Source organism: Lepisma saccharinum, chromosome 2 (assembly GCF_977018435.1).
Source record: "Lepisma saccharinum chromosome 2, izLepSacc3.1, whole genome shotgun sequence".
NCBI classification, from domain to species: domain Eukaryota; kingdom Metazoa; phylum Arthropoda; class Insecta; order Zygentoma; family Lepismatidae; genus Lepisma; species Lepisma saccharinum.
The window spans coordinates 86,751,505-86,895,683 of NC_139230.1; the positions used below are offsets into that span (position 1 = coordinate 86,751,505).

General features: G+C 37.7%; 1 protein-coding gene across 2 annotated transcripts; it reads right to left on the minus strand.

Moving 5' to 3' along the window:
• Positions 1 to 4,297: 4,297 nt before the first annotated feature.
• Positions 4,298 to 108,218, minus strand: LOC145984085 (elongin-B-like). 2 transcript variants are annotated; one of them, XM_083117486.1, is made up of 4 exons: positions 107,844 to 108,218; positions 32,752 to 33,337; positions 8,211 to 8,381; positions 4,298 to 5,986 (listed from the first exon to the last, which is right to left on the minus strand). In XM_083117486.1, exons 1-4 carry the CDS (start codon positions 108,037 to 108,039, stop codon positions 5,587 to 5,589), a joined length of 1,353 nt encoding a protein of 450 aa, XP_082973612.1. In that variant the 5' UTR covers positions 108,040 to 108,218; the 3' UTR covers positions 4,298 to 5,586. The 2 variants fall into 2 exon arrangements, with proteins under 2 accessions (XP_082973612.1, XP_082973614.1); XM_083117488.1 differs by lacking the exons at positions 4,298 to 5,986; positions 8,211 to 8,381; positions 32,752 to 33,337 and adding an exon at positions 75,122 to 76,267 and having other exon boundaries at positions 107,844 to 108,076.
• Positions 108,219 to 144,179: the final 35,961 nt, after the last annotated feature.

A 144,179-nucleotide genomic window follows, 5' to 3' on the forward strand; every position in this document is an offset into this window, starting at 1 on the left:
CCATGTGGGTGATATGTCTGAATTTTTTCCCTGCATTGTCCCCACATAAAGCATCTCTGGGGTTCACCTAGTCACCCAGCCTCAAATTAATGGGTACCTAGGGGCAACCCTAGGGGGGAGTGGGTAAAGGTGGCCAGAGAGTGGTGCTGATCACATCACCTCCAAAATGGCCAAGATCGAGAATGTGTGTGGCCCTACCCCCACATCCCCTAAATGTGCCTTCATGACATGGTGCTATATGCAAAGGGAACTTTACCTTTGCCTTTACATGCAATATTATTTTTCGTGTAATGCTATCTTGCATAAAATGGAAGCAATCGTGTTTCAGACATGATTGACAGAAGATAGTATTTTTATTAGCCTTAATTTCCAAAAAAAAATTGTTCACCACTTGCCATGGTTATCGACAAAGTTTATAAAATTCGAAGTGCAACACTCATATTAGGTTCAAAATCATGACCCTCTATCAGTTTTAAGGTCTCCTTTGATGTAATTGTTTTCTTATAGCCGAAAGCCCTTTTAGTTCCTCTTTTAAATCAGTAGAATTCATATGTTAACATACCGGCAAGCTTTGTACACTTTTCAGACAAAAGATCAGATGGCATGTCTTTATGCTTACTAATATCATAAAAGAAATTGAAAATTCACTATGATGTTTAAGCTGCTGAAATCTTTCTCTTAGAGTTAAAATAATCGTCTAGGACCTGTTAATAAAAATTATCATTGTACAGTTTTTGTGAATCTTCAACAGTTTCATCATACTGAAACTGATTCATCTTTCGATTTCGGCCCTGTACAGTGATGTCTATCTTTGGATCATCCGTATCTAAATTTGACGCCAATTCTTTCTCATCAACCAGGACTCACAGGTCTTCACCCTCCGATGCCTCCACGAGTGGAGGAAGGGAGGCCCTGCCAGGCTGCCAAGTGGCGTCTAAGAAACTTTGCAATTTTTCATCACTCCTGCTTTCTTTCAAAGCGCTAATATATTTGCAAGAAATCTAAAAGCATCTAACACATCGTAGATTACTGTTTTGAATACATTTGCTCATTACATTACGTGAAGTACCAAGTCATACCAGATAACAAGTGAGCAAAGGAATGTAAAGCCACCCAAATGGTTTGCAATACACTGAGCCTCATGTGCGACCATTCGGACAGTTTTATTGTCGCCACTTATATGAAGGAGCCTATCACAGACTTCTCCCACTTGATATCTCAACGGAGTTAAGGCATTGAATCTGCTTTCCCATCTTGTGGCCATCATTGCCTTGTAATCAAGGGGTCCTTTGTTCGATACCCGGTGGAGGCACATAGTGGTTAGGATTCCACTTTCAATTGTATGTCCAGTCCTGATTAGCCTTACTGTGCACAAAGTGAACTTAAAACACCAATTCAAACCAAACCAAAAACCACCTTGTGGCATTCAGTGGTTTTAAAGTGAGGCTACTGATATGTTCCTCCGAAACGGTGGGTTGTCATGTATTAACTTCCAAGTTATGTAATATAATATAATATAATATAATATAATATTATAATTCCAAGTTTTCAATAGGCTTATTTTTTCTTCTCTTCCATTGTTGCCGCCCTGATAATTTGCCACTCTGGGTGGTGGCATGGTTAACTCCCTCCCCCTTTCGCTGTCCCTGCTTGGTAGGATTAATTGTTATATAATTAAATATATTTTCAGTCGAGTAGCTAATCGCTATCTGCATGCTGACGGCCACCATCTTGAAATGAATCTGACATATTGGATATTTTTTGAGATTTGATATATCTTGGGAAGGGTGGCCCCTATCAATGTCCGGTTTTCTCTGAATAGCATAAAGTTTCATAATAAATCAATAAATAAATTTTTGAAAAATAAGACAGTAGTTTTGTGGGAAAATTAGTGGCATCAATCATATCTCAAATGTACATAACATAAGCTTTCAGAAACAGTCAAAACATTTTATTCATACCTCAAAACAAGGTTATATCATTTTAAGGTATTTGGCACCCGGACTATGAGCAGTTTCACAGTTCTTTAAAAATGTGCATTTTCAGTTTCATGGCACTGAATGTTGATGGTTGTTGATGGTCATAATCACTGACATGAAGTTATAACAGAGAACATTTTCACCTAATTCACAAAATCAATTAAAAAAAAAATTATAAGTATCATTTTATATTGAGTATGTGTAGAGATTCTAAAAATTGATTATCCCACATATATATCATGTCTGTAATGTTTCCTCTAAGAATAAACATAAAACACTGTCTCCTGTAAAATTGTATTTTTTGACTAAGTGCTTTTTCCCAAACACCTTAGATATTTTCCTACCTCAGGTGACCCTTTCGTGGCCGCGGTGGCTCAGTCGGTAACGCGTCTGACTACCATGCTAAAGGTCCCGGGTTCGATCCCCGGCCGGTTCAAATCCGGGACCTTTAACAACTCTGCCAAAATATTATTTGGAATTACTTTTGTTATGTATCTGAGCATGTGTATGTAAATATGTAATTTCAGCATGTATATTCTGTGGAAAATGTATATCCCTGTATTCCCGTTGAGTTGTTTTGGACCCACTTTTCTATTGATGTGCTGCTACCAGATTTCTCAATAATTTTTAATATTTTATTTTTAAAATATTTCTAATTATTATTGGATTACAATTTCTTGGTGATAGCAAGTGCTGTTGAACATCCATTGAAGAATACAAAAATACAATAAAAATACAATTTATTTTGAGTGTGAAAAATTACCAGCATGCTTATTTACAATGTATACAAACTATAGGGAATTTCACATAACACGCATGCAAAACATTGAGGTCTCATTTTTTTTTTTTTTACTATGAACTCATGGAAAAAATAGCATTTTCCCCACTCACGTAACACTGTACTAAAATCATGACTGCTATGGGTAGACTGGCTAATCATTTAAGATAAGTGCCAACCTCTGGATGTGTGAATACTCTAAACAAAACTTACGAATTTTATACACAAGATACACAAAAGAATATTGGGGTTGTATGTGGTTTGTATTGCAATGTGAGTGACTGTAGGCGTTTGTATCCTACATGTGATAGATAATAGATCAGTTGTGGATATTTGGAATTCTATGTGCAAATGCTCTTACCTCACCCTGTCATGTGACAGCACCACTGTTAATGATGATGACAAATCCTAAGCATAATACTTTTTGTGTTCTACAGCTTGCAAGTGCAATTCAGTGGGCATTTCGATGACAATTTTGATGTAATTCCCCCATCTGAGAGAAACACTCTATGCTGGTAATGGAAAGAGAATGGGGCGACCAGGTGTGTCAGACAAGAAAGACAAAAATATATTTTGCATGCAGTCCTAAAACATCTGTGTGACAGGTCAACTGTGAACTAGAAATGTTACAAATGACAGTGTGGAAAATGTTAACAAAGTAACTGAAAATGCAGCCATACTGTCTGCAGTTGTTTACAGGCCCTAAAGCCTGCTGACCACTGAAATGTAGGATCAAGCAAAGGCTGATGAAGTTTTTTAAATTTTGTTATATTTTCTGTTATGTATCAACATGCAACATTGCAATTCAAAAGGAACTCTCCAAAAGTCAATGTGTTCTGCATAATGTCCACATGACAAGCTTATTTTATGGGTGATTCTATTTTCGTGGAAAAAAAATCTGTTACAAGAAGTTCATGCCTTGATAGCTGCATGGTGGAATTATTCATGACTACACAACATCATTTGGCAGTCAGATGGTCTCCAAGTTCCCCGAAGCTTACATCATGTGTCATCTGTCTGTGGAGGTATGGAAAAGATCAGGTGTATGTGCTATGAACTTATCTGACTTGAGATGCAAGATTGTTGTGGCTGTTAGGTCCATTACACCAGACATGTTGACCAGAGTGTGGGAAGAACTTGACTGCCAGTTGGATGTGTGCCATGTAATGAAGTGTGCCTACATTAAGAACTTGTATGTTGTAAGATCTCAGACATACTATTAATAATAATAAAAATATATCTTTATTGAGTGGGTGAGGTTCAGCGTATGCTGTTCTCCCACCTAACCCTTGTCAGAATACAGTCTCCAGTTACAAACAGCATATATATCCAATAAGGAAAATAATAATAATAATAGTAAATAAGTAAGAAAGATGAAAGAAAAACGTATGGACAATTTGAAATCAAATAAGAACTGTAAGATACAATTAATGAGTATATGTATACACATAAAACTATATAAAACTAAATTTTAAATACAATTTTATATATATATATATATATATATATATATATATATATATATATATATATAGGCACATACACATGTACACGTAAATGCATATTTGTTAATGTTTTGTTAATGTTTGATGGTGCAAGAATAGAAATATTTGACATGAAGTAATATCAAATTCTTACATTGACATTAATCCATTATGGTATGTATCATGTGTGCTTCTAGATTCAAACTGTTTACATAGTAGGTAGTCCTTTGCTCTTTGCTTTGGATTTAAGAACATGCGGTGTTGATTGGTTAGTTATTGTTATGGGCAATGTATTTCAGGTTGAAACTGCATTTACCGAGAATGATGATTTGAAGGAGACGGTACTGTAATGACATGTAAAAAGTTTGTTATGTCCTCGCGTGTAGTGTGAGTGTATTTGAGTGCCTATTTTAAGTTTTATGAATAGATAATCCGGTTTACTTACTTTCAAAATTTTGTTTATGAAAGTGATATAGTGCAGATGCCTTCTTCTGTCCATTGTTAATATTTTCTTTGTGTTCAAATGAGGCAGGATATGTTCATATTTTCTTATGTTCAATGCAAATCGTATACAAGAATTGTGCATCACCTGAATTTTCCTTTTATCTCTGACTGAGACCCCAGGACCATAAACTACATCACAGTAATCAAAGAGTGACCACAATAAGAGCTCGGTGAGCTTCAGTTCAACTTTTTCGGTTGTAAATTTCTGAGAATGTAGAATGCTTTTCTACACAGTCCATTGATGTGTTCTGTCCAAGTAAGAGAACTATCAATCATCAAACCCAGGTTTTTAGATGTTGTTTTATGCGGTATGCATGTCCCACGTATTTTCCAACCCATGCATGATTTATTATGTAATAATGCAAGTAAAATAAATTAAACAAATTTAAAACACTGATATTCTTTCATGTACACACTACATTGAAAAAGCATCCAATAGACCAAGCAACATGTGGATGGATGGAAATAAATGCATTGTTATTTGTTAATGACCTCTGTGGTAATATGTTATGATTTCACAGTGTACTATTTTAGTGCATTTGCATTAGCTGACAAAAAAAGTAAGAAAAAGAAAACCGCAATGGCAACAGTAAATCTGGGTTATGTGGTCACATACGCATGCATTACGGATAAAAACTGCTATTTTTATCCTTGGGCTCATGCTGTTGAAATGAAGCCTCAAAGAGTAACATGTTAAATAAAAATCTGTTCAGCTCCATGTCAATTACACACTGTAAAAGTCTCTTGAGGGGGGAGGGGATGTATATCAACATCTTGTCCTATATGTTTATGTAGACATAGTGTGTGTGTTTGTGTCCACACACACAAACACACAAAGTACCTACACAAAAAAATTGCTTTGAATTGTACTTACAAATAAACCTTTCATTATATTTTTAAAATCCTTGTACCATTTCAGTACATTCAATCGCCTTTCAACTTTTTCACTTTCACTTAACATAGTTTCTTTTTGCAAGATATGAGGCAAATTGTTCCAGTCTTTGACATAAATAATAGGTGCAAAATATTTTTTTAGAAGTCTCAATGGAGTTGCAGAAGAGACACTGTCACAGTTACCTGGTGTAAGTACATCTTCTACAACAGGTACACTTCCTAGCATAAGAGCTTCATATATCCTGTAACACTCAGTGTTCTTTCCAACTGGATTTAAAGTCAAATCTGAATCCAGAAGAGCTTTAACATAGGCGTTCAAGGAATCTTCACTTTCAAGTGGGACCCAACTGTTAAAAAGAAAAGAAAAATAGAAGTATTTAAAACCTGTTTGGAAATTACAAATTTAAACCCAGACACACATGATGGCTTTTACTTTCCTCTGAAGCCACCCTGCTGGAAATTTCTACTGTTTTCAGTAGACAAATTCTACAGTTTTTAAATGTATTCTACTGTGTACTGTGAAATCCTATTGTAGATCTACTGTACAGCTACTGTACTGTGCAGTAAGGCTACTGTACTGAAAAAACCATGTAAATAATAATGCATAATACTTGCTACCATATATTATAAAATCATTTATTGACTCCAAGAATAGACAAATTCATTCTTGACACTATATTTTTAGTGATTTTGAAGTGAATTGAAAAAACAGTACAGGAACTGAATTTCTACTGTTTTTCTAATGAATACTACTGAAGTAAGATATATCTTAATGAATAAGTTACTATAATTCTTTCTTAAGAAATAACTCAACCTTAAAGCAGCTAGTAGTTTGAATACACAATCATATCAGTTGATTTTTTTTCGGCATGGAATTTCCCTGGTTATTATTATAATATCTGTGTCATGCAATTGCAGAAAGGATCCATTTTTTGATCAACGTAGTCACCAGTGTTTGATTGTTTTGATTTCTCAAGCATTGAGGGTCAGGTCTTCATTTAAACTAATTTTTTGCTGTTTTCATGTGAATACATAGGAATAACAATATGTCAACTTATGTATAAGAGAGTATGTTTTTCAATTTTCTACAAGTGCGTTAACCACAATGAAGCTACACACTTAAAAACGTGTTCACTTTATTTGATTTCTTTGTTGCGTGAACACATTCCTAAGTAGCAAGTTCCACATGCTTTACCATACATTTATTTTAGTTGCTTATACGACTTTTCCATTGCATTTTCAGTTGTATAAATAAGAAAATTTTCATTACTGACAAGAGTACTGTTTTCAGAGAGCAATATACTGAACACAATAAAGTATGTTAGTTGTACAATTATATTACTGCAAACATAAAGATAGTTGGACTACCAAAAACAGTAGAAAACATTAGCAGTACAGTTCATCTACTGAAAACAGTAGAAACAGTTGGGCTACTAAAAACAGTAGAAAACATTAGCAGAACAGTTCAGCTACTGAAAACAGTAGCCTACTAAAAACAGTAGAAGACAGTAGCATTACAGTTGATCTACTAAAAACAGTAGAAGACAGTAGCATTACAGTTCATCTACTGAAAACAGTAGATGTTTCAAAACACCCATTGATCTACTGAAAACAGTAGACAGAATTTTCAGTAGGGCACTAGCATTATGACTGGCACATTATGTACATATCCATATCTGCATGTATGTATGGATAAATTTAAATTTATTATCTGTCTATATTGTACAACAAAGTATTTGTAACATGTTTGTAAGTAAAGTAAGGGAATTTGTAAAATGCCATTATTTGTTTAACTTCCCAAATGCAAATGAAGAGTACTAGTGCCTTCTTTCCCAGAAAAAAAAACACAGTATGCACTCACAATCACATAATTTTAAGATAGCTCCAGCTGTTTAAATATATAATCACAAAAAAATCAGAAACACCCACACCCACTGATATGAGAGGCACACTTCAAAAGTAAGGGTTGGTTGAAATGACAAAACATTGGCGCAGATAATGCATGTGTAAAAGCTCAAATGTTTCATTTGGCTGCTATCAAGTATATTGTAATGAGTTTATTGTTGTTTGCCTTTCTGAAATACTGACTTATTATGGCTGCAAGAATAAGGAATTCTGCCAGTTGTAAAGTCCAGTACATAGATTTCCAAACTCAAAAAGGGCCATGTAGATGGCAAATTCACTGCAAACTATGTGAATTTTATAGCCTATTGTCATGAGTAAAGGAAAAGTCAATCACTAGCGTTATAAGTTCACAATGAGAAGTGAAGTGGGAGGACTAGTGTTCAGAATTGTCTCTGAAAAAGTAGTATGCCATAAACTGTGTGCAAGATGACCAGTGAAGAGCTTAATGGCAGTAACAGTGCTAACTGGTGTAATGTTCACATGATGGATTTTATGCAGAGTACATCCACAAAGATGCTTGGAAAAGAATTGCAAGTAAATAGAGAAGTAAAGCATACAAGTAAAATATGTGTACAAGCAAAAATAAACTTCATTTTTAATTTTATGGCCAATTGGCCTTTAATCTTGAAATTTGTATCACACAATATCCAAAGTAACAATACATACTCATCTCTTGGTTTAATTATACAGTTGTGACTGATCTTGCTTGATTCCATAATGCCTACTAACTGCTCTCTTGAAGAATTTTTGTACACTGTACCCATAAAGTTGCACATATATGATCGTGGATGCCTCGTATATACTTTTTCAGGTACAATATGTGGAAAGCCCCTGTACCTTAAAAAAACAAAACAATAAAAATGTTACTTCTACACAGTCTTGAAGCAGAGTATGAAAAAGTGACAATAACATTTATTATTTATATTCTGTGAATATAACTTTGTTAATATTCTAAAAGTAATAGAAATAATATTACACAATATTCTAACATAAAGATTCATTTTTAAAGATAAAACATACTAGTTGTGCTGAAGCTAGAGTTTGGCTTGGTAGTCATTTGATAGGACGTTGGCACGGAATGCTACAAGGGCCATATTCGATCTTTGGTTGAACCATGATTCTTACTAACTTTTCAATATACATAGGCATGCACAGACCATCCGATTAGGAAAAGGGGGGGGGGGGGGGCAAATGGCTTGAAGAAAATCTTTTCGGGGAAATGAAAATCTCATTCCATATCAAAGGCCCCATACCCAGTCTTTTTAGGGTGGGGGAATATCCAAAAATGTGGAACAAAGGGAAGGGCCGAAAATGGTTCTGGATTAATTGAGGTAGGTTATTTTAGGTCACTTTTCTGCCACTTTTGGCTGATCGTGTAATCGTGATGATGAGGATGAGTGATGATATGATGAAATTAATGAAAAAAACACTCACAAAGAACACCCATGTCCAGGCCGGGATTCAAACCTGGCGTCAGAGCGTGATATGCTAGCCACATGCCCCGGTGGTCAGCAAAATGCTGTTGAAGTATTAGCTGTGACCAGCAATGCTATGGTGGTATTGCAAGGAGCTAAATAATTGTAGAGTTAAAATTATGGTCCAAAGTAACGGAAAAAATTGAATTCATCAACCTGACAATCAGCAACACAGTTGCTCACATACAAAGTCTGTCACACAGCGCACAGCTGAGTGCTTATTTTTTGCACTCAATTCTCAGAAGTATTCTAATTGTACTTTCCTCTGCAAATTGTGTTTTAAATTTTCCTTTAATTTTCTTATACCAGCACCATTGAACAACCATGATAATTCTAGGTTTAGATAATAATATATTTATAAATTAAATGATGCATATTATCAATGATTCTCCTAGTAAAAAAATTGTCTAATTCTGAGTTAATCAAAAGTACATTTTTGGATTTTCGCAACACCACTGCGGTTGAAAGAAAAGTCGGGACACTGATGGAGATGATTGGCCAAATCTAAACAAAATTCCCTACCCTTCTTTAACAAAACCTTTCACTACACACACATTTGCAAATTAAAGGCACATATTTTTACATATATATTTACAAATATTGGATAACGTAAACACTGGTCCTCCAAGATTAGAATGAACTTCTGCAGCCTTAGGAGAATATCCTATACAACAACGTTAGTCTTCTTATAGTTGGTAGAAGTTTTAAACACACACAACCTGTGTGACAAAATGTTGCTCAACATAAAGCAACAACAGATAATTTAAACTGTTTAAACAGGTATCTGTTATTGCGCCATCTTAGAGAAAACACTTTCACATGAACAACTTTGTCACAGGAAAAACATAAAGTATCTTCAGCAGTGGTGGTCATGGACATCCACAGGGAGGAGCAAGCAAAGTAATTTTTTCCAGGGGGCAAAGGAGGCATATTTTTCACCATAATGAAACTCAAAAAAACACTGCTTCAATCTGAAATTATCATGTTCCTTCAATGCCCTTATAATAATTAACAAATATTTGTGTATCTGAAATGAAATTATGTGTGAAATATATAATTTTAGGTGGACATTCATTTTAAAGTGGGGCGTGACCTCCCTTGCTCCCCTTCCTGACATCCATGGTGGCGGTGATTGGATGCCAAAACTCAGGGGGCAAAGAAAGTTTACTTTCTCTTAGTAGACACAGCTTAGATCCAAGAGGGAATGTTGCAGGTGCAAAAAGTAGAGGGGCAACTGCCCCCTTGCACACTAATCGTTACCACTGATCTGCAGAATTTTAGAAAAAATGTACTTGTCGCCAGTGATCAGAACGCTACATTTTAAAAGTAGCTTCGCTACAGCTACAGCTATTCTTCCAAAATGTAGCTTCGCTACAGCTACAGCTGCATTTTCCAAGAAGTAGCTCGCTACGCTACTCCTGTTCGCTACTCGCTACTTCACTACTTTTTGCGCTACTTCTGCATAAAAAAACTTAAAAATAACCATGTGAATATTAAAAAAGCCCCTACTACTGGTAAATAGATTCTGTTATTTATTATCATGATTCCCGTCATTCAATAATTTTGATAGCTGTCTCACTTCAGTTACTTATTTTTACTATAGTTTTTGAGAATAACGTACATATGCAAGTGGCATTTCAATTCAAATTTGATATATGATATTGCAATTAGGGTGTTACAACTATACACAAATGAAATTTGGTAGGATTACATTTATGTTCACATCAACTTATTTTTCTTGAGAATAAATGTTTCATTTTTTAATAGACTGATATGATGGCAGCATTTTGAATGAAAAGTACCTGGGACCCTTTGTTTACAAAAGGGCTCCAGGTTCGATACCCAGCGGAGGCACATAGTGGCTTGGATCCAGTCTCGATCAGCTTATCTATGCATAAAATGGACTCAAAACAAAAAGTAGGAAAGACGCCAAGTTGGGAGGATGGGATCCTCCTGCTCCTCCATTCCCCACACTGCTCATCATTCATCATTCTTCCTTGTTCTCACAATTAGCCGAAAGTGGCAGAAAGCTACTAGTATAGATAAGAGAATAATTAAATAAACCATTCATCCTCATTGTCATGATTGAGAAGAGTTGAAAAATAGATGAGGAGGTAAACAGAAGAGGACAAATGGGTGGTGGACTATATAAAAGTGTTCGAAGATTAATATGGAACAGGGATGTACCTATGAAATGCAAGAAGGTAACATGTAACACATACTATGTGCCAATAATTACGTGACATAGAGAGACAAGAAAAAGATGCAGGCAGTGGAGATGAAATTTTAAGGAGTCTATGGGAGAAGACTAGAAGGGATAGAATAAGGAATGAGGAGATCCGACAGACAGTGGGTGTGGTGAAGTTTCAGGACAAGATAGGTCAGGCACAGATGAGATGGTTCGGCCACATGAAGAGGATGGATGCAGAAAGACTACCAGTAAGAGATTATAATGCACAAGGCCAAGGGGGAGACCAAGATGTCGGTGGAAAGAGCAGATAGCGGAGAGTGTTAGGAGAAGAGGAGAAGATTGGGAACACCGTGGAAAGAGAGGAGTGGTGGAAGACCAGGAAATAATGGAGAGGCTTCACTTCTATGCCGACCCAGTCAGAGGCAGGAAACGGCAAAGGATAATGTTGATGATGTCATGATTAGCAAAAGTTACAGAAAAGTGACGCAAAAGTAGGAAAAATACATACATTTGAAAACTATGTATAGTAACTAAAGAACTAAAGAAAATTGTCGTTTCTGCAGTAATGTCAATAACTCGTACGTACTTTTTACAATATGATACAATATATTGAGGAAACTGTCGTGTAAACCCGAGTGTTCTACACGTATTGTAATTTTAAAATTTGTGAACAAATATTTTCGCGAAAATAATTGTAATTCCAGAAACTCTATCATTCTTGTAACAATAATTTCTTGCTGGTGAGATCCTATATACTGACAATGATCAATGCTGTTAACGTACTGAACCATTTATTGCTGGCACTATTCCTTTGTCAGTGCAGTGGAAAATCCATCGCTCGTTTTTGCACTGCAAGTTGTGTTTTACAAGCAAATTAATGACATTTTGGTGCCTCTTACACCATGGATATCCACAGGATTTGTTCCGGGGGTGATGCAAACGAGGCATGTTTCTCCCCAAAATAGCGATGAAGCTCAATAAAACGTAGCTGTTAGGTGGAATATATTCATATATGTCAGTTAGTTAGATATCCAGATACTAATTAAATAACATCTATCTATAATCTACAATCTAGATAACCTGTGTTTTTATGTAATTGACTTTGTCTTTATGAACCTCCTGCAAAATTAAAGGTTATTGTTGATTTTTTCTGACGCTGTTGCCACATTCAAAATTCACCTCAAAATGCTGAGAGAAAATGTAGCTGTAGCGAAATTTTCGCTACAACTACACGAATTTTGTAGCTTCGCTACCGCTACAACTACAATTTTCAAAATGTAGCGTCGTTACAGCTACAAATTTTGTAGCTAGCTACTGTAGCGATGCTACAAGTAGCACGCTACTTCTGACCACTGCTTGTCGCATTTGAGGTTGTATCAGAATCATTCAACCACCTAAGTATGAGGGAGTGTTAATAACAAGAAATTTTCCAGATTGTTAATGACAATAAATTAGTTAGAGAATAAAATGGGAAAGTCCAATTACATAGTAAATAATGTATCCCCTACATAATTGTTTGGAACTCTCAGCGACATGAAGATACTTAATTTTTGTTTAATAGTATAATATTGTTTAATCTTGTTGATAAGATTCCTAATCAGCAGTATTAACGGGAAAACTGCTCCCTTGCCACCCTGTGAACATGCCTCTGTTAATATATGATTAGTGATTACAGATGTTCCATGTGCCTTAAAATATATATAATAGCTGTAAGTTTGAATTGATTATAAAGTTACATAGTATTTGGTCAATACTGAAGCATGTAGTGTAAAAAATAATGTTTTAAATCAATAAAAGTGGAACATAAATTGATGCCATAGTGAAAAAATTAAGGAATGCAATACATCTATTGTTCTTCACTATTATTATGTGTATTAAGATGTTCATCAGTGTTTACTCCACCAAATTTTGAACAAACCTTTGTTTTGACATACTCCACAATATTTGCTAGAAAATATTTACTACCCTAAAAAATGATATCACACCACGTATAACTCACATGTAAGAATCTATATACATTACGGTTCTCCTTCTCCAATTAAAAGTACTCATGGGAAAAAAATATTATTTTTGTGGGAAGTTTGAGAGTTGAAATTTGGTTCTGTCTTCTTGGAAGGGTAATTGTTTAGTGCTGTTGCCATTAAGATCTGTCAGAAAAAATCCTCAACTTTGTAAATCAACATTTTTCTACTTATCTTAGAAGTTCCTTCCTTTTATTATGATAGCCTCACAAAGACAGTGCATTTCATGAATATATTTTTTTCACTGTCTAGCATTGTGGAAGAAATTCATGGTGCACAACACTCTCATAATTGAAAAGAGCTGTTAGCATCATTTTGACATTTGATATTTTGAATGTTGACAGTGGTTAAGAGTGGAGTGGATATACTACTCAGTAAAGAAGAAAAATGTGCTTATTGGATTAGCAAAATAGTGGCAGAATAGTCACAGCAAGATTAGACTCCAGAGTGGTAAAAATAGCAATTCTACACTTTTATGCACCAAGAAAAGGAAAAGAAAGTGACATTTATGGAACCTTTGGTGAAATACTATGAAATATTAGAAAACAAGACACTGTCATTCTAATAGGAGATATGAATGCAAAAGTGGGAACATATAATAGTGGATTACAACATATTATTGGGGGGATTTTGCAACTCGAAAAAAAATTGAGAAAATGGACTACACAGACTAGTGATAGGGAGCACCATATTTCCACATAAAATGTGTCACAAAACTACATAGGTATTACCTGATAAGCAAACACAAAACCAAATTCAGAAATAGGAAACAGATAACTACTTAAAGATAGGGGAAATACACTTGAAACTAGGACCAACAACCAAGAAAATTTCAAGATAGAATATTTGATTAGAAGTAGAAAGATTGCAAGAGATAAAGATAAGGAAAGCATTCAAATTAGAATTACAAAGCAGATTTGAAATACTGGCAACAGATGAAAATACAGAAATGGAAGAAAGTAATGAACATAAAATAGAATAAAAAAGAAAATAGAAAAATCAGGAAAAAATGGATTAAAGTCAAATAAAGAAAAAGAATAGAAATCAAAACTAAAAAGAGCAAATCCATAAAATGGAACAGATCAACTGCTAATCAAAAACTTCACATTAAGTAGACATTTGAACAAATGTGGGACTATAATCATAATCATATAAACTTTAAAAAACATGTGATTCTGTCAAAAAAGAGAAATTACAAGTATGTTGAGTTTGGAATACCTAAAAAAGAAACAACTTGTTAACATGGTAAGAGTATGCCTTAATGACACACAGTAAAATCTATGTAGGCAACAGCATGTCTGATAAATTTCAAATTCATTATAGGCAGTGGCGGTGATTAGGTGGGAGCATTAGGGGCAGTTGCTCCCTACTTTTTGCCCCCGCATTATGGCCTCTTAATGCTAAGCATTGTCTACCAAGGGAAAGTAAACTGTCCCCCCTCCCCCCTGCTCCCGCCTAGTTTTGCCACCCAATCGCCACTACTGATTATAGGTTAAAACAAGAAGATGCTTAAATGCTTCTACTTTTTAAATTTAGCCTTATAATATGCAGTCAGGAGGGTAGAAGAAATTGAAGAAAGACTAAAATTAAATGGTGCATTTCAGGGTTGCAAGGTGTATGTAATTTATTGCATATGTTTGAGAATAACCAACTTTCTCCTTTGTCGTTAAAAGTGCCTTAGTGTGATAGCCTGAGGTGAAACACGTCTGTTAGTGACACGTGATACCAAGTGTTGCCAGCGTCCTGCGTAATATTGTGAAAACATCGATTTTTGGAACAGCCCATTTATTCCCTTCTGCAATGTTTTTGAAATTTCGTCAAAGTTCTTTTTCTGTCAAATTCATTAGATGGCCATCCAAATTGTTCGTTGGTATTGTGAAATGTTGCAATAATTTACCTCAATGAGTTCTGTGCATCAATACACACGATTTGCAAATATTTTTTTTCCGCCTTTGGCAAGACTTTGCTTATTTGTTATTAAAACATGCATGTTCTTACATATGTTTGTCTCTCTAAATTTTCCCAATATACAGAGCATTTTCTTGGCAGAAAGCGTTTCTTCTCATTCCGTTTCGCTATTCCGTTATACGGTCGTAAACACCGGGTTGCGTGACTTTTCGGACACTCTGTAGTACGCCCGTACGCCTGGAGTTCCCTGATTTAAAATTTCAAAAATACGTAAATTCTGTAAATATAAAGTAAATCTTGACTAATTTCATATATGTTTGACCTTCATGGCATTATAATAGCTATTTTTCATGATCCACTTGCAACGCTCCACTAACAACACTCGTTCCAGCATTTTTTTCAATGCCTTTCCTGCCTGGATGCCGGGCAGGTTCGGCATAAAGAACTCTATATTCCTTGCTGTCTTTCTGGAGAGAAGGCTTGGACAGGCTTGGATCTCTACAGCACGTGAGCAAATGCTCTCTCGTACACCAGCGTATGGAGCAGAGGGCTACGTGATTGATTCATGTGACCCTTCCTGCCTTCTGAAGCAGACGACAGTGGTAGAATTCCTACCCGGTTCTTCGCGCTCATGGAATATTGACTGACACAACTTTACCAAACTCAAATATACCATTTGTTTATGACCATTGCATTGTATAATTTATCGCAATGTGTATTACAGCAATGTGTATTAAAAACTAAGAGATCAACACAGTTTTTGTCATTTAAGTTGGTAAAGTCCTCATGGTAGAAGTTCAGCCTGTGCCTGCTCTACCACTTAACCTGCAAAACTATTATGTTTTATTATTATTATTTTTTCGTTAGTATCTAACTGCTTAATATTGTGTCAATGGAAATGTTTAGCATTCATTTGAAAACTCTTAACATCAAATTGTCTGTGGACAAAATTATTTTAAAATGTTTATCACCATTCCAAGATGCAATAAACAGTGGTCTGAATTACTAATCAGCACTGATACATCAGTAGAGTGTATGATAGTTGGATCATCCACCCACCTCCGTGTCAGAGTGTTTTGCACAGTGCGCCAAGATGACAGAGGTCCCTGGTTCAAATCCCGGCATTAGCACGGGTGTTCTTTATGAGAGTCCCTTCATCAACTTCATAAATATCATCACTCATATTCATATTTGCGATTAACCAAAAGTGGTAGAAAAGCGAAGTAAAATAAACTAAATCAATCAGTAGTTGGATCACCCACAACAATGACGTCTACTGTTGTTCAGAGGCGCTTGTGATTCAGGTAGGTTTTATAATGATGAGCGTCATACCAAAAAGTATAAAACACCAGAGTTCAAAACATTTGTGGCATAGTGAGGCATCTCATTTTCTAGCTAAAACATGCATGGATGATGTTTTATTGAAAACCCAGCTGACTTCAGGCAAATAATACCTGTGGTGACTAATACCATAAGCAAATTATTAAGCAAAAAAGGGCCGACCCTTCCTTCGGACTTGGCATTCCCACCCGAAATGCACATGCTATGCCACTGGAGCCTGCCTGGAGCCACGATCATTGCAGATCTTGGTGGTAGGAGCAAATAATCTGATGAGACCTGGTGTTCAGGCTTCAACCGTCAGACATAGATTTGCACCAAGGTTCAAGCATGTGTATGGGAGAGAGAGAAAGAGAAGGGCACGGAATAAAGAAAGATCAAGATTGAGAGATTCGGAGAGAGCAAACAAGAAAATAAGATTGATTGATTGATTGATTTGCTTTATTTTACTTCACTTTTTGTGCCACTTGTGGCTAATTTGCGAAGATGAGGATGAGTGATGATGTGATGAAATTGATGAATGGACACTCACAAACATCCATCCCCAGGCCAGGATTCGAACCCGGGACCAAGGAAATAAGAAAACTGGAGGGAAAAGATTGAACAAAATTTAACCACCAAAAAATTATACTATGGATAAGAAAAGAAGATGGAAAAATAAGAGTAATTTACACACACAAAAAGAAAAGAGTTAAGAATAACAAATAAAAGGGAGTATGCAAAAATATGTAAGCAACTTTCCCATATTGCAAGTTGGGAGAGGGGGGGGGGGGGGGCAAGTAACACCACTTTGACCTTCCTGTGGATGCCCATGTCTCATTCCAGCCCAAATGAAGTGATAAACTGAAACAAACATACATACAAAAACTGTTGTAAGAAGAAGCTTGAAACTTGGATTTTTGCCCTTGTTTCACATGGAAGCATTTTTTTTTTTACTTTTACGAATTAAATTCCTTGAAAGCAAAGATTTATACTGTTATGCACTTGTGTGGATTATGATAAGGACATCACTGCCACACAGGGGGCCTACTAAAGGGTGGCACAAAAGTCATCATCCTATTTGAACTAGGGTGACCAGACACACACATTCAAAAAGAGGACAGAGCAGGCGAAAAAGGAGGACAAAGTCATAAAAAAGAGGACACCGCAAAGAATGGCAACACTTTTGCCATTACTCATAATTTAATCAATATATAAAAATCTTAATAACACTTTTGCTTACAGTGGATTTTCAGGTGATCTCTTTCAATAACTTCCTCTTATCTTTAAGCAAAGAAAGTAATCTCCGAATCTGTCATTTAACAAATGACAAAGAATATCTACAATTTGAAGCACATATTTTTACTCCTTTTCTAATTCTTGGATATTAGAATGAAATATTCCCACAAGTGAATACAAATGTAACAAGTAAGATTAGCTTTAACTTATTTCCAAACACCGAATTACAATTTTTAAGTTGTTTACATTGGGTAGAGAAATATGATTTTAATGCCGTGAACATTTCTATCACTCTTTCAACAGTAGGTGAAAGTGACAGCCACCTTACACTTTACCTCATTTTCGTTTCTTCCTCCATCCTTTCAAAGCTGGATATTTTCTTGCAAGATAATTGTTGAATTTACACTTTCGCTTCGTTATTTCATGAAAATAAATATTACTTAATAATCAAAATTCTCACTACGCGTTTCTGTATCGTGTATATATAACTCAAAAAGGAACTGGCCGATCCCCGTGGCGGAGTGGTTGGCACACCGCGTCACAACGTGAGCGGTCACCGATTCGAGTCCCAGCCTGGGCATGGGTGTTCTTTGTGAGTGCCCCTTCATCAAAATCATCATACCATCGCTCATATCCATCTTCGCAATTAGCCAAAAGTGGCAGAAAAACGATGCGTTCCAGCAGCCTCAGAGGAGAAACATCGAGTTAGAACTTAGAATAATAGGAATGACTAGGGAGCCGAATTTTGCCTATTTGCCATTTATATTCCTTTGTAGTAAAACATAGGCTTCAATGTTTAAAGTTCGTTTCATGGTGTTTCTAGTACTAAAACGCATTTTTATAGTACCTATAAATGCCTATTTTGATTAATCTTGCTCAAAAATCGCTATTCTGCAATTTTTGCATACTTCAACTTTTTTTACGTGCCTTTGGCTTTCCCTAGATTCAAGAATGTAAGGCTTTGTTGATGTTGTACTGACTGAAATCTGGTATTTACCAGATTTGAGGGTCTGAATTCATTGGAACATTATTTCAAAATATTCTTTTTGTTACAATAGTGCAAATTGTTTTTTCATCATTTGTTCAAATTCGCACAGTAGTTACCACAAGCTGTTTTTGTGAGAATTACTTTTCCCCACAAATGTGAATTTCGATCAAAAGAGTGTTAATTAATATTAATAGTTTGTTATCATACTTTTATGGATAAACTGAAGTGTTAATATAGGGGTGTGCGGGACAGAATTTTTTTGGTCGGGACGGAAATTTTTTAAATCCCGACATTCGGGACGGGAAAAATTTACAATTTCCCGAAGCTCTGGAAATCTTGAATTCTACACGTCATTTTCACTTTAAGTGATTATTTTTGCATTTCTAGAATAAAAACTAACAATTTCCGATAAGTTCCAGACACTTACAATGCAGAAAACGTAAAAATTTAACGACTTGAACATTGGGTATTTTATTTCCTGACTGCTCGGTATCCCACACACCCCTAGTTAATACAGTCTGTGCATTGTAAGAAGAAAATTGAAATAAGTTCACATGCCTATTTTAATGTCTTTTCTTAGTTTATAGTGCCTTTTTAAGTGCCTATTTCAGAGGTTTTTAGTGCCAATATATCTGCACCTTATTAATGACTCAGTCGGGAAAGAGATGGTGTTGAGCTCCAAGATGCTAGGTGAGCATTGCTCGAATACTTAACGCACCCCAAGTGATATGCCTTAAACGATTATCATTATATGTAGAAGCATTCTCTAGGCAGCACATTGGCTATGGGCTTTGCTATAGCTACTCTTTCTAAAAAGGAGGACATTTACCAATTTCTAAAAAATCCACCCGGACGCCGGACAGACACCTAAAAAGGAGGACATGTCCGGACAAAAGAGGACGTCTGGACACCCTAATTTGAACTGACCTTTATTTTGACATCTTGTTGTTTATATCAGTAGTGTTTTGTCAGTTAAATAGAAGATACTCACAAAATTTATTGTGTGTGAAAATAAATAAGTATACCCCACAAGAATGTGAAAAAATTGTGACAATTTTGCATGACACTTTTCCGGGCAGAGTAATACCCAGTTTTGGAGATTTGCCATGGGCCCTATTTGACCGCTCCAGATTTTTTCCTTTGGGAATATTTGAAGTCATTGGTTTATGTGAATAAGCCAGAGATGTTACAGCAACTAAAGGACAACATTCAGCATGAAATTGAAAACATTTCCCCACAGATTTCCAACACCATGGAAAACGCAATAAAAAGAGCCCAAATTTGCATCAATTTGAATTGTGGTTATTTACTGGATGTTGAAATTACAACAAATAAAGTAATGGAGAGAACAATACATGCTGGCATGGCATTAGTGTTCCACTTGCAACACACACCAATGAGGAACAGCATTCTGTTATAAGTTTTTTGAGTAGTGAAGGTTCAAGCCCATTGCCTGTCATCAAAGAATGAATGTGAAGTATGGTGATGCATATTTGTCACTGAATCAAGTATATGAATGGGCTGGGAAGTTTCAAACAGAACGACTTCTGTGACAGACTCTCCTTGACCATGTCAGGCACATCTAGTCGTGACTCACGAGGCCATTGCAGCAGTTGATGCCATGCTGAAGGAAAATCAGCACCTAACAGAGGATGAAGTAACTGCCCGTATGGATATTAGTCATGGATCAGCATGCCATATTGTTCATGATGTTCTGCAAGGTGGGAGCCACACCGGCTGACTGCAGAATTGAAATATTGGTGTGTCGATGCATGTGAGGAACTTGTGTGGTGTTTTGCAGCTGAAGGTGATGGCTCCCTATGAAGAACTGTGACTGGAGATGAAACCTGCAGGTAAACAATTACCAAACAGAAACCAGAAAAGCAAGCAAGGAATGGCACCATAGCTCTTTGCCAAAACCAAAAAAAATCTGCACACAACCATCAGTGGAAAAGGTAAATTTGGAACACTACATACCCAGAGGGAAAAAGTCAGCAGTGTAACATATGCAGATCCTCTCAAAAACCACTTGCATCCTCCAATCAAGGTGGACTTCTAAGTACATGTGTTTTCATGGAAGATATGGTAAATGCTATTTTAGTATTATATACGTGAAGTTTGTGATGCACTACCATCGCCATCTCCTATGCTACATCCCAGTTAATGAAGGCAGTGGGCCTTCGAAACTTATCAGAAATCATCCAATTTCGCAACGTGGAAACGCAAAACTTCACGTATGTAACACACGTGTTTTGTTTAAAACATGACAAAACTTGACCCCATACTGCCCATTCAACTGTTGCAACCATCCAATATCTGTTTTTTTAGTACCTCCCACAATGCACTCTATTCACCAGACCTTTCATCCATTGATTTTCATTTCTTTGGACAATTCAAAGAGGCACTGGGAGGCAAGTCTTAGAATTCAAGTCTGATGAAGAGGTGAAGCTAGTTGCTATGTTCACAGCCAAAAGCCTTCTTTTATATATGTATCCATGCACTTTCAAAGTACTGGAACACTTATATTGCATGCCATAGAGACTACGTCAAAAAATGATGCATTGAATATATTTCAATATTTCAAGATAAAATATATTTAAGGTTTTCATTTGACTCCCCCTCATAGAAAATTAAAAGGAAGATGTAGATGTGACAGTAAGATTAATACTCTCACTAATACAAGAGATCTGGGAAAAAGAAAGAGTGCCAAAAGAATGGAAGAAAGGAATAATAATCAAGCTACCAAAGAAATCAAATTTCACATTGTGTAACAACTAGAGGAGAAACACGTCACTGCCAGTAACAGGTGAAATTTTGATAAGAATTGTATTAAACAGGAAAAGAAAAAAACAATAGATACAAAACCGAGGAGAGAACAAGCATGTTTCAGAGAGAGTAAATCATGCACAGACCAAATAAATACATTTAGGATCATACTGTAACAATCAATGTAACAACAGTTGAGTGTATTACTCTTTGTAGGTATTGATAAATCTTTCAACAATATGATAAGGGAAAGTATGTAGAAAGCATTAGAAACTAAAATTCCAGGGAAGATAAAGATATTAATAAAATAAGTATGCAGAGGAAGTAAATATGTACTAGAATTTGAGTTTTTGCTTTAAGTTCACTTTTTGTACAGATAGGCTAATTGATACTGCACTTACAGTTTAAAGTGGGATTTGAACCACTATGTGCCTCCACCAGGTACCGAACCCAGGACCACTTAATTACAAGGCAACAACATTAAAAGGTGCATTAGAACATCATGGGAGATAATAAATGGTTTAAAACAAGGTTATCTACTTTCATTATTACTCCTTACATTCCTATTAGATCAAGTAATGAGAAAAGCAAATGAAGGAAAAAGAAGAGGCATAAAACCAGATCTAGCAAAGAGACAGGCATGTATCTAGAAATATATTTTGGGGGTGGGGTCCAAACCAAGTGTCTCATAATAATAATAACAACAATAAATAATAATAATAATAATGTTTAAATTAAAATAATTATATATTAAATTAATTAAAATAGTATTAATTAAAATATTCAAAATTAATTAATATTACATTTTTATTACATGAATAGGTAAAATAAGGGTATAAGGATAGTAATATTAACTACTCATGTAGTTAAGGTTGGCAAAATTTGTAAAAGAAAAACAACTGCCCTGGCAAGGAACTTAACTGCAAATAGATAAAGAATTGAATACTTATTGAATATCAAAAAAGGATATTACATCCAGTTGACAAAAAGTAACGTTCCTGGTAATATTTTATGCATATTATTGTTAAGTAGTAATAAATCTTGCATAGATCCTCTTTGGTACTGTCATTCAAAGTCGTATGATCCCAATATAATCCTTGCCTCCCAGTAAGTTCGGTGGAAATAAATAACCCTCGATAAAACAACAAGTATATTATCAGTATTGAATTTTAGTTATTTTATTTTTTCATTATTTAATTTTAGTTTCTTTATTTATTTTCATTACTTTCATTAATTAATTTTAGTTTTTTTATTACTTCATTATTTTCATTATTTAATTTTAGATATTTGATTATCTCATTATTTCCATTATATAATTTTAGTACTTTGTAATCCTTTCAGGGGGGGATCTGGACACCTTGGACCCCCCTAAATATGTCCTTGCAAAGAGACTAGAAGATTTAGATTTCACAGACGATTTCTGCTCATTTCTATTTTTATTTTTGTTATTTTACATATTTCTATTTTTATTTTGGTTATTTTACATCACTTTTTCTATCTCTTGGGTTAACTGTGACAATGAGGATGGATGGTAAACAGATTAAATTAATGTTAAGACAAAACCTAGCTTCACAGAGTGTGATGCTGACAGCTTGGTTATGGAGACCAGCAATTCATGATCACTGGGCCATGTATATAAAGGTATGCAGAAAAAAGTTATATTTAGACACAGTAGCAGGAAAAGTAGGACTGAGAATAAACGAACAAATGAAAAAAGACAAAAATAAATTATGAAGAGAATGCAGAATTAAAAATCAGTAACCACAGTGTTGAAAATGTAAGAAAACTTTGTCACTTAGTTTCAATAGTAATCAAATAGGGAGGAGAAGATGACAACAGAAAGAAAAAAAAATAAATTACTTACAAAACTTTGTAATTAAATGCTTGAGAAGGAGTGTTGGAATTAGATGGCCAGAAGTAATACAACCTTTATGGAAAGTACAAAAAAGAAAAAGATAGAAACAGAAATTAAAAACAGAAAGAGGAGATTGATATGATACTCTCAGAAATGAACAACAGTGTCCCAAAGAAGCATTAGAATGGAATTCCGAAGGTAAAAGAAAACTACTAAGATCCTGGGAAATGTGGAAAAGAACTGTGACACGAGAGGGTGCAGAGGAAATGAAGGTGCTGGCCCAAAATCGAGTCCATTGAACAATGGAGGAGTTTCCTGGGGGTCTTATGCCCTACGTAGTAGTTAAAGGAAATAAGTAACTCAAAAGGCTTGACCAATAAAAATTCCTTCATTACTTTATTGCTCAACATGAAAAATTGATTACTTCCAATTGTATTGTAGAAAAGGAAGCAAATTTTGTTCCTATACCTAATTTAATCCTGTAGAGTATCTCAGTTATTAGGTGCTAGAACCTGCCTGCAATCATGGGAAACTTTTACAAAGAAGGCAGCAGGAAGCTGGAAGTGTTGCCATGCATATTAGGCTGTATCGGTAAAGGCCTAAAAATTGTTTTTATACAGAAAAAAAAATCAAAATCACATAGGGTGCAAAAGTTGTGTCATACTATTAAAACATCTAAATTTTTTTTTTGCCCAATTGGAAAGATTTCCAGCCAAGCTTCTGGAGGGTTCTTTCTTACTGCATTTGTTTACCACATAGAAAAATGTTAAATTCCATGTCTTCACTTAGGAGGCCATTTTATCTTCAGTTTTCATTGTAAATTGTGTGTGTGTATGTATAATATAATTAGGGCTGACCAATATCAGTATTGCATGCATTACTACAAGTGTTGGAAATCTTCCAATACTACAATAGCAATTATTCTAATCTAATCCCTCTGCATGCACATATTCAATGTACAGTGAGTTCAGTTTAGCTCGGGGCCGAGATAGCACGTGACTTCAACATTTTCAATCTGTAATGTCCTGCTTATTTTTATGCACATATGTTTAGCATACAGACAATTATATTTATATTGCATAACGAGTACTAACCTGTGTTATAAGAGTTGTTCAAAGTGCCTCAAAATAAAGCCTATCTCCAACAATTTAACTTGAAATTTGTGACAATAAGCACTTAAAGCCTAACCTCAAACAATTAAAAATTTATTGAAGTGTTTTGCATGCTTATTGCTCAATCATCTATAACAAACTTAACCTAAAATATGGTACCTACAATGAGATACAATCAGAGAGAAATAAGTGTTTTGATACTTGACTTATACCAAACTTGTACAACCATAAGGCATTTGTGCATTGCAATGATACTACCCAAAATCATTGAGGTCTTTACAATGCAGAAGTGCATGTAACTGTATATTATGGGGGGGGGGGGGATTAAATTACTATAGAACAGCCATGTCAAACTCGTAGCCTGAGGGCTGCATGTGGCCAACAGCATCCCTTAATGCAGCCTGCCTTGGCCCTGTGTGCATTTCATGTGCCCAGAACTATGTATACATATGTAGTTATCCCGATTTTTCTTTTCTCACGAAACAAGCCCAAACTTATCCGAACTTCACCATATTGAACTATTTGCCCTACAAAGGTACATTCTTGCATTCCAGTAAGGGGTAAGCAATCTGATTGACAGGTTAGTTCCTAAATGCAAAAATATCTTGCTGTCTGGAGGAGGGAAGCATGCATACTTTCTGTCATAAATGAGTCACTTTCTTGATTGTGAAAGATTTGCCTTGAAGGAAAGTTTGTGCCTGGTAAAGTTTCAGACAACCATGCTCCTGCCTAAGCTTTGTGGTAGTAAGAAAAAGACTATAGAAGAGGAATGTAGAATTTGTCAAGTGAAATGGGAGATTGCCTATTTTTGTTGTGAAATGAACCACGAAAAACGTGGAAATTATGTGCCTGGATAAAGTAAATTCATTCAGAAGCATTTCTTTGTCATGAAATACACATCCGTGCTATGATGCCCCTTCATCAATTTCATCATCTCATCACTCATCTCATCTTTGTGATATGTCAAAAGTAACAGAAAAGCAAAGTAAAATAACAGAAATCAAAACAGAATTTTAAAAAAAATACACTTGAGGAGAGGATTGAAGACTTAGCAGGTGATATCAATGAGCAATTAAAAACAATAATTACTGGTTTTGTTGATTCTACACTCACAATAGATGAAAATGGACGTCTGTGGGGAAGCTCAGTTAGCTGTATTCATTCATGGAGGTGATTCTCATCTGATATTTTCAAGGAAGTAGAGGCAATTTTGCAATATAATTTATACAAGTTATAATTTCAGTCATTTCCCAAATTGTCAGGAATACTAACAGCCAATCTGTAAACTGATATAAGTCAATATTCATGCAAAATACTACATTATGAATTTGAAAACAGCTTTTAGGACTTAAAAGAGTGCGAAGCAGTGGTGGTGCCAGTGGGGCATGAATGGGTGTTTGTGCACACCTTAATTTTCTTCCGCACCCCCTTTAGCATCCCAATTTCAAAACCTATGTTGAAAACATTAACTCTTACAATGCCATATGTCGTAGTCTTTATGAGTGCCTGAATGTTAGGTATTGTAGTGAGACCACTGTTTATTGTATACAACAGCCAAGCATTGAAAGAAAATCCGCATATATTTTCCTGTACTGTTGGCAGTCTCTATAAAGATCAGAGGCCATTGTCTTTTCTTTCGCCAGTATTGTTGTTAAGAATTGTTTCTTCTTTTGTTTTATGTGGAATGTTTGTGCTATTCGATATTTGCCTACAGCTCAATGAGTTCTTTTTCTGGCATTGTTGTTAAACGGTTTCATTATCCACCTACTTGTTGTTCCTCTTTTCTGAAGTTACACTCAAATAAAAATTTCAGGTCTTTTCAAGATATCATCAGATTGAGCTCAGGAAATTTTTTAACGTGAGTTGTATCATGACGTAAAGTAAAAGTAAAGTGCTCCCCTGTGCTTAGCACAATGCCATGAAGGTGTATAGGAGGGGGGGGGTAATGCCCCACACTTTCTTGATCCGGTCGTGAGTAGGGGTGATGTGATCACCATCACGCCCCTAACAGCCTTTACTCCCCAGGGTTTCCCCAGGTACCCATGTCATTCGACACTGGGTGGGCGCCAAGGCTGCTTCCAACGTTAGAAAAGTTCCTGGATTTGAACCGGCTGGGGATCAAACCCGGAGCCTTTAGCATGGTAGTCAGATGCATTACCGACAGAGCCATGTTTTATCTGTTAGTACGTTCTATAAGTTCCACATAACATGTTTAGTAAAGTAGTACTTCAGACGTTGTCGAGGAGCCCAAAGTCTGCGAAGGAATGTTACAGTTTGTTGATGAGGATAGTGCAGTATGCACTTCGCATTTTGTCCTGACACCGCAGCATCTGGGGCAGACAGAAGATAGCCAGTGGTACAACCACAGGGAGCAGGGGGCATTACGGCCCCCCTCAACCTTAGTCGGAAATTAATTCTATGGGGGGCAAGGGGGAAAACATTGAAGAAAGAAACAAAAAATGGCCAGCAGAATCTGAGAGTAGCAGGACAAAATGGTACTCAAGAATTAGTGTTCATGTATTTCTTTATTTTTCTTTGAGATGGCCAAGGGCACCTGCAGGGTGGGGGTTGGCCACAGAGAGGCAATTGCCATCCTCAATTTCAAATTTTGTGCAAATAAAAATACATCTCGTAAAATTGTTTTTGTAAATTCGTAAAAGTTCAGAGCCGTAGCTAGGGGGCGGCAAACAATCTAAATTAAAACGTTATAAAAGAGAGAATGTGGTGCCCTATTAAATTAATATTGTATTCAATTTGCAATAATTTGGATAAAAATTATCTTGCCAGCAAAGTGAGCAATATCATTTTTTTCTGTAATGCATTGTAAATTACCAGAGAGAGAAATAAGACCAACTATGTACTTCAGACTGTTACTGCTAAGCAGTTTGGTCTTAAATGCATGAACAATTCTTTGGATGAAAAGGGGCGTGCACATTTGAGAGATTTATTTGTTGGTTTCTTATGAGGTGGATGAATTGATTATGTAATGCATTTAAATAATATGCTATATATGTATTAAAGGAACTTTGAATACATGCACAATTTAGTTTTAACATGTTGCATGTGTATTTTCTTATTCTTTACGTCACTCCATATTGCATATGTGTAAAACATATGTTGTACATGAAAGTTATACATGTCATATGTACAAAAAGAATTAAATTCATCATGCATTTTCTGTCTTTTAAAAATACAGTTTGTGTGCTTGTTTTTAATTATTAGCCAATGTGAAATTGAAAGAGTTGAAAAAATATTTTAAATAGTTTGTCCAACACAAATGCTTTAGCACCAACTTCTGCCCTTTTGTGTGATTTATGAGGAAATTTACTACTACTACTACTACATGCACGTGCACTCCGGAAGAGCAAGGCCAGCAGTGGTGGCACACAGCATAACTGTTACAAATTAATTCTTTAAATTTTGGTTTCTCATTACCGTATTTACGCATGTATAGTGTGTGTGCATGTATAATGCACACTCTGGTTTTGGATGAGTAAAAGTGACAAAAAATTATATCTCGTATATAATGAGCAGTACAATCCAGTTTCAAAAAATGGCTTTTTTAGTTGTAGGTTGTAAATCTGTTGCTATGCTGATCAAGAGTGAATGACGTCATACCCATTCAATTGCTCATTCCTTATTTTTCAAAATATATACTTATTCTTTCCGTGACTAATGTAACATTTACGAGGCACATTCAGACCTTCCAAATAGCAGTTAGCAGCACAAGATTTCTTCCATTAAGGAATTTACACACTCCATGTATGTCATATTATTTGGCCAGTAAGACATTATAATTTTTATTATCTTTTTCCTTAAGTTTTCTTTCATCCAAAGTACCATAACAATCGGAACGTTTCTTCATTTTTTGATGATCTTATTTCAAGTGCATTTCACATTAGTGTCGTTATCTTGTATGGAATACTGTTTCCATATTCAGAAACTGCAGGATTCAAGCTTTACAACGATATATAACATGATAGGGTTCCGTAAACATAAAAAATCAATGCAAGTGTCCCAAAATCATGGGATGACCCTGTACGGTTTCATGTTGGGTGTTTGAATTATTCCGTGCATAATACGCACCCCAGTTTTTGGGGGCAAAAATTTTGGAAAAAAGTGTGCATTATACATGAGTAAATACGGTATTTCTTCCAGGTTGCCTCAACAGAATATCAACCTGCAAGCCTCCAAGGTTCGTCCTTTTCCAATATGGGGCCATCAACACTCTCTCACGGCATGTTGACAAAACATCTGTGAAGTATCACCCTGGCAATGCCACCAGAAGCCTGAAACATACCCCGGCGACCTTGAGGTATCCAATGGGAGGGAATGTTGTGTGGAGACAAAGTTTGTTTTCCAAATCGTAAGGGCTGGAAGAAAGCTGAGAGTGCCAGCGGTTCATTCTGCTGATGTCCTCAGTGTTGCGAACTGCACGATTAAGTGTCCAAGTGTACTGTATACTGTCAGCGATGTAGTATATCCACCAAGCTAGTTAAAATTTATATTGATAAATAAATTATAAAGTGGCCATGGTGGCTCAGTCGGTAATGCATCTGACTACCATGCTAAAGGTCCCGGGTCTGATCCCCGGCCGGTTCAAATCCGGGAACTTTTCTAACGTTGGAAGCAGCTCCGGCGCACACCCAGCGTCGAATGACATGGGTACCTGGGGGAAACCCTGGGGGGTAAAGGCAGTCAAGGGCATGATGCTGATCACATCACGCCCACTCACGACAGGATCACACCCCCTATATGCCTTCATGGCGTGGTGCTAAGCACAGGAGAGCACTTTAAATTTACCTTTTAAAGTTTCAAAACACAGGAGAAACACAAAAATGTGATTGCTGACATACGGGTGACATATACTGTGAAGATAAATGTTTCCAAGTGTTCGGTCTATTAAGACGGATGTGTCCATGTACACATCCGCCAAATAGAGTTGGTAAAACTTGCTGGCTGCGGTCACACTTTCTTCAAGCGCTTTGCGAGGTGAAAAGTCATGGTTTTTCAGGTGGGTGAATTTCTATTAGTTTGTTTCAAAAACTTTAATGTTGGTATTGTTTATTATTTACTACAGAAAGAACTACGTGGTGCCAAAGTGGATGTGTGAATATTGCAATGTGTGAAAATCTTGAAAATTGTTTCAATCGTCCGCGATCGACTGTTGCATTAAATACGTTTGACAACAGACCAACTGAAATTCGAAAAAATGAACAACTGTGCCAGGACATTCATCTTTCCCTTAGAGGCGTTATGGAAACAGTATCAGGTAGAGTGCTCATTTTCTTCAGTATAATGTATCATGTAGAAGCAATGAATTCTTGGTTTTCTTAATTTTTCAGGATCTACTTCCCCAATGGAAAATGTTACCGCATGCCACTGACTACTACTACTACTACTAATGCTATTCTATTATTATTATTGGCATGTTTATCCTGGTACTTCCCCCCCCCCCCTCAGACAAAAAATTGTGGTTGCGCCTCTGCTCAAACATGAATGCATATTTCATGCTTTCTTTATTTTCAACATCACACCTCTTAAATTTTATTCAGTGCCCCCTCAGCATCCCCAGATGATTAATCCTGGTGTGAAGGGTTATCTTTTTCACTGCTTCCTTTTCTTTTGATGCTGCTTATGCAAGTTACATTCCAACAGAACTTACTGAATCAAAATACAACTCAGTATTGAAAGATCATGAGCCCTTACCTTGGTGAAGATGAAGATAAATAAAACATTCCAATGATCAAGAATGACTGACAAGTATTTGTTATCTGCACTAAGAATTTCCGGCTTACAAACAAATGATGCAGACATTGAGAAGCTAGTTTCTAACAAAATGTGTCAAATCTCTGGGAAACGAAACCAGAAATTGTCCTAAATGGTTTCTTGCCAAAATGTTTGCACAATTTAAACCAATTTATAATTAAAACAAACATGTAAACTGGTATCACTGACAGTGAAAAGATATTTTAGTTTTATTTTATTTCAATAAAATATGCAAGTTAAAGTACAGGGTGTCCCACTAGCTTTCGAACCCGAAAAAAAGTTATAATTTTTGAACAAACATACATAGGAAAATGAAATTCACAATACACGTACCTTGTTTCATGCTGAATACATGATCGTCACAGCAGGTGCTGCAAGTGTCTTCCCTAGAAGTCCAGACATGTTTATACACGGCGTTTCATATTGTGAAACGTCTGATGTAGAGTCTCGTGAATTGCATTCTCGATGTTGTTTCGCAACTCTTGCAGTGATCGTGGTTTGTTTCTGTAGACACAACCTTTAAGGAAACCCCATAAAAAGAAATCCGGAGATGTCAAATCTGTGGATCTTGGCGGCCACAATCCTTTGGAGATGATTCTGTCATCAAAAAAGGACTCAATTTCTGCCATGGACACGTTGGAACTATGGCATGTCGCTCCGTCTTGTTGGAAATAACCACAACGCAGTTTTTCATCTTCCAGCTGATTCACAAATGCACTGAAGATGTGTAAGTAAACTTGTGTGTTTACAGTATCTTCAAAGAAGATGGGTCCAATGATATGCTGTCGGGAAATTGCACACCAAACTCCCACCTTCAGTGGTCGTTTACGGCATTCAAATTCACGTTGAATGGTCTGATACGATCCCAATATCGAATATTTCTTTATAATGAACACACATTCTGGTACGGTGTACCGATCCTCCTCGCGATGCAGAGACTCGCGCATCACACTAACCCACACGCACCACTTCCCCTGCCACCACCTACCGCCTTTGTTTTGACGCGTGCATATATGTTCAACCCTGTGAACCCTGTATTGTGAATTTCATTTTCCTCTGTATGTTTGTTCAAAAATTATAATGTTTTTTTCGGGTTCGAAAGCTAGTGGGACACCCGTTATTACACACACACACAGATGTTTGTGTAATCAGTTTTCCCACCTCTGATTTTTCCATCACCCTCAAGTTACTAAGTTTTGGCACGGGGGGGGGGGGGGTCTATATATAATTTATATAATATATCGATGCTGCAAGAGTAATCACTGGAATCTCTTTGGGGGTAAATCCTTTAATGTTGGACCTCAAGTGATTCGGGTTAAAGATGTCTTTTTTCGGGAGAGTTATAATCCCCTCCTCTCCCATCTCATAGCTGTATGATAAACTTGGCAACGCTACATCACATGCCACAATCCTTTGGAGATGATTCTGTCATCAAAAAAGGACTCAATTTCTGCCATGGACACGTTGGAACTATGGCATGTCGCTCCGTCTTGTTGGAACGTCTATATATAATTTATATAATATATCGATGCTGCAAGAGTAATCACTGGAATCTCTTTGGGGGTAAATCCTTTAATGTTGGACCTCAAGTGATTCGGGTTAAAGATGTCTTTTTTCGGGAGAGTTATAATCCCCTCCTCTCCCATCTCATAGCTGTATGATAAACTTGGCAACGCTACATCACATGCTCTGACATCACACTACGTAATCTCAAGGCCTCATGTCCGAACCAGAAGAATCGCTCGACCACTTGGTCTCAGGTAGCAAAGCTACACACACACACACACACACTGAGGGAAAGTTCTACTGCAGTTAAGTATTTCAATTAAACTATGAATTAATCAATAACATAATCCGCGTTAGTATACTTATCGACCATTAGGGCTAAAAATAACCTACTTAAAATGGGGGGTTTATTTTTTTTCTTAAATTAAACTTCCATAGCTTTTTTTATGGCTGATAATGTTACGCATGAGAATGTAAAGAATTAATATCGCCCTATGACTATACAACATATACAGGGGGGGGGGGGGTGTGAACACTTAATTTAGGTGCCAAGAAGTAGAAGTCAAGGATATTTACTAGTTATTTATATAAACATTAGTGATGTTAGAATTCTTGTTATTTGTAATTACTATTTACTTGTTAATGCTTTAGTTGTAATAAACATGAAATTGAATAGACACATTTGCTTGTAATTTATAATTATTTACTAAGGTCTATTGATCTCACTACTAGGTACATAATTCTATGAATCTAGGGAAATGGGTGCCCAGTCTAACTATCCACTGTGTGGTACGATGTGTGCATGTATTTTTCTTCCTATATAGAGGCAAAATAAGTGGGGATGTCATAGAGTTTTGGCATTATGGTTATGTGACCCTACTCATGAATTGAGTTTGACATGGCTGCTCTAGAAGACAAAAATCAAATTTTGTTAGTGACTATGCTCTTCATTTCAATTTAATGAGACTAAATGTAATACACATAAAATATTTTAGAATATGACTAATTTCAATCAACTTATTCATGAATGATAGCAAAAATATTCATGCTTTCTACTTACTCAGCCACACCCAAAGGCCACTGGTAAAATTCCACATTGTCTACCAACACACTGTCATATACGATAAACACAAAATCTATCCATCCACCTCTAGACCGCATATATGGTAGCAGCCACTGATTATTGCATTCTTCATCGCCTAGCACAAGCAGAGCAGTCTTCCGTAAATATTTATACTCAGGGAGATAGTCTAGCCAAGACTGAGCAAATTTTATTTTCTCTGATGAACGTCCATTTATAACTAACACCAAATTTTGTACATCTTGAGGAACTGTTGTTTGTACTACACCTGGTCCAGTTCGAAATACAAAAGTAATACTCTCAACGGTTAAGTTTCCTACTTTAACAAAACCCTTGGCAAGTTCTTTCAGTTCACCACTTAATATATGTTTCCATAAATACAGTCCAATAGCAGCCTTGCCCCAGATTTCCACAACATGAGTAGGTTGAACTGTGCTATTATATCTTCTTTTTTTATTAGGGTATATATTTTCTTTAAGAATAAATGATCGATTGATATTATGAGATTTCTTGATAACTTCTGGTCTTCGTGCTCCTGGCAGTTTATTTATATCGTCAACAGAACCTGCAAATTAAAATTTTAAAGTCAAATTTGGAAAACAATGGACATGCAAACACTACACTATAAACCACATCAGACACACCCGCACCCACACAATAGCATTCATATTTCTTTTGACAAAGTATTTTTCTTAAGCATTTAACCCTATGACTTAGCTGTAATAATAACATAACCCATGTCGCAACAGCACATTGAGGGTTCAGGCCTACCTACCAACTGCCGGACTTACTTCCACCTGATTTTACTCACTCACCCTGAGATGGGAGATCATCCAACCAGTTAAGGGGTGACATGTGGTCAGCATGACAAACCCTCAGCCCTGGTCCACATGGGTGGAAAGAATGCTTAAAGAGTGCTTAGCGTTTCAGCACTCTTTAAGCATTGGTTGTTTTGGCTGAAGGAAGTAATAGGATCGGCCACATGGACTGACTAGCCTGCAGATGCTGAACGTCTGCCGCATTCTGTAAGCATCGCCCATAGTGGACAGAGTACGGAACGACGACTGGGCTGACTGCTATTTCTATTGCATCTTATGGTATCGTCCACACGAGCGGAATGTCTGCTGGGCTGAATGATCACGTCACACGCTTTGTGTATTGTTTCATACCACGTGGTGCTGTGTTCTAGCGTTGTGTTTCTGATAAACATTGTTTTTGTAAGTGAAGATGGGTGATCTAGATATAGATAAATTAGACACAGAAGTATTTTTATGGAAGTGGAAAAGAGGCCATGTATTTGGGATATTTGGTGTGAGGAATATAGAGACAGAAACAGAAAAGATTCAGCATGGAATGAAATTTGCTGTACTTTGTTTAAATTTCGCCGAGCTTTCAGTAGTTGTAGTACAACAAACCACTCATCTTTGATTTATTCACATGTACATGCTTCCCATCTATTGCTTCTATGCAGTGTGGACAATTAGTATGATTTTCGAAGCCGTTTGCAATATTCTTCATCCTCTCTTCCATTGGTTGAGGTGAGGAAAGCACTGGCTCTGTAGAGTGTCCCATATTGTACAACAAACTGTTCTGACAACCTCACTGGCCGTAGATTTGCCAATTCTATAGATATAGTGCAGCTCAATAAAGTAGCAACCAGTTTCGGTCCAGGAACCTTTTTTCCCCACATCAATTTTAATACGGTCCAGGAATCTTTTTTCAGCTTTCAGATGCAGAGAGGAAATCTGTTTGTTGGTAAGTCATGACTCATGTATGAGAGCTTATTCATAACACATGGCATGCAAACAAATTAATCCGGATGAGTAATTAAAAAAGGTTACTAGTAATTATCTCAAAATACACTGACATAAAAGCCATCCCCATCTCCCAAAAAGGGAAGGGGCTCAACTTTTTTGTTTTGGTGAAAATATCATTTTTTAAATGTTTACATTCCTCACCAAAATATAATTGGCTGTCACTTGAATAAAAGTTACGTATTTTCAGTTTCTGCTGAGTGTCAGCATTTTCTCTGCAATGCGGAAATAATGCTTAGACGTTAAGCACTTCTTAAGCATTCTTTCTGCCCATGTTGACCGGGTGTCAGTTGTTGTAGGTGTCCATGACTGGGTTACGCTACTCATTCATAGCTCCCCAATTTTCTCACCATGGTGGTGGCCACCTGTCCCACATACAGGCTGAAATCTAAAGAGAAAAGTTGATATGCTTCCCCCCGGAGACTTGAACCTGTGCTCATCCCGTAGCTGGAACTCAAAGCATGATGCCTTAGTTGATGCCTTAGGCCACATGACCATGTTGCGGACACTTAACTGTAATAGTAGCACAGTAACATAACCAAGTCTGAATAAGTATAGACATAATAGTGTAAAAAAATGTAGACATAAACCCAAAACTCCTTCGACAAGCACATTTTGTCAGATTTTGAAACCACTTTATTTGCACTATTCACCATCACTAGCAAACTTGAGGCTGTTGCAACATAAAAAGCAATGAAGAGACTTCTGGGAGGCAGGAATATATGTTCTGTGGAATGGTTGCAGTCAGACACCAGTGGTTTGCAATTTCTGGGCATCTAGTTCATTAAAAAATCATGGAACGATGATGTTAACAATAAATTGCAATGAGGATAACATAGAAAGCCACAAGGAGGGTGTATAGGATCACACTGTGTGGTTTGAAATAATTCTTGTTAATTGGTATGAGGAATTAATGCAGGTTTTGGACAAAATGATGTAATACATGACCATGTTTTCACTGTCAAATGTCAACATAAGGATAAGGATTTGTTGGGTCACTGTCCGAGCAAGAAATGTTTCACCAATGCATAAAATGAGGAAGAAGAGTCTTTCTTTTGCAAAGAAACATGGCGACCAGACTGTTCACAAATAGTTGAGGGTATAATGGAGAAATAAAAAGAAATGCTGCTAAGGATGTGTGATGCATGCTTGCATGGGGCATCATGATTGCAAAATAGTCTATGGGTCAGCTAAGAATTTGGTATAATTTGCAGGTACTAATTTTCCTTTATGCCACAGTTGTGTAAGGATACCAAAAAGCCACGATTGCCATTTCAGAGTGGTAGCTAATAGAAATGGGGGCAAATCCAAGATGGTGGATGTTGACTTTTGGAAAAGACGACTGTATCTCTAAAACTAATGGTCTGATTTCAATGTTCTCTTTTTTTTAAAATGAAAGCTTAAGATGTGTACTGTATAAAATGTGATCTTAGGTTTTTCGATATTAGCAACCGTTAATTAGTAAATCACAAATTAGTATTTTTTAAATTACAAATACCAATGCATCTGAGAAGAAAGTGTTATAAACAAATATTGTAGCGTAAACTTCGTTTATCTTTAATCTGACATATTACACTTGTTGGTTTTGACCTCAGAATTCACATAAAACGAATTAATTATGTAGTGCATGTAGCAAATGCATATAGCTAGATACCCCTTTAGTCAGTGACGTGCAGTGACATCGACACTTGGGGTAGCAATCAGTGGCATGCCCAAGGGGGGTTGTATGGGTGTCAATCCCACCCCCCTTTAGGGTCCAGTATTTCTAAGGAAGAAGAACGTCAAAGGCAGGATGCACATTGAGGAATGACTACTAAAAAAAATGCATGTAACTTCCTCCTTTCGAAAATAAAATAAAAATTGATTTGACTACTAAGCCATAAATCCTAGATTCGAATCACGGCCTTGCCATGGGTGTTCTTTGTGTATGTCCTTTCATCAATTTTATTGTACATCTTTGCGATTGGCTAAAACTGGCAGAAAGGCGAAGTAAAATAAATCAAATTGAACAATCAATCAATGATTTGATTTGATTTTTATTACTTAGCATCGCTTTTTGACACATTTGGTTAGAACCCGAAACTCCTGGTGTCGTCATGATGTGATAACCACTTCCATATGATCATTAGTAACTTATTATTGATTACATATACACTACCGACAAAAAGTTTAAGACCACCATGAATAACGGCCAAAAATTCAGTATGGAGTGTTGTATGGAACCAAAGGTTCCTGTCCAAGAAATACGTGACGATGATACACATGGAAAATGCAATGTAGTCTAGTTTGAACCTCGCAAGACGCGAAACCAATTTTTTTCCAAATGTGTAGCATGTGGTTGGCAAAATGGAAAGGGGCAGAAATCTTGCTGAAGCTGACAACATTGCAGCTGTGTGCGTGAAACCAGTCAGTACGGTAGCCAGCCTCAAGCGCATCCTTATCAGTGGCTCAGGGTCAGTTGCTCTTCATGCAGGCAACATTGCGAGCCCATTATTGTGTGTGAGGTGTGCAAGGTAGTGGAGCTGAGTGAAATGGCCCGTCATCGTGGGGAACAGGCGATTTCGGTTGAAAAGCGTGCTGTGATATGTGCACTGAAAAATGAAGGTTATTTGGAATGCGAAATAGCAAGAAAACCGAATATTTCCAAGACTGGTGTTCATCGTGCATTGGACAGATACCGTAAAACCAACAGTCATGCTGACCGTGCACGTAGTGGAAGAGTTCGGGTAACGTCTGCAGCTGACGGTAGATATATTACACTAAGTAGCAAATGGAACAGGCGCCTAACAGCGCCAGTCATCGCTGCTTCCCTTAATAACATCAGAGGGGACGCCTGTGTCTGTGTCAGCGGTGAAGAATAGGTTGCGTGAAGTAGGGCTGCATGGCAGAGTAGCTGCTAGAAAGCCATTGTTACGACGATTGGCCTGGGCTAAAACGCACCCAGGTTGGACTGTGGATAACTGGAAACGGGTACTCTGGACCGACGAATCCAAATGTGAATTATTTGGCTGCAATAGGCGAACCTTTGTGCGTCGAAAGGTCGGCGACAGAATGAAAGAAGAGTGTCTTGTTCCCACAGTGAAACATGGGGGTGGAAGTGTAATGGTGTGGGGATATTTTGCCGGAAACCAGATGGGGAACCTTCATAAAATTCAGGAAACATTGGTATAAGAAGGGTATCATCAGATATTGGTGCACCATGCCATCCCCTCTGGTCGTCGTCATGTTGGTAATGGGTTTATTTTTCAACAAGATAATGATCCCGAACATACATCCAAATTGTGCACGCGGTATTTGGAACACAAGGCAACAGAAGGTGCATTTGTTCTCATGACGTGACCACCACAGTCTGCTGATCTTTTACCAATTGAACTGCTATGGGACCAAATCGATAGGGACATCAGGAAGAAGCTCAACAGCTATGGGAAGTCATCAACGATGCCTGGCGTAACATTCAACCATCCTATCTGGAAAAACTATTGGATCGCATGCCACGTGTTTGCGCTGCTGTCATTAAGGCACATGGCGAACATATTGATGAAAGCAAAATATGAGGTGACATTAGTATGTATAGTGGATGTACCTATTTTTGAACATTGCCAAGCAGATTCTTGCATCTGTTTTTTGTACATTAATTACGAAATACATTCATTTCTACTGATTTTTGGCACTTTTTCCTGGTGGTCTTAAACTTTTTGTCGATAGTGTATATAGCTAGAAAAAAGTGATGGGAGGTGGCAAAAATTCAATATATTAAAGAGGGATAAACTGGTAACAAAATACACTTTTTGTAGTTTCTTCAATAATATTCATTTGGCTTCTTAAGTTCTGGGATACAGTTTTCATTCCAAATTATTTCATTATTCACTGCTGAGTACAATAAATGGGAACAAGAATTCACGCTCGTCATAAGTTCGAATACTGGTCTAGACATGGATGTTCTTTGTAAGGTCCCATCATCAATTTAATCATATCATCACTCATCCTCATTTCCATGATAACCAAATGTGGCAGGAAAGTGAAGTAAAATTAATCAAACCAACAACAATAAGAAGAACGCATGCTCTCTTGCCAAAATATATACATCCGTATTTATGACCATTTAGCTTACCTGTTTTCTTTATTGGAGGCCAAGGGATTAGTATATTAAAAAAACAAAACACTACTTAGATAAGAGCGAGAGAGATCATGAACAAATATTTGTTATTTAATCATTATATCTTCCATATTTGAAGAAAATAAAAGAAAGCATAATATTTCCAAGTATTTTTGTTTCCACATAATATGTTCCCATTTCATAAACAATAAAACTATATTTTTATTTCCCACATTATACATACATATTATACAACATGTAAAAAGTTGTGGTGTACATACAGAGAACATACAGAAATCTCTCCCCCGAGTTCTTCAGAGGATTTATAAAGGAATCAAGGGGAAACCAATTCCCTATCTGTTCCTATAGGAGATAGACTAAGGTAACATAAACTACGACCTTTCAACCATTGCAGCGGGGTGCGAGGAGGCAAGGGAGGTAGAGGCAGAAATCTTCCCTTTCCCTTTGGGCCGCTGTTTCTACCTGGAACTGGTGAGGTGGAGGAAAAGCCAGCTAGAGTAAGTAGCTCCTTCCAGTCTTCCTGCTGATCTCACTGAGGGATGAGAAGCGCGTGAAAAAAGAAATGATGTATGTGAACTGTGGCTTCTAAGACAATAAATATTGTGATTTGAAAATATGTAATTAGAGATGTAAGATTGATCTATCTCTGCTAGACTAGCTATTCCTCAGTGCACGTCACTGCCTTTAATCCTACTTAATCACACCTATTGTGACTGGTACTGATTATTGAACAACGTATTATTGTTAGATACATTGTTAATAACATAAATAAAATTATCAGTTATTTATTATTATTATCATTATTAGTAGTGGTAGTAGCAGTAGTAGTAGTTGTAGTACTAAGTAACCATGAATTTTGTTTGTGTTACCGGTATGGTGTCATTGATTTTTTGAAATTAAAATTTTGGGCATGTAAGCACTTAGGCTACTTGCACCTGTCAAAGCCCCTTACCAAAGATAAGAAAATCAACATATGTCTGAGGACTAAAATGTCCTTACCCAGGTTAAAAACTGAGGCTCTCTGAGGACACTCAGCACATATAAGGACAACACACAGCCCTACAGAGGATTTTACTGCATGCTGTAGGTCCAAACGCCAGAGCCTCATTGGCCTGCACGGCTGTAGTTTCCGGAGTGTAGTACATGGAAGTGAGGTTAGCATTTGCGTGTGTTCAGAAACTGTCACCCCTTACACCCAGGAAGAACATTAGAACATGCTCGTACTGTTTATTAGTTATTGCAGTCGAAATGTCTCCTTTCATGAAAATCAAATATATAAAAACAGACAAGTACATTATATGCAGGGAGTTTTTACTAATCGTGAAGATAAGGATGAGTAATGATGTAATGAAATTTATGAAGGGACACTCACAAAGAACATTCATGTCCATGGTGGGATTCAAACTTAGGACCCCCATACAAGGAATTTGGTTTCTCCTTATATTTTTCAGTATTGACGGTTAGGTATTTATTTCACCAGCTAAACTGACTGTGGATTTGCTACTTGCAAACTGTGAGAGGATTGAAGTCAGAGCACATTTTGGCTAAGGATTTGATTTGATTTGATTTAGTTTATTTTACTTCGCATTTTGTGCCTCTTGGCTAATTTGCGAAGATGGGGATGAGTGATGAAATTGATGAATGGACATTCACAAACAACCAAGCCCAACCGGGATTCGAACCCGGGACCCTTGGCATCGCAGCGCGATGTGCTAACCACTCGGCCACAGGGTCGGGCATTTTGGCTAAGGAAAAGCCCTATTCATTAAGCTGCTTAACACACAAAGACAGATGTGAAAGATATTGAAAAGTCCAAAGTCTGATCTTCATCATCTCATAGGTTTCACATAAATTATGTAGTCTTACCTCTGTCATTGATATCCTTTTCAAGAACCTTAGGAGATTTGCTACCTCGAATGTCTAGACAAGCATGATGCATTGCACAAAATATAATGGATGCTAATCCCAAATGTTCAACTCCTAAACATGTCCTCCTTGCAAAGACTGCCTGGAAACCTTTAGATAGTTCCAATTTTATATCACCTAGGCCATGGATCTAGCCACACTAAACATTTTACAAATAGATATAGAATTGCACATGGAGCAACTCTCCATAAAATCTTTCAAACCATGTAATCTTGTATAAAACTGACCAATACTTTCTTCTTACTCCGGATAACTTTAGTACTAGAACTTTGTGGCAAGGACGTAGATGAAATTTTTAGGACAATAATTCCATTGACATGATTGAAATGTTTCTTTAATGTTTCCTCAATACGGTCTGGGTTGTCATATGCTACTACAGAAGGAACAATCACATGAATGTTGCTTGATAGAAGTATTGCACTCTCCCTGTCATTGTTCAATTTCCCCATAAACAACTCAGTATGTATTCTAACAATTTAAAGTGGTAACATCCATTGGACAGATGATTTAAAATCGAAACAAACTGAATGTTTCTGGTCAGTCTTCACTGTCATTGCTGGAAGGTATGATTTCCCCTTTGGAAATAGCATTTATTATATTTTGTTCAATGCCCCATACTGGTCTAGAGGAACCAAATTATTTGTATAAGATATAACGGAAATTTTTATTTTATCATCATCATCAATTAAATACTCAAAACTAGTTTTGAAAAAAAAAGTATTTTTCAGGTTCAATTCTCTGGTTCAAGAATATATCTTCTCTTATAAAATCATAAATTTTTATGTGCCAATTTTCCTGATTTACTACATTCATCAGTATTTTCCAGTTTATCTGGTTTGAATCTGGTAGAGGTAAAGTACCAATATTTAAGATAGCATGCTTCTGCAACTAGGATCTCTCTTGATGTGATTCCAATGATTTTTTTTGCTTCTCTCAATTGCAACCTCACGCTATTTCTTACCGATTCAAGGCTCAGCAAACTGAGTAAGTGTTTCCCTTGTTCTTCGTATTTTCCTTTACTTGCTGTCTTTGTCACAGAAACACATCTCTGGATTTATACAGTGTGTTCATCCGTGTCTTCTTCATCATGAGACTTGTTGAGCAAGAACCCTCAGAAAATATATGGGAGGATAAAGCGTCTGCTTTAAGTCTTCTTAAAGTCATGATATTCAGGCGTGTCGCCTGATAATGTTCGCATGAGCACATGAACACTCGTGTATATGTCTTAAATTACGTACATATTAAATGCATACACACATATACGTATATTTATTCGAAAAAACACTATGATCAGTGCTCGAAAAATTTACCTCAAAGCTAGGCGCCAGCTCTGAAAATCAGGCACCAGGAAACCATCTACTAGGAATTGTGCATACTACAGTATGTTTCAAAAGTCGCGCAATCCAAACTTTGAAAATCTATATCACGAAATCATTAAGAGATATTTACACTGGGTTTTCTGCACTAAACTAATCCTGTAGGCTATCACTGGGTTCATAAATTTATGTTAGCATTTATATAAATAAAGGCAATTACATTATTTAAAAAAAAAAACATTGTTAATTTGCTGAAAACATCTGAGAACTGATTTTCAACAATAAATACCAACTCTTTGAGGGGATCATTTGTTGGTGTTTGACTGGTTGCAAAACAGTTGCTTCGTGAGGCACAGCAGAAGCAGGGCATTTTTATTGGAAAACCTCTTGCACATGAGTGTAAGAATGAGTAGTAAAATACTCTTCAGCAATGCACACGCACTGCTCCAATGAATATGCCATGCTGAGTCAATTAATAAAACAGGCACAGTAGCGGTGAAAGTGAGCAAAGAGAATTCAATGTAACCAGGGGCAGCCTAGAATTCTCTCAAGAGTCCAATTTCGGCACAAAATCTTGATTTAGGATTTTTCACGTAAATGTATAGCCAATACTTAGACACATGTTGCATGGGACTGTTGGTAATATTTTGACCTGCTAGTGTTGCCATATATGGAGATATGTCCCAAAAATGACACTTTTCACTCAACCCATAAAATAGCCAGTCAAAAATTCAATAAATGTTGCACATGACCAATATTGGTCGCAAATGACAGACTGACATGGCATCAGTCATCAAATGTCTAATTATGACCCTTCGATAATTTCTTACATATTCATTTCTGGAAAAAATTGAATGCTGCTTTCCGTCAGTAATTAATTTATATAATTTTCTGTACGGAGTGAACTGATAATTTTAAGCATTAAAAAATATCTCAATGGATGGGGCTTTATAATGCAGAAAACCTGGTGTAAATATCTCTTACGGTTTTCATGATATACATTTCCAAATTTTGGGTTGTGCGACTTTTGAAACACTCTGTATAAGATGCTGAGCATCATGGTATTCAAAACTTCGCTAATTTATTTGAGAAAGCAGGAAATGGCGTGTTGGGGGACAAAGGGTAAGAAATTTTTACTGACTCTATGGAAAGTTCACAACATTGATAAAAAAAATAATAATTTGCTAACTGCAATTTGAACTTAGAATCATCAAAATTTCATACATATTACAGCAAAAGATCACAGTTGCCAGGCTGAAATTTTTAGTCGCCATGGCGACCGGGATTTTTCGAGCCCTGACTATGATGTACGAGTATATACACACAATTTACTCTGACACGACTTCTTTCACGTCTGATAACTTTTTTAGATAATTGGTAACACTGACTCTCACGGTGTTCCACAGAGGGCCTTGAACACAATTGCTGTGCGTATTGCATAGAGCTGACAGCTAAGGGGCTGTTGGCCACTATACCCCGAAGATGTTCACTTCGCTGAGCGAACAGTGATGCAAGCGACAATACTTCTTACATTCGACACCAGAGTACAGCATATACAAGGCATGTCTAGGGGGATTCGAAAAGGTCTGTGCTACATAGTTGCAAACTTTAGCGACAATACGCTAAACCTGGCGGATTTTAAGGGGGGAGGGTCAATTTCCAATAGGTCCTTTTTGTATTACTTCAAATATAGTGTGAATTTGGGGGGAAATTGTTGAAATTGAAGATGAAGTTACAAAGGAGAGGAGTAAATCTGCATTCAGTACAAAAACATTATTGTGAACACTTATTTGCAAACCGCACATGACACCACTGATGATATTAGTAAAATTGGCTTGACACACGAGATGAAATTTTACAGTTGTTAATAGTTCATCATACGAATAGCGCATTTTGTTATTCGTTCAAAATTTTTGCTCACAGCAGCATTGTAGAAAACTGTCTAAGAATGTATGTCTTTTGGTGGATGCACTACATTTGGTAATGCTAACTCCCCACATATAATATACTTGTCTGTTTTCATATATTTGATTTTCATGAAAGGAGGCATTTCGACTGCAATAACTAATAAACAGTATGAGCATGTTCTAATGTTCTTCCTGAGTGTAAGGGGTGACCGTTTCTGAACACATGCAAATGCTAACTTCACTTCCATGTACTACATCCCAGAAACTACAGCCTTGCAGGCCAACAAGGCTCTTGTTTTTAGATCCAAATGTTTGCAAACTGAAAGCAATATTGATTTAATATGGCCCAAAACATTTCATGGAGCACCATGGCATTCTCTTTTACATTTTTTTTTTTCCATTTAGATCATTCGGTGTCCAGGACCAACTCCTGCCGATCCCCAGCTACAGCTCTGAACTTGACAAGACTGCAAGAAAAACATACATTGCGAGCAAAGCGAGTAAGAAAATTTTATGAAATGTATTTTTATTTGTATAAAATTTGAAATTGAAGAGGGGGGGCCTCAGTGCCCCTGCTGGTGCTCTTGGGCATCTGGAAGAAATAATGCAAGAAAGACGTGAAAACAAATTTCATCTTGCGTATCCTTTTGTCCTGCTACGAGGGTCACTATTTATATTTTGAGCCTAACAATGAAAAAACAGGAATTTGGCATTGAAAACTGCTTTATTGTTTTTGAAGTATTCTCCTTTATGGTCAATACACTTTTGCATTCGTTCGAACCATTTGTCAAAGAAGTTTTTCCAATCTTCTTGAGACACCTCCATAATATGGTTTTTGAACGCATCAACCTTCCGCCGACGAAAATCGTTGTCCACGCAATTTATTCTTGACATTCGGGAACAAGAAGAAGTCATTGGGTGCCAAATCAGGACTGTACAGCGGATGACCCATCAATTCGATTTTTTGACTGTTCATAAAGTCGGTTGTTAGACGAAATGTGTGACAGCTGGCATTGTCTTGATGAAGAATGATCCAACGGCGTTTGTTTGTTTTCCATATTTGACCGAAGACCTCTGGCAAACAAATTGTTGTGTACCATTCAGAGTTGACCGTTCTACGTTCCTCTAAAGGCACAGTTGCCACATGACCAGTTTTCCCGAAAAAAAAAAAACAGGCGACCATTTGTTTCGATGTGCTTCGACCGCGAACAACTTTTGTTGGATTGGGTTCATGTTGAAACACCCATACAGTCGACTGCTGTTTACGTTCCAGCTCATATGCATATATCCATGATTCGTCACGTGTTACAATCTTATATACATCTTTTGAAGCACTACAATTGTATTTATTGAGCATTTGTTTGCACCAATTGACGCGAGCGTCTTTTTGAGTTTTTGTCAAATTGTGTGGGATCCAACGAGAACATACCTTTCTCACAGCTAAATGATCATGTAATATTTTATATATGCTGGTGGAACTGATGCCTATGGTTGCCTCAATCTCACAGTATGTCACATGACGATCTTGCAGTATTAGGTTTTGCACAGCATCAATGTTTTCTTGAACAACAACTGATTTTGGATGACCTTCGCGAATCTCGTCGGTGAGCGAATGGCGGCCACGATTAAATTCGTTATACCAGCGTTTCACAGCCGTGAAACTGATTCAATTATTGTTTCATGAGACATTACGGAATGATAGCTAGAAATTCCTAAGCTCAGAGCGAGACTATAATACGGTTCCTCTTTCAAAGACCTCGTCCCCTCTGCTTGTAGTAAATATAATTATTTTAGTAATCCATAGCAATAATTCCGTAGATTTTATCTTCAGTGCAAATTTCACTTGTTAAAGTAAAGTTGTCAGAAATGCGAATTTGATATTATTCATGTTTCTCTTTTATTGGATAATGTGCAAGGAGTTACTATATGAAGTACACTTAGTACAATTATTACAGCATACAGGAAATCAATATTACAATAACATTGCTAATAGAAGTATATCATCCAAATGATGCACTTGCTTTGAATTAAGCAGTATACCAACACTAATCATTATATTTTAATCAATATTGAGAATATCGTTCATGTCTTATAATGCGGCTACAGTATAAAACTTCACATTTCACCTAGGTAAAATGCCAACGCATTTTTGTAACACATTATTGTGAGCAAAGCAAATAAGAAAAATTTTACATCAATCTCTTTTCAGGCTTTCAAGAATATTAATTTAATGAGATGCCAATACTTTCTTGGGATCATGCGATATTTACTCTTTTCCAGCTTCTCTCTTCATTCAGCACCAAAAACGTGTGTATAATATGGTCTCCAAAATATATATATATATAATATTCAAACTCTCCCCCCCTTAAATTTAATACTCAATCCTCCCACCAAAATTTCCATGACAGAGTGGATATTGCCTCATCCAAAACAAATAATTCTCAGTCCCCACACCAGAATTTCTGCAACAGTCTAAGACAATAGTAATACACAAGAACTGGTACCACGTCATTTTAATGCTCAATCCCCCTAGTTGAAATACCCACCATAATCTAAGACTTAACACTGATATTCAAGAGTTGGATATTACCCACCTCCACACAACATTTTATTCTTAATCCCCCCAGTATTTACATGTCAATTTAAGGTCTAATATGTATGAGTTGGATATTAACCCCCAAATAATACACATTACCCATTACAATTCCCTTCGATTCCCCTAAATACTTTCTTTTCTTCATCTAATGGATTAAATACAGTGCATTTATGGTGTAAATGTTTTACATATATTTTAGAAAAATATATAAATGTTGAATATTATATTATTTGAAGGGAAACCCCCCAAATCTCGATGGTGCAGTGAGCGACACAATCCTCTCATGTGTTTTTCAATCATATTTCCATTATTTCTTATGCCACCATGACCATGATCAAATAGAACGAAGAAAAAAAAAAGAGAAACAGGTACTACAGAAAAAAAAGTGAAGTTTAAAACAGGGATCTAACCACAAGATACAACACTTAAATACACATTTTGTGTGAAATCATATTGTGAAGAGAAAATTTCTGTCATAAGGCACAAGTTTCTTGTTAACAACTGTGTGCAAATATATCTCATGCCACCAAATCAAAATTTGCGAACTAGGAATATATTTTATTTGTGACTCCAACTTTCTACCATTTTCCTGCCATAAACTATTGCTCAATGTTGTACCAGCACAGTAACATGATTCTTTGTGTTGAAGCTGAGACACCAACTGTAAGGGTGTGCTCTTGGATTTTACAATGTAACTAAATTGAGAAAAGAAGAAATGGAGAGGATTGACTCTCATATGAAAACTTTGTTCACGGGTTGACATATTCTCTTTGGTTTGAAATATATCTGCAGCTGGAATAGAAATAAAAGATCTGGAGATTGCTGAACGAGAAATTTTTAAATGTTTTCTCAGCTCCTAAACTAATATATGAATTAAAAATCTGCCTATAATGGTTTATTTGTTTTAGTGGGAACCCTTCAAGGGTGGCTCAAGGACTAGGTGACCCACGAAACTGCCTGGGGTGCGACCCTCAGAGATGCCAACCAAGGCATCCCTTTCAGCAGCACCCAAACCTTATTTATGATTATATGTGTATTCAGGAATTAATTGAAGTTACTGTTGGAAAACATGTAGCAATTTAAGCTAAGAGGTACATAGGTATTAAGTATTAAATAAATACATGTTCCTTAACAGCAATGCTTAAAGTATTTAAAAAATAAGTATATTCTTTTTCTTCATTAAAACCATAAGCACATAACATGGTCATGTTTTTTTTCTTCTTTTTTTGAGGATGATGAAAAATAAGGGGACCAGGGTAGAAAGATAGGGGGGTGGAAAGTAAGAGTAGGAGGTGCCAAAAATCTACTTCATTCAGGTACCCCCTGGAACCCTGTCACCTGTTCTTCGGGATATACTCAGACTTATGGACACAAATCCAAGAGTGCCCATGTAGGGCATATGGAATGGAAAAATATGTCTTGCATGTCTTATCATCCTCATAAACAGTACATAAATAACCAGCAAAATGAATTTAACATATGTTTGTGTAAAAATTATCCCCAAAATATACACTATGATGCATAAAAATCACACAAACACACATATACATGTTATACATATATATAAAATGAAATGAATTAATGTGCTACAAGCTTGAGATCAAAACTTGACCTTGAATGTTACACATCATTAGACTCCTAATGCATCAAACCTAGTTGCCAAAGTTAAAAACTTAGTTTCAAAATTACACCTTCATTAATAAAGATCAGATACCATATCATAGTTCAAATCATTTAGTGCAGAAGGCATGGTTGGCTCAGCCCATTTTCACCACATGAATTTTTTCAGAAAATGTAAATTATTGCTATAAATACTCATGAGGTTCTACGACTGGCAACAGTGTGAGAGAACTTCTAAAGAAAAGACTTAGCACAGCTTACAATAGTCAAAATAATTAATGGAGTAGAAGTCACAGTGAGTTTTAACAGGCTATTTTTCTCACATCATGCAAGAAATGGACTTTTAACATAAATGTAACAACAAAAAAGAAATAGTATCTGAAAGTTTTAGATAAAACGTTTGCATTGATTGATGCAGTATAGTTGAACAAAGCTTATAATTTGGAAAGATGGTATCACTTTGTGGGGAAACCATAGTGGCACATATTAGTTTCAACTGTGAATATCACTTAATACAATAAATTTTTGCATGTATAAAACATTACAAGGGAGATTTGAGTATATTTTATTGAAATGTCAAGTAGAATAAAGTTAATTGTGGTATAATTGAATCAGAACACTTTTAAATGATTTTCTATTTCTCAAAATATAGTATATGTGCAAATGTTTTTCATGTTCTGTATCCTTTCTAACAGGATGCACTGTGACAGTGGCCCTTGCTCCCTCCATTCCATTCCCATGGAAACTTCACTGCATTGATTGAACATAATGGGTTGCTTGCCTATGCAGGACAAATGATATTTATGTCTGGTTAGGAAATCTATACTCATGTCAGCCATGTACACTCATAATTAGGGCTCGGAAGTTGAGGAAAAATCCTTTTTTTTTCCTAGTGTCCGAAGACGAGGCCCAACATAATATATGTTCATTTTGTGTGATTGTAGGCCAGAAAAGGGTGGGTTTAATTTGTCCTTTTTTGCCTTATTTGTCCTTTTTTAGCTTTTTTTTTTAGGTCTTAATGGCTTCTTTTTGCAACTTCACCTTCTTTCAACTACGTTTTTACTGCCCATTCTCAATTCAAATCATCATCAGTTGATCACCTCTTAAACATCCTTTCTGTAGTAAAGAAATAAAAAGAAAGAAAGAAATATATTTGAACCATCCCTGAAAGGAGAGAAAAACATTTTTAGACGACTGAAGCAGGTACGGTACAAGGTCCTTGAACCGTAACTTGTCTGGAAAGTCGCGCTGTAAGTGGCAACTTTCTCTTGTTTTGAACCCTTCAGTTTTTTCGCACTGTGTGTTCCATACCACCAGAATTTTGTATTTTTTTTATTCATTAAATATGTAATTAAAATGAAGTTATTAATTAATTTGGATCACATTTACAAGTCTTTTTTTCCATTTTTAGGTCCTTTTTTTGATATTTTTAGGTCTTTTTTTGGCAATTTATAGGCTTCAACTTCCGAGCCCTACTCATAATCAACCACAATTTCATTTTTTTTTTTTAGGGTGTGGGGGTACACAAGTAAATACATATACTTTCATATCTTGATATTTTTTGACATTTTCAAACTCTTTTGTACACTTTCATATTTTGATAATTTTTGACATTTTCAGACTGCACTTTAAAGCTTTGTGCATGAAACTTACAGGAGCATTATGTCATTGCTGGCACTATAATTTGATAGTAAAATTCTTGAAAGATAGGAGGAGCATGGGAAGTATGGTGTTCCCTTAATATTAACCTTTTTTAAAAAGGATTCACCATGTCCCCCTCTCTCATTGTATGATTGAGAAGGTCCATGCATCGACTTTTTGATTACCTTTTATTTTTCATGCAAACTCAATGCTCAAAGGCCACTGGTAATCCTGCCTCCCTACTGGCAAGCCTTGGTACTTCGACCGAAAAGCCATGCCCTCTGCACTACGCACTGGACCTTTCCCAGTTTGCTCGAGGCAGTATTCTTTCATAAGCTTCGTTGTGAGGAGGCTTCCTCCCCTCTTTGTGCCAGCTTAGTCATCGCAAAGAGAAAGAACTTATCCTATGCACAGAAAGCTCTTGCAAGGTCGAAACTGGATTTGAATCTCTGCGATATATATACCAGAATGCATGGAAGCAATGTTTTGGATTTATTGTACACTTGAAGCAGTCCATTTCCAATTCACAAATCATAAAGTAACATCTGCAGAAAATTGCTTTTTGGTTAGCTTTAATCCATGCTTCACATTAAGATTAACTTTAATGAAATTGAGCATAACAGTGACTGTTCCAATTGACCAAGGTGACCCATGGACCTGCGTGTGAGACCAGATAAGTTTTGCATGGTAGGTATCAGTGTTTTTGTCTTATTGTGCAGCATATGTTAATTCACACTTGTGTTAAATAAGTATTGTATAAGAGGGCACGTGAGTGAAAATGTTCCATATTATAGTTCGTGTTAGAAATTTTATTCAAGAAGCTGATTAGAATTGTTACCGTTGTTGTCTCAGGCATTAGTTTTCTTGTTAAATGCATATCATAAAAGTGAAGAATAATCAGCGATCATTGTACCAAAAAAATACATTCAGTTTAACTTTATTACTCTCGATTTGTGGACCTGGTTTACGTGCAACTAGATGAGCACAATCATGGGCCAGCTATCCACAAGTATACAGAGTGGGAGAATTGAAGATCATTATATGTTTTCACAATCCATGTCCTGTGTTGGGTATCCTTTGAGTGAACCACCCTGGTTCTTTGCAGTAAATCTGTATAGGAATTCTTGTTTTTGTGAGGATTGAACAATTGATTAATTTCGATTTTTTCTTTTGTGAATTCACCTATCTACAGTAGAGGTCCAGGAGGCTGGTAATAAAGGGGGTAATATTTGTTTCTTCTTTTTTAAAGGAGTGCTTGGATGTTTCAATTTTTATATTTACCCTCCAATTGCCAATTGCTGATGTGATGTGGTCATCGCACAGTAAGCAGGAAGAAAGTGCACCTTTCAAAACATTTCTCTTTTGCAACAAGCACATCACAAATTCATTCATTGATATTTTGCATATGGATGGATCTATCTTCTTCAGTCCATACTTCTTTTCAAATAACATTTTGTAAAAGTTTACACACGTGTAATTGAAGTTCACCTTATTAATCAACATAGCTTTCAAAGTTTGTACTGAAAAAGCGTTCTTGTCACTTGTCCACAAATCAATCATGTACGAAAAGACTCATTCAGTGGGAGCATTAGTTCCAGGCAAACAGAGAAGGAACTCCAATATTTTAAGAAAATTGGAATATGACACATTGTTGACATGAAATGTGAAATAATTTCTACCCAAAAATGCCATAGTTCATAGTAATAGTAGAGAAGGTGTATTGTTGCAGTTAATTCTATGCTGACAAGTCAATGTTACAAAAAAGGGACATTTCGGCATTCCGTTTTACATTCAAAAGAATTGACACAGAGTACAGAGACTCAAAAAAGGGACTGTCTGCTAATACTGGATGTCTGTACCAGAGGCGTGGCATGCATGTAGCCGGTGTTACTGCAGTTAACAGCAAAATGTAAAGAATTAAAAAGTTGTTTAGTTGTTTCAATAAAATGACAACATTGTTAAATACGTTAATGAACACCGTTGATATTGCCTAGGACATTTTTTCTGCAGCTGACAGAAGCAAAGAGGGAGGCCTTTCCACTACCCTGAAGAGGCAACAAGGGAGAAGAGGGTGCCAATGCAAGGAAAGAGTGGGGAAGGACTTTGGGGCATAGTGTGCTATGGGGTTATTCGTATACCTGCTAAGGGGTCCTGTTGCGGTTCAGACCTACCGGATCAGCCAGTGTTGTCACATCGAATTGGCAGAAAAGAGCTAAATCCCACCTAAAATAGGAATACCATTTCTGTGAAGCAACTAGAGGTAGACTGCAGAGCCAAGGCTGGATTGAACTACAACTGAGACCAGTTAGGTAATAAGACGAAAATATAGTTCCTTGGTGTGATTCGTGATTTGGACAAACCTTGCTCCAAAATACTAAGTTGACAACAGTAGTTCGTACAGCTGGGCTTCCCTTCCACAAAGGAGCAAAGTTCTGTCGTCTGCTTAGTGCCCACCACACAAACGTCAAACTGACCCGAGAAAAGTGTGGTTCTTCTTCTTCCTCTTCGCACCTCATTGCGAAGAAACAGAGACAGATGAAGAATTGACAAGGGTCTACCACTATTCATTGGATGTTTGTGGTAACTGTCTCATGAGTGGTAGTTCTTTCTAGAAGTGTTTGTTGCTAAACCACTGTGCTCATTGCAAAACAAGATCAAAATGAACAAATATCTAGCTCGAAGACATGTTTTCTTTACCGGTGGGGGGTGATAACCTCTAGCAGGCATAATTGTCGTACTCATAGCCGGTAACACTTTTGAAAAAGTCACGCCACGCCACTGGTCTGTACCTTAATTTAGTGACCAGTATAAGTGCTGTAACTTTAGAATAAATTAGGTAAAATTATTTCTGCAGCTAGAAAACTTGATAGACTGCAATGGTATTGCATGCATGTGAGCGACATTGGACAGTGCGTTTCAAAATGGTGAATGAATACTGATTCTCCATATGTTGCATGCTCTATACCATGCTCTACATTCTTTATTCAGCGTTATTTGAAGTGCTGTCTAAAATACAGTTTAACTTAGTCATTTTTAGATGATTCACCAGTCTGAAATTTTGCAGTAAAACTTTTTAAATTATATTTCATTGTTTAGGAGAGGAGTGGTGGTAAAAACACAAATGTTGTATTTATGATAACTGCCATAAATGTAAAGGTTTTAAGTTGCAAGAAATCTTGAAGGATTGGTCTCGCATTGTACTGAGAAAAATCTTTCACCATGTTTGAAGATGGTAGATGACAGACCGATTTAACATGTTGTGTGAGAGCTTTAAATTATACTTATATTTGACTAGGTTATATTCTTGTAGATTAAGAAACACAAGTCTCAGGCATCACTTGAGCTTTAAGTTTTTAATAAAAAACTCTGTAATATAATATGTGGTTTAGGAAGGGTAAGTCCTCTATTTTGAGACCATGATAACTGCAGCTATTTGGTCTAGGAATTAATTTGTGCGGTTGTTACGCACACATTGAAGCTGTAGTTCAAACACAAAATACATAAATACCTTAAGAAAAATATTGTCCATCGCGAGCCACCACTTTCGCCCATCTGTCAGGCAAGTTACGGATTCCGTGGCGAAAGAAGTCCTCATCCTTTGAAGCGATCCAGTCAGAGAGAAGAAGTGAACTGCTGTCCAATCAAATCGTTATTCATGCAATCGAACAAGTAGTAGTCCGAAGGAGCAATGTCTGGTGAATACGGCGGGTGGGGTAAAACTTCCCATCCAACATTTTCTAAATAGGTTTTGACCGGTTTTGCGACATGTGGGCGAGCGTTATCATGTTGAAAAATAAGTTTATCATGTCTGTTCTCCCATTCTGGTCATTTCCTGGCCAGAGCTTGCTTCAAACGCATTAATTGTCGTCGATAACGTTCTCCATTAATAGTTTCACCCGGTTGCAGCAGCTCATAGTACACCACACCTTTCATATCCCACCATATGCACAGCATAACCTTTGCACAGTGAATATCTCATTTCAGTTGTGATGGACCTGGTTCACCTGGCTTCACCCAGGCCTTTTTTCGTTTCGGATTCTCGTAATGGATCCACTTCTCATCGCCAGTAACAATGCGATGCAAAGAACCCCTTTCTTTTCTGTCTTTGAAGCAGCAATTCGCAAATAGTTTTTCGTCTTTCAACGTCTCTGTCTTTCAATTCATGTGGAACCCAATGTGACATCTTTTGAATCATTCCCATGGCTTTGAGGTGTTTGGAAACTGTTGTTTGATCAACGCCTAATGCTTCTGCAAGTTCTTCCTGCGTTTGACACGAATCCTGATCGAGCAATGCTCTCAATTCTTCGTCTTCAAATTTTTTTGGCTGTCCAGGTCGCTCTTGGTCTTCCAGGCCAAAATCACCACTTCTAAACCGTGCAAACCACTTCTGACATGTTTGCTCAGCTAGCGCATGGTCACCATACACTTCCACCAAAATACGATGACTTTCGGTAGCACTTTTCTGCATGTTAAAGTAATGAAGCAGAACACCCCGCAAAAACACTTTATCTGGCACGAACTGCGCCATGTTCAGTTGACTACAAAATGCTGTTGTTGATGGTCAATCAACTGCCCTATACTACGAACGATGCACGCTGACAGGAGTTTTCAACGCATGTGTGGCTACACGGAACTGTGGGACGATATGCTTGTTACGCCATCTCTTGTCCAGGCGCACGAATTAATTCCTAGACCAAATAATTTATAGGTTTTAATTGATTGAATTAGTGTTTTAAGTCCACTTTATGCACAGTAAGGCTAATTGGGACTGGACTTAAAATTTAAAGTGGGATCTGAACCACTATGTGCCTCCACTGGGCATCAAACCTGGGACCACTGCACCATCGAGGAGACCCTTTATAGGTTTTAAGTTGAAATTCATATTGCAACTATGGATACACCGAAAGAATAATTTTGTTTTGCATTTGTTCAAAGCATTTCAAGATAGTGGATGAAATAATTTTTTCATACTTTGGTAGCACCAAATTATGACGACACTCAAATTCTGCCTAAAGTACATTTTAGAGAGACACTTCAAAATTTTAGGGCATCACTTAAGCTATTATAGTTTGACAATATATGCTTTGAAACTTAGTGTGGGAAGCAATGGGGACCAAATAGGGGATCACTAATGTTTCGACAATGGGAACTGCCATTTTCATAGCAGCCAGATATTTTGAAGGATGGATATAGTATTACATTTGGACAAAATCAGCCAATACAATTAAATATGGCAAACTTACACCCTGTCTCTAAAAAATTAGGTGAATGGTCCAATACATTTAACGGCAACATGAGCCAGATGTATGCACATGAACATGGCTATCCAGAGACATGTCAAGAAGTGCAACATAGCGTAAAGTACATGTGGCTGTCAGGGTAAACCCGCTGCGGGCAATCAAACGTAGTCAGTGTGAGAGGTAGTGTCACAGTGCAATGAAGCAATGAGTAAACATCAAGTTCTGCTACAAATTGGGGAAAACTGCGATAGAGATGCATGAAATGTTGATGCAATGTATAGAACGGAAGCTGTGAGCACAAAATGTGTTTATGACTGGTTCAAATGCTCTCACGATGAGAAGAAAACAACTCAGGATGAGCCACATTTGGGTCAGCCATCAAGAAGAAGAAACCCAGACATGATTGAGCAAGTGGGACACATGTTGGCACAAGATCAGCGACTGAATCTACGATTGATGGCAGAGGAATTGGGCATTAGTAAGGACACAGTGTACACCATCGTCCACGAAGATTTGAGTAAGTGGAAGATCTGTTCCCAGTTTGTACCGCACAAGCTGACAAGATGAGCAGAAAGCAAACCGGATGGAAACCTCTGGAGATTTCATTACCATATGTGACCAGGATCTATCCTTTCTGTGAACCATCATCACAGGGGATGAGACCTAGTGCTACCAGTTCGATCCGGAATTTAAGCGGCAATCGATGGTATGGCCTACATCATCTTCCAAACGACCCAAAAAGAGTCACCTGCAAAAGTCCAAGGTCAAGACAATGTTGATCGCCTTCTTTGACAATAATGGCACCATCCATATGGGATTCATTCCTGTGGGTCAAACCGTGAATGCCACATTCTATAAGGAAGTTTTGGAATGGTTGCTATGACACAGCTGGTGTATTCAGCTTGAGTTGCACAGGACTGGATAGTGGATGCTGCTGCACGTTAATGTACCTATGCACTGTATGATCCGTGTGCACCACTTCTTGGCTAGTGTAGTGTACCTGTTCACAATCATCCACCATACTTCCCTGATCTGGTGCCTGCACACTTCGTTCTGTTTCCCCACCACAAGAACATCACGAAACGTGTACATTTGCAATGTGTGACAGAGGTTCTGCAATCAATTCCTAAAGAGGGCTTTGCTGACAGTTTCTAGAAGTTTCTTGAACATTGGCAAAAGTGTGTTGTTCTGGATGGTGATTATTTTGAAGGCCAATAAAGGTAATTTTTAGAAACAGGATGTATAATTTGGCATGGTTAATGAATGGAGCACATATTTCTGCTTGAAACACCCAGGAAAATAATGGGAAAACACAACTGTGATAAGCTGAATGAACTGTATTGGAGCAGATTTAAAAGTCAGCTATCTTGTGTTGTACAGTATTTTTGCATTATTTAATGGCCTATGGTGGCTTATAAGAAAATTAAATAAATAAGACAAAAATGTATTTATAGCTGTGGCAGAATTCATTCCAACATAGGCACAACACTGCATGCACAAAATAACTTGTTTCATAAATTGAAGTACAGAATGAAATATTCATTAATATTTACTAAAAATGTGCTGCATATTGGGAAAATATATATTTTATTTCATTGCACGTAGGGTCAATACATCTAAAAATGCAGGTTTCCTGGCAAGGTGAAGACCCAACGGATCACTAGAGACCATGCTTAAGTCTGAGTATCATTGCAGGGGAAAGAAGGTAGGAAACCTGATTGATACAATTAAAAGTCTCACTGTAAAAAAGTTACATTATAACCAGTGCTTTTTTTCTGGGAACAAAGACTTGGGTACTATTCAAGTTGGTTTGTTATGATATTGTGTTCAGCATAAGAACTACTAAAAATCGTGTTAGGTACATAAACTATCATGCATCCAAGTACACACACACACACATTTCTCGTTACAATAAAATGTTATTTCTTTTATTCTCACCTATAATAAGGTGCCAGTATGGAGTATCGTGTAACATATTTTGTGCCTCCTCTGTAGTTTGCTGTGAATGCAAAGCTAGGTTCGAATCCTGGGTTGATGTGTGTGTCCCATCATGTACTTCATCTAATCAACATTAATCTCATTGATGTGATTAACCTAGAGATGTAGAAAGTGTCATAAAATAAGCAAATAACAATGTGTCCAGAATGTAAATGTTTGGTGGCTGTGGCCAAATCTGTAACTAATGATGGTTTGATAAATTATTTGCAACATGTAGCAATGCCATTTCCAGAGACGCAACCATGAATTTTTGTCTGGGGGGACAAGTACCAGGATAAACGTGCCAATAATAATAATAACAGTAATAATAATAACAACAATAATAATGACATTATTATTATTATTGCTAGTGATAGAATTAGTAGTAGTATCAATGACATTATTATCCTTATAAATTACGCAAAAAGGGGGTAGAAGTCGGTGCTAAAGCATTTGTTTGGAACAAACGATTTGAAATATTTTTTTAACACCCGTCAATTGCTAATAATAGCTAATAATGGAAAACAAGCACACAAACTTTATTTCTGAATGGCAGAAAATGAATGATAAATGCATTCCGAAGATAATTATTTTTGTACATATAACTTGTATAACTTTCATGTACAAGGTATGTGTTACATGTATGCAACATGGAGCAACATAAAATAAGAAAATACATATGCAACATGCTAACACTAAATTGTATACGTATTCAAATTTTATTGAATACATATATACAACACATATTTTTTAATACATTACATCACAGAAAACGTGAGCGAAGCGAGCAAGAAAACTTTTGGATCCAATTTTTGCAATTGAAAACAATATTGATTTAATAGAGCGCATATAATTCCATTGGATGCCATGGCATTCTCTCTTTCACAACTTTCTTATTTATATTGCTTGGCATCCATGGCTGACTCACGCCGCCCCCTAGCTATGGCTCTGAACCTGACGAAACTGATAAAAGCAGGCATTGCGAGTGAAGCGAGCAAGAAAATTTTACGAAATTTATTTTTATTTGCATAAGATTAGAAATCGAGGGGGTAATTGCTCCTATGTGCCCCCCTGCAGGTGACCTTGGCCGTCAATATTCGCCCCCTAGAATTGACTTCCGTTGAAGGTTGGGGGGGGGGGGGGGGCAATGCCACCACTGGCCATTTCACATGTACAATTCATGAGATATGCCACATTAGAGTAGACAGGGGAGAATAAGTTACCACAGAATTCTAGTTCTGAATTGCAGACCTCAAGTCTATTCCAGCTTGTAAAATTAAACTAGTGAGAAACAGCAGGTAGGTTAACGAAGTTCGCAAAATAGCTGATGAACCTTAAGACAAAATTTTCAACTTAGTTTGTTTAAGTGATATAGAGCTGGACCAGTTGTCTGAAGATCACAGGTTCAAATCTCTTGTAGAACCAACTTTTTTATTTAGTAGAATTAGTTTTTTTTGGACATTTATAGGAGAAAAATATGAAAACTATTCTTCCGATAAGGAATTACTTGTCAATGCCATTTTGGATGTGTTTTTCCATGTAGCTTCTCTAATACTAAATTACTTCCTACAGGAGGCAATAGGGTGGACAGATATATATTGGTGAAAATATTAACCCTTTGTAGCCCAAATGTGAGGTAAAATACGAGTTGATTATATAAAAAAAAAAAAAAAAAAAAAATAGAAGAAGCCATGACAACAAACATCCTCCCTTACAAATTCCTGGGCATGCTGCAGCAAATAAAACCAAGGATGGCATCATACTGCTGAGAGAACCTTCATGTTGACTATGTGAATTGTGGTCTCAGGCAGAGATCACAAAGCTTTCTAAATGAAGAACTGCAAATGCTCAGCTTGCAGTCTTCTGCAGGTAGATTGTTGAATCATACATGACATGGGTTATCCTGTCTGTGACCGAATTCTAAATATCCTTGTTTTCAATATGTCGAGTTAACAAGAAAACAATGTTTCGTAGTTTTGGAAAACACCAATTTAATTGCAATATACTGCTTGAACACATGGGTAGGAGCATAGGAGGTGTGGCTAGAAAAAAAAAAACGGATTGATGTTGCTGTCGACAAACAGCAAGCACGTCAAGGATAAGCAGTGCATGGGTGTATAACGTGATATCTTGCCTACCGGCTATGTGATTGCCCAGGGTACGCGGTGCTCAATTCTTCTGAGTCATTCCAAGCCAAATCAACACAGCCTCCAACCTGACCATCTCCGATTTTTATGAAATTTGGGGAGTTGAAACTATGCATGGAACTTAGTAACTATGAAAAGTTTTAGTCTCGTGCGTCTTGTAATTGTTAAATTATTCAAGGTCAAAGTTAGCAGAAATTGTCCTTTTTGAGCCTGCTTAGCTATACTAAATGTGCTGTAACTCCGCCACTATTTCGCCTAGAAAGCTCAAATAAAGCTTATTGTACAGGGAATAGAACAAGCTTTCCAGTGATGTATAACAAGCCCACCTTTCGATAAAAATATAATTTTGTCACGTGACCTTGACTTTTGACCTTGAATATCTTAAAACATGTCATCACCAAAAATCGTGAAAAAAAATATATTTGGTCCCTCATGCCATACTCTAAAACATATCAAAAGATCATTCTGGGACTGCAATGGGATCAGAAGACACAAAATAATATGTTTAACTATGTGACTGATAAAAGCTTCATTACATGAACTACGAGGAGTCAAAAGTCCTTTAACACCCCCTACAAAATGTAAAGGAGTTATCCTGGTCATGAAAGAAATATGTTAGGCACAGGGAGATATCTAGGTGTGTGTGTCAAGCACAGGTCCAGCATATTGTTGAGCGCCATATTGAATTCAACGCAAACATTTCAAAGGAAAGTGGGTGATGTGATATATCAAATCAGGCTAGAATTTCACGAGAAATGAAGCAGTGAAGGTTTCTCCAACTCATTTTTAGGCAGCAAAACGTTATACGCATATCTTTCACTTACGATATATGCACACTATAGTGTTGTCAATATTCCTGTGAGCACACTCGTTGACATCTCTCACACTCGCATAGAACATTTGGCAATGTAGCAGGTGCAACATCATCGCAAGCAGCAACTATGCCTTCTCTCAGATAGTCAATATCAGGGACTTTTAGTGCATGCACCATTCTCTTAAAATGTTTCTGAAGGTAAAAGTCCTCCTAAGATGTTAGATCTGGGGAATGTGCAGGCCTTTTAATAGATCCCCGTCTGCCCATCAATATACCTAGATATTTACCATGAAGAAATTGCCAAAACGTTCACATAGTGTGGTCACACACTGTCCTGTTTCAAAACTCTGGAAAAGTGCCATAGCCTGTAAGCAAGAATGAAAAACCTCTTCACTTGACAAATCCAAGAAACCCTCTTCATTTAAGGTTCCGTTTTTGAATATGGACCAACCATTCCCGTTCTCCATACACTATACCACATCATTAGCTTATCAGCAACAACCATTCGGCTGGGATCTGTCTACTGTAGATTATCAAATCACAGGTATTGCGTATAAATTTTTTATTAACTTTACCAGGAACATAAAAATTAGCATTGTCACTGAAGAATTTTTCATTCCAAAGGAAGTGTCACGTAATGGTTTGAGATACTTTTCCCAATATTCTCCACTATTCAAGTATTTGGTGAATGTTGCTGATTAAAATCATATGCAATGGTGCGTATACTTCTTTCTGTCCCAAGATGTCAGCATGATCTTGAAGAGTTTCTAACATGTTAGGAGCAATCTTAATACTTTCTTTTTAACACCTTGAAAAGGAGAAAATTATTACAAACCTTCGCTGCTTCATTTCTCATGGAATTCTAACCTGATTTGATATTTCACATCACCCACTTTCCTTTGAAATGTTTGCGTTGAATTCAATATGGCACTCAACAATATGCCGGACCTACGCTTGACACACACAGCTAGAGATCTCCCTCTGCCTAACATATTTCTTTCATGACCAGGATAACTCCTTTACATTTTGTAGGGGGTGTTAAAGGACTTTTGACTCGTCGTAGTTCATGTAATGAGGCTTTTATCAGTCACATAGTTAAACATATTATTGCCCGACCCTGTGGCCAAGTGGTTAGCACATCGCACTGCGACGCCAAGGGTCCCGGGTTCGAATCCCGGTCGGGGTTGGTTGTTTGTGAATGTCCATTCATCAATTTCAGCATTTCATCACTCATCCCCATCTTCACAAATTAGCCAAGAGGCACAAAACGCGAAGTAAAATAAACTAAATCAATCAATCAATCAATTAAACATATTATTTTGTATCTTCTGATCCCATTGCAGTCCCAGAATGATTTTTTGATATGTTTTAGAGTATGGCATGAGGGACCAAATATATTTTTTCCACGATTTTTGGTGATGACGTGTTTTGAGATATTCAAGGTCAAAAGTCAAGGTCACGTGACAAAATTATATTTTTATTGAAAGGTGGGCTTGTTATACATCACTGGAAAGCTTGTTCTATCCCCTGTACAATAAGCTTTATTTGAGCTTTCTAGGCGAAATAGTGGCGGAGTTACAGCACATTTAGTATAGCTAAGCGGGCTCAAAAAGGGCAATTTCTGCTAACTTTGACCTTGAATAATTAAACAATTACAAGACGCACGAGACTAAAAATTTTCGTAGTTACTAAGTTCTATGCATAGTTTCAACTCACCCAAATTTCATGAAAATCGGAGATGGTCAGGTTGGAAATTGCACATATCTGTGTTCATTTAGCATGGAATGACTCTTCTGTAGTTTGTGGACGAAGTGAACCGTACATCTCTGCTCCGTCGGAAAAGAAATTAAGTGTGAAAGTGGTACAGAGTATCAATCTGAAGTTTCTTATCAAACTTGGAAAATCCGCCACAGAAACTTATGGTTTGTTGAAGGAAGTGTATGGAGATGTGTGTTTATCACGCACTCAAGTATTTGAATGGTTTCAAAGGTTTAGAAAGGGATAAGAAGTGATTGCGAAGGACAAGCATCCTGGATTGTCTTGCACGTCAAAAACGGAATCAAACTGTCACCCAACAATATTTCATTATGATAGCTGATGACCCTTCATGGGTGAGTAAGAAGACGACAACCTGATTTGTGTAAAAGCAAGTCATGGATTCTTCATCAGGACAATGTTTCTGCTCACACGGCATTGTCAGTCAAGGCTTTATTGGCCAAGTATGGGATCCCAGTGTTAGAACATCTACCCTATTTGCCGAATTTCGCTCTGTGCAACTTTTTTTTATTCCCAAAGGTCAAAAAGATCAAATCAACACTGAAAGGAACCAGATTTAAGACCGTAGAATGTGTGAAAACAAAAGCGACGGAGGTCATGAACAAGGTTTCGGAAAATGATTTCCAGCACTGTCTCCAGCAAAGGAAGATTCGTATGGAGCAGTGTATCGATAGTGCAGGGGAGTACTTTGAAGGAGATAATGTTCATACTGTACAAAATAACCAATAAAAGATTTTGTAGCAACAGTCCGGTTTTTTTCTAGCCACACCTCGTATAAGCAATTGATAAAGAAGGATGGTGTGGACCAGTCACTATACCACCTCACCACACGAAGGGTACCCACTTTGAATCTCCCCTATATCATTTTTTTAAAACGATAAAATGACAACTAAAGTAAATCTGTCAAATATTTATTGCATAAATGTTTTTATTTTTTTAATACAAATTGCAAATAGTTTTGAAACTACACAATTCAAAATCACTTGAATAAAGTTAAAGCTCTAAAATGAGACATAAATAAATGCTAAGTGTATTATTGAAATCTAGTGTTTATATGGAATTGATGTAACTACTATATTATTTGGTTAGTGCATCATGGGTTTACTGATGTAGCTATGCTATTAAATCTTACCTCTAAATCCATACACAGATGTAAACATTAATTTTTGAATTGTTAGTAACCTCGTGGCAAGCTATCATTTCATAAGGTGATGTCTCTTGCAGTTTGCAATTTTTATTCCTTCTGTTTCCATTAAAATTATAAACGATTTATGTTGCTTTATACCTGGAAAAATTGTGCAGTTTTAGTTTAGTTCATGTAAGCCGGGCTTACACTTTATTAGTTCTAGTAAAATGTATGTAATTATATGGCAAAATTTGTAAAAACTTCAAAGTTCAATTCGGGCCGATACCAGTCTTTGAGATCCTGTTTGTTAGATTGCAACACTTCAGCACCAGACGGCACATGGGAACGCCCGCCTTCTACTTACGGAAAATTGTAAGCATCTGAATGTTGCCTTACAAATTTCTGACCGCGAACAAGCAGTGCCTACCGGTGCATACCGTATCTTGGAGAAGAGTGGGCCAAAACCCTGTTTGTAAACCTACGGCCAGAGGCTTACAGCAGTGTTGCAAACCTCATGTTTAGAAAAAGTGTTGTTCATGGATGTCCGCAGTATTTCTTTCCACCAGGGAGGATTAAGCAAAGTAATTTTTTTATTTTCAGGGGTTGGGGTAAACTAGGTATATTTTCCTTCTCAAAATATACTAATTCAATTTGAAGTTAACATTTTTCTGCAACACCCTTTCAATAATTAACAATTTGATGTGACTGAAATGAAATTATATGTGTGAAAATGGTTGACATTCATTTCTCAGGAAGTGTCTCCTTGCTTTGCCCCTTCTAAACATCCATAGTGTCATTTAAACTCCGAAATTATGCTACATACTACTAAATTGTTCTGGGATCTTCATATTATTAATATTAATTGATAACAAAAACATAAATATAAATTCGAATGGTTCAACCAACGGCATGGGTTCGACGTTATACGTGAAAAGTTTGAGAGAATTCAACCACAACAAAAGTGGCCCTCTTGTTTTATTTATATACACAACTTACAAACGACTTTTTAAACTTGTGCGAGATTTAGCACCATTATGCTTGGGTTGGCTTCACTGAATATGCACCACCAAGACACTGGTCCTGCAAGAGGAGGGGCTCCAGCATTTTCGGGTATGAATTGTTGACTGCAAAGGAAATTTGAGATGGTGGTGCTTCAAGCTTTTTTCCAGGAACAGGGAATTCTGAAGCAAAAATCTAACAGGAGGGTGAAAATGGAGAAAACTAAAAATGAGTGGGATATGGGAAAACTAGATACACATTGATGTACTAAATTCTTGTTTCTGTTTTTCGCTTGTAGGAAAGCATAAACATCAGAAATATTAAGATCTCTGTTTTCGGTTTACGTATGAACTCAGCTGGTAATACAGTAATTGAGCTAAAAAGTGAAAAAGTTAATGAAAGCTGAAGATTGAACCAATTTTACAAATCTCATGTCAAATGTGAACCAAATATTATTAATTACATAGTCCGTGATTCAAACACTCTATGAACAACGTATGAAAAGCCTGTTTATGATTTTTTAGGTGCTAGATTTGCTTTTACACTATCCTAAGAAAGCACTTACATGTCCTTTGATAGAAATTTCTGGATATGTTCCTACAATTAGTGAGCATTTCTTTTATATTGTATTTTTTTTTTTACTAAATATAGGGAAATTATTTATATCAGAAAGGGATATTCCCCTCACAGTTTGAGCAGTGACCAATTTTAGATCTGGTTTCTTTTTGTTTCCCCCTGCTTGTTGTGTGTTTGTTCAAGTCTCGAGGTATTGTTTTTGCGAATTCCATCTATAGAAAAGCGGACTGTTGTTCCTGTGCTGTGGTGTGATTGTGAAGTGCATTATGGAATAAAATGAATGTGTTTGTGCGGTGGGGTGGAAAAACTTGTTGAAGACACTGTTGTCCAGCAAGGACTTTGCTGCCCAGAAGAAACTTATGGATGTAGGTAGGCCCACCCCTTCCTTCTCTAGCAGGCAGAGTAACAGAAATGCAAAATAAAGTCCCCTGATTTTGTGATTCATGGTACGAAGCTGATACTTGGTTATGCGGTTTTAAAAAGTATTCAGCACTTTTTCCTTCTTTTTTCATTTCTTTATTATTATTATTCATTTTATGTAACTTTGCATATTTTTTATCATTATGTTACTCATTGTGATAGGAATAAAACTGACTTAATTATCAGTTGAAATGTAGGAGATTCACAGCCTAGCAAAGGAAACACCAATCCCAGGGATTTATCCAGAATTTTTAATTTAGTGAAAAATTCCAGGGAAGTGTTCTGAAAAAATGGTGGGGGTCGATATGTGCGGATAAATTACTAACCATGTCAGCCCAAAAATAAGCACAACGGGAAATAACCTTCATCATGATAGGCTTACACTGTTGGAAATGTCACGCTCCACCACTGAGTTTTAGGCATTGTATACATGCAGTGAGTGAAGATGATATCGACTCTGTATCACTACATATAAAAGTTCCTTAAAAAATTAAAAGAATGTCATCACCTCTTTATAACAGCCACATCCATTGCTTACAAAATTACTCATCTCTCCACTGCACGGAGGTTTCGTTTGTGCAACCACGTGATTGAACTGAGGGTGACATCATATCGTGGAGGCTACGTGTTGAAGCAGAGAAGACCACACTTCCACGAATCTTGGGGTAATGTCCTATTGCAAAGCGAGCAAGAAAACTACCTGTGTGTGAGTTGCATCTTGGACAGAAACCAGGCTTTTCTGAGCATGATCTCCACTCCCCTTTAATATCTAAACTTACATTTTTGTCGAATAACAGAAAATTATGTAATATACTTTCTACAGAAGCCTAAGAGGGCAAATAAAATGATCTGTAAATATGACGTTGTAATGAAGTCAGCATGATAAGCCAACATGTCAATGGTCCCAGGTTCATTTCTCATCAAAGGCAGAATTTTTTTTAGTGCAGTGCCAACTAGTGTATATCTAGGATGGAATTAATTACACATTTCAGTATGACTTAGTTTTTTAAAAAATGTAATGGTTTTTAGAGAAACTCTTTGATATTAAACCTCTTACAAAATGTAGAAAGGCATGTGAATGAGACATACAGTTCTTGCTTGCTTATCACACATTTACTGATCAAGAAAATGTGGAATGTTAGTGTGGAAATTCTTAACCACCACGTCAAAAATTCAAGCTGTGATTGAAAAATATATATTGGTTGAGTTATTAATATTACACTGTATAAATTTCAATTTTTAAAACACAAGACATAGTAGCTAAGAACATATTAGGTTATGTAAGTCGACCGAAGTAGTCCAGATCTTAACATTAAAATTTTGTTGTAAAAATCTGTATCTATAAATAGGAATAGCAAAATGAATGTTTTAAGACCATCATCTTTTGGCCAATTGTTATCTTCCCGATTTACATTTGTACTATCCATATGCTGTGTAAAAGTATAAACATCTGATTCATTCCTATTCTATGATTCCAGAACAATATTTCTTTAGATACAGATTAAATTAAACATATATAAATAGGTGACAAAGCAAACTTGTGTCAACAAACTCAAAATCATCTTTAATTTCAAATATAGAGGCATGTAATTTGTAGTCACATTGAAAGTAGGTGTGACCTTAAAGCTCTAACTTTGTAAAAAGGTTTTGTGAAGAAGGAAAAATGCAAGATGTTTTCCAAAATTAGGAGGTGAAATCGCGGATTGAAAATGCATATCGTATGGACTTCCCACATCCCATGTATTCAAGAATCTGCATAGTTACGCAAGTTTTTTTTTTTTTTTTTAAGTTATACTGTCAAAATGCAGATTCAAACACACACACGCACATGTTGGAGCTCATGGGCAACTAATAAAATAATAATAATAATAAAGTTACCTTAGCGGGCTCGAACACAAATCCTTCAGAACGTGAAGCCATAATGCTAACCACTCACCTATAGCTTCTACTGGTAGCCGAGCATTTACTTATCAAGTAAGATGTTTTCATTGTCTCATCACTGGCTACGTGTATTTCTTCTTGCTCATTTTCATTCAGATGTAGTTGTTTTTCAGACCACTATAATTTTTTACTTTGTCACAAACAGGCCCTTAGCCAGGCAGGGGCCAGGGGGGGGGGGGGGCTCAGCTCCCCCTGGCACTGCCACCAGCCCCCTTGACATTAGGTCAAACTATTTTGTATTCTAATTTCTTTTGAGGCGAAGAGTGAAAATGTAGACAGCATATATTATTTTGTTCACAAGTTCACGAGGGATACATTCACAGAACATGAACAGCAGCTATTAAGCCTGGTTTACATTGGTCGAGAAGATGGGAGAGTAGCTGGAGCGATTAGGGTCAAGCGAGCTACTCTCCCCGTGTAAATAACTGGGGAGAGTACTGGAGCCAGTACTCGCTCCAGTAGTCATGACAGTTGAATGGCTGTCCACGGAGGACAGCGACTCTACCGGGTTGCTTCTCCAATCAATTTTTTCACTCCCGTGTAAACTCGACAGACCACTCGGTCAATGTAAACTTTTTCTGAGGACAGTATAGAGTCTGTGTTGTGTGAGTGTCCAATGTCCATGGAATTTGTGTTGATTATAGGAGCAAACAAAATAAACTATGGGCGTATGTTGCTTTAAGTGTAGATGAGACTTTTGATGTATTTGGTGTAGGAGAAGTAACATTAAAAATAAGTAATTTACGTTCTACACAACCAAGTATGATCAAAAATAGAAAAATCAAGGAAATTGGTTTTCTTTCCAGACATGTCCCCATGCATTATTGCATTCATTTCTCGTGAAAAAAAGTGTGTAAACAGTTTCAGAACTTTTTTTAAAAAGAATCGCCAATGACATCGATTCTGTCAAAAGAGCACCAAACAGTTGCAGCTACTATCCCACTTTGCTGGAGTGGAGTAAAATGTGTGTAAGCAGCTACTCGCCATAGAAGGGTCGAGTCGAGCAGACAGGCCAGTAACTCTCCAGCTCACTCGACCAATGCAAACCAGTCTTTAGATTTGTTCATCTTGTTTGTGAGCAGAAGTCTTAAGTACCAGCAACTGTTTAGAAGATTCTCTAGACTTTAGAGAAAAAGGAAAGAGAGAGAAGGAAGAAGAGAATAGAAAGTTCTTTTGTAGGGGAGCTTCTTTATCTGTAACTTCCCTGCCCCTGTTGCAGCCTCTCTTTTGACAAATATCTGGGACTTTAATGTCATCATTCACATTCCTTCCACAGCTGCGTCAAATGCCAACAGATCCATAGTTTTGGGAACGAAGGGGAATTTTATTGCTTTGGCTGGGGTACGGCAGGCACTATGATTGAAGTGAATATTGTACATTTCTACTTGTATGATATAAAACCTGTATCATCAAAAATAGCATAGTGTGTGTATCAAGGGATGGTGTCGGTACCAGTGAATTAACACTTCAATAGATGTTTTATAAGATATAGAAAAAACTGTAGTATTTGCATGATATTTCTAAATGTTATGTGTTTAACATAATGCCCTTCCAAAATTTACCTTCATTTAATACTGTTAATTTTTTAAAAACTGGACTTGGTTTGCAAAGCCCCTTCCCTGGAGATCAATTTTAGCTACGGGTCTGGTCACCCATGGGAATCCTTTTTGTATACATTATTTGGTCGCAACTCCCACAAAAGAGAATATCAGAGTTTCAAAAATATTGAAGTGGGAATGGTGTGTTCAGTCACACATTTGACCAGTGGCAGCTCGTGGTGAACCAAAGTAGAGGGGCGATGGCTCACAAATTTGCTCTACTAGTAATGCGAGATTCAATTATGAATTTCCTATAATAGCCAACTTAATAAGAAATTGATATGTTTGTGTTAACCAAATATAATATTCTGCAAGTTTGCACATATTATAATAAATTAATAATTATTTAACGGTAATGCGAAGAAGATGGAAGAAGAAATGGTGTTCTAACAGATTTAGTCGTAGCATTTTTTAACTTAACAGAGGGGAAAATTCAGAAGAAGGGATAATAATTTTCACATAACTTAAAAGCACAATGACGAATATGTACGTGGATTGATTGTGAAAATTTCTAGTAAAAAATGTTACACAGAAAAAGTTTCCTGTCAAACATGACTAATTGATATGTGAAATAGGGCACCAAAATAAATATCTCACTGGAAAGGTGATATCTGCGTTACCAGAAGCTCTACAGTGAAAACTTCAAACTTACCAGAAATCTTCTTCAGACATGCTTGTAAATGAAATTCATCCTTCTGTTCAATGCGAAATTTGCGAGTGAACTCACGACCTCCCTTCTTGCACACTTGTTCTAGAATCAAATTCGGCCTAGATTTTTGTTGATACTTTGCCGGGTGGTGATATATGGAGCCTATTTGTTTCCATGTTCCTTCAGTTTGTCCAACAAAATGAGTTATTACGACGTCCAACATCCGCTCCCATCCCCCTCCATCTGTTGACAGTTCTGTTCCCCTACTACTCCCATACAGACAAGAAAAATGATAATTCAATGCATTTTCCAGTAATATTTAGAGGCTTAACACATTTTTCTGCCCCTCTGGAAATTTCTCTCTCCTCCTGCCATCAAAATTCCCTGACTTTTCCCGGTTTTCCAGGTCTGTCGGCACCCTGCCAGTAAATTTCCATGACTTTTCCAGAAAAAGTAAATTCCTTGATTTTTCCAGGATGTCAAGACTGGTAGTTAATCTTGACAATAAGGTAGACTGTTTCTCCTATCACCATTTCAAGAGTCATCCTTATTGTCAAGATTAACTTTTAGCAGATAGGACCCCTTCCCATATGTAAGTAACTTTGGACAGGAACTTTTCAGCTGCGTGCTTTGCAAACTTGCTGCAATGTGCAAAAAATCGTAACAGGACTCTTCGGCAGTGTTCGAATTATGCTGGGGATTCCACCCCACCCCACAAAGAATTTTAATCCAGGCAGAAGAAACTTATTTTTATCCCAGTTTATTTTACTGGCTGGTATACACAAATTTACATAACCCCGAAAATCTACTCTCTGAAGTGAAATCACAAAAGCAAAAAAACTTAATTCGCACAGTGCTCTTAGGGGAGGTGAAATGTATACATTTTTGCTCCCAAAAATGAAAGCTAAAGGAAGAAAAAAACAAAACAAGAAAATCAAAATGTTACACAAAAATTGGTATTTGTCAAACCCCTATGGCCATCACAATGGACCAAAATGAATTAAAAATATCGTATGTTGCAGTGAATTATTCCTACAACCGTGCTAAATTGCACTGAAAATATGCATATAATTCTTGTGGGGAAATTAATAAAAATGTATAAGAAAACCAGTGTAACCATTTTGCGGAATAGATTTCTGGAAAAGCTGTTCTAGCACTGGCCCTATGGATGCATCAAATTTGCACGGAAGCATAACAAAACACTATTATTCGAGGAAATGTAATAGTCCCTCTCCCTCAAATTGAACAAAAAATATGGAAAATGTAATTTAAAATTCATAACTTTTGGAAAATTTTGACTATTGGAGATCTCCCGCTGGATCACAATTTTTTGTTTCATTTTTGTCCTTATTACATGAAAAAGTAAAACATATCAAAGAAATGGTGGTTGAAAGGTAATACCCCTTTCATGTTAAATTTCAGATAAGATTGCATAATAAACATATTGTTTTGTCATTTTAGTATGCCATATAAATGCACAAAAAAGACAGAATTGAATTATCATCTGTGGTTTTTGAGAAATGATGTGTTACTTGCTGCCATGTGGTGTTGCTTTCATTTTAAACTTGCCAAGTTGACACCTACAGGTTAGTCTCTCCACTTGTCCAGATACATGTGTTGTGGTATTCATAATGGAAGCTTCTGAGGTTCACAATTATGGCTAAAACATGTACAACCACAGTAACAACCTAATGATGAATCAGCAGTGAATATACTGCCATGTTCACAATTGCCACCCATTACTTGTGTATCTGGAATGTAGAGATAAACACAATCCTCGGGAGAGCTTGTTGTACTACAGTTTTTGTCCCTTGCTGCATAAGGCCATGAGGACAAATGGATAGACTAACCTGTAGATGTCAATGAGATTTGCAAATCTGTTATTACCACTTCCTTTTAAATATGTTGTTTTTCTACCATTTTTCATATTGTTGGTTCACTTCTCAATGTCTACTGGATGCATACCTAGTTTCGTTTGACAGCACATAGTGTGATTGGTAGTTTGATGTCACACATGCGATGTTGGGTTACCATCATACATGCAGCAAAACGGGCTTTTTTGAATGACTGTAGTGCAGAAACGACACACCAAAGATAAAAATGTTACTCAGAAAACTTGTTTGTTTTGATGTTTTCAGAACATTTCTGTGGTCCAGGGGTGCCATTAAAATGACACCCTGTGTATACAGGGTGAGTCAAGAGTCCCTTAATATACACTATAAAATGTAAGGGAGTTGTGCTGAATACAATTGGTCATGATAGAAACAAGTTAGGCCCAGGGGGAACCATAGTTGTGTTGAAGTGCCAGAGGTAAAGGCCTACCCAAATATATTTATTAACTTAGGCACACAGGAGAATTACTATGCAGAACTACTAATCCTACATATGCCAAAGACCCAGGTTCGAGTCCTGGTCGAGCCTGCATTTTTTGCTGAAAATTCAACCCAATATATTTGTCTATTACTTACAATTTCATTAAATGATGCGTTAATATAAGAAAACTGAAATTCTAGGTCTTACGATAATTACCAAAAATGTCCATCCCAGCCTGGTACTCAATCTTCACATGCAGCGAGATTCATGCAGGAAAGTATAATTTCAGGGGGATGCTTGCCTGTAATGGACAAAGGGAAACACCATCTGTTCATTGTCCAGCATGGTGGGCGAGGTGGGGGTAGAAAGGCAACAATGTTGGATCTCTCAGATTTTCTCCCTGCTGGCCCTCTTTTGCTCTTGCTTAGCAACAGCTCTGATTGTAATTTGCTAGATGATATATATAGGTATTAACACAGGGTGTAGCGTTGCAGAAGCAACATTTTCGCATTCTAGGAATTTATGCGATTTAGGAGTTAGCACACTTCAAGAGTAACTTTTCAGATACGTTGACAGATATAAGAATATGTTATTGCATTTTTTAAGTAACTTTAGGTTCCTGTACAAATTGTTAAAATATGTGAAATTTTAATTGCTATTTTTGATTAATCAGATTGAAGGTCCAGGAAAAAAAAAAACATTTCCCTCGTCTGCTCCATTTAGCAGAACAAGCTTGTTTAAACTCCACTTTATTTTCCGATATTGTAATCGAGACTAGACTAAAGTGCAATCTGAACCCACAGTTAATATGCCTCCATGGGGAATCAAACCCCCTACTCCTTGATTACAAGGCGACAGCGTAATCACTAATTTACACAATTCTTTCTTTTTAATTCCTGTCCTGACTTTAACAGTAGTTGTGAAGAGAAACTTGGTTAATTCACACTGAGGTATGTTCTTTTTCATTATAATAATCAATGGTAATAGGTATCATTTAATAAATAAATCTAGCGGATATGTGCATTTACTAAAAGCACATATTTTCTATTGGCCATGTAAATTATGAAGACATGGGAGATTTGGTCCCTTCATTTGTCATCGGACAACCATTTATTTTTTCTAATGTCCATATCAGAAAGAAATACCATCACATAAATAAGTAAAACCAACATAAGATCCTGTTAATCAAATGATCTCTAAAGTGTGCAAAATTGGTTTTCTTCTAAGAAGATTTGCTATTATGCCTAAAAACAATTTCCACATCTAAATTAGAAAGTAAATGCAACTATATTTGGAATACCTTGTGCATTCTTACTTTCAATAATTTTATGTTTATATGGGGTGTACATAAATAATAAGTTGAGTTAATATTTTTTTGGAATGATATTGAGGCAATATGGCATGTTTTATTATGTAGGGGCTATATTTTTCATATTTCAACATATAAAACATTGCAGCTTCTAAAAAATAACAGCCATAACAATATGCCCTCATCACTCTGCCCCCTTTCATACATCTGTGCCTCCTTTTCGAGTGATACCATGCTTCACCACTCATTGTGTACGTCAAGCTATATTGAATTAAGCTAAAAAAAATTTAAACCAAAAGGGTGGTAATATGACATATCAAACCAGGCTAGAATTTCACAAGAAATGCAGTGATCAAGGTCTTTCAACATATATTTAACGTACAAAGTTATGAATGCACGCTCGTAACCATTTTCTCCTTTTCGAGGTGTCAGAAGCATTAAAATGCCTCTTAACGTATCAACCACCATCGAGATCATATTGCCATGAGAGAAGTTCACATGCCATTGCACATGATTCTGATCAGCAACATCCCTGAAGAATTCAATATTGTGGATGATAGTCTCGGAACAATTACTGTGATGCTTCCTTTGGAAAAGTCCTTCACAGTGACGAGGATAATTTAAATGTTCATGGTGATAACTTCAGAATATGCAATATTTGTCATCTGATAACCCACTTTGGACAGATCCAAGCCGAATGGTTGGTGCTGGTAAGTTAATGGAGTAGTGTGAGGAATGCGATTGGTTGGTCCATTTATTGTAAATTCTGAGGGCTACTTGGATTTATTAAATCAACCGGGTTTTCAACCTTGCTTACGGAATAAGGTACTTTTCCATTTTTTTTCAGCAGGGTGGAGCACTATGGGAATGTTGTGAGACAGTTTCTTCAAGATAAATTTCCTGGTAGATGAATTGGCAGCACGGGACCTGTTGAATACCCTCCACATTCCTCAGATCTAACACCTTTGGGAAATGGTATATGCAAGGGCACAGCTAGGTAAATCAGATTGGGAGGCAAATCTGAAATTTGTTCATATGAAAAATATTACCAGAAAAATAAACAACAACACACACACACAGTACATAGGCATATAAAACTACTATGAAATGTATGTAATATACATGTGAATACCGGGGGATCAAATAAAAATTACAATTCAACAATTTTGAGGAAGGCAAATCAATTTATATACTTACTATATTAAACTATTTTTTTTTTTACAGCAGTTTGTCTTAAGTTGTATACTTTGTGCTTGGCTGAGAAACAATCTTTATTTTATCAAAAGTATTTCTCTTGCAGAAGTGCTAAGATGATTTCATATATTCTGGCAAATAATTCTGTATCCTATACATTCTGGAGAATCCTCATGTGGATTGCATTTGTGGTTGTCTAGATACTGGACATACTAACATAGATATTAAGTTTACAGAGAAACAAAACTACTAGTTATATATCAACATGACCACATTCTACTGAATGTATAGGTGAATTCATATAACATGTTTATTTTTCAGAATTTACAAAATCAGCTTAGCAGTTTCACAGGAGATATGTTTTTCAAAATATCGGCACTGCTGAGACATGCAAAAAAACAATAAAACGAAGCTTAAAAAACAAATATTTTTACAATATATCTCTATTTTCTCCTCTGTGGAATTCACACATCTGAATGTGAGCTTACCTATATAACAATCTTTTTTATCTTTGCCATTAATTCAGGTAAAATACAAAAGTTTAGTGAGAGTTACATAGTGCAAAAGAGTCTATGATGTTCAATGGCATTGAAATTTCTTGCTCAATTTGTAAAGCTGCTGAAGCAATGTTCTTCCCTGGTTTGATCTGTTTCTCAGATAAAATTTTATCCTCTTGTATATGTTAAATATTAATGAACCTATTTGCAATTATGGTTCTTTGTGGAAATCAAGAACTATTAAAGGGTCAAAAATATAAAGAAGTAATTTCATATCACAATATGAGTTTGAAGCATGAAAAATTCTCCCAAATCAACTGGGAGATAAGATATTATGTAAAAATAAAAACTCCAGGGTCCAGCAGGAAAGTATTTGGAAATAACAAAAATAATGCCTTCGACTTAACACTGTCAAAAAATAAGATGATAACATGAAAGGATACAGCTGGGTGCAGACAGGCTACTATTGTGGCTACCAGTGAATTCACATAACCACAAAGGTGCACTGAATACAATACTCTTTTTACTAGAAAATCACCGAAAAAATTTATACCAATCCTTTAATCACAATATAATTGCACAAAATATTTTCATAGTTGCTATTATTAATTAAAACAGAATAAATTCCATTCCTCAAGAAGTTGAACACATTTTCAGATTTTAACCATTTCAAATTTTCAAAACACTCCTTCATATAGTGCAAGTCATTATTTATTTGTTATCCATTAACAAATCATATACATACACATAAACTCTGTTTCTCAGTAACAAGTATAATTAATTGTATACTTATTACAAACACTTATATTGAGAGCGAAGCAAACGAACAAAAAATATTATTATAATTTCATTTATTTGCAAATAGACAATATAAATTTACTTTCACAAGAGTAGAGATGAGTGAACAACTTAGGGCTTACCCTTAAACCCTGAGCAACACAGACTACGGTACAAAATATTTTTTTTCTTTTTTTTACATTACTTGAAATCTCACACCATAATAAAGTTACACATAATAAAAATTATCAAACATTCACAAAATATCCCATCCAACATTTGCAACTTTCAAACTGACTACAAATGCAATGCAAATTAAACAAACTAAAAAATGATGACTTCTTTATGAGATTATAGGAAGTATTCTTGCTTATGAATGAAATAAAAAAAATAGTTTGATACATTTTTAGTCTTGTGGCATCTATTTATCAACAGTTTTGTCTGCTTTCTCTCACAGAAAAGGAACAAAAGTTAGGTGCTATTTACAAATGCATGAGTGAGGCTAGAAAAAGTTTAATGTCTAATATAATTTAATGTGTAGCATTGCTAAAGATTTGTGTTCAGATCTATGCAGTTCTTATTTTGGTAATCCAACACACCAAATGGAGGAAAAGTTCTTTAAAAAATGCTTCTACCTTATTTCAATTAATTTAGATAAACAGAATACTAAAGACACTTCTGAAGTTTAATTTTTTTTTGCTGTTCTTTAAATATATGCACACCAATTTTCCCATGGAGTAAACAGATCAGTTTTGATGGAAAGCAGCTGTACAAGTTATAAAATGATGAAATGAAGCAGCTGTACAAGTTACAAAATGATGAAATGATCATGAGGATTGTTCTTGGCCATTGGTTTCTTGTGATTTCATCACATCAGGGAGATCAGGTGGGGCTGAGAATGGCGTGAGTTCCAACGCTTCAAATTCACCATTATCTAACCTGATTGCAAGTCCAACCGTAGCTGGAGACTGTGCTTTTGCAACGCTGCAAGTCAGACCATAATCGTGTAGCATCTTTTCATCTTCCATTGTTTGATTATCCTTAAAAAGTTGCTGATTTTGTGGTGGCACTCTGAGAATTCCTTCTATCATTTTCTTGAGCTCATAGACTGGAGTTGTGTCTTTTGCATCTATGAAGATAGTTGTCTTCTTTCTTCTAATCATAAGGAGTACATCCATGATTGCAATGACCTGTCCTTCAGTTCCCTAAAATGATGACAATTCGAGGTTACCTAAAAGTAGCAGCTTTCACTGCCACAACATATATGACACAATGTACAATATGTAAACAACAATACATCAGTATATTGTACTCCAGTGCAGAACTTGTGCTGTAAATGTGTACAAGTTATCTGAAGCATCTTTGAACACATTATTAAAAAAATAAAAAAAATAAATACATACAATAATGATTGCACAATAGAACTAGGACAATAGACAATCAATCAACTTTGGCACTTCAAAACAAATGCTGAGAAGACTAGCAAAATAGTATGAATTTGAATAATTGTACATTTGAAAAAGGCATAGATTTATAAGATTTTTTAAAGTGGACAAAGTTAATGGTGAATAAAATTTCATTGCAAGATGGATATACCGACTGCAACATAGAGTTGGAAGTGGTTGGAAAAAAAACCCTGCTTTTTTTGGCTTTTTTTCACAAAAGTGTCTCAAATCAATGACAATAGTTGGCAGTATTTTTGCTGTTCCATGGTTTTCGTTTATCTCCCTACTGTAGAATAGACACTAATGTCTAAATATAAAATACAATTTACAATATGAAATTCGTAGCTAGACAAAAACAGAGTTCTTTCCGAGTGTTATCTTCATATTTCGGTAGGCTTATTATCCATGTAGTATAAAACATATTCACATAACTAGAGTAGTTTTGTATATGTTTTTAATAGAACCTAATAGTATATGATTTTCAATGCTTGAATTTGTTATACGAACACTCATCTGAAGCGAAAAAGAAAATATTGCATAATCATAGTTCAAATATGTATAGACTTGCTGTCACATATAAAATTAGTTTTAAATTTGTCATCAACCCCTGGGTGCAACGGTACTTTTGCAGCTTGGTGGTTGAAAAACACCTGCACTAAACAAACAAGACTGGCTGCAAATGGAAAAAAATCTATATAAGAAATCTGGAGTGGACCTACAGTTTGAAATAAGATCCGGAGCACTCTGCCTCCATGTGAAGGATTGAACTTAGACACCTTCTTATTACAAGGCAACAGCATTACTTTATTCCACTCCAGAGGCCCATTCATGATTATAAATGGAGCATTCTATCAAAAAGCAGGCCTTTATCTTGTTAAGTATAGAGAGAATATTCAGACGGAAGCAACACATGACAGTGCGGGAGGAGGGGGGGTCACATTGAAGTGACATGGGCACCTTCAAGTAAGCATCCACCATGCAAACACAAACAAGACCGAGGCGGCATGTGGCATGCCATTGAAGGAGCTTTCAGACTGAAGTCACAGATGACATGCGAGACAGACTTCTTCAGTATAAAGCAAAACATTGACCGTGCATGTAAGCAAAATAGACCGATGCAACCGTGCACGATGCATGGCATTGAGAAAACAGTATAATCCGAGCAACAGGCAAGTGACATGTTTAGCTTGTTGTCACACTTCAGTTCAAAAGGTTGAATGGATTACTGCTTCCAAGTGACACATGTCACTCGTTGTTTTGGTCTGGAAGTTCCCTGAGAAAATGGTACAGGCCAAGTGACAAGCGACACTTGCAGTTCATGTTGCTTTGGTTCGAAAGGTTGCATTTACTTTGAAGGGTTGGTTTCCAAGAGCCATGTGTCGCTTCTGTCTCAAAGATTCGTTAAACAGGACATATAAACACATTCAAGTAATATGTATACATCTGTATATGTGTTGTGAACAGTAAAGATTTTCAATTGTCCCGAAACATCAAATATTTTGATACTAACATTTGTTTCATATTTAATGATATCAACATTTAAATTGAGATACAAACATGTAAAAGCCTGTTCTAAGTCAATTTCATGATCAGAAATGCTCATTTGGACTTCACGTTTAGTTTTTACCCTAGTTTACCCACACCGTATGAAACTTACATACCGGGAGGTCGGCTCACAGGCCACACTGTCACTCACAGGTCACTATTTCAAGAAACCATTTTATAATTGAATCACTGCTTCCTTTGCTGATTATATACACAGTACGGCAATTTGAAAGCGAGACTGGTGCTGTAAAAATAAACAAGTCTTCATAGAAAGTTAGTACCAGGGATCATTCAAAGTAGGACCCTCCTGCATCCACACATTGTAGCGCAATGCCTACCAGTGCATGGGAGGATTGCTGGAATTCGTTTTGTGTAACGCTGTTTAAAAATCCATGTCTAGCCTTTTTGATTGTTGGTACATCATAAAAGTAGTAACCTTTCAGTGCAGATTTTGGTTTAGTAAATAAAACAAATAATCACACAGCCAGATCTGACAAGTAGGCAGGGTGTGTCAACACAGTCGATTTAGGGCCAAAAAGTTCTTTGCAATCACAGTCTTGTGACTTGGGGCACTGTCATGAAGCAGATGCCAGTTGCCTTCATCCCGATACTCGGGCCTCACACGTGTTATTCCTTGCATCAAACATTTCAGTACCTCAGGATAAAATGCAGCAGTAACAGTCTGTCTGAAATTTCAGTATTCAGTAATGATTGACCTCACTTTCTCAACCAATTTTGGTGTTTTCACCATCCCTGCTACACCTGGATGCTCGTCATGTTCAATTGGCTCCCATCCTTTACTGAAACGCCTGAGACATTCAAATACATTCGTACAGGATAAACAATTGTCCCTATAGACTTGCTACAACATTTGAAACGTTTCCGCAGCAGTTTTACCCAAAAGCGCACAAAACTTGATGTTTGCTCTTTGTTCCATGTTGAAATCACAACACACTTTCATGACACGTGCCCACATTCAACAATGCCACAAGCGACAATGTCACGCAAGGTCAACGAGCTCTGCATCGATTTTTCATGAGATACCAGTTACTTGTTCGCACCACAGAATGCTTGCACAGTGGCGCCACCTACCGAGCAAAAAAATCAGTCTTGATTTCAAATTGTCTCACTGTGTATGTGCAGTTATTTATTAATTACAATAATTGGAAAAATTACTATCCTTAATAAAAAATTATAACCAATTATTTCATGAGTCTCTCCCATATATATTATCATTCACTAAAACTCAGAAAATCCAAAATAAATTTTATTAATTTTTTTTTAGTTTGTAGAAGTGCAGTTGTTTATTAACCTTTTGCTGCCCATGCGTCTCGAACGAGATACCCAAATGTAACCCTCACTGTCCCAAGCATCTCGATCGAGATGCTGTGTCAAGGTCGTAGTTTTTACGTTATAACTTTTCTATTTTTGGTTAGAATTTCGATTTTATTTTTTTATATTGTTCCTAACACATGTATTTAACAGAAACGGTTTTTTGCAATTTTTTTTGTCTTCATGAAAATGGAGGGGAAAAGGCGGGAAAAGGGACTTCTCTTTTGAGGCTCTTTTCAAGGTCAATTTTTTTCCGACAAAGGAAGACCGGCTTTGTTGTTCTAAAGCAATGCTTTTCACTCCCTCCTGCTAAGTGCATTCGAAGGAAGCTTGCTTATCAGTATCCGATGTCAAAATGAAAGTTTTCCGTGAGGATGCAAGCAGGGGGTGGGGGAGGGGGAGGGGGAAGACTGGTTGTTGAATCTGCGTTGTGAGAATGGAATTTCGAAGCGCGCTGAAGGAAACCTTTGTTTTTTTTAGCACAAGTGTCCACAAGTGGCAACAGGGGTTACCCAGCAGTCTAAAAATAGAATTTCAAGCAGCTGCAAGAATTGGCGCTCATTTTTCACTACGTTGTAGCTTTTTGTCCGTGAATGTTGTGCGTAGGTGTCGTTTTGTGCCCAAGTGTAAGGACATTTTTTGGGTGAAGTGACAATTTTTTAAAATAATTTTTGGGGGTTTTCTCCCTTCCCCCTCCATATATACGCCAAATTTGCACAAATTTTGCATTTTGACATTTTTTTTCGGGGGGGGGGGAACACTATTTTTTTAAAGAAAAGTATTTTTTAGGGGATTTCCCCCCTTTCCCCCTCCATATGTACGCCGAATGCGCATAAATTATATATCGTCTGAATCTGTGATTCATTCTGCGTACAACGGTATATCGTTCATATCTCCAGGGCAAATAGTCTCTGAGCTAAAGTCATTTCAAGGTACCGCTGCATTTTGGAGCTTGAATCAGTGGCGTGCCGACAATTCCTTTTGGGGGTATAACTCAAGTTACATTGGTCATATGATAATAATGCAAATATTTTTGTGTTCCTTACATGTTAGCAATCATTTCCATGTGCATGTCGACACTGTCATGTACTTTTTGCTTGAGGGGAGGGTGGGGAACAAAATTTTTTTCCCGAAATTTTGGAATTTTGAGAGTTAGCCCCTCCCCCCACTACATACATGCCGAATTTGCAAGAATTTCATATAGTCTGAATCTCTGGTTCATTCAGCGTACAACGGTATATCACTCATCTCTCTAGGGAAATTAGCCTCCGATCTACACTCATTTAATTGAAACTCTGCATTTTGCTCAAAATCGGCTCGGGACAGAGAGGCTTACATGTGAGAAAGGCCTCAATAATTACCATCATAACCAACCAATTGTACACTGTCACTGGCATGAGTGTCTTGAATGAGACACATTCAAAGATGGCACCTGATATGCCCACGAAGTGCATTTTGTCTCCTAATTACATTACATTCATGTTTTTATAAACGAAAGTAATAAAGAAATATTGGGAACATCCTAGGAAACGAATGTAATTTCTTTTTAAACAGTTGTAAAATATAAATAAATATACAATGTCACATCAGGTTTCAACCAAGAGGGGCATATTGTCATTTTTAAGATAATTTATAGAGAAAATCAAACGAGTACGAGTTCACATGCTAATGATTGGTAGAGCACTTCCTTTCTTGTTCAATGATAACCCGATTGGTAAAGCACTTCCTTTCTTGTTCAATGATAACCACTATGTGACATGCAATAATAATAATAATAATAAAAACATATTCCAGATATATAGTCACAGATTGCAAATTGGAAGCTTGCAGTAAAAACTGTAAGTCAACCTGTTCCAAAACTCTCATCATGACTATAGCAAAATACTGCCCTTGTGAACTTCATGAAAAAAGTTCATATGCCCCTGTAGTTGGAAGTGTGGATCATACTGTTCTGTTTATGGGCAGGCCAGATGTGGCAGCCAGTTATTCTTTGGGCAGTAGTTAGGTGCAGTGTTCATTCTAAATCCAAAAAGTTAAGAGCAGTTACAGGAGAACATTCTTGCACATTCACTTGAGATATTTTTGCTCCATTTCTTTGTCATTTCCATCATTCGCATACCCTGATGAACGTGATGGAGAGGGGAAAAAAAAAGCATTTTGTTTGTACAAATGTTCCACAAATACTACTTGCACATGTATGGAGCAGTAAGTATACTGCTCCATACATGTGCAAGTAGTATTTGTGGAACATTTGTACAAACAAAATGCTTTTTTTTTCCCCTCTCCATCACGTTCATCAGGGTATGCGAATGATGGAAATGACAAAGAAATGGAGCAAAAATATCTCAAGTGAATGTGCAAGAATGTTCTCCTGTAACTGCTCTTAACTTTTTGGATTTAGAATGAACACTGCACCTAACTACTGCCCAAAGAATAACTGGCTGCCACATCTGGCCTGCCCATAAACAGAACAGTATGATCCACACTTCCAACTACAGGGGCATATGAACTTTTTTCAAGCTTTGTGCTGGTGTTTGGGCTGCCTTGCTATTTGTCAACAAGTTGCTTTCCTGATGAAAGTGAGATCACATTTTATTCGCATTTCTGGCTGTGAGTTTAGGCAGGGATGTAATGATACAAATAATAGTATATAATAACAACATCAATAATAGTGATAATAATAATGCCTTTGAAATTATTGTGAAATTTAAAGTGTGTCGTATTTAGCATAATTCTAGCACAACCAGCACTTTACTTACAAACAAGAGTGATTGGTAGAGGCACATATTTTTGGTAAATAAAAAGGCAACATTTCGGTACAAAAACTGGGTCAATTTCGGGTTCAAAAGCGGTAAATAAAATAAAATATCGGTGTTATAGCGGTGAAAAAATGGATGAAAAGTGGTATATAAAAAGACATATTGGTTTTAAAATTGTGAAAATAATCCTAAACTTGATTTAAAAACTACACTTATTCCACAGAATTAACATTTCACTTCTAATAGCACATTTATGTAGTTATCAGAGTATTAAGTTTATTTCTGTGTAAAGGAGTCCATTTTTGCTTCTCCTATATTAACAGCAGAATTAATCAATTTTCCGGGAATTGCATAACTCTCAGGATAATTCAGACCTTGGAAGGTGTCGCGTCGGTGAATAAAACCTGAATTTCGTGTTTAAGAGTTAATTTCGCTTTTTGCAGTTCATTTCGCATTATTTCGTGACAAAATATGGTCACAAAATGCACCTCACACCTTTCAAAAACATGAAAAAGTAACACTACAATGTGTTTTTTCAAATTTCGTTTTTTCATCAAAAACGAAATATGCATGCCCCTAGTGATTGGTAATTCTCCTTGAGGAGTGATAGGGAAAATAGAACATGTGCCACTTTTTCAGCAATTTCAAAAATTGTGCACCTCTTAACTCATACATTAAAAATGAAAATGCATTACAACACTTTAGAACTCTTCCCACACATGAACAAATGCACAGTGACTGTAGCAACCTGAGGGGCATTTTCCAAAAACACAAAAGCTCCGAAGCTAAATCAGGGAGAAATTTTAAATCTCAGAACATCAATAGTTGAAGTTCATGTGTTACTTGACCTCCTACTGTTGACCGACTGGCAGTGATTTTGATTCCATCTGTAAAGGAAGGGCCATTTGCAACAAAAGGTTTGGATCTCTGGTTTCTATGAACTTAGTGCAAGGGTAATATCCTCAAAGCAGGTAGATTACATGACTTTGGCTACAAACTGGTAAGCAATGAAAAGGTGAGAATTTTGGTGTCCAACATTTGCTTCCAAAGATTTTCTTTGGAATAGCAAGTTTGTTCCCCATGCAGGGTTTCCAGTTCTGCTACAAATTTACTGGAAAATTATATACAGGGTTAGTCAAAAGTATTGGGACAGGCCAGTAATCACGAGACACGTGGACGGAGGAAAATCACATGTTGAAAGTGGGTATTGGTGCGGAAACTGCATTGAATGGGTATGTGGCCATCATGGCAGCCATCTTGGATATCACACAATATTTTCAAATGGAAACTGGTATCTATGACACATCAATTTAGGCTAGAATCACCCCACAAATGACAATCCGAACTCATTTTGGACCTATCACCATTCGTGGAAGAGATAAGGTGTGATACGTTTGACTGCAAAAAATTAGATTTGTCTGAAAGAATTGTTTATTGTATTCCTGTGGGTAACTGTACACTGCAAATTACAGAGAGCATGAACAAGAAAACATGACATTGACTTACAGAATGCCTAAAAGCAAGTGCTCAAACTGCTTCCCGTCAACTGTCTGACAATATGCCAACCGATCGAAAAAACTGGAAAGTGCACGTTGTAGCATATCCCGAGAAAGTCCTCTTGTTTCGTCCACAATGCAATTCCGTAGATCATTCAGGGAGTCTGGTTTTGTGCAATACACTTTGTCCTTCATGTGCCCCCATAAAGTAATCCAGGGGTGATGCTACATTCCCTGAACATAACCCAATTTTGAAGTCAACTGTCGAAAGAACCATTCGATGTTTTGCAGTAAGTGGAAGTGTTAAAGACCATATGCGATCAGGAAGGCTGAAATCGTGTAGCAACGAGGCAGTTCTTTGGATGTGTTAAATCTTTTGTGGAAAATACACATACATCAACAACCAGTGTTGCCAACATGCTGGACATTTCCCAGAGCTCAGTGCAACGAATTTTAGTGTGCAGTAAGTTTAAACCCAAAGTGAGATTAGTGCACAAACTGACGGAAGATGACTTGAGCACCATATTGAATTTTGCGAACTAATCATGCGAAATATCGATAACGATAGTATTCACCTCAATGACATTGTATTCTCTGATGAAGCAATATTTATGTTGAAACGGGCAGTGAACCGACATAACTGCTACTATTGGAGCAATGAAAACCCAATGGAACATCATACCCAGTATCCACAGAAACAGAATGTTTGGGTAGGAATGATGGGAAGCATCATTCTTGGCCCTTTCTTCATTGACTCCAATCTGACAGGTGAGAAGTATTTGACAATGCTTCGTGAACAGATTGTCCCTGACATCCAAATGTCCACACAGGACCTTAATCGTGTTTGGTTTCAACAGGACGGAGCGCTGACACACTATGGACGGGAAGTTCGACAATACTTACATGAAACCTTTCCACAACGATGGATTGAAAGACAAGGTATGATCGAATGGCCTGCAAGATCTATCACTCCTGGATTACTTTCTACGGGGGCACATGAAGGACAAAAGGTATCGCACCAAACCAGTCTCCATGAATGATGTATGGAATCGCATTGTGGACGAAACAAGAGGACTTTCTCGGGATCTGCTACAATGTGCACTTTCCAGTTTTTTCGATCGGTTGGCATATTGTCAGACAGTCAACGGGAAGCAGTTTGAACACTTGCTTTCAGGCATTCTGTAAGTCAATGTCATGTTTTCTTGTTCATGCTCTCTGTAATTTGCAGTGTACAGTTACCCACAGGAATATAGTAAACAATTCTCTCAAACAAATATTTTTTGCAGTCAAACGTAGCACCCCCTCTCTCTTCCATGAATGGCGATAAGTCCAAAATGAGTTCCGATTGTTGTTTGTGGGACGATTCTAGCCTAAATTGATGTGTCATACATACCCCTTTCCATTTGAAAATATTGTGTGATATCCAATATGGCAGAATCCAAGATGGCTGCCATGATGGCTACATCCCCATTCAATGCAGTTTCCGCACCAATACCCACTTGCAACATGTGATTTTCCTCCGTTCATGTGTCTCGTGATTACTGGCTTGTCCTGATACTTTTGACTAACCCTGTATAGTGGCTGTCTCACCTGATATGTTGTTCAATGTTCTGCGAGTGTGCATAAAGGAACATGACAACATATTGGCAGTGGCCGCGGTGGCTCAGTCGGTAACGTGTCTGACTACCATGCTAAAGGTCCCGGGTTCGATCCCCGGCTGGTTCAAATCCGGGAACTTTTCTAACGATGGAAGCGGCTCTGGCACCCACCCAGTGTTGAATAACATGGGTACCTGGGGGAAACCCTGGGGGGTAAAGGCGGTCAGGGGCATGATGCTGATCACATCACCCCCACTCACGACCGGATCAAGAAAGTGTGGGGCGTTACCCCCACACCACCTATACGCCTTCATGGCATGGTGTTATGCACAGGGGAACACTTTTTTACCTTTTCTTAACCCTGTATAGGCAAATTTAGGATAATTTTTAGTGGGCAGAGTTACAACTGGTGGGGGCAGCCCCTTCCTCCCCTCTAATGATGTCCCTGGATATATGCACAAAATATCCATAACATTGACCATCTGAGGGAACACATAATTGCTGCTTTCGATGCTGTCTCACCTGATATGTTATTCAATGTTCTGCGAGTGTGCATAAAGGAACATGGCAACATATTGGGCAGATTTCTTAAGTGGAAGATATGCATATAAGTATTTACTGGTTAAAGATACATTGAAAAACCTTCACCACTACATTTCTTGTAAAATTCTAGCCTGATATGACATATCCTATCACCCCTTTTTAATTTAAAATTATCGAGTTGAATACTAAAACGTCAGCGCTTCTAGGCTTTTGTGGCTCACATGATTGTCAAGAATCAAGACAACTTTGCCTTCCATTTTGTACCTCGTAAAATGTTGTAACCATTGAACAAATACTTTGTCATTGATGTAACCTTTCATGCTCATGGCCACAATGGAACCAGCAGGCAAACCATCTCCAAATTCAGGTTTTACTCGCTTTCCTTTGAAAATTATTAACGGGGGTATATAAGACCCCACTGCATTACAAGAAGCACACAGCGTGACGACATTCTCTCCTCGTTCCATGTTTGTCAATGATACAACTTCTCATTTTCCTTTTCTGTACACAATTTTAGGAGACTTGTTATTCAATGGGAAGACACATTCATCCATGTTATAAACACACTCTGGCTTATGTAGCACTTCACTCTCTTTCATAACATTGTAAAGTAATGTGAAACATCGCTCAATGTCTGTTGATTGTTTGGATTGAATTGGTGTTGGAAGTCCACTTTATGCACAGTAAGGCTAATCGTGACTGGACCTACAGTTTAAAGTGGGATCCAAACCACTGTGCCTCCACCAGGTATCGAACACAGGACCCCTTGATTACAAGGCGACGATGCTACCACTGTGCGGGGAGGCCCCTTTTCAGTGTCTGTTCTGTCTAATCCCTGAGCACGAGATCTTCATAAGCTTTGCGGTTTCCTTAACGTTAGTGCGGGATGTCTTCTCATGAATGCCCGAAACCAATCTATTCCAGCAATATTGTTCTCACCCCAAGGGTGGGTCATATTATTTCCTACTGCAAGACGTTATGCAACTACCCGCACTCTCTTCGGTGTCAATCACAATCCTTGCCCTTCCAAATACACCAGTCTCTCCATAATTGCATCTTCCATCTGCTTGGGAGAAAACTGTTGGATCGCCAACGTCAATCCTGGAAGGCGAAGGAACACCCGCTGCTTCTTGGCGTGTCATCGTTACTTTGTTTTGGAGGGTGGCAAATGGAATATGATAAAGTTGCGATACTCCGTGTATAGATAAATGTCTCTCTAGAATACTCTGCACAGCATTTTCGAGAACTCGGGACGAATACTGTTAATAGACCTTCTTCAGTGTTCGTTTACGAGACATGTGTAACAATAAATTGAACAACGCATTTACTTTGTGAAGTAATGTGTTGCACGCATTACGGTAATGGAACTTAAACTATATACCTCGCTGATTGAAATTGTACCATTTCCTCCCAACGAATATGTACAACTTTGTGCACGGAAACAAATATTTCTGTAGTTCCCTTATCTCTCACCACATGGCGTCACATGCTACAGCCACCACATGCTTGTCCACGTTTGACCTGAATTTCGCTGTCATACGTTCAAGCATAAACACGAGGCACGCAAAATGACAGGCAAGACGTTTATATATAAAGCACCTATTCTATCTACAACGTACTCGCCTTGCCATACAAAATTACGTCTTGTTCTCCGGGTTTTCCGTAGAATTTCTCAATGTTTCTGCACAACACACCTGACACCCCACGCAACAATCCTCACTCCTCAAATCAGCAAAGCCAGTAACATGAAGCAAAATATCGACTTTTTAGAACGAGTAATCGAAATAGTACCTATATCGAAAATGTACCACCCTACCCTATTAGAAATTTAACGCAAGGGATTTATAGAATTGCATTGTATAGGTACCTGATTTAGCTAACCACATATTAAAACAGGAACACATTTTTAATAACAGCTTCTAAAAGTTCATATACGAGGGGCATCCTGAAAAAAGCTCCAATGGTGTATATATGCAGCATTAGTGGTTGGAGAGCGACACACACATATGCAGGCAGGAAGAAGAGGCATGTAGCTGTAATCTGGTCCAGTTGCAATGCAGCCGTTTTTGGACAGTTCTATGTTCGATTGCAGCTCTCATACAGTCTCCCACTGACTGCGATGTAGCCTAAGTGTAGTAATCAGATTTTTGAACGCTCAGAATTTGGCACAGAGCCACCAGCAATTGTGTGAGGTGTGCAGACCGGACGTCGTTAGTGATAGTATAGTCAGACGATGGTGCAGAAATTCACAGAAGGCCAATCGAATGTGCACAACCCCATACAGTTGAGTACACCCGGTACCTTTGCATCACTTCAGGTGAGAGATCTTGGACCACTCCCAGTACAGCCCTGGCCTTGCATGTACAGACTTTCATCTCTTTGTTTAACTGAAGAAGTTTCTGGCAGGACAAGGATTTGACAGCTACACTGCAGTAGAGATAGTTCCAGTCTTTGCTGTCAGACACATATGCCATTGGCATACAAAATTTAGTGCCATGATATAACAAATGCCAGAACAACGGTGGTGATTATGCCAAAAATTAGGTTAGGACTCACTGTTACTAATGCAATAAATTACAACTGATATTCTTGTTTTATTTATGCCTAATCGGTAGGGACCTTGATTTTTTGTTATTTTTTTCAAATTGGTGTATTCTTTTATTTTTTACTATTCGGTGTTATTTTTCCCCAAATTCACATTTTCATTTTAGCGCATTTTCTGGCAAATATCTGAAATTATACCTTCTTGGTGTTTTCAAAGTACTGTTTCAAAATGTAAGTCACATGGCCTATGCCTCTTCGTGAGAGTTGATATCTTGAAAGTTATTTTCCAAACTCCCTTTTTAATTTTAAGGTAAGGGTTATAGATAATGGAATTTTCCCCGTATATACTGAAGGGTGAATAATGACCATAAGTGGCGATGCACCAAATAAATTTAAATCAATCAATCTCACGTGACATATACCGACATATTATGGCACCAAAAATTGGCATCATCTTTTTTTGACTTGTTAGTGTTAAGTTTCCCAAAATTCGTGTTTTTGTTTTAGAACATTTTTCTGCCAAATATACCGTAACTTAATACTCCATTGTGCTTTTAAAATATTATTTTACTCCATTGTGCTTTTAAAGTATTATTTTAAATTGTAGGTCACATGGTCTACGTATTTTCGTGACAGTTTGATATGTTGCAACAGATTTTTGAGGAAGTAAAAGTAAAATGCTCCCCTGCACTTTGCCATGAAGGTGTATAAGGGTGTGGAGTTAGGGCTCCACACTTTCTTGATCACGGCTGAAGGTGGGGGTAATGTGATCAGCATCACACTCCTGGCTACCTTTATCCATCCAAGTTTCCTCCAGGCATAGCATATCCGATCGGTTAAGAAATATTGACCCTGGCAGATCTTGCCAGCTCCTGCTCAGAAATGTGTAGGATAAGCCTTTTACAGGAAATGGTAAGAACACTGGCCTTTGGCTAGAGGTGACAAGAGGCCAAGCGAGGGTTTAAATAAGTGAGCATGAGAGCAACACGAGGTCTTTTTACTTGGAATCATCAGAGAATCAGGACCTATTGTCTGTTTTCTAAACCAATCAGGGTAAGCTATCCTACACCCTTTATCTGCCATTCGCATTGATCAGTTCAGTATAAAACTTAATCATGAGTCTATATTAATATTAAGTTAGATATTTGTACCTGGCCCGTTCAGGGCTGTCTCTACCATCAATAGTAATAATCGGGAGGGGCAAGTTACATCCCTATTTAAGATCCCCACGTTCATGTTGGAACGCTATGCAGGTACCCGCTTGATATGATGCTGAGTGGGTACTGGAGCAGTCTGAATAGGTGGAAAAGATCCCGGTTCTCCCCCTCAAGGGATCGACCCCAGGTCTCTCGCGTGGTAGTCAGACTCGGCGACATTATTTCTCACTCGACAACTGCTGATGGTGTGCACTTAGCTTGGTAATTCAAAACACATCTCGCGTGACAAATACTGAAGATGTGGCTCCCGTGTGATGGTAGACACGCATTCAATCTCCTGTTAGAACCCTGCCACTTTGCTCTGTGATGCAAATGGTTTTGATAGAAGTTCGAAAATCGTGGGAAATACATGATTTAATGTGGCTGTCAGAATTATACAATGTGTAACAAGCATTATAGTTTACACTTGAATAAAATGTTAGAAAACTTGCATGTTCTATGTACACAAACATGACCTAGAAAAGACAAGAATGTTGGATTTCATGGCAATTTTTGTCGTTTTAGGACATTAAAAAAAAAAAAATCACTAAAAATGCCAACAATTCGAATTTTATTTAAAATTTGCATTATTTCGATATTTCGAACGGGTGAAAAATGTGCCCAGACATCACTGCAGATTCATAAACACAACTTCGCAGCAATTACCATTTTTCATGGTTTTAGAGTTTGCGAAAAATCAATGTCCCTACTAATTGGAAATTACTTTCTGGCCACCCCTCGTATAAATCAGTAGATGGAAAGTGAAAATTTAGCAGGGCTGGCAGAGAAATGTCAATTCTGGAAGAAAGTGGTTTGCTTTTATGATTGAATGATTCGAGTAAATATGATATTAAAATATTTATGTATTATTTTATTTCATAATATTGGATATTAACTTCACTCAGTGAGAGATTAATGACCATCTCTCACGAGTTTAAACAGACAGGACAGAGAGTGGCGTTAATTTAATTGCAATACTAGTGTTGCAGTAAATTTGAGGTTGGGAGCATGCACTTGCCAATTTTTAGAACGTTCACCAATGCAGATTTAGGTTTCACTTCTTCGTGATAGTATTCAATATGTATCCAGTTTTGTTGGATTATTTTTGATATCTAAGAATAGTGCAATGTCATTGTAAATGTATGTTAACTTGTGAGAAACCAGGATGATGAAAGAAAACCTTCATCAGCACTGCTACATTAAATAAGGTGAAGTGAGCCAAAAGAGTAATACAATTCCAGCAGCATATTTGCAGTCTAAAGCTCTTCTTGTTTATGCATGTGATTTTTGTTGGATGTTGCAGTCCGAAAACATCCAAAATAAAATCAATTCCATACGAGTGCCATGCATGCAAATTTTGTCGCATGTTGTAGTGAGATACTTTGTCGGGTGGCGATATTCGACAAAAATCGTATGTTGTAGTGAGATACATTGTCGGGTGGCGATATTCGACAAAAATCGTATGTATCAATGGAGCCTATTTGTTTCAAAGTTCCTTCAGTTTGTCCAACAAAATGCCTTACTATGACGTTTGACAACTATCGGACGGTGCCATCCACTCCATCTGTTGAAAGTTCTGTCCCCTTACTACTCCCATATGGACAAGAAAAAAATGATAATTCAATGCATTTTCCACGTAATATTTAAAGGCTTAACACATTTTTCTGCCCCTCCGGAAATTACTCTCTCTCTCTCTCTCCTCCTCCTGCCATCACTGGTTTCTGGCACCGTGGTTGTGTTTTGTGTTGTGCATAAAAGGGGCAACTTAGCAACAAGATTTCCTGTTCCCGTGCAGAGTTCCATAATGATATCTTTAAAAAAATCAATCAAGACAAAATTCCCTGACTTTTCCCGGTTTTCCAGTTCTGTCGCCACCCTGGCTAATCATGCCAGATGGATCAAAGGTTCTTTACAGCTTAAAGATGTGGATGTTTCACAACCAGTTGAAGCTTACAGCATGAAAAAGTAAAGGACCTTTTGACATAAAGATGAAACAAGGCCTGTGTTGTCGTTGTGAAAGAATATCTAATAACTTGGGTCACATCACCCCTTCCCGTTCAAGCACCAAGAAATGACTGGAAACTTTTTGAGTGTTTTGTAGCAAATAAAGAAAAACTCAGATATATCAAGTGTAGCTGTTGACAAACTGTCAGATCCTTGGTTGGTGGCCTGCCCAGGATTTTTGGAGGAGGTGGGGGGGCTATGTATCAGGGTCGGCCAGGGTGGGCTAAACACAGTTTTCTCCACCTTCAGTTTTTCAGAAAAACCCACATCAAAATAAAACACCAAAAATAATAGTCAAAAAGTGTTGTCTTTTTTCAGAAAATTTAAATTATTGCTTTAAATGCTAGTGAAGTTCTACAATTGTCAAAAATTTTTAAAAACTTGTAAAGAAAAGGGTTAGCAGATGCGAAACGGCTGACCATATATTATTAAACTTATTAAAGGTATACTTGAGTACGAAAATCTTTTACAGTTGATAAACTTTAATGCCAATTATAAGGTATTAAGAGTAAGACAACCATTTTACTGCAACAAATCAAACAAAATTCTCCAATCATTAGATTATTAAGTAAACATAATAATATTGTCTTGAATGGAATAAATCTGGATTATGCTTTTAATATTAAAAACTTTCTATATAGATTAAATAACATATTAGATATAATATACAAATAAAACAGATCCAATTCTAGAGTGATATACTTATAGTCTCAAATACAATTTATAACTTTTATGTCATATATCTAGAATTAAATGTTGTATACATATAAATGAATTCAAATTTGAACTTTGCTTTGTATTGATTATTGCTGTTTCTTATTTAAATAATGGTATTTGTATAATTTCTTTATTATTCTCAAGCTTTTACAGCTTGTTACTTGTTTATTTTCTTCTTTCTTCTGTCCATTAGTTTTCTCCTCTGTTCAAAATTTGTAATATATATATATATATATATATATATATATATATATATATATATATATATATGTAATATTTGGTATTTGTGTAACTTTTGTATTTGTATAACTTTTTGTATTCGTATTTATCCAAGGTTGTAATAATTACTGTGTGTTTGTATCATGTAAATGATATTGTATACAGCAAATTCTAATGCCTATTGTAATTGGAGCATTCACTCTGTTATAGGCGACTTGTTAATAAATAAATAAGTAATGCTCAAAGTAATTCACGTACTAGTCACAGCAGTTTTCTTTACGCAATTTTTCTCAAATCATGCTGGATATAGACTTCTAACAGAAATAGAAAGAACATATATCCAAGAAAGAAAAAAGAAAAAGTATCCAAAAAATTCAGATAAAACATTTTCATTGATTGATGCAGCATAGTTGAAAAAACCTTATAATTTTGAAATATGTTAGCACTTTGGTTATAAAAAAACTTGCTTGTGTGGGGGAAACCATAGTGGTCCATCATAGTTTCACCTGTGACGACAATCAATCGATACAATAAATTCTGGCATGTTTAAAACATTATTAAGAAGAATTGAGTACATTTTATTGAAATGTCGTGAAAGTAGAATAAAGTTAATTGTGGCATAATTAAATCGGGACATTTTTTAAATTATTTTTTGAGTTTCTCATCTCAATTAGGGTGACTATATGTCCCGTTTTAATCGGGACAGTCCCATTTCAGATGTGTGTCCCGCTCATCCCGTCAATATTATTAAAATAACATTATTTGTCCCATTTGATAAAAGTCTAGGAGTTAGCTTGAAAATCAAATCTAAATTTGACACACATTTCATGTTTAAAAAAAATGTTAGTGTAATTTTTTTTAATTAGTGTCATGGCTACACCATGACAAAACACTTCTACTGTTTCAAGGACTTTATAAAAATCAAAATGTTCCGTTGTCATAAATAATGTTCGAGCAGACAGTTATAATGTTTTGTATGCATATGTAATGTATGAATAGACATGGCCAAGAAGTGTTAAGTGTAGTTTCAATACAAACCTGCAACAAGAATTTAAATTCCTGCATCTCCACACAAACGGATAAGACAAATCTCGTGTTGTGTGTCTGATATGTGGGGAGTTTAATGAACGGTTTGTGAAGAATAAAGTTGTTCCAAGAAGATCGATTCTTCGGATGGATACTTCTGGCATTCCTCAACTTCAGAGTTGGGCTAACATCAAAGGTTGATCAGAAGGGATGTAAGTTATACAGAAATTATAACAATTAATACAACGGGAGATCATATTTCATTTATTGTTTATGATGTATCATTTATGTTATCCATACTTTAAATTTTACAATAATTTTATAAGTAGGCCTAATCGATTTTTAAGAGGGGGGCAGTGGCGGCGATTGGGTTCCAAAATTGGTGGCAAGGGATGGGGGCAACCAGCCCCCCTAATTGCTGCCAGGGGGGAGGGGGCTGACCTTCTTGAGATGTCCTGTTTTGTATTCTATATTGTGAAATGTTCATAAACGATCATGTATTTAAGTACACACACGCACATAAACATTTCCCTTGTTAAAATAAAATGTTATTAGTTTTATTCTCACCTATAATAAGGTGTCAGAAAACAAAAGCACTGGTTATAACATATTAGTCTGGTTGTTGGATACACAGAACTATGTGCCTCCTCAGGGAATGCAACCCTGGAAACTTGAGACCTTCATTATCAATTCTCAATTATGTTAACAGAAACATTAGTTTTTGATTCAGTCAACCAAAACAAATGTTGAATTAATTTTTTAAAACCATACAAAGTGAATGTTACTAAACATTACTACCAGGGAAAATTGTATTTCATCATAATGTATTTGATTCTTCACATAGGGCTATATAATTTTAAATTTAACCTAAAAAAAAAGAACGTTTTTTTAATGGGCAAAATGCCAACACTGGTATGTATACTTTTCTTTAGCAGTCAGTCCTCAGTTTGCCATCCTTTTTCTGCCTTTGACATTTTTTTAGGGGTGGTTATTACCCCTACTCCACTGCCTTTGGTATCTCAGCGAACATCTCACAGCAACAGCTTTCTTCGATTCAGATGGTTCGGTGGAGGAAAAGCAAAACATGGTAAAAGCCCTTCATGAACGAGATGGTGAGGATGAACCTCCAAAGTGTGTAAGACTACAAATCAAGGACATTGGCAAATTAACAATCAAGACATTATCAGAGTTTGTGATCAAGAAAATAAAACATGTTTTTGAACCACTTACGAGGTGTGGCTAGAAAAAAAACCGGGTTGATATTGCTGTTGACAAACGGCAAGCTCAAGCGGTGCACGAGTGTATAACGTGATATCCTGCCTATCGACTGTGTGATTGTCCAGGGTGCGTGGAGCTCAGTTCCGCTGTAGCTTGTGGACGAAGTGAACTGTACATCTGTGCTCCGTCAAAAAAATGTTAAGTGTGAAAGTGGAACAGCGTATCAATGTGAAGTTTCTAATGAAACTCGGAAAATCCGCCACATGGGTTGTTGGATGAAGTATATGGAGATGAGTGTTTATCATGCACGCAAGTGTTTGAGGGGTTTTAAAGAGGGACGAGAAGTGATCGCGGATGACTTGCATCCTGGATGGCCTTGCACGTCAAAAACGGAATCAAACATTGCAAATGTCAATAGTTAATTCGAATTGGGTACCCGAAGTTCAAACTGTCAACAAACATTATTTCATTATGGTGCCAACAACCCTTCGTGAGTGAATAAGATGATGACAACCTGATTTGTGGAAAAGCAAGTCACGGATTCTTCATCAGGAAAATGCTCCTGCCCACACGACATTGTCAGTCAAGGCTTTTTTGGCCAAGCATGGGATCCCAGTGTTAGAAAATCCACCCTATTCACAGGATCTCGCTCCGTGCAACTTTTTTTATTCCAAAAGGTCAAATCAGTACTGAAAAGAACCAGATTTAAGACTGTAGGATCTGTGAAAAAAAAAGCGACGGAGGTCATGAACATGGTTTCAGAAAATGATTTCCAGCACTGCTTCCAGCAATGGAAGATTCGAATGGAGCAGTGTATCGATAGTACAGGGGAGTACTTTGAAGGGGATAATGTTCGTATTGTACAAAATAACCAATAAAAGATTTTGTAGCAACAGTCCGGTTTCTTTCTAGCCACACCAAGTATACATCAACAAGGAATTTCTGCAAATCGATTCTGATCATTGTCAACTTGACGATAGCTACCAGCATGGCTTTGAAACAGCAGAATAACTGAGAGTTGTGAATGACAGAGCAGAAAGAGGGTTCTGTTAAAAGTGGTTCAGGAGCATCAAAAAATGTACTAATATTGTAAAAAAAAGTACCCTTAAAAATAATTTCACAACTAAGAAGTGTGGCATTATTGTAAGAAAAGTACCCTTAACAAATAATTTCACAACTAAGGAGTGTGGCATTATGTATCTTATGTTATTGATTTGCCTTTCATATTTTTCCTGTAATAAATATAAACATGAATGCATAAATTTAAATATTTTGTGTTTTTATAGATATGAAAGAGGTGTAAAGTAACTTTATTATTAATTATGCATCCTTGTCCATTTTCTTATACATTATGAAATTTCAATATATAAATATAAACCTATTCTAATGAAAATTTACAGATTATTTTTATAAATGAGAGGGTATGATCAACAAAAATGCAAAAGTTTATTTTTTCCATTCATTTGTATATATAAATAAAGCTGAGTAAACTGAAGATGAGCCAACCTTACCATAGAGTGGATGGTTTTGTCCAGTCATGTGGCATTAGGTGGACAGGCTGCAGCAGGCCCTTTGCTTCATTCTGCACATGGTTGCTTTGCTAGACATAGTGGCTATGGAGTTGCTGCATGTTAACACATTGGGGTCTCACGACGGGCATAGCCCGCAGTGCACTTAAAGTCAATGTGGACGAACAATGGGCATAGCCCATCCTGCGGTGTGCAATTGCTTTGCTGATTGAACGACGGGCTATGATCGTACTTCGTCTCATGTGAGGGTTCATTCAAGCCCCTCCGTTGAAATTCCGACCACTAGGTGACTCATGTGCTTTTTTTATCTCGCACCTGCGACTATTTGTTGTCGGATGGATGTACTATGCATTGTTTAGAATGGCATCATTAGATCCAGACTGCATAGTGGAAATTCTGCATGAGGATTCCGCCTCAGTGTTTGAATTTAGCAACGATTTTGATGATGCAGATGAATTTGAAGATTTGGAAGGTAGGTTATATTCGTAATAATTAATTGTTGACAATATAAACAGTGTTGCAAAGTCTAGTATTTTATGAATGAAGTGAGAAGAGGTAATTTTTTTGGGTCTATTCATCTTGCCTCTTGCTTGATTCTCCTACATGCACTGATGTATTTTTAGTTTTTCCATTTATTATTTTGTATAGTGTATGTCAAATGAAAATTTATTTTATTTATTTAGTTTATTTATTTATTTGTTTAATTTTTACAGATGACGCAGAACCAACTGATACATCGTCTGGTCCTGTCCTGCAGCCACTTTTTCATACAAAAGCTAATTACCTGTAATTTGTAATTATTTTTTGTTATGTGGACATAAGAAGTATTCTTATGCAAGATTCAAAAGCTGTATTGATAGTTTATGTAGTTAATTATTGAAATTTCCAGATTACGAACTTAAAATATCTCTATATTAACATTTGTTACAATGTTGTACTTTTTTTCTTCACAAAACATTGCTGAAAAAAATATTCAAAAATGTCTGAAAATGAAAAGAAAATTTAACAAATTTTTGTTCATTGAAAAGAGGAAGTTTTGTAGATTTAAGAAATATGTGGTAAATAAAAACAAATTAAAAATATTTTTTCTATGATTTTTTTAAAAACAACCGAAAATCGCAGTCCAGAGGTAAAAATGCTGTATTTTGAGGCCAGACCCGAATGTGTTAAACACCTGTCCATTGCACAATGGAGCCTCCACAAGAGGAACAGCATGGTGTGGTGAGATTTTTACGTGTCGAAGGTGTGTCACACCATGAGATTTATCACTGCATGTCTGCAACATAAGGCAATCATCGCATGTTGTTGGCCACTGTGAAACGATAGTGTAAACATTTCCAGCAAGGATGTAACAGCTGCAGAGATGAGCCAAGTCCTGGACAAAGCCATCACGCCATAACACCATACACAATTGCACATACTGATGCTGGAGGTGCATTATGTATAACTACTGTAAAACAGGCAGGCAGGCATGCATGCACACACACACACACACACACAAATATCCAACCTTGCTGGAAACACACAGCGATTTGAATACCACTTTAAGTTGCAGGTCTATTCCAGATTTTCGTATCAGCCGACGTTCATGGCGGAGTTTTTAACAATGCATGCAATGCGATAAAGGTTCAAATCCTGTCCTGGGTATGGGTGTTCTTTGCGAGTGTCCCTTCATCCATTTCATCCTATCATCACTCACACTCATCTTCGTAATTAACCAAAAGTGGCAGAAAAGTGATGCAAAATAACCTAATTCAATCAACCAATCAAAAACTGGTTATCCTATCTGCACATTAAGTGCATTTAAAACTAGGACTGAGCTGATATGAATGCCTATGTATCAGGGTTGGCCTGGGTGGCCCCAGCCCAGTTTTCCCCATGCAGGTTTTTAAAGAAAAACCCACCAAAAAACCAAGTCAAAATGTGTTTTTTTTTTTTCAGAAAATGTTGTAAATTATTGCCTCAAATGCTTGTGAGGTTCTAAGTTTGTTATTTTTTTGGAAAACTTGAAAGAAAACTCTTAGCAGAGCTTGTAGTATTAAAAATAATGGATGTAGTACAAGTCATAGTGGGTTCTTCAGGCTATTTTCCTCAAATCATGCTAGAAATGGAATTTTAACAGAAATAAAAATAATACGTATCCAAGAAACAAATAAGAAAGAGTATCAGACATTTTTAGATAAAACGTTTGCATTGATTGATGCAGCATAGTTGGACAAAGCTTAATTTTGAAATGTGGTAGCACTTGGTTTATCAGGCACTTCCTTATGTGGGGGAAGCCATAGTGGCACATCATAGTTTCAACTGTGATGATCAATTGATGCAATACATTTTTGCATGATTAGGCATTACAAGGGAGAATTGAGTTCATTTTATTGAAATGTCGTTAATTGTGGCATAATTAAATGGGACAATCTCTAAATAATTTTTCTCATCATAATGAGTTGCTTGCTTATGCAACATAAATGTTATTTATGTCTGGTTAAGACTTCTATACCCATATAAGTCATGCACGTTCATGTCAACCAGAATTTTAGTTTTTTTTTCTTACTTTTTTTCAGGGTGTAGAGTACTCAAGTAAATACAGTGTATGTGTATACTTTCATATTTTGATAATTTTTGACATTTTCAAACCTTTGAATAGACTATAGTTTTGACTATTGTGCATGAAACTTACAGGAGCATTATGTACTTGCAGTATAATTTGACATGAGTTAGTGTGGATGGGCAGATAGCGATAAGTCATCTATTTAATATAGTGCATGTTTGGGGAGCGTTGGGGACCAAATTGGGGGTCACTAATGTTTTGATAATGGAAAATGCCATTTTCATAGCAGCCAGATATTTTCAAGGATGTATAAGGTATTCCATTTGGATGGAATCAGCCAGACAATTAAATATGGCAAACTTATAATTTGGCATGGTTAATACATGGAGGAGATATTTATGCTTGAAACATCCAGAAAAATAATGGGAAAACCAACTGTGATAAATTGTGAAGAAACTGTATTGAAGGAGATTTAAAACATTATGTTGCATAGTATTTTTGTATTATTTAATGGTCTATAATATGGCATATGAAATAAATGAGAAGAAATGAGTTTGTAGTTGTAGCATAAATCATTCCAACTTAGGCACAACACTGCATTCACAAAATAATTTGTTTCATAAACTGAAGTTCAAAATGGACTATTCACTAATACTAAAAATGTGCTTCATCTTGAAAACATATACTTTAACATGCTTAAATTTGAGCATTGTTGCAGGGGGAATAAAGTATCAAACCTAAAGTTAGAAGTTTGACTGTAAAAAAAGTTAGTTTATTGCTTCTCTTTCTGGGAAGAATAGTTCCGGCACTATTCAAGTTTATTTGTTTTGTTACTGTGTTACTTCTAAATGTGTTCATCATAACAACTACTAAAAATTGTGTTATGTTCACAAAGGATGATGCACCCATCCTTGCCAAGGCCTATGATGCACCCCGAACATTTGCCTGCCCCCCTTTATGCCGAATTAGGGAAGAATTTACAATACCAGACCCTTCCGTAATTTCTATCCTAGTTCTTATACTCACAAAATATGTAGTCCCGATGAAGTATCTGAGTTTAACATGTGGGGGTGACATGTTGAAATTGTTAATTGACATGTAGCTAATAAGCTTTTCAATTACCACGATTGTTCTCTGCATACAAGCATGGAAACCACATTTGTTCAACGTAGCGTTCACTTGTACAGCAATCTGCATGGTGTGAGGACTTTGAAGGTAGGAAATAAAGTTCTCTCCCTAATCACTTCTTTCTTTAGTTGGGTACATATTAATAATACAGGGCATTCGTTCATATTTCGCATAGTCAATAATTTAGGACACTTGATCAAGATTGTGTAGTTAAAATTTGTCGCTCAAGTGCTATGAATCTGACATTTTTTTACGGTGCCCCACAAACCATTCACGCATAGCTCCAAAAACCATTCACGGTAAGGTTAGGTTAGCTTAGGCAAACATAGTTAAAATTTCATTCTAAAACGTAAAATATTGAAATAACCATTGTTTTTGTGGAGAAATCCAGGGTTTCTGTTCCGATCGCAGACCACTCAATTTCGCTTATTTTGAAATTTCTACACGTCACTCCCAAATTTTAACTTCAAATTCGTGATTAGGAGACCTCAATTAGTGAGTATGCGAAATATTACAAAAATCGGGGAGTGGGCCGGTATTGTAAATTCGCTCCCCAAATTATTTACTCAAATTATTTTGGTCAGACAAAATTTGCGGAACAATATAATACAGACACATTTAAGGAATATATCTTTACTTTAGGTACTTCATGCTCACTTTCATGTTTGCTAACATAAAACGTACAAAACTGCTCAGGCTCACTGCCATTGTTAGCGTACTGAACCCTATTCTTCACAGTTCGTTTGCTTGACTAACCTTGTATTAATGTGAACAGCACGTCCCCCTCTTCCAAACTGATTCTAAGGCATAAGAGGTGGTGTTTTATTTCAATCCTATTGCCGCGATCACCCACAGGCAGGTAGAAAAACTGTACATAATTACCAAAACTAGAAATCAATAACAAGTCAATCAAACAAAACAACCCCCCCCCCCCATTTTTGTGTGAAGATATAGCTATAGAATTGGTATAAAATTTTGTCCCCCCAAAAAAGTCCCATGACGCATGAAACCCCCCTGTGGGCACTCCTGCATCCAAGTATATATACACACACACACCACACACACATACACACACACGCTCCCACACACATATACGCACTCGCATTTCACGTTTGAATGATTTGGTGTATTTTACTACTCTTTTCTGCTACATTTTGTTAATCACAAAGATGAGAATTAGTGATATGATGAAATTGATGAAGGGACATACAAAGACTGACTACCCATGCCTAGGCCGGGATTCGAATCCGGGACCTCTGGCATCATAGACATTTCTCTTGTTAAAATGAAATATAATCAGGTGTCAGTATAGAGTACTATTGTTGACTGCCAGAAATAAAATAACGACTGGTTAAAACATATTTTGTACCCCCCTCCCCCCTGGTAGTCTGATTGTTGAATACACAAAAGCATGTGCCTCTTCAGGGAATGCAACCCTGAAAACTGATCACAAACCAACAGCATTAACTATTATACCCTCCTGGATGAGTAGAATCAAACTGTTGGACAAATATTTTACAACAGAATATGTTAGCAAGGCTGCACATAACATTAGAGAAGGGGAGGAAATCGAGTGGGCAGAATGAAGCAGTACACACTCCTACGAAGGCTGGTAACTGTATTTGCTTGCCCTTCCCTTCCACGCAATCCAGTTTCCTCTCACGTGTTCACTGGTGGAGCCGTTTTGCGTCACTACTTGCGCAAAGACTTGTTTTCATTAGTTTGCTCCAGATATTGCTGGGACAGGGTATAAATCAATACAAATTGAATGTTAACAATACATTACTACCAGGGGGAAATGTATTTCATTTTTAAAATATATATATTTTTAAACATAACCTGAAAAAAACCAATAAAACCCAGTTTTTATCTGAAAAAACCCAGGCAAAATGCCAACCCTGCTATGTATCGGTATCAACCAATTCCAGTGGTATCAGTTAGGGTTTGCATCTTGCCAGGGTTTTTTAAAAAAAACAACCCGGGTGGGTTTTTTCATGTTATATTTATAAATATATATATTTTAAAAATGAAATACATTTTCCCCTGATACCAATATGTTGGAGCATTCAATTTTTATTGTTTTAGTTCACTGAATCAAAAACTATTTAATATTTTCTGTTAACATACTTAGTTAAGAATTGACAATCAAGATATCACACCTTGAAATGATTAAACTAAAAACGTACATAACCCATTCCGCAGCAGACCATTCAGGGCCCCCAGGCCTACCTACCAACTGCTGGCCGCAATCCCACCTGATCCTACTCTGAGGAGGGAGGTCATCCAACCAGTTATGGGGTGACGTGTGGTCAGTACGACGAACCCCCAGTCATTGTTGGGTTTCATGACGAGGTTACGCTATTCATTCGTAGCTCCCCAATTTAATCATGATGGTGAGTGTTCACCAGTCTCATTCACAGGCCGAAATCTCAGGAGACTCAAACCTGCACACATCCCATAGCCACAGCCCAAAGCATGACCGCACAGCCACAGTGCGGGACAAATGATTAAATTATCTAAAATACTATGTTCTGAAAAATTTGACCAATAGTTTGATTCTACTCTTCCTGGATGGCATAAAAGTTAATAGATCTGTGATTAGTTCCCAGTGTTGTGCATTTGCAATACTATAATACTTCATAGCTGTGATGGATTAGTCAATCTCCGTGGCAGAGTGGTTAGCACAGCACACTGCAATGCCAGGGCTCCCAGGTTCAAATCCTGGTTTGGACGTGGATATTTGTCGCAATGATAATACAGAGAAAATAGAGAGAACAAGGGGGATACTAGTGCTTAGGGTTATTACTTTTAAAACAAATGTAAAAAAAAACTAGACAGGCTGACTGACTGCCATACAGAAGACCCAGGTTCGAATCTTGGGGTGGGTGATCTAAGGTTGGAATTTTTCTGGTCTTGTCCCTGCTCTGGTTCTCACCCAGCCTCAAATCAATGGGTCCTGGGGGGTAAAGGCAGCCAGAGTTTGGTTGTGATCACATCACCTCCAAAATGGCAGAGATCAAGAATATGTCGGGCCCTACCCCCATATGCCCTGAATGTGCCTTCATGGCGTGGTGCTATATGCATGGGGAACTTTACCTTTACCCACTATACAACATGCGGTAGCTGAACACACACTTCAAAACAGTTTCTTCACAGTTGTTTTTTTCCCATTATTTTTGTGGATGTTTCAAGTTTAAATATCTCCTCCGTGTATTAACCATGCTAAAATTATAAGGCTGACATATTTAATTGTCTTGACTGATTTTATCCAAATGGAATACCGTATCCATCCTCCAAGATATCTGGTTGCTATGAAACTAACAGTTCCCATGGACAAACATTAGTGGCCCCCATTTGGATCCCAACATGCATATTCACTATATTGTTATAAAATTATTTGTCATGCCATAGCTTAAGAAATTCCCTAAAATATTTAAGTATCTTTTCTTAATGTCCAAAACTGTAGTTTAGGCAGATATTTGAAAGTGGCATCCGAGTTTGGAGATACCTCAGAATATGAAAAATAAATTTTTCATCCACCATCTTGAAGTGCTTTCTACAAATGCAAATGCAAAATAATATCATTCCCTGGGTGTACCTATTTGCAACATGAATTTCAGCTTAAAAACTCTTACATTTGCTCCACATATCGTAGTCTCAAAATTGGTGACTTCCCCCACCCTTCCTAAACCACACACTCGTATATTACAGTTCATTTTTTTAAAAAAAACTTCAAGCTTAAGTAATGTCCTAATGTAGCAGAGACTTGGTTTTCTTAATCTATGAAAATCTAACCTCAAATATTTGCATAACTTGAAGCTCTTGCAAGGCATGTTAAATCGTCCACCATCTTTAAACATGGTGACAAATATTTCTCAACTACAAGATGACAACAATCCTTTAAGTTATCTTGTAACTCTAAAAATTGCAACTCAAAGTTTTACTGCAAAATTGTGGACCGACATATTATCTACAATGACTGCGTTTAGTTCCTTATACTCCGAAAATGCATTGTAGACAGTTTTGGGGGAAAAGAGAGCATAGTATAGAGCGTGCGTGCAACATGAGGAAAATCAGTTTTTCATTCACCATCTTGAAACACATTGTTCAATTTCATTCACATGTAATACCATTGTAGTCTGTCAAGTTTTCTAGCTGCAGAAATATGTTATCATGGTCACTAAAAAATAAATATTTCAGACCCTTGTGTTTTTTTTTGTTGTTTCTTGGATATATGTTCATATTGTTTCTGTTAAAAGTCTATTTCTAGCATGATTTGAGAAAAATATCCTGAAAAAACCAACTGTAACTTGTACCACAGTAATTATTTTGAGTGTTATAAGCTTGGCTAAGCCTTTATTTTACAAGTTTTCTCAAACTGTTGACAATTCTAGAACCTCACAATTATTTAAAGCAATAATTGACAACATTTTCTGAGAAACCCGTGTGGGGAAAACTGGGCTTGGCACACCCAGACCAACCCTGGTATCAGTGCCAGTTGGATTTTATTTACAGATACCAGATGAGTCTAATTCTAATGGAATTGTAATGTAGGTACAGGGTGTCTGAGAAGTCATTGTATGAAAACAAAAATTAACTGTATCCGCTCTATGCAACACAGACATGAAAAAATGGTACCAAAATGTTTGGAAACTATTCAACTTTATTTTGTTTCAGGTTTCTGTAACGTTGCAGTAGTGTAGCAGTGCCAGTCAGGAAAAAGCTGAGTGTGTCCTGTGGTTTCACGCCCTGTACAGAAAGGTGCCGCCCAGGTATGTCAAATTCAAGACCATAGGATCTGTTACTGACACACCGAGAAGTGACCGACCATCAACCTCAGACAAAAGGGTAGAAGATGTTAGAGTGGCTTTTCTGTGCAGTCCGAAGAAATCCGAGTGTACGGCCTCACCTGAATTACAGATGCCAAAAAGTTCTGTTCATGTGGTGTTACACAAACGTTTACTGTATTGTGCATACAAAATGCAAATCCTGCAGGCTTTGTTGCCCAATGACCGCAAATGTCAGTATAACTTTGCGGGGTGAAAATGTTATCATGTATTGACGCTGATAATGGCCATCTGGAACGTGTTGCTTTTTCAGACGAGGCGGTCTTTCATATCAGTGGTTTAGTGAATAGACACAACTTGCATATCTGGGGTAAAGATCCCCTCATGAGGTGAAGGAGTCGACCATGGGCAGCCCGAAGGTGAACGTTTGGGTGCACTGCTGCATGACAGAATAATTGGACCATTCTTTTTATGTGAGGACACCGTAACACTGGAGTGTATCTCAACATGTTGCAATTGTTTGCTGTTCCTCAATTGCTAGAATACCACCCAGATGTTATCTTTCAACAAGACTGTGCACTGCCACATTGGAGTCTGGAGGTTCGTTCCTACCTTGAACAGACATTTCCTAGAAAATGGTTTGGTCGAGATGGACCGACAGCGTGGTCTGAACGATCTCCACACAAAACCTCTTTAGATTCTTTTCTATGGGGTTATGTGAAAGACAATGTGTACAGAACTCCTGTATCCGATCTTGCAACTCTACAACAATGGATAACCCAAGTCATCACATCAATCCCTCCTGTGATGTTGGCTAATGCATGGCAAGGAATTTCGACTAGATGTACTCCGTGCTACCAATGGTGCTCACGTGGAGACTTATTGATTTCTTTCCTATTGCCAATAAAACTTGAATAGTTTCCGAACATTTAAGCACCATTTTTTCATGTCTATGTTGCATATAGCGGATACAGTTAATTTTTGTTTTCATACAGAGACTTATCTGACACCCGGTATTTTGCACAAACGTTAAATGTAGAAAACCTACTTCTATGCATAATTTCCCAAATCTGAAATAGGCCATTTTAAAAATGTACAGTGACCTATCCACATGCCCCCAACACATTTCAAAATTTAAACACCCCATAAAATGTTTAACAAGGACCCAATTTATGATAATTTTGTCTTAAATATACCCTTACCAGTGCTGCCATTAGAGGTGTGCAACGTGTGGCACTCTACAAGGCCTCACGCTTCCTAAAAATTTATATGACACTATTCTTTTATTCACATTCATTTCTTGTGCAAATGTGATCACGTTATAACAGAAACAGAAAAGAAAGGAAACCTATATTAGATTGATTTACAAAAAGTTTACGTGCTGTAGAAAAAGGAAACAATTTTCAAATGGAGACTGCAAGGTGTAATTATATGGATATATACATACACAGTGTTATTGTGAAATGAAGGAGCTTTTCTACAATGATCCAGTGCCTTGTAATATTGATCAGTTGAAAATAAACATCACACACGTATTGCATTCAGTTACACGGGACACAACTGCAGCATCGCTACAAGAAATGTTTAGTATTGGTCTGTTCTGCTATGTTGATAAACGTAATGTTTTCATGTTCATTATAAGTTACATTAATACCTCAAAATAAATAAAACAGAATGTATTTAGGTATTCTTCAGAAGAAACTACTTACAGAAATCAGCTTCTGTAGCATTATCGAAGTTCGTCAATGTATTTTTTTCATTGTGTAATCTCTTTTAGCGCGAATTCATGTTTTTTTCTAGAAAAAATGAATTTTTAACTGTTTGCCTAACCTAACCTTATCATGAATGGTTTTTGGGCTATACATGAATGGTTTCTGGGGCTATGCGTGAATGGTTTCTGGGGCTATGCGTGAATGGATTCTGGGGCTATCCATTATTATTTTCGTGAGAAAAGCATAATTCCACCCTACAAAAGGTTTCACAATGCAGAATACGTAAGCAGGAATCTTAAAAAGGATGAAATAAATGAGTTATAGGTGTTACAAACAAAGGAAAGATTTCGTGCAGCTTAAAACTCAGGAACGGAGCGATTTTACAATACCGGGAATTTCTGAATTTTGTTTGAAATTTGGCATACTCACTAATTTTGGCCCCCTAATCACGAATCTGCAGTTAAAATTTGGCGCTCACACGTGGAAATAGCAAAATAATCTAAATTATTATTTCTACACCCTCGATTTCCAAATTCCCCACCAATTCCAGGCTCTGCCCCTAGGGTAATTGACCTACCGCCCCCAACCGCTAACGTGGCCCCGCCAACGCTCCCGCTCCCTGGCTTTCTCTATAGAGTCGCTGTTAAAGGCATGTTAGAAATTGGCCGGATTCACCTGCCCCCAAATAAGCGCCAAATGTTAAGTACAGATTCGTGATTACGAGGTCCAAATAAGTGAGTATCCCAAATTTCACACAAATTTGATAAATTCCCTGTATTGTTAAATTATACCAAATATACACACATCAATAACGAGTGAAGTTCATGTCCAGATTGCTGGTTGGTTTTGATGGAGTGACAAATACTTGTTTTCCCTCCAAGGAAGTGATTTATGCCATGGATGATTTTTCTAATGAGTATAGGAGGATGAAGAAGGCACTTGAAAGTTGGAAATTTGTATGTAAAATATAAATGTCAGTTTTAAATTGAAAGAAGCAATAATTATGTACAAATTCCAACCTGCAAATTAGGTTGTAAAAGTTGCCATGCTCATATTTATTAGCTGCTTCAAGCATGTTCTCAACTGTATAAATAAGAATAAAGAACTGCAGAAATACCTGATATTTCAATATTACGCTTCAAAATTGTTGCATATACAATAAACGAGAAGAAATGATGAAATACTAAGGTAAATAAACCGAATTTGCATAACCGAGAAAGAAAAAAATGTTCTGCAAGAAAGATACAGTGTTCGTTACTCCTCAATGCCTATATTATGTGCATTTAGACATGTTGCGAATTCATGTGATGTACAACTGGGGCATGCATAATGAAGAGACTTTCATCCAGCAATCAGAAGTTTGGACATCGCACATACCGATAGTTAACACTGGATTGCATATTAAAATCAAGTCACATAAACTGCACATTCTTACCTGGATCTAAATCTTCAACAGCGTTTCTATACCCAAATAATCTGTATGCAGCCAAACACGTCAAGATAATGTATATCGCAGGAAACAATAGGAAAAATAAGTTTCGTACTCGCATTAAGGAAGTTGCAAGTCCAATGATCTCTGGAGTGCAAATATTATACGCAGTTGTTGTTTCTTCTAGAACACAATGACACATACACGTTACACGCGTTGCTTACAAATAACAAACGTCTTTATATACATTACGATTATCTAAACCGTCCATAACTTGATAATTACAATTATAGTTCAATAACAATAGCTTCTTAGTTAAAGGATGGGATAGAAAATGCATTTTTAACACATTAAAGTTCCAAATAACGCCAAATATCACTACAAATTAGGCAAACATTCTACGTCAATCATACCGTATAAAATATAACAATATTTCGACATTTAGCCTTAAAGTACATTTAGCCAACTTCACTAGATAGGTATGAAACAATCACAGGTAATAACAAAATGAAAGTTAAAAATAAAGACAAATTTTAGCATGCTTCAAGCAAAGACACTTTTTTTAAAAAAAACTCCATATTATAAAGTATAGGCTGTAAGGAGAATAAACGACAGAAAAAATAACTGCCACCCGTGGCGCGTGAACGGGGGAGGGGAGGGGTTGTACCTGAGCAAACAAAAACTGATCGATCAGACAGTTCGATTATTGATGGCGATTCGCGTACGAGCGCTCGTGGTGATAGGTTCACTAGCAAAAAGCGGTACATATCCGAAGGAGCAGCAAGTCGCGAGTGATAGGATCAATTTCGTCGACTTTATTGTCAAACGTTAATTGCTTATAAGTGTGTAGTGCATCGATTCAGTGTATTTTTTTTTTACTTTGGTGTTCAAACTCGACAGCGCCCCATTAGATCACGGTGGCTTCCGGCGGGCAGCCGGTTTCCACCCAGGATGCCGAAATGTTGGCCTCGAGGGAGAAGACGGCAGCGGAAGGGTTAGTCAACCTGGCCACACCGGAGTTTACAATAACCCAACACGATGATGACGTTACCATGGCTGACTCGGTACAACGCTCAGGTAAAAGGACACTGGACGAGGTGAGTGAAGCCGATCGCAATCAAGAGAAAATGTTTCGCCCCACTCAACTGGACCACCGACCCCAAACTCTTTGGTATTCGACCGACACCACCGGCCCATTTGTGGTCCTCTTAGAAGGACAGAACCAAAATATCGGTAAACTTTCTAGTGGCAGCCTAGGTAATAAATTCCGGAAGGCGAACATTCCAGTGTGCCTAGTGGAACAATGTGGCAAAAACAGGGTACGGGCCACTTTCAAAACAGCAGAACAAGCAAACGCTTTCGTTCGGAACGGGACCTTTTTGGACTCCTTGGGGGTCCGAGCCAAAATACCACATAGCTTGATCCAACGGGAAGGGCTAGTGTATGGGATAGAATTTGACGTAACAGAACAGGACATCCTCGATGGCATCGATTCTCCCTTTCGGGTTACTTGCGCTAAACGACTAAAGAAAAAAATCTGGCGAGAGGATGGCACTTTCCAACTCGTGGACACAAAGTTGATATGCCTCACCTTCCACGGCAAACACTTGCCCGAAAAAGTGCTGATAAATAAGGAAATCTTCACAGTCAAACCGCGAGTTCGATCGGTTTTACAATGCTCTGGCTGTTTCCGATATAATCACTCCCAGGTTCAATGCCGGTCTAAACCACAATGTGCTAACTGTGGCCAAGAACGACACGGGGGAGGATGCTCCAACCCCCCTCACTGTAGCAATTGCAAAGGCCCCCATGGGGCACGTGACCGTCAATGCGATTTCTGGCAAAGAGAACAAACCATTCATACTCGTATGGCGGAAGAAAATATTTCCTATTATGAAGCAAAAGCCAAACTCCTTGGAACCTTCCACCCACCCTTAACTCGGGAAGACATTTTGAACCCCATGCTAAACAAGCGTGACTTTCCCAAATTGTCACCCAGAACCACCTCGACCCCCTCGAACGGAACACGCCAACTCGGCGCTTGGGATAACCCCTTCCATACATTACAGAAGCACCTTGTTTCTGACCCTTCCACCCCAAGTGGTCGACAGACCGCCACGCCGCAGGCAGTGGACACAGTTCGTTCAAAAAACAAAATTTCTCCCCGCCGCTGGACTGGCAAGCATAATAATCCCGTGCCCCATTCCTCTTCGAAGGAACAACATGCAGATCTACAAGTCAAGGCATCCAGCAACAACGTTGAAAAAACAAGAACCATTTCTAGCTCATCGACATCGGAAGATGAATTTACCCCTCTCCCCCCATCGGGCGTAACGCTCATCCGGCCCGGAGGGCCCCCCCGGACCCGGTACCATCGCCGCCTTCGGAACCATTGCAAGTTCACCATTCCGAACAACAAACGATCTACAAATCACTCTTGGACCTCATAACGACCTTATGGGCATCAGTGCTCCAAATATCAAATATACGCGAACAAAAGATTCTCATCCAGCAAATACAAGCACTCACGACCCAACTGTTATCCATCATAGAAGGCTGATTACCTATCCTTCGCCACCCAGGTGCTCCTAACAACTATAGCCTTACAACAAACTGTTACCTTCAACCCTTTTTCGACTTTCTTTTTCCTTTTTTTGTTTTATTATCCTCTCGATAAAATGAATATATTACACCGGACGCTCGCCTATTCCGGCATAGATCGCCTCTATGAGTCTTTCTCTCTTGTTTATTTTTCTTTTTTCCCTCCCCCTCCATGTCATTTCCTGTTCTTATTCAATGGAACGTCCGCAGCTTTTCGGCCAGAAAATGCGAATTACAGAAACTTGTAGCGGATTATAAACCGCATCTCCTTAGTTTACAAGAGGTGAAAGGAACTCGCTATGAGAACTACAGATTACCACATTTCATCTCTTATGGTCCCCCTTTCCCCGCAACACAACGAGGTGTTGCGATTTACGTACACGAAAATCTCCCACATTCCCCCCTCCCTCTCCCCTCCTCTCATCCTTTAATTCACCAGTATAACGTCGAAATTGTTGCTGTCCGCATTCATTTTCATCAACACCTATTCACACTCCTCTCCCTTTATATTCCTCCCCACCACTTTTCGCAGAACATCCCTTTATCCACCCTCACTGACCTTCTCGCCTTACTCCCAGGACCCTATCTCATAACCGGTGATTTCAATAGCCATCACCAGCTGTGGGGCAATGTCCTGACCGATAGATTAGGTTACACCATAGAAAATTGGATCCTTGAGAACGACTTCATTATAATGAATGACGGTACCCCCACCCACTATCCACACAATGGTTCCCGTCCGACTGCTATCGATTTAACATTAGTGTCTCCAAACCTTTTTTCTCATATTAACTGGACCAACGATATTGACTTACGAGGGAGTGATCACACGCCGATATTTATTTGTTTACCCAATACCTTTTCGAAAACAGGCGTGACTGACATTCCTGTCCGACGATGGACACGTGAGTCTATTAATTGGAAAACCTTTCGCTCTTATTTTCTCAAATTATACTATACGGATGATATACCCTCCCACCGGACAATGACATATACCAAATTCCTCCATATGATTACGTTAGCACTTGACCGGAGCGGTACGCGCCAAAAATTCTTTTCCAACGATCGATTTCCTAAGATTCATTGGTGGAACAATCAGTGTGCCGCCATCTAAAAAAAAAAAAATAGCACTCACAAAACTCTATGCTAAACACCCCACGCCCGAAACATGGCTGGAGCTCCACAAACTTCAGACGCTCGCAAAAAATACATATACCAAAGCCAAACGACTGGCATGGAAACTTTTCTGTCAGTCCCTTGATGTGACTCTCCCCATAGGAGTCATTTGGCGCAAATTTAACTCTTTACGACACCCCCATGTTCCTCGCCCCCGACCGATTAATAATGCCTGGGAAGTCGAATTTATGGACCTCCTAACACCTCCTACGGTCACCCTACCTCCCCCATCTCTAGCCCAGACAAACATTTCATTCACAGCAGATTTCCCCGCTGTTACAATATCGGAACTTCAACATATCCTAGAGAATACCCCCTCTACTGCCCCATGATATGATGGCATCACTTACGACACCCTCAAACACCTCACAGAACAAGGACTTAATATCCTCACGGCAATCTTCAACTCTGTTTATCGTAGGGGTAAAATCCCGCGAGGTTGGACTCAACATGTTGTCATTCCAATATTAAAACCGACTAAACCAGCTACCCATGCCACGTCCTACCGCCCCATTGTTCTTATACCAGTAATGGCTAAATTATTCGAAAAAACTTTACAACACCGAATAACGTGGAATTTAGAGAAACGAAATTTTTTTCCTCCCTCTCAAATGGGATTCCGTACCGGGCTTGGAAGCCAAGACGCTATATGTACCCTCACAGTGGCACTTCAGAATAGCCAACTCTTGCGACAATACTGCTTTAGCTTATTCATAGATGTTGCTCACGCCTACGATTCGGTCCAAATTCCCATATTATATCAAATTCTAGCTAATCTTCACATTCATCCGGTGGTAGCTTACTTAATATGGCATTTATATCACGAACGAATATTGGTTTTTTGGTTCCCCCATAACGTTACGGGACCACGACTAATCCGGAGTGGTGTCCCCCAAGGCTCCCCCCTCAGCCCAATTCTTTTCAATATATATACACACAATACTTGCATCAAACACCAAATTCTACTCATCATATCCTTCAATATGCTGACGATTTTTGTTTTTATAATAGCACATCAGATGCCACTCGAGGCATCTTAGACCTACGCAAATTTATCATTCAATTGCGTGATCAATTAGCGCTCCGCGGCTTATCATTTTCCCCGGAGAAATCACAGATTATTATTTTCAATCCGTATATGCTTACTCGCTATCCCAATACATTAACTCATTTACATCACATTCCGGTGGTCCAAACCTGTAAATACTTAGGTATTCATTTCGACCGTAAATTAACTTGGCAACGACATCTTGAATATTTGATCACAAGAGGGAAAAAATTGATTAACATTCTGAAAGGGCTTGCCACTACCAAATGGGGGGGCCACCCCTCCATTATGCTATTATTTTATAAGAATTACTTTCGCTCACTTTTTGACTATTCGGCGCCCGTATTGGGAGGGATGCCTGATCGCTGGCTCCAAAAAATGGATATCTTACAACGTCAGGCACTCCGCCTTTGCCTCGGATTAATGGCATCTAGTCCCAATGTAAGCATTTATGGAGAGAGTACTGAACCGCCTCTCTCATTCCGATATCAATACTCTACCACGAAATACATATTGAAAACATGGGAACGACACCCTCATCCCTTCAATACCGAGTTCGCTATTCAACGCCAACTGGAAGCAAATTTAACTCTCGATCTCTCTCGACCTCGGCTTTTCTTTTTATCTTGTTATAATATTGATCGCGACGCCTACCATCTCAGCTTTACATTTACATCCCCTTTGATATACACTTTACCAATACTCACCGCCCCTCTCCCTAATATTAACTTTACTGATTTCGGTCGACACGAATATTACAAAGAACTCTGGCCCGACCATACTTTTATCTACACAGACGGGTCCAAAAATGCCGACCGCGTTGGATGTGCCTTTTATGTCCCTCAATACAATGTTGTACGACAATTTTCCTTATCGCCAGAAGCGTCTATTTACTCGGCAGAGTGCTATGCCATTTACCAGGCCTTGATCCATGCTCGTGAAGCACAATACACGCAAACTTTAATTCTCACAGATGCCCTCAGCGTATTATTCATGATCGCTCGTTGTGGTAAGGATGCTTACCGGTTGCAACTCTTTCCCATTTTAATTTTACAAGAGTATTTTCACCTCCAAAACAAAGCCCAACGCGTACAGTTTACCTATGTCAAAGCACATAGCAATCTTAATCCTCATCAAGACCTTGTGGATCATTATGCCAAAACAGCTGTGGACGTTCCTCTCCCCTCTCCTATCCGACTTTCCTATACGGATCTTCTCCCACGGGTCAAAAAAAAATTCACTCTCAGTGGGAAAATTGGGTTCATGACGCAGTGGCAAAAACCACTACTTACAAATGGTTCTATGATAAACTCCCTATTCGACCCTGGTTTCATCATTTAAAAATGCCTCGTGAAGTGATCACCTGTATCCTACGCCTTAGAACGGGACACGTGACCACAAACGAGCATCTGGCACGAATTCCTCAAACTCCTTCTCCCAATTGTACCTGCGGAGAACATAAACAAACCCCCACCCACTTATTTTTCCAATGCCCGCTATGGAACACACAACGACAGGCACTCCTCCACAGACTCCTTCGACAAAAGGTTGCTTTCCCCTTCTCCTTGCCCACTCTACTTTCATCTCCTTCCCCCTCTATAATGTGGATTCTCTATGGATTTGCCCGACAGTGCGACCTTCTCTTTTGATTCCATCCCTCATCATTACTGTATTATAGTGACAGTGAAGTGAAGTGTAAACCAATATTGTGCTGTTTATATTAGTGCGCGAACTTCTAGCCCTCAATGTTCTCAGACCGTTGCTCAAGACTGCTACCATCCAAGCGGTGAGGGGCATGAAGAAGAAGAAGAAGAATTATTGATGGCGGGGAAAGAACTTCCGGTTTGGCGAATTTTCCAATGTAAACAAATGGAATGCATATCGTCACCGAGCTTATTTTCTTATAAAAGATCGGAAACAAAATGGATCACTTGAAATTTTTGAGTGATATAAAGAAACAAAGGTACCTACAAAAGATTGGCAGTTCCCTGGATGCAGATATAAGCATAGAATAGTTAGGGTATAGAAGCTTACCCTACATTTAAACCTCGCTGCGCTTTGAAATTGCATTTCCATCGGTGGCTAATAGATGGCGCGGAAGTCTTCTTTTGCTGTTTCCAGCACAAATTGGGGGAGAGCTCTTTCGGTGACAGTCACGTGGGTTTCAAACGTCCTTATTGGTCAGATCTCTTGTATCCCAGCAAGGCTGTTACCAATGGCAAGGGCTTTCTTTTTCGCTGGTTCCCTTCCAAGCACCGCTGTTAGGGGTGGGGTGAAGAGATGGGATGGGTGATGCATGCGTTTCCGCCACCGCAAAGTTCTTCGGAATCTTTTACTCGAAAGTAAGGTTGCCTTTCCTATGCAATTGTTAACAGATTCTTTGAGTGTTTATTTGAAGGCTAAATTGGGAATGTAGAATGTAGGCATTTTCAACTGGCGCCTGAATTTTCAAATTCAGTTCTCAAAAAACTTCTTTTTTTTTAAAAAAAATATATCATTTTCGCTTGTTGAAATAACGAGTACAGTGTGTGTTTTTTCTACATCGTGTATCATTAAATCAGAATAACAACCATACCAATAAATTCTTCAGATTTACTTGAAAGAGGCATCCCCGATGGCGCAATGGTAACGTCGCCTTGTAATCAAGGGGTTCGGGGTTCGATACCCGGTGGAGGCACATAGTGGTTCGGATCCCACTTTAAACTGTAGGTCCTGTCCCGATTAGCCTTACAGTGCATAAAATGAACTTAAAACACCAAATCAATCAATCAATTGAAAGTAAGACTTCGACCATATCATGGTTTCAAGTGCCGGACTCTGTGGCCGAGTGGTTGCCGGACCCTGTGGCCGAGTGGTTGTCGGACCCTGTGGCCGAATGGGTTGACCTCCGTGGCCGAGTGGTTAGCAGAGCGCGCTGCAACACCAGGGTTTCCTGGTTCGAGTCCCGGGTAAGGCATGGGTATTTGTGTCCGTCCAGATGATAAGAAATGAAAATTGAGCTAAAATGAGAAATGAAACACAGTGAATAAAGTGAAAAACAGCGAAAACTACCGCTTAGGGATATTCCTTCAAAAAAATAATAATAAAGGTGGTTATCTCATTGCGCTGCAATGCTAGGGGTCCCGGGTTCGAATCCCGCTCGGGCTTGGATGCTTGTGTTTGTCCGAATAATGAGAACCAATGTGAATACAGTGAAACTTGACATGTGTAAAAGATTGTGAAAAATGTGTGAATGACGGGGGATACTGCCGATTAGGGGTATTCCTTTTTTTTAAAAAAAAAAAAAGAAGTGAATAGCACATCGCGCTGCGACGCCAAGGGTCCCGCGTTCGAATCCCGCTCGGGCATGGTTGTTTGTAAATGTCCATTCATCAATTTCATAATTCTATCCCTCATCCTCATCTTCGCAAATTAGCCAAGAGGCACAAAACGCGAAGTAAAATCTAAAAAAAACAAATGAATCAAATCAATCATGGTTCGAAGTGCATCGCCATTATTTTAATTTATCAGTCGTGGCGAAGTCTGAAACGTTATTAAAGGTAGTAACAGTTTTTTGAAGACACCCTTCTGACTTTTTAAAACATATATCTTTTTTCCTTTTCTTCTAGCCTTTCGGAATCCCGATTCAAATTTACGAAATTTCCTTCGTTCCCTAGATATTTAATTTCTTCATATAATTCCGATTCTACGCATTTGCACACACTACTGTCTCAAACAAGAATAACTTGAAAATTGTTGGCACTCTGGCATAGTTGTAAAATGTGGCAAAATGCCCCTTCCCCGTCTGCGGGAAACTTCATTCTCCTAACCAAGTAATTTGCACTAGAATTCCAAATGATGAAGGCCCTCAGCAGCACTGAGCAAAAGGAAAAAATGACGATAACTCATAACTGAAGTACAAACTGGTGGCGGCGACCTCTTTCACCGGCGGAATAATCATTTATTGACTGCAACAATCTTTACTCGCCCCCGCCGCACAAGAAATGAAAATGAAATGAATAACGTGATTCACATAATTTTTGTCTCACTTTGCTCGAAATAAAATTATTTCTTTAAGATAGGGTGATCATTCATCTCGTTTTGACCGGGACAGTCCCGTTTCATAGGCGTGTCCCAGTTGTCCCGTCGATATTACACAAAAAAACACTATTTATCCCGTTTTTTAAAAGTCAAGGAGTTAGCTTGAAAACCAAGTTCCTGTGTCTTGACAGAAATTCAAAAGACAAATCCCGCGTTTCGTGTTAGATATTGATAAGTGATGCAACTTTTTCAGGGAGTTCTGCAAATACTTCTGGCACTCGTCTACTTCAGCGTAGGACTAACATCAAAGATTGATCAGAAGAGTCCAGAAACACTATGTAGTCAAACCGGGATTACAAAAATTAATAGCTCTAGACAACGAGAGATCATATTTTACATATATATTGTTCATGATGTATCATTTATGTGATACATACTATAATAAATAAAAAAGGTAAAGTGCTTCCCTGTGCTTTGCACCAGGCCATGAATGCGTATAGGGGGTGTGGAGTTAGAGCCCCACACTTTCTTGATCTCGGCCGAAGCTTGGAGTGATGTGATCAGCACCACACCCCTGGCCGCCTTTACCCCCCAGAGTTTCCTCCAGGTTTCCACTCTATACAACGCTGGGTGAGCGCCAGAGCCTCATGAACAGGTGGAAAAAGTCCCGGTTATCCCCCACCGAGGATCGAACCCGGAGCTCTCGCATGGTAGTCAGACGCCATACGGACATTTTTATATATAACAAAGGAATACCCCTATTCGGTAGTGTCCCTCGTCATTCACACACTTTTTCTCAACATTCATACATATCAGTTTTTCCCTTAATTCTCGGTTTCTCTCAAACATGCAAGTCCTAGCTGGGATTCGAACCTGGGACCCATGGCTTCGTAGCGTGCTATGCTAACCACTTCGCGACTACCGACTGAGCTACCGCGACTACTATAATAAATTATAATTATAATGATACGTTAATGACAATTAATGACAATAATTTTATAATTAGTCCTAACCAATTTTTCAGGAGGGGGTAAAGTGACCGCCTTGGAATGTCTCGTTCTTGGGTCAAAATATTACGGTAACCCTACTTTAAGAGCAACATCAAAACGTAGTTGACCATATTTTTATGTTTAAATTTTTGCAGCTTTTAAAAATTACGATATACCTACTATTGATGAAATCCTATGAGCAATACTTGTAGTTTCCTCGACCAATATAAATTTTTAATTCACCATACTCCTAAAAACTTGTAAAATTATTGCTTTTTTATTTTATGTTATTTATTTTATTTTCTTGAAGAGTGTCAATTGTCAATTCAACCTGTATGTGGAGTGAGTTGACTATATGTTCAGGGTCGGTTGAAAATACTTGTCAACTTACCTTTGAAATGCCTTAAAATTACAGATTGCAAAAATGTGATCTAATAAACAGCATAAATGTTCCAAACCAGGGTTCGAAATCCGGGGGGACGGGGGGGGGGATTCCCCTCACCAACGATCTTGTCCTGAAATTTCCCCCAATTAGTTTGAGATTCGAATATACATGACTGGAATAATATACAAAAAGAACTGACAACAAAGAGTCTCATCTCTAAGGACACTGAACCCAGCAACCCCCAGAACACAGGAATTGGACCGACTTGTTATTTCTTCTCCATTTCTCATCGTCTTTCGTTAGCAACCACGAAGTATATAGAAGTATATAGATATATTAATAAAACACGTAATAGCATTTATAAGTGAATTTTATACAGGAAACTATTATCTTCTTAACATTTTGAATGAAAGACAGTATATTTTATAATATAATTTGATTACTTAATAATTGACACACATTTAATGACATTATATAGTATATTGTGTGTGTGTGTCTGTTTGTCTGTCTGCTCCTTCCCCCCACCAATCTGCAGTGATTTCACACCCTGTTCCAAACTAAGGAAGAAAATAACAATTACAGTGTTTTGACGCATATTCACAGAAATCTGCAATGTTGCCAATTCTCGTCTGGTAGGAAAATGACACAATTTGGAAACTCACCCCAGTCTCCCCCACCCCTATCTACTGATCGATTTCATTTTTGATTTTGATTTGCTTAATTTTTCTTCGCTTTTTGTGCCACTTTTGGCTAATTTGCGAAGATGGAGATGAGTGATGACATGATGAAATTGATGAATGGACACACTGACTTATAGAAAACACTAGAAGTGATAATTAAATGAATGAGCATTTTCTGAAAAGGCAAAACTGTGAAATAATTGGTAATCATTTTTATGAAGTTGTTTCCTGCTATAGCTGTATTTATTACGAGACAAGAAGTATTCTCATCATTGATTATTAGTGTCAGTTATTAAATAATACCTCGCTGTCGTATCAAAACGACTCACAAAGAAAACATTACAGGAAAAGTTGTTCTCCTTGATGTTGCCTACGAGTTGAGAGAGTTCAGTTATGTTGTATTCTGCATACGTCGCTTATACATAACTTTAAAACTAAACTAAACTTTTTGATTTCTTGACATTTTAAACCAGTTGCTAAAGAAATAATATTACTGATTTACATGAATAAATGTACGAAATTAATTTTTTTATAAATATTTAATTATTTAATAATTGATATATTACATGACTATACCCAGTGACGTGCACTGAGGAGTAGCTAGTCTAGCAGAGATAGATCAATCAATCTCACATCTCGAATTATATTCAAATCACAATATTTATTGTCTTGTTAAAGCCACCACAGCTCATACGCAACACTTTCTTTTCCACGCGCTTCTCGTCCATCGGTGTTCTCCGCGGGCAAAGCTGGCTGGATACCCTAGCTCGCTCTTCTTCCGCCAGACCAGTTTTCAGGTAGAAACGGCTGGCCCAAGGAAAACGAAGATTTCTACCTCTACCTCTCTTCTCCCCTCGCCCCCCGCTGCAATGGTTGAAAGCCCAGGCTTTCAGGTCCCCCAGTCTATCTCCTATAGGACAGATAGGGGATTGGTTTCTCATAGATTTTTTGTAAATCCTGTAAAGAACTCAGGGTAAAATTTTCTGCAGTACTTATGTTCTCTGTATTTACACAACCTTTTACACGTTGTACAATATGTGCGTATGTATAATATGGGATGTAGTTTTATTATTTATGAAATGGGAACGTGTTATGTGCAGACAATGATGTTATGCTTTCTTTCTTTCTTTTTTTCTTTTACAAATATGGAATATATAATGATTAAATTACAAATATATGCTCAGGCTCTCTCTGACTCTCGTTTTAGTAGTGTTTTATTTAAATATACTACTCTTGGTCTCTAACAGTCATAAATACGGATGTATTTATTTGGGCAAGAGAACGCGTGTTCATATTGTTGTTGGTTTGGTTTATTTTACTTCGCTTTTCTGACACATTTGGTTATCGTGAAAATGAGGATTGAGTGATAATATGATGAAATTGGTTAAGGGACCTCATATGAACAATCCAGGCCAGGATTCGAACCCGTGATGAGTGCGCATTCTTGTCCTATGTGTTGCAGTGAATAATGAAATAATTTGGAATAAAAAATGTATCTCAGAACTCAAAAAGTCAAATGAATATCATTGAAGAAACTACAAAAAAGTGTGTTGTGTTTTGTTACCTGTCACCAAATCAACCAAGCGTGGGGGAGTGGTTATCATAGCGCGCTACGACACCAGGATTTCCGGGTTCGAACCCCGACCCAGGCATGGGCGTTCCCTGTGCTCGTCCCTTCATCAATTTCATCGTATCTTCGCAATTAACCAAATGTGACAAAAAAGCGACGTTAAGTAACAAAAATGAAATCAAATCATTGATTGATTGCTCAATTTAGTTCATTTTACTTCGCTTTTCCGCCACCTTTGGTACAACAAAATAGATGAAGGAACACACACAAAGAACACAAATGGCCAATCCGAGATTCGAACCCAGGATCTCTGGCTTAGAGTCAAATCAAATAGTTTTTTACTTTCGAATGTGGGTGGGGGTTACGTTAGGGTTACCAGACGTCCGGATTTTCCCGGACATGTCCTACAATTGAGTCTTATGTCCGGCGTCCGGGAGGAATTTGAAAAATATCATAAATGTCCTACATTTTTAGCGTCACATAATATTAATTAGGAAAGTAGGTAACAGAAAAAAAATCATGCAAGTTACAAGTCTATGGACTGCGCTAACAAACTCAAAGGTGAAATTTATTTTGATTCAGTCATTGCCCAAAATGAAAAAAGTTTGTCCTGCTATTAAAAATACAGAAATACGGAAGCACTTAATGAACAAAGTTTTGGGACCACTTTCTGATAACGTCACTGTTCAATGCCTGAGCAGAATCTCTTGCCTTAGGGTTTATACTGATGGAACAAGGTGTTGCCTATTCTTATTCAATATAATTTGATTGGAAAGCAGGGGTATAGAGAACAAAGTTATTCAGGGTGTCTACCAGTCAAGAAAGTCATGGTAGTCAAGAAAAACTAAAGAAATCAACAAATAGGTTAAGAAGTCAATAAAAAGGCAATAAATTATTCTTGTGGTCAAGAATTTTTGCTATCATAATGACTGATTAGTTGATTTAGTTAATTTTACTTAACTTTTTCTGTCCCTTTGGTTAATCGCGAAAATGATAATGAATGGTGGTAAGGTAAGATGGATGAAGGGACAGTCACAAACATATAGGGACAACCGACACAAGCCCCACATAAGATTATACTGGTTGTGAGCCCAGACGCCAAAGCCTCGCTTGTCTGCCAAACACAGTACAGGATGCATTAATACGAGAAAGCAGATCTAATTCTCTTCTTAAATTCAGCTTCAGTTTTCACCTTAACTGGCCCTTTGGTAGTGGTTTTCAATAAATAAAGATTTATCTTCTTAAATACTAATTTCCAATTTTACCTAAGTAGGGGTTGGATAAATAAACATTAAGAGAGACGGGAAAAAGGTCTAGAAAAAGTCAAGAATTCTGGATGTGTTATTTTGGTAGACACCCTGTTATTGAACTAAAGACTACCCAAGATGAAACTTCTCGAATTTTAAATTACGGTAATTGCTGAATATTTGTTTAACATTACAGGTCATAATTCAAATGTTCAGAGAGTACTTTTATTACCATCAGCCCAACAGACTAACAAGAGAAATTATTTTTTTCACAAAGTCTGTAAAATGTCTGTTACTGGTCCCTATAATTTCAAAGAGTTTGACTGTCCACTCTAACATAAATACAGTTTGACTAAACCTCAAATTTTGATAAAAATTGTCTCCTCAGAGAAGTACCACTTAAATCATGTAGTAAGAGGTGCATTGATTAGTATGATTGCAAGTCTTGAAATTTTGCATTTAAAAATTCATTAAAACTGAAAAGTGTAATTTTTCTAACGTACTCTATAGAAATATGTATTATTTATTGAGAATGTTTTGTGTCCTACATTTTGACTTAATGTCCTACATTTTGGGACAGCATGTCCTACATTTCCCTTACAGCGATCTGGTAACCCTAGGTTACGTGTACTTTTTTCTGGTACTCATTCATAATTTTGCAATCTTTTCCTGTTATTGACATTCTTTTTTGTAGGAATACTGGCCCTAAAGGGAGGAGGGGTGTGACCCACACCAACCCCCCTCCTTGAGCACGCCACTGACTGCTACCCCAAGTGTCGACGTCACCGCACGTCACTGACTATACCTATAATATACATAGTTTCGGGCTTGGCCCACCTCCTAAAAAATCCTGGATACGAGCCTGACTTAACCCCTCCCTTAAGTAAATCCTGGGCACGCCACTATTCTTTACATTATGAAACCAAGATTCCTCAATGACTGCAATACGAAACCAACCATATAAGGGGGGCATTTAGCGTTCCACCCGCACCGCAAGGTCTGGTCCCTTTTCGCCACCACTGAGCAGGACAAAAATACTTTGATTTCTTTCTCCAACATCGGGCTTTTCTGCAACTGATGTAGGTCCAGCCAGTCAATGTCTTAGGCTTAATGAATATAATGTAAACAGGAGAATCCACTTCACAGCAGAATCGTTGCTAGGTCTTTTGCCAAAAAATTGCCTGAAGTACTTTTAACAGGTAGTGTTATTTGACCAAAACACTCAAGAAATTAAGTGTAATATGATTAAAGAGATTCTGACAATCGGAATATATTTTACTGCTACTTTTCTTAATTTCTATTTGTACTTGTCTTGATCATAAATACACACGGGGTGCGACCGTACAACAGTGACAACTTTCACAGTGTGTAGATGATATGAAGGTCAAACAATTCTGAAAATGGCATTTTGTATCCCCCATGCATGCAATCCCATTCAATAGCTTCTTGGTTGCCACTGTCATTTATTTTATTTATTTTTACTGTAGAATTAGATTCTAAAAGCGAAAATACACCATGAAACGTTATTATGCCAACACACACACTGCCAGAAAAATTCATTTACAGGGGTCGCACTGGCCTGAAAATCCTGGATAACTGGAGAAGTCAGGAAAACAAGGCTAGGAATGAGATGGTCATTGGAAACACAGAAAATTTATTATAAGCGTTCGAAACCTGGACTCGGGGGAATTTTTATTGCCATATTTGGTAACCGAAAATACATTTCGTTTTATCTTACATAGTGATTAATATATTTACAACATTAATGAACATAATGTCCTTTTCCAGAGAAAATTTTTAAATTCCACCTATGGGTCTGCCCCCTCCCTCCAGAATATCCTGGGTACGAGCCTGACCCGTGCCGTACCTACCAACCGACCGCTGGCCTCACTCCTACCAGAAGTTGGATATCATCCAACCAGTTACGGGGTGAGATGTGAATTGAAATTGAAATCGTAATTTTGGGTGCGTCAGCACTTAGGTTATTTTGCACCTATCACATTATACGAAGCCCAGCTCCTTGCCATATATAAAATATAACTAACATAACAATACTATAATGTCAGAGGACTAAAATATTCTTACTTGAGTTAAAACAGGGCAACACAGGATTTATACTGGCTGTAGGTCAGCAAAATGCGGTCCAGGGTATATTACGTGAAAGTGAGGTTGGCAATTGGGTGTACTACGTACAAGGGGTGACGTGTGGTCAGCACGACCAACCCCAGTCATTATCGTAGGTTCAATTTCCTCACGATTCTGGATGGGTGACCACCTGCCACGACCGAAGGAGATGCGTCCAGCTCCAGACGCGTGCCCAATGGGGAAGGGGGCTTGGTGTTGATGGATGTCAAAATATAGTGCAGAACTACTAAAAAATAAGATGCAACCCCTTTCGAAAACCCTGGGCATACCATTGAATGCGTCCCTCCCAACCAAGAGAAAGCCTACATCACGCAGGAAAATGACAGCACGGAGTTTGGGGGTTGTTTTTAAAGAAATCGTTGACGCACGACATCAAACTATGGTCAATGGATTCGTCTCTTCCCCAACTTTCCTTCGCTCAAGGACGACTGGTCCCATGGTCCTCTATGCTTCGCAAGAAGTCGTCCCTTCTCCCCGCAGGCAAGTTCCGTCGTGTTCTCTGCCTGAGAAAGCCCATTTTTGCAAGGCTAAGGGCTGGTTGCACCATCGTCACTTAATCTGCCACTTTACAAAGTGTTGGATAACGACAGGCGCGAGATTTAGGCGGCGGTGGGTTGCACCAAGCATTTTTATCCTCGGCCTTGTAAGGTGGAACTTTCTCCTGCTTGACGTACGACCTGGCAACAGAAACTGGAGAAAGTTGTGTTTTCGATTGTGTTTTGTTTATTTATTACGTGCTAATATCTGCTTGTCAATTCCAAATGCATGCTTTTTCAACTGAAATATGTTGAAAAAACTAAATATTTATTGCAATAAAATGAAACAGCTGATAGAAGTAGGTAATGCATGTGTCGTACTCTCATATAATATCAAATGTATGTTATATGATACAATGTAACCCGTAATCTTTCGAAGTAGTGGGAAGCTTACAAAATTTTCAATTTATTTTTCACGTACTCCAATTAACATAATGCAAAAAAGAATATTCCTCGTCTTATCTTTCAGTAAGACATACGGTCACTTTTTAAAAAATATTAAACACTACTAAACAGTGACCAAAATTTAAGAAGTCGTAACAAATGCACGTTACATTTATTCAATTTTTAGTGCAAGGCTGACATATCTGAGTTTGTGTAAATATACGGAATGAGAACAGCAATCTTCTATTCTGCTCTTACTAATTTATCATTCGTTTCTGTTAATAATTTATCAATCCGTAACCCCTTCTTTAGCGAATGGCGAGTATTAGTATTATCAACTTTGACCATCTTATAGGTTTCTTCTTTATTTATAATGCAGCTTTTGTGAAAGTTGGTTAACGATGCAGATGAAAATTAAATTTTTGTATTCAAAACAAATTCGAATAGCACAAAAAAAATCGTTAATCAACGGTTCCATGTACAAGGTACATTTTGGGAATTACTATCATCTTAGCACAAAAGGAAGAATCAAATAGTAATGTAAAGTACCGTAGTACTGTATGTACGCATGTTTTGTTCTTATTAAGAAAAAAGAAGAAACTCCAGGCTGTATATACTTTCAGATAGGTAGTTTCGTGCAACGTTATATGCTAGTGCAATGCAAGAACGTATATATTTCTTTACAAAGAACAGTAATATTCACCAGGAAAATATACATTGTATATACGTACAAGCTGTGTTCCTTTTTAGACGAGCAGATAGGGACAGTATTAGAACCTTGGGTAATACATGCTAACAACACCAAACATGGCCTGCCTAACCTATCCACGTATGTATATAATAGCTTAAATAAACAAATTATATTTTGCCAAACCTATTTACATGCTTATTTATGCTATTATATGCCTACGTGGATAGGTTAGGCAGGCCAGGTTTGGTGTTGTTAGCATGTATTTCCCAAGGTGCTAATGCTGCCCCTAGCCGCTCGTCTTTTTAGGCCAGTTAATTTGAAAAATCAAATAAAAGATCATGTGTATTGCATATGAATGTTAAAAAAAAAAAAAAACAGAAAAAACTTGAGTGCACGTTTTATGCATCTTCAGGCATGTAGATTCGTGCAAGGTTTATTACAATGGTGCATTTTCTTTGTATCTACGAAACGTAACACCATTCGGAAATTGTTCCTTGCATATACGTATCAACGCCGTAAAGATACTGCTGTACCTGTCTCTATTATTATTATTCTTTGCCAGTTTTAAAGTTAAAGTACAAAATCTCGCACAATGTAATGAAAAATATGTTACTTCGCATAAAACGTTTCCTCTAAGTAGTAAATACCGAAAAAAAAACTTTGGCATTTACGTCTTATGCTCTCCCATGAATATTAGGGTAGGGTTGGTTAGGTTAGGTACAAAATCAGTAGGAAATTGTTCCTTGTACAGTGTCTCTCAAAAGTTTTAGGACAACGACATTTTAAACTAGGCAACCCAATTTACACAAGGCGTTGGTGGGTTGCGTGTAGAGTTAGGCTCAATTTCAGGGTTGCCACATGCACAATAGATATTTGTGAAATACGCGAACGAAATGAAAAGAAGTATTTTTGTATAAAATTATTAAAAATATCAATATTATATCGCAAACGACGAATTTCTTTCTAAAAGAAAAGAAACTAGGTTTTCTAGTATTTCATCGCTGATGAGACTAAGGAAAGGAGAGATGAGGAAAATGGAGCATAGAAGAGAGGTGAGGAGAGGAGGAGACGAGAAGAGGGGAGTGGAGAGTAGAGTAAAAGAGAGTAAAAGGGAACAATGAAAAGAAGAGGAGAAGAGTGCAGTGGAGTCGGAAATCCAAGACAGGAAAGGAGATAAGAGGAGTGGAGAAGAGTGGGATGGAGACAAGATGCGAGAAAAATAGAGAAGACGATATGAGATAAAAGCAGAGGAGAAGGAGGGGATAGAAGAATAAGAAGGAGAAGAGAAAATAGAAGAGAATGGAAACGAGAGGCGAGAAGAGGTAGTTGGAGAAAATAACGTCTCGGCGTTGTGACAATTACTTTTGTCACCAGTCTTTTTTGTAGTATGTGAGTGTATTTTAGAATTTCGTAAATACTCTTAACAACTTTCTGTAGCCAGTTCTGCTTTTGGCTTTTCTTGGATTTTCGGTTCTAGACGGCGAGGGTAGGAAAACAATACCGACTTGTGGAATTTTTGACACTAAGGGTGACTTTTACTTGCTCAACGAATGGAACAACGTCCAAGTTGCCGACCGAGGGGGAGTTCTTTCGCAACACGTGTGAGGTCTGCTCTGTTTTTTTTTCTCTTCGCCCCAAACCCCCCAAGTTGACAACGAGCCTGGAAGAAAGACCACCGTCCAGCATTTTTTCTAAGCTAACGAACTGCGAGGCGGTTGATTTTTGAAGTTTCAAGTTTTCCTTAATTACCCCTGGACTCCAGAGGACCGACACAGTTTAGCGCCATATTCAGACCGAACACCATCTCCGCGTCACTTTCCGCGAGTTACGGAACTTTGCTTTGTTTTAACCTTTCGACCGCGTCGTGTTAATTGTCGTGAGTGTGTGATCACAGTGACAGTGCCAGGATTTGAGGCCGTGTTAAATACGTGTTTCACGTACTCCAGATGTGTTTTTCCCTTTTTTGTAAGGAGGGACATTGAATAAATATGGGCGGCTGAAATTACGAGAGGGACGGGACCTTCGGGTTTCCGATTACTGCTGCCAATAAGCCAAGAGAAGAAGTCAGGACCCTTGCTTGACTATACGACGCCTTAAGTCAAGAGAACCGCACCACGACGCTTGCATAACGGCGTCTGAGATGAAAGCCACGCCGCAGCGACAACTCGCATTGCCAACCCAGGTGGGAGACGACAGTACAACAGTGAGACGGATGTTACGCCGAGAAAAGGAGAAGAGATAGAGAAAAGAGAGAGAGATGAAACGACGTCCGCCCTTAGACGACCCGACGCCCTGCGTATCCCCGAACGGCCATTGAAGCCATGATCGGATGCAACGCCCCGAGCAGACAGATGGAAGCGAGGTGCTTTTTCCGCCCATCTTCGTCGCCGCAATGGAAAATAGGAAGAAAAATGAATATTACGTCTAAGTCGAAGAGACAGTTTTTGCCCGCCAGGAGGACAGACTGTCATAGCCACGAGTATCGTCGGGACGCCGCAACGAGGACAGTTGACATCAGCGAGGACCACGCCGCCATTGAGTCGGTATAGTATCCTCCAGTTATTTCTTTATGTGTGAGAGTGAACATTTGTCCACCTACGTCGCTACTGGTTCGTCATAACACAAAGCGAGATGAAATCGAACAATGTTGCCTGCAATTACTAATTATTTTGGCCAATCAAATCAAAAGTACTATAAATCTTCAAAAATTAAGAACCTATTTCGCTCACCCTTCGAAATTCTATAAATGTAAAAGACCTACTATTTGTTATTGTTTTCCTATTCTCGCGCCGAGTATTTATATAATTAATTATTTGACTTTTACCGTGCTCTTTGATATATATAGGTATTAGAAAACTAGGTACTAAATAATATAGCCAACTTAATCATTTTTAATATATCCTAGTTTATATTACAGTCGTTTGTATTATCAGCACTCGTGTACTTGTAATCAAGTTAATTTCCTCTTGTCATTCATTTAGTGTATGCTTATTCTTTTGCATAGTAGTGCCTCAACAAGTGTAATGTCAATTATTATTTACTTTTGGTAACTATGACGCCTAGCTAATCGCGTCTCGTATGTGACAGAGTGCTGGCCGCGCGTATTTACATTGGAAGCAAGCCTAAGGGGCTAATAGAAATCTCAATATTCGAAGGTACACGGGAAATAAACCAAAGAGGCGGTTAGATATTTTATCATGTAATGGTATATTGTGTTCACCCCTGCAGCGTGTGTGTGTGTGTGAGTGCATGATGGAATGAGAGCGAGGGGATATGTACAAGTAATGTGTTATATTATCATTGTTGTGTTTATTTTTGCCGAATACACGTATATATTCGTTATCCTACAGGTGTTCTTGATTCATTTATATATATATATGTATAGATGTATATCCTCGTATGGTCAATATTTTTGGTTTTAGTCCTGAGTTTGAAGCTGTATAGCTTGTCTCCATTGACCAGAAGGGTTATAGTTTTCTATTATTACAACAATTATTATTATTATTATTGCTATAAATGAATAACAGCACCACTTTATGCACGACGTGGCTTACCGCCGGAGGTGTAAATAACCGACCCGGTGACATGAACCTGGAATTAAACCGTTAGCTGGTGGTAGGAATCGTGTTTCCTTAACCGGAGACGCGAACCAAGGACCGACGACCGTCCAATCGGGCGGCCGCGGAACCCTGAACCTACGGACCAGCGGTAGAGTTGTTTGGCACCTCGAACTGGGGACTTCGGTCTTCCGGACGAGTGGTCAAACCCTTTACAGCGTCAAGAATTGATGCATTGATCAAATTATCATGAAACAAAACACTCAATAACGTTTTGAAACATATTGGAGAATGTATTAGATCGGTGCTATATGCCTTTTGGCTGAGTTCAGAGCAAGATGAAATCTTTCACGTAAGATCATTGAATTTACCTGCGATTATACCACTAAAAATATGAATGTAATTTTAACATTTATAAGAATTATCCAATTTTTCTCGACTTATCGGTTCGTTGAAATGAAAATATTGTGATTTAATATTTCCCCTCCCCCCATCGTTAATTCCAAACTGAATCATTCCGTTTCACACACCGGAGGGGTTTGAACCTACGACCATCAGACTGACAATCCTTAACGGTAACCATTACCCTACAAGCTGTCGCTTCTAAAAGTAGGTAGAAGGAGCTGACCAACGTGAATTGTAGATGCAACTCTCCTCCTACATGTAATGTGCAAAGAAAACTTGTTTGTATGAAAGAAAACGAAGGTAGAACGAATCGGCGAGAACATTTAACTGAGAATTGCACATGTTGAAAACTTTTCATTCGATATTTGCGGAGGTATCCTTTCATTGATCTCGAGTGGGAAAAGGTAAAATTAGTATATCCTGAATTGCCACAGATAAAGAGTTATTTCATTAATATCCGTCAATGTCTTTAAACGAGTACAGAATTATTGTTAGAGTATCATAATTCATGATCTTATACATGAAGACATCCCTTTGAATGTGTTGTTTTTTATATATACATTCCAGATGCAGAACAATGTAGCCACTTTACACTGCTATTACAAATAATGTTACCATGCTCTTGTTTAATAGAAGGGGAAATATGTTTTCTAGTATGAAGGATAACCTGGGACCGCAATCAATGCTTTCAAGAACTCTAACCAATACACTACGATACACGACGCCCTTCGTTTCCCTTGGAGCAACAATTCTTAATCATTCTCTCGCCTCAATATTGTAAACATTATCCTGTTAAAGAAAAGTTCAAAATCTCTGAACTCTGTACTTCTAGAATTACTTTATACACATGCATTTAACTCTGAATTTCTTTCTGCGTATTAGTATATCTAAGCTGGTGAATAATTTATTTGTAATTTAATAACGGTTACATGAATATTTACGAGATAGTTCCTCACAACTTGGAATCTAGTAAATAGATACTTTCAAGTCTTCAAATTAATTTTAGACTACTAGATTTTTGCAAGGGAATTGTATATGTGATCCGTTTCCAGTCATTCATTGCTGAAGCAAACGTTTTACAACTCTGCTGAATTGTCTGAGATAAGTTTTTTTACTTGCTACATGTATGCGAACTACACTCTGTCCCACTTATCTCTGAGGCATGAAAAACTAAATATGCTGACCAAGGCAGTAATTTATTTTATTAAAAACAAACTAAACGTAACGTGAAGAAGACACAATGAACTGGAATGGGGGATTGAAGTTAAACAAAGAATGGAAGAAGATGTTAGAGAGAGTGGAAAGGACAAGAGAGAAAGAGGAGAGGAGAAGGAAGAAAAATGAAGGGAAAAGAGCGTGAGATTAAAAGTCCAACCACATTCTATATGGAAGTAATTGTGTTTAGCCGTTTAGGTGAATGTAAAGTTGGAAAGTGAAAGTCACCTGCTAGAAAGTTCCAAACAACTTTCTAAATAGTCTGGAGGGAGTAATGTTTGTGTGTATATATAATGCCCTGTTTTTGTATCTTGTTACTTTCGTACTTGATACAGAGTCTGAAGACCTTGCTAGAAGGTTGAAACGTTACGTTTAGTTTGTTTTTAATAAAATAAATTACTGCCTTGGTCAGCATATTTAGTTTTTCATAATCATGGAAACAAGGCTTAATGGTGTTATAACTCTGAGGCAGGTGAACGAAAACAAGTATCTGAGCAGCGATGAACACGTGAGAGGAACGGGATTGCAAGGAGGGAGGAAAGCCACTGCTGTTACCAGCCTTCCCAGCAGCGTGCACTGTTTCGCTCTGTCCAGTCGATCCCCCTTTCCCCCTTCTCCCCTCTCCCCTTCTTTTCTGCTATGCGCGGCTTTGCTCCAGAGATGCTGGGACAGAACACAATTAATTGTTTTCGCAAAAAGTATCTCTGTGTGCCACACATTTCATTCTTACTCACATGAAAAAATGTCAATTTGCATTCAGGGCTAGTTTCACAGTTACAAACTCTTTTGTCCTCGATGAGAAGTTTAGGCATTTTGTTTATAAATTTGAAATTGAGGTCTAAGGTTAAAATCCTCATATTTAGGGCTTGAACTCGTAATCTAAGAGGTTTGAAGATCCGTCCTCTTCTTTGTGCGTGACCTTTTTTTATTTATTTCTCTATTCATTATTCATCCTCATCGTCGCGATTAGCCAAAAGTAAAATAAGAAAAGTCCCCTCCTTGACTGTGCTGTATGAGGCGCTGTGCATTGGACTCCGACTGCGGGACGCCATGGGGTCATGGGTTCGAGTCCGCCTGTGTTCAGTCTTAGGGTTCTCGGCCTTTGGTATAGGACCGGTGGCAACCCACCATCGTGAGGAAATTGGGGAGCTACGAGTGAGTAGCGTAATCGGGTCTGGGAAACCTCCTATAACGGCTGGGGTTCGACGTGCTGATCCCACGTCACTCCATTACCGGTTGAAGAACTCCACACCTCTAGGTAGGATTATGGAAGGGAGACTGGCAGTCGGGAGATAGGTCAAGGCCCTTCGAGGATTGTCGAGCCATGGGTTATTATTATTATTATTATTATTAAAATAAGAAAATACAAGGGAATAAAGAAAACTATATTTTTAAAATATTTATCTATAATAAAGCAACCATTCAGTTTTATTTTGTTTTTCATGGATCTATTGGCACTACTACGCTGTAATCCCCATAAGTATTTTACATGTTACAGGATAAAGCACGTGTTACTATTCGAATACTTATTTAATAAGCTTTTTGTTTGTCAGGAATTATGACTTAAAATTGTGCATGTTGAGCTAGTGCCCACCTAGCCGCCTCTGATGAATCCATCATTCTTTAGATTCTTCTTAAAATTAGACTCTGGTCACTTGTGACTTGCTGGGTGCAGTGTTTTGCGATAAGAAGCGGCCTTGAATATAGCGTGAGTCACTTTGAACGCGAGCAAGCTACGCTACCAAGCTTGTCTGCCTTTGAAAACAAAGTAATTTTTTTCACATGTTTCCGAACGCGATTGCTATTGTAGAAGTATATATTCTCTCAAAAGAGCAAGAAAGAAAATTCGACCAATTTTCTCCCGTCGTTTTCTAAACATAGAATTATAATGAATTTTCAATGGCGCTCAGACAATTTGAACTGTTTTGTAATCTCTCTCTCTCTCTCTCTCTCTCTCTAACATATTATATTATATAATATATATATATATATAGTCCTCCTCCGTAGTCGAGCGGGTTAAGACGTTTACTCGTCTTGAAATCGTTCGCTGCGGGACGGCGTAGGTTCGAATCCGGCTCTGGTCGGAATTTATTCGGCCTACGTATAGGGCCGGTGGCAACCCACCAATCCACCATCGTGAGGAAATTTGGAAGCTCTGAGTGAGTGAGCGAACCCGGTCAAGAAGACCTACAACAACGGCTGGGGGTTCGTCGGGCTGATCAACCGTCACCCCAATACTGGTCTAAGACCTCCACGCTATAACAAGGTGACGGAGGAACAGTGTGGGAGGGAGACCAGCAGTCGGTAGGTAAGCCAAAGCCCTTCAAGGGCTGTAGCGCTGTGGGTTTAGTTATATATATATATATAATTTTGGGTCTGGCCCCTTCCTCAAAGAAATCCTGGATACGTGCCTGGTCTACGTTAATGACAGAAATGCAAGCAATATTTTTATTTATTTCTAACCCAATTAAAGGAATGTGTAAGAATTTAAAAGAAATTAGAAAGAGTGGAACTACTGTTGCTCTACCTTAAAAATTGTTGTTCTTCGATGAAGAAAAATAAGAAGCATTTAGTCCAGTACCTTAACACAGTGTCCCACGAGTATCTCTTGACAAACACTGTCAAATGTGATGTGATTTCATGAATGAAATTTTTCCCCTGTCTACGTATAACGTTTCTCACATTTGGCAGTCCGCAAACATTTTTGCAAACGGTGTAATTATTTCGTGTTACCTTGGGCAACTGCAAATACATTTCATAACACTGTTCTGGACACGAGACTTGCGTCAGTAAACAAGCATTTCGTCTGTTCCAGTAACACAGGAAGATTTTATTGTTATTGATTTAGTTTATTTTACTTCGCGTTTTGTGCCTCTTGACTAATTTGCGAAGATGGGGATGAGTGATGAAATGATGAAATTGATGAATGGACATTCACAAACAACCAAGCCCGACCGAGATTCGAACCCGGGACCCTTGGCGTCGCAGCGCGATGTGCTAACCACTCGGCCACAGGGTCGGGCTGTGAGGTGAAGAAATTGTTCATTAACGTGTAGAAGTTGTAAAATAAGCTTTTCAATTCTCGCAATGCCCTCCGTATACAAGTATTGGTGTCATATTTGTTGATATGAACAATTGACGTTCGCAATTAGTTACGCTGTCTACAGCGTTGCCACACTGTTGATTTCATACTTGGAGAGCATGGAAATGCGTCGAGGATGACGAAGACGACAGTGACAGTGACAATCACGATGTAGAAGAACATGTGGAATGTGGACTGATTTGATTACAGGTAAGTTTGGCAACAGTGCATCGATCATAAAATTGCAGGATACGAAAATGGCGTCTTCGATGATGAACGTTTCCCGTTAAAGTGCTACGAAAATAAGACTTTTAATCGGTTCGTTTTCACAATTAGCGGAAAACCATTCACGGATAGCCCCACTGACCATTCTCGGTAAGGTTAGGTTAGGCAAACATAGTTAAAATTTGGGGTCGTAAGACCATGCACGGGTAGACCCACAAATCATTGACGGATAGCCCCACGAACCTTTCACGGTGGTTAGATTAGGTTAGGTTAGGTTAGGCAAGACAAGCATAATTAAAATCAGGAATGTATATTTTTTTTTTTTTTTTTTTATTGGAAACAAAACTTTCCGGTAAATAATGAGCAATCGTGCCGATCGCGGACCACTCAATTTCGCTTATTTTGCAATTTCTACACGTGACCCCCAAATTTTAACTTCAAATTCGTGATTAGGAGGCCTCAATTAGTGAGTATGCAAAATATTACAAAAATCGAGGAGGGGTCCGGTATTGTAAAATCTGCGCCATCGGGGAGGCTGATAGCTGCTATACTACAAGAAAGCAAGTCCAAATTAAAGTAAAAGCTTTACTACATGTATACCCAACGACATTTACAATATTGGAAGGACATAGTACTTAAAAATTGATGCTTCAACGGAAGGCAAAAGCGCGGTGTAGTGGCTAGTATTCTCGATTGGGCTGCTAGCGGTCCTAGGATCGATCCTCCTTACGAAGTGTTCTCTTTTTTTTCGATTCTCATTTTATTAAACAACAGCATGGTGGCATTATTTGTAATAGCAGTGTAAAGTGGCTACATTGTTCTGCATCTGGAATGTATATATAAAAAACAAATAAATGAATTGACACACGTTCAAAGGGATGTTTTCATGTATAAGATCATGAATTATGATACTCTAACAATAATTCTGTACTCGTTTAAAGACATTGACAAATATTAATGAAATAACTCTTTATATTTGTGACAATTCAGGATATACTAATTTTACCCCTTTTCCCACTCGAGATCAATGAAAGGATTCCTCTGCAAATATCGAATGAAAAGTTTTCAACATGTGCAATTCTCCGTTAAATGTTCTCGCCGATTCGTTCTACCTTCGTTTTCTTTGTTACAAACAAGTTTTCTTTGCACATTACATGTAGGAGGAGAGTTGCATCTACAATTCACGTTGGTCAGCTCCTTCTACCTGCTTTCAGAAGCGACGGCTTGTAGGATAATGGTTACCGTTAAGGATTGTCAATCTGATGGTCGTAGGTTCAAACCCCTCCGGTGGCAGAATTTTTCGTAAGTTTTAGACGTATCCCATTGTGTTCATTGTCCACGCTGTGTGAAACGGAATGATTCAGTTTGGAATTAACGATGGGGGGAGGGGAAATATTAAATTACAACATCTTCATTTCAACGAAGCGAGAATTGGAGAAAAATTGTATAAATGTTAAAATTACATTCATGTTTTTAGTAGTATAATCGCAAGTAAAATCAATGATCTTACGTGAAAGATTTCATCTTGCTCTGAACTCAGCCAAAAGGCACCGATCTAATACATTCTCCAATATGTTTCAAAACGTTACTGAGTGTTTTGTTTCATGATAATTTGATCAATGCATCAGTTCGTGACGCCGAGACGATATTTTCTCCAACTACCTCTTCTCTCCTTTCGTTTCCATTCTCTTCTATTTTCTCTTCTCCTTCTTATTCTTCTATTCCCTCCTTCTCCTCTGCTTTTATCTCATATCATCTTCTCTATTTTTCTCGCATCTTGTCTCCATCCCACTCTTCTCCACTCCTCTTATCTCCTTTCCTGTCTTGGATTTCCGACTCCATTGCACTCTTCTCCTCTTCTTTTCATTGTTCCCTTTTACTCTCTTTTACTCTACTCTCCACTCCCCTCTTCTCGTCTCCTCCTCTCCTCACCTCTCTTCTATGCTCCATTTTCCTCATCTCTCCTTTCCTTAGTCTCATCAGCGATGAAATACTAGAAAACCTAGTTTCTTTTCTTTTAGAAAGAAATTCGTCGTTTGCGATATAATATTGATATTTTTAATAATTTTATACAAAAATACTTCTTTTCATTTAGTTTGCGTATTTCACAAATATCTATTGTGCATGTGGCAACTCTGAAATTGAGCCTAACTCTACACGCAACCCACCAACGCCTTGTGTAAATTGGGTTGCCTAGTTTAAAATGTCGTTGTCCTAAATCTTTTGAGAGACACTGTACTTGCATGTCAACATCGTAAGGATGCTTGTTAACAGTAAACTTTTTTTTTGCCAATTTTGGAAGTTAACATACAAAATCACACATATACAATGTATACGTTTCTTAAAAGATTGGTATTACGGCTTATGTACTACTAGGTATGTATTTTCTTGCAAGGTTATTATTGTAAATGTGTTTGTTTGTAAAAAACACACCACCATTCGGAAATTGTCCCTTGTACGTACACATGTATGAACTGGACGGTAAGAGTAGCTACTGCTAAATATTATACGTGCATTCTTTGCCAGTTGTTATTCGGAAACAACACATTACTTGTTTATTTGCAATGTTACATTCACACCAATGGCGACGGAAGTGACTCTAATAATATTACACGTGTTTTAATCTTAAAGATTACAAATTACCAGGATTGCGAAAAAGCAACTGATGCATGGTGTACATTTCGTGTATTGCGTTTGGTTGAAAAAAAATTGTTACAGCAAACACACATTCATTTATTTGGAACGGCATTTAAATACAATTTTGCAAGCATCAAACGCATTACTTTAACCTGGTTTTATTTTCTGTACCCGCATGCACTCAAATCCTACATACGAAATTACAGTGAAACTGATAATGCTAATATCAATATACAACATTTTCGGAACACACACGAAAATGACCATCTAATATTCATTTCTACACATATATTTACAAACGTTGCTTTATTTATTGCCGTTCCTGGGATAATTAACAAATCCGCCTTTTTTTGCTGTTATTTGGTAATGCAAAACATGCAGCAAACTTTCGCAATTTGCAACAGCTGATCGAGACTTCGCCATTTTATCAACTATAAAAGTGTAAACACAGATTATACTAGGTGCTGCACGTATCTGTTGGCTGCACAGTGTACTGCTTTTCCATGTTTACCTGGCACTTAACGCGTTAGGCTTAACCCCGACCGCCACTTACGGTACACGGGACTTAAAGTGCTAGGTAACGTTAGGCGGACATTGAACAACCGCAAAATGGTGTTAAGTGGGGCAGTGGCGGCTGCTTAATACGTGCTACCGTGCTATAGCACGTTGCTAAATTTGTTAAAATGAAAAGAAGAAAAAAGCAAATCTCACAGATGCAAGAAGTTTAATGAAGCCCCAAAGTGAAATGAAACTTCTCATGTTAAGAGCCTCAACATTTACCAGCGGCGCCACGTATTTCCCTCACGCTGGCTATAAGGAATAGCGTACCGTGCTAAAATCTCAACAGCACGTTTTCGCCCCTTTTTCATCCCTCCGCGCATGAATACTGTACACCCCCACTCCTCGATTTGTACGGGGGATAGTGTCCCGGCTCTAAGCCAAGCGTCAGGTTAACCTTGCAGCAGGTTTTCGCATATGTAGATCCAAACGTGCGCGCAGAATATAGTTCCACTGAGACGGGTTATATTCCGACACAACTTCATACTTGCAAGAAAACAGTTATTTAATTAGTAAAATACAGACAAAATAATACATCTATTAGCAGGTGTTGACTTGATCGGTTGCAATCACTGTGCAGACAAACTTGGATACACAGATTCGCCAACTGGAGTTTGTATTGCGCTGAGGAATCGGTGAAGCCCAAGTGCGAGTCGAGCAAGACTGAATACGTTGCAGAGTGCGTGGAATCCGTGATACCAGTGTTGCACATCCCACTATTTTAACCCTATGTTTATTGTGATTAATAATCGTGCTATACAGCGGCAGCGGCGAGAATGGCTGAATCGAGGTCTCCTGTTCAGCGAGTGTTACTGTGGGCTTCATCCGAAGGGAAAAGCTCTTCAAATCAAGCAAGTTGTTTAAAATGCATAATCCTCCTTACGGAAACAAGATCAAAGTAAAACAGGGCGTGAGGTGATTTGCCGTCAATGTGCGCACGAACTGTATCCCGGGTGTTGAATGATTTGCGGTTTGAGTTTAGAAAGGGGAAACGATTGTTTGCTGTTTGACGACAAAATAATGTCCGCGGTATTAAAAGATACCCCCGTGAGAAGAAACATGTTTATTATTTGGACCAGACTTGCTTTAACTCGGTGAGGGGAGGGGCGGGGGCGTACATGGAATTTTTTTTATATACCACCGTGCAAAACCACCGCCAGGGCTGAAGAAACCCACGAGAAAGGGAGAGGGGAAGGGGGAGGCTTATTGTTTCACCCACTGGCAGCAATGAAATCTTTGTTGAAGGCGCATATTTACTGTTCCGTGCAAAGAAAGGGAAGGATGATTAGCAAGAAATGGACAGAACAAGATTTGAATCCTGGTTTAGTGAAGTGATTCATAAATTGAAACCAGAGTAATAGCAGCAGACAATGCACCTGATTGTATATATCACCAATAACAAATCATGCTTTTTTTGCTGGTATAACTTGAAGTGCGTGTGTCTTACGGTAACCAAGTTTTTCATAAATGTATTTTTTTATAAACCAAAAACAATAATTTGTCATTAAATTCAAGAGTGCCTATCGTTGTTTACTTATATATATATATATATATATCTCTCTTTGTTTATTTTTATTTTTGCGTGCTCGAAATATACACACATGCTCATGGGCGTCCGGAAGGGGCAAGAGGGCCGTGCCCTCCCTGGAAAATGGAAAGTCAACCAAAAATTATGTATTTCACACACATAATTTCATTTTAGCCACAATAATATGTGTTAATTATTGCATTAACACAATAAATTCAAATTTAAGCAATGTTTTTTTTAGGGAACTACACTCTTTTGGGGGAAAATGTGACTTGTTTGCCCACCTGGAAAAAATACCTTCCTTGCCCCTCCCTGAAAAAAATTCATGCACATGCTCTCATGTTTCGAAGATATTTCGCATTTATATTAAGTAATGACAATTTTTTTAAATAATTTATGCGCCGAAAGTTCTTCTAAAATGTTATGTTTCAGGAGACAAAAAGAAACAAAAATACATTTCGCTTGACATGCATGCGGGTTTTGATGTGTTCTGAGGTTGGCAATACTGTGGATTTTGTCAGTGTCTGCGATGCAAGTAGCTCGGCGGTTGAGGCAAGACTGGCACGGAAGATTCCGAGCTCGGTTCTCGCGCGGATTGATACATAAAACCTGCTGCAAACTTAGCCTGACGCGCGGCTTAGAAAAATCGTCTGCTAGCGTGCTACAGGAGGAATCAGCACGGTAAGTGTGCCATCTCAGGATAAGAAGAAAGTCTACGACAACCTATTGCCTCTGTTAGAACAACGTTTCTTAATGTAATTTTCAAACGTTCTGTACGTTATCAGTGTAGAGTTATGTAATGTTTGTAGCATGTCGTATACATTTGCAGCACCTGCAAAAAAGTTGGAACGCGAATTGACACTACCCCTTAGCCTTTAATCTATTTCGGTGGTAAGTTGTAAAGATTGCAACTCTGAAACTATAGTCCGTGCCTTTTTTGCTTCCGAAAGTGGATTCTGCTACGTAATTTATGTTCAGGAAATTCTAATTTTATATTTTATCTAAATTGCCTGTTTTTAAATGCTACATATTTCCTTGTGTTTATGTAGCACTTCAATAGTCAAGAAACAAACTTACAGAGTACCGTCATTTTTCCCCGGCTTCCAGATCCGAAAATTTTCCGTGCGGTTCATTGTGTTAAAATCGCGTGGTGGTCATTGTTATGAAGGATTAGCTTTTTGTTGTTGTTAGAAGTGAAAGTGACTGTGTGTGTGTGTGTGTGTGTTAGTGTACCATGAATTCTGTGGATTCTTTGTTGCAGCGACCTCTCTCTTCAAGAACACTTGAAGAAAAGTTGGAAATAAAAGCGTTAGGACGGCCGTTGCCAGATTTGGATCTATCGCAAAATGCAAAGGGAGGTAAGAAAGCTACGCATAAAAGGCGATTTAATAGAAAACTGTAATATAGTGAACCATGGCTTTGTGGGTGTCAAATTCGAAATGCATTATTCTGTTTTCCTTGCATACTTTTTGGAAGTAATGATTCGTGGTCTGAAGGAGGGGTAAAAGATCTAGGACATTTATGTGAATATATGAGAAAGCACAGTGAAAGCAAAAAGCACATGAATAATGAGTTAAATTTTGTCTCTCTCGGAACTGTCAACATAGCAACGCAGTTAAGCCACGTTTATCTAACTAACTAACTAACTCTCTAGCCTTCTTAAACGCGAAGGTTCATGGCTGCAGCAACACAGGCCTTCCATCTGTCCCTATCTTGAGCAAGATCTATATACTCTTTTCCATCCCTACCGATTTCCCTTAGGTCCATCTCGACGTTGTCCCTCCATCTTCGTCTTGGCCTTCCTACAGGTCTCTTACCATCAGGTTTCCCAACAAGAATCCTGTAAACTCCTCTTTCCTCTCCCATTCGTGCCACATGGCCTGCCCACTTAAGTCTTCTTGATTTAATTATTCTAATAATGTCTGGACATGAATACAAATTATGTAGTTCTAAATTATGTAACCTTCTCCACTCACCTGTCTCCTCATCCCTTTTAGGTCCAAATATTTTCCTAAGGATCCTATTTTCAAATACTCTCAATTTATGTTCCTCTTTCAATGTAAGGGACCAAGTTTCACACCCATATAATACTACAGGCAAAATTACGGTTTTGTATATTTTAACTTTTAGTTTCTTAGATATTAAACGAGAAGACAAAAGTTTATGAAGAGAGAAGTAACATGCATTTCCTGAATTAAGCCTACTTTTTATTTCCTCTTTAATATAATTTTCATTTGTTAATATTACTCCTAAGTATTTGAATTTGGAAACTGGTTCAAACGAGTTGTTATCAATAATTAAATTTTGATTATTACCTAACACTTGTTTTCGGCCTGTAAGCATATATTTAGTTTTCTCTTTGTTAACTTCCAAACCTATCTCTTTAGCAGTTTTGAAAAATATTTCAGCATTATTCTTAATTGTATTCACATCATCCCCCAGTAAGTCTACATCATCTGCATATGCTAACAACTGAGTCACACCATTTAATTTTAGTCCTTCTTTAGTTTCGTTTACCTTCCTAACAGCATATTCTAAGGCAAAATTAAAGAGCAATGGAGATAATGCATCTCCTTGTTTTAACCCATCATGAATTGTAAATTTGTCAGACATATTAATACCCACACGAATTTTACTTTCTGTTTCACTGGTGCATATTTTTATCATACTAACAAGCTTCTTAGGTATTCCAAACTCTACTAATATATTATATAATTTATCTCTTTTGACCGAATCATATGCTTTTTTGAAATCAATGAATAGCTGATGGACATTTTGATTATATTCCCACTTTTTTTCAAGTGTCTGTCTGACGTTTGTCTAGAATCTCATAATGAACAAGTTGAAAAAAATCGCCACGTCTTGTCAAAAATCATAGACTGCATCACTGTGGAGCTTTTGAGTTGTCCCTGCGTGGCCGGCCACGATGAAACAGATTCCTCCGCAAAACCTGGGGTATTTTTAGGGCTCCTTGATTTTGTCAGCAGTTTAGACAATGCTGTTAAAGAACATCTTGACAACAGCACTGTATTTAAATGCACTCGATCTCGCCATCGAAGTTCCGGGTTGAAGTCTCGGCCCGGGTATGGGTATTCTTTGTAATACTTTGTAATAATGAAATTAATGAAGGGGCATTCACAAACAATACCCATACCCTGGCCGAGACTCCAACCCGGAACTTCGATAGCGAGATCGAAAGTCGACCACTTAACGTTCGTGGCCACGTGGGTGGGGGGGGGGGGGTAGGGGGCATTATAAGTACATGAAAAACAGCATCAGTTGTAGCACGCATCTTTGAAAAGTCACGAGCCGCCGCTGAAGTGGGAGATAAGACGTTAAGCGGAGATGGTGCAACCGGCCCTAATAGCCTGGTGCAAATTCTCAGAAATGTGGCTGTAAAAAGTGTAGGAAGCATTTTTGAGGAAAAGCGGGCAAACAACATTTTCTGAATGTAATTGATGCGCTGATTCCGAATATTTTGTTTGCCACTCTCGATTTTGATGTTATGTGCTTCAAATCGCTAAAAAACAAAATGGCGGCCATACGAAATGATCTCCAAATAACTTTTGAAGGAACAGAAACAAAATAGTGATCTTGGTGTCAAACATTATGTTTTTGGGTATGCCGAATCCAAATATTATGTTTTGTAATCTGAAATTTGAAGCTATTTGCTCGAAATCGCTAAAAATCAAAATGGCGGCAATACGAAATGAGGTCCTAATAACGTTTGAGGGAGCAGAAAGAAAATAGTGATCTTGGTGTCAAACATTATGTTTTTGGGTATGCTGAATCCGAATATTATGTTTTCTAATCTGACATGTTTGAAAATTGTTGTAGTTTTTTCCCTCTTTTTTGAACAAAAGAACCACAAATATGACTAAACCTATGATACATTTTTTTTCTTTTTTTACTTTATTTCAGAATGATAGAAACATAGAAGGATCCACTTATAAATTTGAAAAGACCTGCACCTGTGAGCCATCATCTTAAGATGTTTCTTATCAGTTCCTTCAGAACATTGCCACAAACAAAGGATTTAGCTACTTCAGATATTCAAGATACTCTCCTCAAAGCTGAAACACTGGGCCAGGTAAAGCTAGACACCTTCGTGAAGGAAAGGATGATGGCCCCTGGTAAAAGTCACACACAAGGCAAGTTAAGTGATCCTCTAAATAAGTCAAATGCAAAGACCTTTAAGTCCCTCTATGAAGTTAAATTGGTAGCAAGTGGCAAGGAAACCATTTTGAAAACTGACAGGAATATTCTCCAGCACCTCGTAACTGCCTATGAGGCAGGTCGTAATGTGGATCTAAATCGCATTTTGTGTCATGAACTAATGCCAATTCCAATCTCCCGTGCCAACACAAACGGAAGTCTGAGAACAGGAAACAAAGCCATTCTAGCTGATGTGATGACCAAGGATGTAATTTGTTCACCTGATATATCAATTCCGTCTGCGTCATGCCTTATAATAGATGGTCAAGCATTAGGTGTTGCACTTGGAAAGCCTGCAGGAGTTTTTAAACTTTGGTCAACTGGCAGATGTATTTCTTAACCTTGTTCTTTCTATGGGAAGAAGATTTAAGAGGATTGATGTCACCTATGATCGGTATAACGCAACTTCAATCAAGGATGGAACAAGGGATAGGCGCTTGAAACATGCTCATTTAGTAAGGAGAGTAATAGAAAATGGATCCGTGCCAATTCCCAACAAATTCAGTGACTTTCTTGCTAACTCGGAGAATAAAAAAGATTTGGCCTGTTTTCTCTCTAATCATTTGATCAACAATGCTCCTGAAGACAAAATAATTGTGGTTTCCGGTGGATTTCACAAGGAAGATGACGTACGAACAAACAATCGTGATTTGTATATTGAAGGATTGCAGGCAAACCACGAAGTGTATAGTGCAGGAGGCCTTAGAAAGATCGCTTCGCGGGCTTACAGCAGACGACAATATGAGGTGTGTCTGCGAGAACCAATCAGGTCTGCGAATGAGCGAGCCCGGTTGCCACAACTAGCTCGCTGCACCCTTCTGGAAGGGTGAGTGACCTCTGCCTTTTGCTACCTCGGCCTGTTTGTTCGGCTGAGGAGCAGACGACACGAGAGGATCGGCAATAGTGTGCGAGCGACGTCTGCTGTTACCCCGCGAAACGCTCTTTCTAAGGCCTCCTGCACTATAGTTCACTGTCTTAATTCTGGTGCTGATAACATTGTTGTCTCAGCACGTGATGCAGATGTATTAGTGCAATTGGTAGCGTTATTTCACAAGATTAGATGTACGAAATTGTGGTTGCGAGCAGGAACATAAAAAAAAAAAAAAATACATTCAAGTACATGAAGTCAGGCAGAAGCTTTCATTTACGGATCCTGTCTTCGAAACTCTCATCCCATTCCACGCCATAACAGGATGCGACACAGTATCCTACATTGCTGGGATCAGTAAGAAGACAGCATGGAAAATATTTACTAAATCTTGGTGTTGACGAATTGAAACAAGAAACAGCACACAAGGCAGAGAAGTTCATATGCAAGTTGTATGGTGTACCGAATGCAAGCAGCTGTGATGAAGCCAGAGTAAAGCTGTTCAGCTAAGAAAAACCCCACAAGCACTGATTTCAGATTACAAAACATAATATTGGGATTCAGCATACCCAAAAACATA

Excerpts from the sequence above, each read along its gene's own strand:
- LOC145984085 (XM_083117486.1), bottom strand. The coding sequence starts at position 108,039 with ATGTGTCATTGTGTTCTAGAAGAAACAACAACTGCGTATAATATTTGC. Across the intron at positions 33,338-107,843 it reads TGTTGAAGATTTAGATCCAG|GTTCTGTTGACGATATAAAT; the intron begins GTAAGAATGTGC and ends TTTAATTTGCAG. Across the intron at positions 5,987-8,210 it reads ATAATTAAACCAAGAGATGA|TTGGGTCCCACTTGAAAGTG; the intron begins GTATGTATTGTT and ends TCTTTTTAACAG.